This window comes from Salmo salar, unplaced genomic scaffold (genome assembly GCF_965601325.2).
Source record: "Salmo salar unplaced genomic scaffold, fSalSal1 ptg000152l, whole genome shotgun sequence".
In the NCBI taxonomy this organism is placed as follows: domain Eukaryota; kingdom Metazoa; phylum Chordata; class Actinopteri; order Salmoniformes; family Salmonidae; genus Salmo; species Salmo salar.
In genome coordinates this window covers 1609169-1724776 of record NW_027675323.1, presented here as the reverse complement: position 1 = coordinate 1724776, position 115608 = coordinate 1609169, and the positions used below count along the sequence as shown (strand labels likewise).

General features: G+C 40.0%; 4 protein-coding genes and 1 pseudogene across 4 annotated transcripts; 4 read left to right on the top strand and 1 right to left on the bottom strand.

The window, feature by feature from the left end:
• The first annotated feature begins 23599 nt into the window (after window positions 1-23599).
• On the top strand, window positions 23600-25531 carry LOC145866983 (uncharacterized). The gene is made up of 2 exons (XM_082971038.1): window positions 23600-23603; window positions 23698-25531. The coding sequence occupies exons 1-2, from the start codon at window positions 23600-23602 to the stop codon at window positions 24738-24740; spliced, it is 1047 nt and encodes a 348-aa protein (XP_082827164.1). The 3' UTR covers window positions 24741-25531.
• A 14354-nt stretch (window positions 25532-39885) lies between these two features.
• Window positions 39886-69557, bottom strand: LOC145866982 (uncharacterized; annotated as a pseudogene).
• Window positions 62168-65751, top strand: LOC145866960 (uncharacterized). The gene is made up of 2 exons (XM_082971017.1): window positions 62168-62222; window positions 64226-65751. Exons 1-2 carry the CDS (start codon window positions 62168-62170, stop codon window positions 65152-65154), a joined length of 984 nt encoding a protein of 327 aa, XP_082827143.1. The 3' UTR covers window positions 65155-65751.
• Window positions 69558-71476: 1919 nt separating the features above from the next.
• On the top strand, window positions 71477-81346 carry LOC145867027 (uncharacterized). Its single transcript, XM_082971072.1, has 2 exons — window positions 71477-72079; window positions 80117-81346. The coding sequence occupies exons 1-2, from the start codon at window positions 71740-71742 to the stop codon at window positions 81001-81003; spliced, it is 1227 nt and encodes a 408-aa protein (XP_082827198.1). The 5' UTR covers window positions 71477-71739; the 3' UTR covers window positions 81004-81346.
• A 663-nt stretch (window positions 81347-82009) lies between these two features.
• LOC145866981 (uncharacterized) lies at window positions 82010-89968 on the top strand. The gene is made up of 2 exons (XM_082971037.1): window positions 82010-82024; window positions 88306-89968. Exons 1-2 carry the CDS (start codon window positions 82010-82012, stop codon window positions 89800-89802), a joined length of 1512 nt encoding a protein of 503 aa, XP_082827163.1. The 3' UTR covers window positions 89803-89968.
• Window positions 89969-115608: the final 25640 nt, after the last annotated feature.

The following is a 115608-nucleotide window of genomic DNA, read 5'->3' as shown; positions in this document are numbered from 1 at the left end:
AAATACACACATCTAAAGTAAAGGAATGGAATTAAGAATATATAAATATTTGGACGAGCAATGTCAGAGTGGCATAGACTAAAATACAGTAGAATAGGATAGAATACAGTATATACATATGAGATGAGTAATACATAGACTAAGATACAGTAGAATAGTATAGAATACAGTATATACATATGAGATGAGTAATACATAGACAGATACAGTAGAATAGAATACAGTATATACATATGAGATGAGTAATACATAGACAGATACAGTAGAATAGGATAGAATACAGTATATACATATGAGATGAGTAATACATAGACTAAGATACAGTAGAATAGGATAGAATACAGTATATACATATGAGATGAGTAATACATAGACAGATACAGTAGAATAGGATAGAATACAGTATATACATATGAGATGAGTAATACATAGACTAAGATACAGTAGAATAGGATAGAACCTAGTCTGTTCATTATATACTTCTACATTATGTATTGTTACACCATGTAGGAGCAGTATAGACCTAGTCTGTTCATTATATACATCTACATGATGTATTGTTACACCATGTAGGAGCAGTATAGACCTAGTCTGTTCATTATATACATCTACATGATGTATTGTTACACCATGTAGGAGCAGTATAGACCTAGTCTGTTCATTATATACATCTACATGATGAATTGTTACACCATGTAGGAGCAGTATAGACCTAGTCTGTTCATTATATACATCTACATGATGTATTGTTACACCAACACAAAAAAAGGAAATTATATTATTTTATACTAATACAATTGCTCAGAGAAAGAGATTTAGTTTAAAATGTAATTCTCAAAAGGTTGGGGTCTGAATTATTGCCACCCATGTTTTCAATACTCCAGCACCCTCCCCTTGGGAGGATAACAACACTGAAATGTTTTATGAGATTAGAGAACACATTGGGTGGTATCTTAGACCATTCCTCCATACAGAATCTCTCCATGTCCTTGATTTATTTAGTCTGCGCTTGTGGACTGCCCTGTTCAATTCAAACCACAGGTTTTCAATGGAGTTCAAGTCCGAAGACTGAGATGGCCATTGAAAATGTGGATTTTTGTGCCCAATTAACCATTTCTTTGTGGATGTTGATGTGTCTTGCTGGAAGATCCACTTATGGCCAAGTTTCAGCCTCCTAGCAGAGAGGTAACCAGGTTTTGGGCTAAAATATCCTGGTAGTGGGTAAAGTTAATTTATTTATTTCATACAGTAATTTTTGCTCATCATTATCAAGGGTACCAATAACTAGGTGCTTATTTTGATATCTAGTTATTTGACTGAATTAGAAATACATATGTGGAGTAGATGTAGAGTTTGCTTTAAATTCTCATAAATAATCTGAACTAATCAAACACTTGTTGCTCTTTGTACGTGTTGATATAATATTCATATTTAATGGAGAGGAAAAAAACGTTTCCCTAAACTGCTTTATAATATTATAATTCAATGAAGAATAAAAATAGTTTTCCCTCCTCAACTGCGTTTCCTCCCTCCAGACAGCAGATGGCGATATGTGTCTTTCAGGCGATGTTTCTAGTGTGACGTATAATCTAGTGGACGGAACTCTTTTTCAACAACTGCAGCCACCTCGGTAGCTCGCTAGCCGACAAAGTCTGAACATTCAAGCTGTTTGGACAATTTCGTGGTTTAATTGCCACTGTGATTTAAACATACTTATGTGGAAACAACTAACTACCGCATTTAATTTAATATTTACGTTGTAAGTCAACTAGCTGGCTGGTTAAGTTAGCACTAGTCTAGTCGCTAATGCTAACTAGCTATTATCTCTAGCTAACATCTCCGACCATGAGTTCACTAAGCTACTCTCCTCCTGTTAAAGAAGCGGTCTGCTGGACGGAGAAAGAAGCTCTGGTGAAAGAGGAGGAGGAGGAGGAAGAGGAGGCTGTTACAATACAAAAACAAGTAGAGGGTGAGGCTGTTACCGTGAAAGAAGAAGAAGAGAAAGACGTTTCAGTGAAAGAAGAGGAGGAAGATGCAGTTTTTGGAGTGGAGGATGAAGTGAAAGAAGATGAAGACGTTTTTGGAATGAAAGATGAAGAGGGGGAGATTACTGTCACATTAGAGGAGGACGAAGAAGAGAAGACTGGAGAACTGATTAACACCAGTAAATACAGTGAGTACTATCATATAAAACAGGGACATTGATCTGATTAACACCAGTAAATACAGTGAGTACTATCTAATAAAACAGGGACATTGATCTGATTAACACCAGTAAATACAGTGAGTACTATCTAATAAAACAGGGACATTGATCTGATTAACACCAGTAAATACAGTGAGTACTATCTAATAAAACAGGGACATTGATCTGATTAACACCAGTAAATACAGTGAGTACTATCTAATAAAACAGGGACATTGATCTGATTAACACCAGTAAATACAGTGAGTACTATCTAATAAAACAGGGATATTGATCTGATTAACAACAGTAAATACAGTGAGTACTATCTAATAAAACAGGGACATTGATCTGATTAACACCAGTAAAAACAGTGAGTACTATCTAATAAAACAGGGACATTGATCTGATTAACACCAGTAAATACAGTGAGTACAATCTTATAAAACAGGGACATTGATCTGATTAACACAAGTAAATACAGTGAGTACTATCTAATAAAACAGGGACATTGATCTGATTAACACCAGTAAATACAGTGAGTACTATCTAATAAAACAGGGACATTGATCTTTTATTTTATTTATTTTTTATTTCACCTTTATTTAACCAGGTAGGCAAGTTGAGAACAAGTCCTTTAATTAACCAGGTATGCTAGTTGAGTAGAAGTCCTTTATTTAACCCGGTAGGCTAGTTGAGAACAAGTCCTTTATTAAACCAGGTAGGCTAGTTGAGAACAAGTCCTTTAATTAACCAGGTTGGCTAGTTGAGAACAAGTCCTTTAATTTAACCAGGTAGGCAAGTTGAGAACAAGTTCTCATTTACAATTGCGACCTGGCCAAGATAAAGCAAAGCAGTTCGACAACATACAACAACACAGAGTTACACATGGAGTAAAACAAACATACTGTAGAAAAAGAAGTCTAAATACAATGTGAGCAAATGAGGTGAGATAAGGGAGGTAAGGCAAAAAATGCCATGGTGGTGAAGTAAATACAATATAGCAAGTAAAACACTGGAATGGTAGATTTGTAGTGGAAGAAAGTGCAAAGTAGAAATAGAAATAATGGGGTGCAAAGGAGCAAAATAAATAAATTAATACAGTAGGGGAAGCGGTAGTTGTTTGGGCTAAATTATAGATGGGCTATGTACAGGTGCAGTGATCTGTGAGCTGCTCTGACAGCTGGTGCTTAACGGGATTGGTTGGACAACAACCAGTGAGATAGCACGGCGCGAAATTCCCCCCCAAAAATTCTCAAAATTTTCATTCAAGTATTATACGGCATTTTAAAGATACTCTACTCGTTAATCCAACCACATTGTCCGATTTCAAAAAGGCTTTACGGTGAAAGCAAAACATTAGATTATTGTAGGATAGCACCTTAGCAACAAAAAAAAGCCATTTTCCAAGCACGGATAGCCATCACAAAACCAGATATACAGCTAAAATTAAGCACTAACCTTTGACAATCTTCATCAGATGACACTCCTAGGACATCATGTTACACAATACATGCATTTTTTGTTCGATCAAGTTCATATTTATATCCAAAAACCCAATTTTTACATTTGCGCATGACGTTCAGAAAATGTTTTCTCCCCATAACTATCGGTGAATGGGCACATTAATTTACAGAAGAACTCATAAACGTTGACAAAATGTATAACAATTTTGTGGGGGTGCTTTGCTGCAGGAGGGACTGGTGCACTTCACAAAATAGATGGCATCATGAGGGAGGAAAATCATGTGGATATATTGAAGCAACATCTCAAGACATCAGTCAGGAAGTTAAATCTTGGTCGAAAATGATTCATCCAGATGGACAATGACCCCAAGCATACTTCCAAAGTTGAGGCAAAATGGCTTAAGGACAACAAAGTCAAGGTATTGGAGTGACCATCACAAAGTCCTGACCTCAACCCTATAGAAAATTTGTGGGCAGAACTGAAAAAGTGTGTGCGAGCTATAAGGCCTACATTCTGACTCAGTTACACCAGCTCTGTCAGGAGGAATGGGCCAAAATTCACCCAACTTATTGTGGGAAGCTTGTGGAAGGCTACCCAAAACGTTTGACCCAAGTTAAACAATTTAAAGGCAATGCTACCAAATACTAATTGAATGTATTTCCTACTTCTCACCCACTGGGAATGTGATGAAAGAAATAAAACCTGAAATAAATAATTCTCTACTATTATTCTGACATTACACATTCTTAAAATAAAGTGGTGAACCTAACTGAGCTAAGACAGGGAATATTTACTAGGATTAAATGTCAGGAATTGTGAAAGATGTAGTTTAAATGTATTTGGCTAAGGTTTATGAAAACTTCCGACTTCAAATGTATATTGCAATATATTTCAATCTCTTTTTCCATTTTTAAATTAAATATTACTTCTGGCAACCCGCCTCACCCAATGTGATACGGATCTGCTATTTTTTTAGACCTTATAGCTAGAACCTCCATCAGAAGCTAGCCATCAGAAGCTAACCAGCTAATTAGCTACTAGCTATTTAGTCCTTGTTAGCCACTGCTAGCGGACCATTACACCGGATAATCGCAGCTAGCTAGCTGCTACCGAGTGGCCCAGCCCATCTCCCGGCCTGCTCAGTGGACTCTATGATCACTCGGCTACACAGCTGATGCCTCCTGGACTCTTCACTAACACAACTAGAAGCCACTACATCACCGGATTCCTGCCGTAAGCTCTGGACCTTTGCACCGGAGTGGCTATAGTGGCTAACACCCTTGTCCCGAAGCTATCACCAGTTAGCCTTGAGCCAGGTGCATCTCCCGGCTAGCAAACAAAATTACTCCAGCTACAATACCTCTTTTGCCAATTGGCCTGGACCCTTTGTTGACATGGAGCCCCGACGATCCATCACGACTGGTCTGCCAACGTAATTCCGTCCGATGTGCCCTCAACTGGCCTTTGCCAGACGTCGGTGTCCCGAAGCTAGCACCAGTTAGCCTCAAGCCAGGCGCGTCTCCCGGCTAGCATAGTAACGACTACCTAACGGCTTCCCTGGTTCATATATTGCTGTTCACTGGACCCTATGATCACCTGGCTACATAGCTGATCCCTGCTGGACTGTTCATTAATCACGGTACTCTGTTTTGTTTATCTGTCGGCCCCAGCCTCGAACTCAGGCCCTGTGTGTAGTTAACTGACCCTCTCTGCCCATTCATCGACACTTTACCTGTTGTTGTTGTCTTAGCTGATTAACTGTTGTCTTACCCGTTGTTGTCTTAGCTAGCTATCCCAATCAACACCTGTGATTGCTTTATGCCTTGCTTTGTCTCTCTAATGTCAATATGCCTTGTATACTGTTGTTTAGGGTAGTTATCATTGTTTTATTTTACTGCGGAGCCCCTAGTCCCTCTCAACATGCCTCAGAGAGCTCTTTTGTCCGACCTCCCACACATGCGGTGACCTCACCTAGCGTAACTGGTGCCTCCAGAGATGCAACCTCTCTTATCATCACTCAACGCCTAGGTTTACCTCCACTGTACCCGCACCCTACCATACCCCTGTCTGTACATTATGCCTTGAATCTATCCTACCACGCCCAGAATTCTGCTCCTTTTATTCTCTGTTCACAACGCATTAGACGACCAGTTCAGATAGCCTCTAGCCGTACCCTCATCCTACTCCTCTGTTCCTCGGGTGATGAAGAGGTTAACCCAGGCCCTGTGTGCCCCCAGGCGCTCTCATTTGTTGACTTCTGTAACCGTAGAAGCCTTGTTTTCATGCATGTTAACATAAGAAGCCTCCTCCCTAAGTTTGTTTTACTCACTGCTTTAGCACACTCCACCAACCTTGATGTCTTTGCCGTGTCTGAATCCTGGCTTTGGAAGGCCACCAAAAATTCTGAAATTTCCATTTCCCAGCTACAACATTTTCCGTCAAGATAGAACTGCCAAAGGGGGAGGAGTTGCAATCTACTGCAGAGATGGCCTGCAGAGTTCTATCATACTTTCCAGGTCTATGCCCAAACAGTTCGAGCTTCTAATTAAAAAAATTAGCTCCCAGCTGTACCCAGCTGTACCCTGGACACCATATGTGAATTGATTGCCCCCCATCTATCTTCAGCATTCGTTCTGTTAGGTGACCTAAACTGGCATATCCTTAACACCCCTGGCCATCCTACAATCCAAGCTAGATGCCCTCAATCTCACACAGATAATCAAAGAACCTACCAGGTACAACCCTAAATCCATAAACATGGGCACCCTCATAGATATTATCCTGACCAACTTGCCCTCCAAATACACCTCTGCTGTTTTCAGTCAGGATCTCAGTGATCAATGCCTCATTGCCTGCATCCGTTATGGGTCCGTGGTCAAACGACCACCCCTCATCACTGTCAAACGCTCCCTAAAACACTTCTGCAAGCAGGCCTTCCTAATCAACCTGGCCCTGGTCTCCTGGAAGGATATTGACCTCATCCCGTCAGTAGAGGATGCCTGCTTGTTCTTTAATTATAATTTCCTCACCACCTTAAATAAGCATGCCCCTTTCAAAAAATGTAGAACTAAGAACAGATATAGCCCTTGGTTCACTCCAGACCTGACTGCCACTCGACCAGCACAAAAACATCCTGTGGCGTACTGCACTAACAGCTCCCCACCCACCGCAGCTACTTCCCCAAGCCTCCCCAGCTTCTCCTTCACCGAAATTCAGATAGCTGATGTTCTGAAAGAGTTGCAAAACTTGGACCCGTACAAATCAGCTGGGCTTGATAATCTGGACCCTCTCTTTCTAAAATTATCCGCCGCCATTGTGGCAATCCCTATTACTAGTCTTTTCAACCTCTCTTTCGTATCGTCCGAGATTCCTAAAGATTGGAACGCTTCCGCGGTCATCCCCCTCTTCAAAGGGGGTGACACTCTAGACCCAAACTGTTACTGACCTATATCCATCCTGCCCTGCCTTTCTAAAGTCTTCGAAAGTCAAGTTAACCTCTTACATCTAGACGTTCCGCTAGCGGAACACCTGCTCTAATATCCAATGATGGGCGTGGCGCGAAATACAAATTCCTCTAAAATCCGAAAACTTCCATTTTTCAAACATATGACTATTTTACACCTTTTTAAAGACAAGACTCTCGTTAATCTAACCACACTGTCCGATTTCAAAAAGGCTTTACAGCGAAAGCAAAACATTAGATTATGTCAGCAGAGTACCCAGCCAGAAATAATCAGACACCCATTTTTCAAGCTAGCATATAATGTCACAAAAACCCAGAAGACAGCTAAATGCAGCACTAACCTTTGATGATCTTCATCAGATGACACACCTAGGACATTATGTTATACAATACATGCATGTTTTGTTCAATCAAGTTCATATTTATATCAAAAAACAGCTTTTTACATTAGCATGTGACGTTCAGAACTAGCAAACTAGCAAACTTCCGGGGAATTTACTAACAATTTACTAAATTACTCACAATAAACGTTCACAAAAAGCATTACAATTATTTTAAGAATTATAGATACAGAACTCCTCTATGCACTCGATATGTCCGATTTTAAAATAGCTTTTTGGTGAAAGCACATTTTGCAATATTCTAAGTACATAGCCCGGCCATCACAGGGCTAGCTATTTAGACACCCGGCAAGTTTAGCCTTCACCAAAATCAGATTTACTATAATAAAAATGGTCTTACCTTTCCTGTTCTTCGTCAGAATGCACTCCCAGGACTTCTACTTCAATAACAAATGTTGGTTTGGTCCCAAATAATCCATCGTTATGTCCAACAGCGGCGTTTTGTTCGTGCGTTCTAGACACTATCCGAATGGTAAATCAGGGTCGTGCGCATGGCGCATTTCGTGACAAAAAAATTCTAAATATTCCATTACCGTACTTCGAAGCATGTCAACCGCTGTTTAAAATCAATTTTTATGCAATTTATCTCATAGAAAAGCGATAATATTCCGACCGGGAATCTGCGTGACTGTAAACAGAGGGAAAAACAGAAAGGCGGGGGCGGCCAGTGCTCGCGCCTAAGCCCTTTGTCCTCTGATAGACCACTTAGCAAAAGCGCTCGTGTGTTTCAGCCAGGGCTTTGAATTACGTCATTCAGCTTTTTGCCGCCTTCTGAGAGACCATGTGAGCCGTAGGAAGTGTCACGTTAGAGCAGAGATCATTTGTAATGGATAGAGATGGCAAACAAGTTCAAGAAATGGTCAGACAGGGTACTTCCTGTACAGAATCTTCTCACGTTTTGGCCTGCCAAATGAGTTCTGTTATACTCACAGACACCATTCAAACAGTTTTAGAAACTTTGGAGTGTTTTCTATCCAAAGCTAATAATTATACGCATATTCTAGTTTCTGGGCAGGACTAATAATCAGATTAAATCGGGTACGTTTTTATCCAGCCGTGAAAATACTGCCCCCTAGCCATAAGAGGTTAACAAACAGATCACTGACCATTTTGAATCCCATCGTACCTTCTCCGCTGTGCAATCCAGTTTCCGAGCTAGTCACAGGTGCACCTCAGCCACGCTCAAGGTACTAAATGATATCATAACCGCCATCGATAAAAGACAGTACTGTGCAGCCGTCTTCATCAACCTGGCCAAGGCTTTCGACTCTGTCAATCACCGTATTCTTATCGGCAGACTCAATAGCCTTGGTTTCTCAAATGACTGACTCCCCTGGTTCACCAGCTACTTCTCAGACAGAGTTCAGTGTGTCAAATCGGAGGGCCTGTTGTCCGGACCTCTGGCAGTCTCTATGGGAGTACCACAGGGTTCAATTCTCGGACCGACTCTTTTCTCTGTATATACCAATGATGTTGCTCTTGCTGCGGGTGATTCTTTGATCAACCTCTACGCAGAAGACACCATTCTGTTTACATCTGGCCCATTCTGTTTACACTGTGTTTGCAAACCTCCAAACAAGCTTCAATGCCATACAACACTCCTTCCATGGCCTCCAACTGCTCTTAAACGCTAGTAGAACTAAATGTATGCTCTTCAACCGATCGCTGCCTGCACCCGCCCATCCAGCATCACTACTCTGGACGTTTCTGACTTAGAATATGTGGACAACTATAAATACCTAGGTGTCTTGCTAGACTGTAAACTTTCCTTCCAGGCTAATATTAAGCATTTCCAATCCAAAATGTAATCTAGAATCGGCTTCCTATTTCGCAACAAAGCCTCTTTCACTCACACTGCCAAACATACCCTCGTAAAACTGACTATCCTACCGATCCTTGACTTTGGCGATGTCATTTTCAAAATAGCCTCCAACACTCTACTCAGCAAACTGGATGCAGTCTATCACAGTGCCATCCGTTTTGTCACCAAAGCCCCATATACCACCCACCACTGGGACCTGTATGCTCTCGTCGGCTGGCCCTCGCTACATATTCGTCGCCAAACCCACTGGCTCCAGGTCATCTATAAGTCTTTGCTAGGCCGCCTTAACTCAGCTCACTGGTCACCATAGCAACACCCACCCATAGCACGCGCTCCAGCAGGTATATCTCACTGGTCATCCCCAAAGCCAACACCTACTTTGGACACATTTCTTTCCAGTTCTCTGCTGCCAATCACTGGAACGAATTGCAAAAATTTCTGAAGTTGGAGACTTATATCTCCCTCACTAACTTTAAGCATCAGCTATCTGAGCAGCTTACCGATCGCTGCAGCTGTACACAGCCCATCTGTAAATAGCCCATCCAACTGCCTACCTCATCCCCATGTTTTTATTTACTTTCTCTGCTCTTTTGCACACCAGTATTTCTACTTGCACATCATCATCTGCACATCAATCACTTCAGTGTTAAATTGTAATTACTTCGCTACTATGGCCTATTTATTGCTTTTCCTCCGTACTCCAGATTTTTCTATTGTGTTATTGACTGTTCGTTTGTTTATCCCATGTGTAACTCTGTTGTGTTTTTGTCGCACTGCTTTGCTTTATCTTGGCCAGGTCGCAGTTGTAAATGAGAACTTGTTCTCGACTGGCCTACCTGGTTAAATAAAGGTGAAATAAAAAATAAAATCTTAACTTTATTGACAACACCCAAATGGATACTGTCATTAACACGGTTCTTCAATAATTACACACAATTCATAATACTGTAGCAAATATTATATTAAACAGGACATTCAAATGAGCCTTACAATTATAATCCAAAGTAGTGTGAAATGCACTCATCATCAACCTGGAAATGGATGTTACTCCCCTGAGTTTCCCCCATTCACATTCAGAATACATTGTGAAAAACTAAAATCTTTGCTCACCATTTTTGCTCCTGGCAGATATACTACATCCATAACTATCGGTTTCTTCATTAGCAGGGAGGAGTTTCTGCAATCAAATTGCCCTCGTGCTGCAATTTTAGCAAACACAGAAAGGGGCCTATATTGGAGACCAATTAGTCGTCTGGCACACTGCTTAGAGTTTCAACAACATGAATAACTTATTTCTAGCCTACAATCATCGATGTCACTACTAATGTGAAAACAAGACAAAATATGACTATTCCTACTCATTTTAAGACAATTGTCAAATAATTTTAACATTCATTACAGACGTCAATTGTTGTACAACATCATGGCTCCACTGTTGGCATCACCTTTTACAGTGGATTTCCGCTGTTGTGGGCCTTTAATCATCTGTCTGACTTTGTTGTTCACACAGGAGAGAGACGTGACTATCGTGGATCCTCTGGGGAGCCTCAACAACCTCGTGATGCTGACGAGGCAGAGAAGAGTCTCTCCACATCAGAACACCTCAATAAACACCTGCAGAGATCCACAGGGAAGAGAACTCACTGCTGCTCTGACTGTGGGAAGAGATTCACCTCATCAGGCATTAAAATTCATCAGAGAACACACACAGGAGAGAAACCTTATAGCTGTGATCAATGTGGGAAGAGTTTTGGTCAATCTTGCCATCTGACTCAACACCGGAGAATACACACAGGAGAGAAACCTTATAGCTGTAATCAATGTGGGAAGAGTTTTACTACATCTGGCTCTCTGACTTTACACTGGAGAATACACACAGGAGAGAAACCTTATAGCTGTAATCAATGTGGGAAGAGTTTTGGTCAATCTAGCCAGCTGACATTACACCAGAGAACACACTGTATTGTATATATACAATAAATGTATTGGAGATTAGTTTTGTTTGGGCTCGTTCCAAGGGGACGAGAGTTCTAGAAGCTAGTGAGTTTTAGGATTCTATAGAAAGAGAAAGGATAAAAAAGTATGATTGTATATTATTATTTAGAAATACGTGTAGCCAGTAGACACCATGTTTATATTGTAGAAGGTGAAGCTTTGTAGATGATTACGTGAAATGGAAGTTGTAGAGATACTCTGAATGATTGGCTATGAAAAGCCAACTGACATTTACTCCTGAGGTGCTGACCTGTTGCACCCTCGACAACCACTGTGATTATTATTATTTGACCCTGCTGGTCATCTATGAACATTTGAACATCTTGGCCATGTTCAGTTATAATCTCCATCCGGCACAGCCAGAAGAGGACTGGCCACCCCTCATAGCCTGGTTTCTTCCTTGGTTTTGGCCTTTCTAGGGAGTTTTTCCTAGCCACCGTGCTTCTACGCCTGCATTGCTTGCTGTTTGGGGTTTTAGGCTGGGTTTCTGTACAGCACATTGAGATATCAGCTGATGTAAGAAGGGCTTTATAAATACATTTGATTGATTGATTGTACAACTGAATACATTCAACTGAAATGTGTCTTGGGTGCACTGATTGGTGTCACCTCGTTAGTCAGTATGTGTTACACCTGTGCTGGCTTGTCCATCTCGTTAGTGGGAAGGTGTTTCACCTGAGCTGGTCCAGGTTCTATTTAAGAGTGTCTGGCCCAGTGCTCCAGTTGTCTTGATACATGTGGAGAGTCAACACCTTTAGTTGCTCCACCTTTTTGGTTTACTTCCTGTCTTTAAGTTTGGTGTGGGTTTTTCTTTTGTTTTCCTCTTCTTGGGCAGATTTAGTGGGTCTCATGGTGGGTGTCTTTTAGGTCCCAGTTGTTGTTACTAGTCAACTTCCAGTGGACACCCCCATAGTGTCTTTCAGAGACCCTCCTAAAAAACAAGTTATATTTTGGGTTGGATATTGCATCATATTGTTGATATTTTAATCAATGGCATTTCCTTACAATGCTCATTAGTCTTTCAGTTGTTATTATTGTTTTTTATCCTCATATTTGTGTACTAAATATTTCTGATTATTTTCATAGTTTTTTCCTGTGAAGCCATTGTGTTGCATCCATGTCTGAAATGTGCTGTATAAATAAAGCTTGTTTTGATTTGAACATATTGTAAAACAAATTAACCCAATGACTGACCAATCAACAAACTCTTGGTCCACCTTAGTATGAAAAACTGTATCAATCCCACTTTTCCAGCCTGCTGAAGGCGTGGTGGAGTGGTAAACACCACCCCCGGCTCTACCAGGGGCTTGAGGTGGTCTCCCACAGCTCTGCTTATGTCATGTTCTGTGGCCTTGCTGTTTCATTTCTTGACTGCCCCTGCAACACAGAAACACATTTAGTCATATTATATAAAACACTCAATGTAATGTATATGGAGCATCTATGGCCTCAGTTACACCTGGCACCTAAATGACTTATGTCATCTGATCACTCCAAGCTGCATTAGGTTCAGATCTACCAGGATGGGCCTTTGACAGTCTGGATGCAGTCAGGCCACTGAATATACATAAGCAATGTAAAGAGATGGGGTGAATGAGTGGGAAAAGTACATTATATACAAATTACCTTCATAATAACAAAGAATAAAAGTGTGTGTCTGAGGGGAAATTAACTTTCCTACTGACGAAATGTGTGAGAAGTTACACATGACATTCATGCCAAAGAGTTCAATCTTGGTTTAATCAGACCAGAGAATCTTGTTTCTCATGGTCTGAGAGTCCTTTAGGTGCCTTTTGGCAAACACCAAGCGGGCTGTCATGTACCTTTAACTGAGGAGTGGCTTCCGTCTGGCCTCTCTACCATAAAGGCCTGATTGGTGGAGTGCTGCAGAGATGGTTGTCCTTCTGGAAGGTTCTCCCATCTCCACAGAGGAACTCTGGAGCTCTGTCAGAGTGACCATTGGGTTCTTGGTCACCTCCCTGACCAAGGCCCTTCTCCCCCGATTTCTCAGTTTGGCCGGGCAGCCAGCTCAAGGAAGAGTCTTGGTGGTTCCAAACTTCTTCCATTAAATAATGATGGAGGCCACTGTGTTCTTGGGGACCTTCAATGCTGCAGAAATGTTAAAAGTAAATACATTTACAAAATGTTCTAAAAACCTGTTTTGGGTTTGTCATTGTGTGTAGTTTGATGAGGGTGAAAAATTATTCCATTTTAGAAGAAGGAGGCTGTAACGTAACAAAATGTGGAAAAGGTGAAGGGATACTTTACGAATGCACTGTATACCCCTGGTAGACTTTCTACCGCTGGTAGAGTTTTCTATCATTGGCAGTTTTGTACAGTCGTGATACGTGGTATAGAAAAGTCCAATCTTAGGAGAGTACATGGGAGGCACTATACTGTGTGTCTGCATGTGTCTATCTGGTCAAAACCACTGATACAGGAGCCCCTCCACCCTCTGGTGGGATGGATCATGTCTACAGAGAAACTTAGATTTGTGTGTATTTGGTATATGTTGTAAAATTGTTAGATATTACTGCACTGTCGCAGCTAGAAACACAAGCATTTCGCTACACCCGCAATAACATCTGCTAAACACGTGTATGTGACCAATAAAATGTGATTTTGATTTGAAATAAATGTCCTATTTATCAAAGGTGCTTTTGGCTGGTGTCAAAATGACTTCAAAGGATTTGAATTTGTTAAAAGTCCATTTTGATACAGAAACACTAAACCATGATTTAGATTTATTAAGAACAAGTTGATTGACAAAGTCATGAAAAATTGGAAGAATTTAATAAACCACATTTTGGCCATGATAAAAAGATATGCCTCTGGGATCAAAATGATCCATGTCAGAAGTATGGTTCAATGCAAATATGTAGTGGGTGTAAAGTTTGTTTTAAATTCTCACTCATTAAAGACGAATCAATCAACACATGCTTCTCTTTGAACGACTTAATGTAATATTAATATTTTATGAAATAAATGAAAAATAAACGTTTGGTTCCTCAACTGCGTTGCCCAGTCCAGTCAGCAGATGGCGATGTGCGTCTTTTAGGTTCAGGCGATGCTGCCAGTGTGACGTATAATCTAGTGGACGGGGCGCTCCTTCAACAACAACAGCTAGTCAGACACCTCGGTAGCTTTCTAGCAAACATAGCTACAACATTCACGCTCTTTACACTGGTTTGGTGTATATTAGTCGCTGTGTATTAAACACACTTCTGTCGTATGTACTTGTTGGCCCATTTAATTATATATTTACGTTGTTTGTCAGCTAGCTGGTTTGCTAAGTTAGCTTAGAACTAGGCTAGTCGCTAATGCTAGCTAGCTAACATCCCCGACCATGAGTTCACTAAGCTACTCTCCTCCTGCTAAAGAAGCGGAGGTCTGCTGGATGGAGAAAGAAGCTCTAGTGAAAGAGGAGGAGGAAGAGGAGGCTGTTACAATACAAAAACAAGTAGAGGGTGAAGCTGTTACCGTGAAAGAAGAAGAGAAAGACGTTACAGTGAAAGAAGAGGAAGACTCGTTCAGAGTGAAAGAGGAGGAGGATGTTACTGTAAAAGAAGAGGCGGCAGAGAAAGAGGAGGATTCAGTTTTTGGAGTGAAAGGGGAGGGGAAGATGACTGTCACATTGGAGGAAGAAGAGGAGGTTGGAGATCTGTTTAACACCAGTAAGTACCGTCTCTGCAGTCGTTGAACCAATATGCAGTAAAGGGGTTCTACACTTTAATGTTGTTCTGTAGGAATGGCTGAAGCTACACTGTAACGTGTAGAACATCAAGAGTGGACCATCAACAAAACGTTAACAATTGATCAAATGCATCCAATGACAATGCCTGAAATACTGTAGTCCTCAATATCTCCTATTAGATTAGCCCAAGATGTTCTCTTAAAGGGGCAATCAGCAGTTGTTACATCCATTTTGGGACTTATACATTAATGATATCTACCCATCTGTTTCTTGAATAAATCACTTATAAATGCCTCATGAGATTAGTTCAACTGTCGTACCCCATCAGAACCCAAAATATAAGCTTTTTTTACTCCAATGTTTGTCAGGAAATATAAACAAACACTGTATATCCTCAAAACATGGTTAAAACTAGAATGTTGATATCATGGATGGTTACATTTCTCCAGCTCCATCCCTCAGCTTTTTACCGAAACGGGCAGGGAGTTCGCTTTGTTATTGTTTCTACTGCTGATTTCTGCTTTAAACAACTTCTTCAGGATCTGTGTCCCGTCCACAGGACGGTTGAGCTAATGTATGCTAATGCGATTAGCATGAGGTTGTAAGTAACAAGAACATTTTCCAGGACATAGACATATCTGATATTGCTAGAAAGCTTAAATTCTTGTTAATCTAACTGCACTGTCCAATTTACAGTAGATATTACAGTGAAATAATACCATGCTATTGTTTGAGGAGAGTGCACAGTTATGAACATGAAAAGTTATTAATAAACATATTAGACACATTTGGGCAGTCTTGATAGACAATTTTGAAAAGAAATGCAATGGCTCATTGGATCAGAATAAACTTTGCACATACACTGCTGCCCTCTAGTGGACAAAATCAAAATTGCACCTGGGCTGGAATAATGCATTATGGCCTTTCTCTTGCATTTCAAAGATGATGGTACAAAAAAATACAAAAGAACGGTTGTTTTTTTCTTTGTGTTATCTTTTACCAGATCTAATGTGTTAAATTCTCCTACATTCCTTTCACATTTCCACAAACTTCAAACTGTTTCCTTTCAAATGGTACCAAGAATATGCATGCCCTTGCTTCAGGGCCTGAGCAGTTAGATTTGGGAATATCATTTTAGGCAAAAATAGAAAAAAAGGGGCGGATCCTGATGTGATACTTTCATATCATGTCAAAATAATTTAACACAATACTTTTATATCACATCAAAATAATTTCAAATACTTTCACATAATACTTGCATATCACATCAAAATCGGTAACCAGTAGCAACGCCCCAAACGGTCCTAGAGGGCAGTCGTGCCTTGTGGTCGAACCAAATTAGTTTGTCATCATCTCTCCTCCTTCCTTCAGGCTTCCTTTTCTTCTTTGGACTTTATATGGCGGTTGGCAACCAACTTTAAGGTGCATTACCACCACCAACTGGAGTGTGGACCTCAGTTTATCTTTCAATCACCCACGTGGGTATATGCTTCTAAAAACCAATGAGGAGATGGGAGAGGTGGGAATTGCAGCGCGTCGAGAGTCACAAATAGAAGCAAGTTCTATTTTAGCGCCTGGCTACGCAGAAGCTCGTTGACGCGTGCAAGCAGTGTGGGTGCAATGATTGATTAACATGTATGTGTACATTTATTTATTCTGCAATGCTCGCGCACGTGACGCGAGCACTGTGGTCAGCATGTTAGTGGTAGAGCGTGCTCACCCCCTGGACTTTGTGTTCATGTACATCAGTTCATGTACGAGACTAGGGGACGTCTGGCACTGTTTCCCTGCTAGTCCAGCCTCAAGTTCTCTTGACAATCGTGTAGCATTATTTAGGAGGCTTAGTGTTTCTGATAGTGACTTCCTCTACTTGGTGCCCGTACCTCGGCTAAGTCTGAGTTGCGGGACAGGGAGATGGATTGGGTCTTTTGGTCGGATCAAACGTCTTGTCTGCCTGAGTGTGATGTGTACGATGTCTGCCCACTCTCAACCTAGCCTTGGGGATGGGCGGTAAACCGTATTTTACTACATACTAATATTGATGCACGAACCGGTTTGGGTTTTTACTTTACCTTCTATAAGTGTATTTCAATGTTTGGTTTGTAAAATGTGATGTACCCCAAAAACAAAACATGTTCAGGAATCTGGGAGGGGGGAACCTCTTCATTCAGTATTCTGGAGATCTAGAAATCTATTCTGGGAGGGGGGAACCTCTTCATTCAGTATTCTGGAGATCTAGAAATCTATTCGGGAGGGGGGAACCTCTTCATTCAGTATTCTGGAGATCTAGAAATCTATTCGGGAGGGGGGAACCTCTTCATTCAGTATTCTGGAGATCTAGAAATCTATTCGGGAGGGGGGAACCTCTTCATTCAGTATTCTGGAGATCTAGAAATCTATTCGGGAGGGGGGAACCTCTTCATTCAGTATTCTGGAGATCTAGAAATCTATTCGCCGCCTTCACAATGTCAAGCTTCTTTAGATTTGTGTATTAGTTTGACTAGTGCAATTTATCTCTTGCTCTATAAACACAACAAAGTCCACCTTCACTATTAGTGTCCTTCTCCTGCATGGCTTCAATGCAGACTGTGGGACATCCACTACCTTCTCTCTACTCACTCCTTCAGCTATTTTCACTGCCTGCACATAGGACACCTGCTGGATGGGCCTGATCCTAGCTACTGTGACATCCTTCATCCGTACAGGGCACTCCAGGATCTTGGGAACGTGATTCCCATCACAATTACAACAACATGCTTCATCTGACTCTTCAACTACGACATATTTATTCCTTGGACAAACACTTGCCACGTGTCCAAACTTTTACAATTGTAACACCGCAGCGGCTTGTCGTGTCTTTGGCTATGCAGGATTAAGTGATATGACATGCTAACCTATAAAATTCTTTCTCTGTAATTAATATTACCTGATTAAGCTAATCATGTAAATTTAATTAACTAGAAAGTCGGGGCACCACGGAAGAACGTTTATAGAGCCGTTATCTTCCGAATAAACTCTTAAAATACTTAGTAATATTTTACATCGATAGCAGTCAATATTAACCCTTATCTTATTTTCAGTCTCATAATGAAAGTTGTACATTCTTGGCTATCTTCATGAACCCTGGCTAACAAGTTGAATCAGCAATACAACATTGGGTTTAATTATTTATTTACTAAATACCTAAACTAATCACACAGAATTACAAATACACAGAATACAAATGATGTCATACAGAAAACATCCCTGGTGGACGGAACCTGTATGATGGCTGGTTACACAAAGGAAAGGGGGTTGGGCTTGAATGAAAGAGCGGGAAGATTTAGGAACAAAGAAACAGCAGCTATGCTATCGTAAATACATTATCTTATGCATTCTAAATTACCGCCCATTTGGAAAAGGAAAATGCAATAAATATTTACTCTGAGCTGCGCTTCGGTAGGTTGGTCGTAGATGCTGGCCGGGTTGGCCAACAGATCTTCCTGTCCTCGGAAGAATGTCTCTGGTGGTAAATTGGATACGTGGTGGTATCTTCATCTGTTTGTTAGACTGGATGCGTCGTCCGTCCTTTCCTAGCCCACGTCTACAGCGGCTGCTGCTAACTCAACGGCTAGGAAGTATCACTTTTGTAGTGAATAAGCTCAAAGTTCATACCATTCGCTACCAAAGCTCACGCCGAGGTTGGCTTAGTTCTGTACTTGACGTGTGTCCTTCTAACGTAGAGGCTGCAGACCTCACGTACTGGAACATGAGGCTATCTTTTCGTCAAAGGCTTATATAGTGGAGAGGGGGAAGGATGTGTTTCATCGTTTATAACCCCTGTCTCTTCACAGGGGTGGGCCACTGATCAAGCAGGGCACTTTCCTTATGAAAACCCAATTCTCTCATTTGGAAGCTAAAATTACATTTAATCTCTTAACAAACTATTTCAATATCAAACATTTCAATTGCATAACAATTCCATGTGACTCTGATAACTAGAGGGTGTATACTTTCCCAGGTACAGTCATAATGTCTCAGATGACAACCGAACTGACATCCATACTCATTACATTCCAAAGCATATTTCCAACTGGTTTTATTACCAAAATATGGTTCCTTTCCCCATTTGTTTGATGTTCCCAGACTCTCTATATTTAACAGGACAGCAGTCCTTCAGGACAGCAGTCCTTCAGTAGGGTCAGAAAGAGAGGGGAAGGGAGAAAGGTATTTATGGGGGGGTCATAAACCTTACCCACAGGCCAACATCATGACAGGCTTCTGTGCATAGGGTCTCACCGCATATCTCACATACCCAGGTTTTACATAAGATGGGAGAACCAGTTCACCAAACGACAGTAAAACCTTCCGTCTATCATTCAATTTAATGGACGTGCGTATACCTGGAATGTTTTCCCTAAACCACCCAGCCTCTATGTCCAACGCAACACCAGAGATGACACTTTTAACCGGTGCCCTACTCTGAAAGTCATAGCCTTCCACATCATACGTCCACATCTTGTTGAGTCACAGCGCTTCTCCTTTTGCGCTGTTGACACACAATCAGCATCATACCGCTCCTGGTCACTCGAACCGATTCCACTTTACCCAATTCATTCTTCACCATCTTTGAGACAGCTAACGGGTCACTTTACCCAATTCATCCTTCACCATCTTTGAGACAGCTAACGGGTCACTTTACCCAATTCATCCTTCACCATCTTTGAGACCTCTAACGGGTCACTTTACCCAATTCATCCTTCACCATCTTTGAGACAGCTAACGGGTCACTTTACCCAATTCATCCTTCACCATCTTTGAGACAGCTAACGGGTCACTTTACCCAATTCATCCTTCACCATCTTTGAGACCTCTAACGGGTCACCCTAAAAACCATCCTTGCTGATGATTCCCACTCCAACCATAAACTGCTGTTCATTACCAACTTTAACCCCTTTCACTCCACTGTTCTTCACCATCGTCCACTCAGTCTCAACAACTGTACAGAGTCACTGTTCTTCACCATCGTCCACTCAGTCTCACCAACTGTACAGAGTCACTGTTCTTCACCATTATCCACTCAGTCTCACCAACTGTACAGAGTCACTGTTCTTCACCATCGTCCACTCAGTCTGCACAACTGTACTCACACCAAGAGAATCCCACAATGCTTCCTCCATTTCTCCTCCAGTGATCCCCTGGACTCCCTGCTCTTTGCTGTGAAAGATGAGAGTTTGTGTTCTCGAAGTAGCATCTATATTGTTCTCATTCCAGTACAGTTGCTGCTTCACCAACTTTCTGAATAAAAAAATAGTGAACATTTTGTCCATATCGCCCAGCCCTACCTAGCCTAGCTAGACTAAAGAGCCTCCTGACTAACGTTGGCTAGCATGCATAACTTCTGGTGAATGAAGCTTACTTGTGTTCCCCCGGGCTTTTAAAAGAGATTTTGTGACAATTAGCTTAGGAACTGTGTGTCACAGCATCACAATGTGAAATGCGATTGGTCGACAGTCTCTTGGACGGGCATTATACGTTTTGACATTTTCTGGAAAAGTTTTTCTTTGGAAACTTTTGTTTACTAGCCTGCCTATTGAATTTGGAATGCACTGTAGTGCTCATCTCTGAAACTCACTTAGATAATTCCTTTGATACAGCAGTAGCAATACAGGAATATAACAACTACAGAAAAGACAGGAATGCCTATGGGGGAGGTGTTGCTGTATACAGTGCATTCGGAAAGTATTCAGACCCCTCTGTCAGGTTGGATGGGGAACGTCACTGCACAGCTATTTTCAGGTTTCTCCAGAGATGTTAGATCAGGTTCCAGTCCGGGCTCTGGCTGGGCCACTAAAGGATATAGAGACTTGTCCCGAAGCCACTCCTGCGTTGTCTTTGCTGTGTGCTTAAGGTTGTTGTCCTGTTGGACGGTGAACCTTCACCCCAGTCTGAGGTCCTGAGCACTCTGGAGCAGGTCTTTCATCAAGGATCTCTCTGCACTTTGCTCCGTTAATATTTCCCTGGATCCTGACTAGTCTCCCAGTCCCTGCTGCTGAAAAACATCCTCACAGCATGATGCTGCCACCACCATGCTTCACCGTAGGGATGGTGCCAGGTTTCCTCCAGACGTGATGCTTGGCAGTCAGGCCAAAGAGTTCAATCTTTGTTTCATCAAGACAGAGAATCTTGTTTCTCATAGTCTTAGAGTCTTAAGGTGCCTTTTGTCAAACTCCAAGCAATGTCATGTGCCTTTTACTGAGGAGTGGCTTCTGTCTGGCCACTCTACCATAAAGGTCTGATTGGTGGAGTGCTGCAGAGATGGTTGTCCTTCTGGAAGGTTCTCCCATCTCCTCAGAGGAACAAAGCCTCCTTCACTCACGCCGCCAAACATACTCTGCTAAAACGGACTATCCTACTGATCCTCGACTTCGGCGATGTCATTTACAAAATAGCTTCCAACACTACTCAGCAAACTGGATACAGTCTATCACAGTGCCATCCGTTTTGTCACCAAAGCCCAATATACCACCCAACACCCACCCATAGCACGCGCTCCAGCAGGTATATCTCACTGGTCATCCCCAAAGCCAACACCTCCTTTGGCCGCCTTTCCTTCCAGTTCTCTGCTGCCAGTGACTGGAACGAATTGCAAAAATTGCTGAAGCTGGAGACTTATATTTCCCTCACTAACGTTAAACATCAGCTATCTGAGCAGCTTACCGATCACGATTTATTGCCTTAACTCCTTACTCCATTTGCAATTTGAAAACACACTGTATATAGATTTTTCTATTGTTATTGACTACTTTTGTTTATCCCATGTGTTGTTTTTTTGTCGCACTGCCTTGCTTTATCTTGGCCAGGTCGTAGTCGTAAATGAGAACTGGCCTAACTGGTTAAATAAAGGTGAAATATTTTTTTTTTTACCAAAGTGCTTTTTCATTCATTACTCTGGTAAAGACAGTTATGCCGTGCTCCATGTTGGATCCAGCATCCCTAACAAATTGATGTTTATAATGTGTTATTGTCTGCTTGATTTACTGTAGGGTCTCATTAGTCTGTCTGGACACAGAGATACTTAGCTCATAATGTGTAGAGAACTGTTCCTTGATGGATAGGCTATTGTACAACACACAGAGCTATTTTCCTTTATTCAGGACATTTAGAATGACAACACATTACAGAGTAGCCTAGTGGGATTATTCACAAAATTATCTGGTGATCAGGTTATGAAATGTCATGACAAAGACATTTTAGTTTCCATGTTTCACCTGAAATATTAAATGATTTATAGTCCTACGTCTATGTTGTTGTTAGGTGAAGTTATGGGTCCTGCAGTAGGTCTATGTTGTTGTTAGGTGAAGTTATGGGTCCTACAGTAGGTCTATGTTGTTATTAGGTGAAGTTATGGGTCCTACAGTAGGTCTATGTTGTTGTTAGGTGAAGTTATGGGTCCTACAGTAGGTCTATGTTATTGTTAGGTGAAGTTATGGGTCCTACAGTAGGTCTATGTTGTTGTTAGGTGAAGTTATGGGCCAATTTGTTAAACACTTAATTTACAAACCCTCAGTTTCAGGCTGATGGCAAAGCTAGCTAAAGAGCATTTTACTGGTTGAAGTGTTTATTAAGTATAAATTTGTTGATTTGCGACAATAGCACAAACATATTAAGCAGGAGATTCAAACCAGCCTTACAATTATAATCCAAAAGTAATGTGAAATGCACTCATAAGCAACCTGGAAATGGAGGCTATTTTTACTGTCAGCCTATGAGAACTCCCCTGAGTTTCCCCCCATGGTGGTGAAGTAGTGAATAGACACAGAGCTTAATGTGAGTTTCCTTGAGTAGCACTCCTGATCTTGCGCTGTAATATTCAGAATACATTGTGAAAAACTAAAATCTTTCCTCACCATTTTTTGCTCCAGGCAGATATACTACATCCACAACTAGTGGTTTCCTCATTACCAGATATACTACATCCATAACTAGTGGTTTCCTCATTACCAGATATACTACATCCATAACTAGTGGTTTCCTCATTAGCAGATATACTATATGCATTCACCTTATAATATCCAGTATAATATCCAGTGGAACAACCACTTCGTTACCAGATATACTACATCCATAACTAGTGGTTTCCTCGTTACCAGATATACTACATCCATAACTAGTGGTTTCCTCGTTACCAGATATACTACATCCATAACTAGTGGGTTCCTCATTACCAGATATACTACATCCATAACTAGTGGTTTCCTCATTACCAGATATACTACATCCATAACTAGTGGTTTCCTCATTACCAGATATACTACATCCATAACTAGTGGTTTCCTCATTAGCAGGGAGGAGTTTCTGCAATCAAATTGCCCTCGTGCTGCAATTTTAGCAAACACAGAAAAAGGCCTTTATTGGAGACCAAAAGTCGTCTGGCACACTGCTTAGAGTTTCAACAACTTGAATAACTTATTTCTAGCCTACAATCATCGATGTTACTACTAATGTGAAAACAAGACTAAATAAGACTATTGTTGCTATCTTGACTGTCTTAATTTTCAAATTTAACAGATGACAATTGTTGTACAGTTTCATGGGTACGCTCTGGACATCACCCTTTACCTCAAATAAATAGTGGATTTCTGCTGTTGTGGGCCTTTAACCATCTGTCTGACTTTGTTGTTCACACAGGAGAGAGGCGGGACAGTCGTGGATCCTCTGTGGAGCCTCAACAACCTCATGATGCTGACGAGGCAGAGAAGAGTCTCTCCAGATCAGAACTCCTCAAGAAACACCAGCAGAGACCCACAGGGAAGAGAACTCACTGCTGCTCTGACTGTGGGAAGAGATTCACTTCATCAGACCTTAAAATACATCAAAGAATTCACACAGGAGAGAAACCTTATAGCTGTGATCAATGTGGGAAGAGTTTTACTACATCTAGCAATCTAACTAGACACCAGAGAACACACACAGGAGAGAAACCTTACGGCTGTGATCAATGTGGGAAGAGATTTACTCAGCTAAGCAACCTGATAGTACACCAGCGGGGACACACAGGAGATAAACCTTATCGCTGTAGTCAATGTGGGAAGAGTTTTACTACATCTAGCTATCTAACTATACACCAGAGAACACACACAGGAGAGAAATCTTATGGCTGTGATCAATGTGGGAAGAGTTTTATTCGGCTACAAACCCTGAAATCACATCAGAGAATACACACAGGAGAGAAACCATATAGCTGTAATCAATGTGGGAAGAGTTTTACTCAGCTAAACAGCCTGATAGTACACCAACGGACACACACAGGAGATAAACCTTATCGCTGTAGTCAATGTGGGAAGAGTTTTACTACATCTAGCTATCTAACTATACACCAGAGAACACACACAGGAGAGAAATCTTATGGCTGTGATCAATGTGGGAAGAGTTTTAATCAGCTAAACAGCCTGGTAGTACACCAGAGGACACACACAGGAGAGAAAGCTTTTAAATGTGATCAATGTGGGAAGAGTTTTAATCAGCTAAACAGCCTGATAGTACACCAGAGAACACACACAGGAGAGAAACATTATAGCTGTGATCAATGTGGGAAGAGTTTTACTACATCTAGCCAGCTGACTTTGCACCAGAGAAGACACACAGGACATAATCCTTATAGCTGTACTCAATGTGGGAAGACATACTCTGATAAAAGTTATCTGATCAAACATCAGAAAATACATACATGAAGGAGTTGTTTCATGATATCAATGATATAATCTCACAATGTAGAATGTTTTAACATTGTAGAAGGAGTATTTTAGTGATGTCACAATGTAGAACCCTAAACGTTTGTCCCCTGTTCTATTGATTTCAACATGATATGGATATTAGCCTCAGGGGGAAAATCCAGGCTCTGAAATGGAAGAGTTACTATTTATGTGATTTAACAAAAAAGTGACTAACACAAAAATAACGGACAAAAAAAGAGCTCTGTGTTACACTTACAACGTTGTTGACCCACTTGAATCAAAATGCAACACTTCAAAATGTATCTGGCTGTTTTCTACCAGTTGTCCTCTAACCAGGGATGTACACATTACTCCCAGATTCCATGTGGTTTTTGAGCTGTTAGTTTTAACAGGACGTGCAACCTCATCTCCCTCCTCTCACGCAATTGATTTCAACATGATATCAATGAGTTATGACAAATAAGTGTTGTGTTCCTTTGTTTAGTGACCCCTACATTTAAATGCATCACTCCAAAATGTAGCTGACTGTCTTCTGCAGGTTGTCCTCTAACCAGTGAGGTAAAATATATCTCCCATTTCCATGTGTTTTTTTAGATGTGTTAGTTTCAACATCACGTACAACCTGATTTCCCCCCTAATCGATATCAGTGATTTATTGCTACTTGTCAAAACAACAGTGTTTCTGGTGCTTGTGTCCATGGCGAGGACAATTTAGTTTCTGATTGTCTCAAGGTTGGACAGTCAAAAAGATTTGTGTTTTGCGTTTAGCCAGTGAGTTGCCATGGATCTTATTTTGACTGCACGTTTTTCCGTATTAAAGATGAGTTTTGTTCGGGCTTGTTCCAAGGGTACGAGAGTTCTAGAAGCTAGTGGGGGGAAAAAATACGTTTTTTTCTTGTTTTTAATTGTTGACAGCCAGTAGACATCATGTTTATATTGGTGAAGGTGAAGCATTGTAGTTGATTATAATGTGAAATGGAAGTTGTTTTCTGTTGGTGGTGAGCATTCTCTTAAGGTGTTACAGTCTTTGGTTTTTCCATTTATGTTTTGAGGTTTGGATTTTTGCACGTCTAGCTCGTTAGCCCGTCTAGCTCGTTAGCCCGTCTAGCTCGTTAGCACGTCTAGCTCGTTAGCACATCTAGCTCGTTAGCACGTAGGACGCACTGATTGGTGTCACCTCGTTAGTCAGTATGTGTTACACCTGTGCTGGCTTGTCCATCTCGTTAGTGGGAAGGTGTTTCACCTGAGCTGGTCCAGGTTCTATTTAAGAGTGTCTGGCCCAGTGCTCCAGTTGTCTTGATACATGTGGAGAGTCAACACCTTTAGTTGCTCCACCTTTTTGGTTTGCTTCCTGTCTTTAAGTTTGGTGTGGGTTTTTCTTTTGATTGCCTCTTCTTGGGCAGATTTAGTGGGTCTCATGGTGGGTGTCTTTTAGGTCCCAGTTGTTGTTACTAGTCAACTTTCAGTGGACACTGAGAGAGCAAAACTGCAACTTTGTTATAATACTTTTATTGCATCAAATGGTTGTTTTATGCAACAGAATAGAGGGTTCTTATAACTATTATGTCTGTGTTCTACTGAGGATGGGCCTCTGGGAGAAAACACTGACAGGAGATTTACAATGTCTTTTGGGTGATTAAACCTAAAGAGACCGCATTCCAGAACATGAGTTAATGTTTCTGTTCTATATGGTACCAGGGAGAGATGACCCCAGGGCCAGACCCTGGTCTCTACACAAAGAGTACTGTTTTTACAGCAGATACTGTCTGCTGAGAATTAGAAGCATCTTTCATACAAATCTTAACCTTGTGACCCGTTCTATACATCTGTTGTTGGTCATTTAGGTTGAAAGGGGTGTATCTTGGCTTTAAAGTACTTTTGTATCGTGGTTCTCAACGAGTCATCTGGGGGTGATTCGTCGACCAGCCATCATTATCGTAGAGCACTCAATTGATTCACCCTATATTTGCGTGTTGTATTGACCTGCTCCCTTATTAATAAGTTAATAAAGATTTAGTTTAAGTATAACTCTGACTTGTGTGATAAGTTTGTCTCCTCATTTGATGTTAAAGAAATTAATCACCACATTTGGGGATGTGAATCTTCACTTGGTGACCGCTCCTGGTGACCTGGGTAAATGGTGCACCAGGGATCCCTCTAACTTGGGATCTCAGGGAGACCACACTGCGGGAACAGAACAAATGGACCCACCTTTGATCTGAGAGGCAGCGAGCCGAGTGGATACCACATCTCGAACGTAGTTAAAAAAAAAAAAAGAATGTGAGCGAAGCACGCAAAGTGGAGTTTTTAGGCTCTGAGTGTGTATTCCTGGGTGGGGGGGGGGGGGCGCGCCGCCGCCGCCTTGGAGGTGTAAAGCCCAGCCAGCCATCTGTGAACTGAATGAAAACTAGAATCTGTGTTTACTAGTTAAGACCATTTATGATATAGTATAAGCTAGTAAGGTGCACCTGTAATTATTTTAAACATATACTTGATTTAAACCTGTAATAGTTAGTTAACGTTAGCTAGTTCATTATCACAAAAGTGAGAACTGCTCTAGATTGGAAACTTATGTTAATGAGAGTAAAGCCATGTTGGCTTTATGGAAACTTGTTTTAAACCTGTACTTATTCTAAACCTGTAATTATTTTAAACCTGTACCCCATTTTAGAAGTAATGAAAAATGTATGAGTTGCATTATCCTAGGAACTAACCATGAGATAGAAATGTGGAAATATTCCTGCAGGTTAAAATATTGTTGAAAAACAACTAATTGATTAGGTATGTTTGGGAATAGCATTGTGTGACTGTGATATGAGAGTTGTGTGACTGTTGTGGTGGCTAATTTCCGCATTACCAAATGAGGAGTTACAAACACACCAGTCCGAGTTAAACTACATCTTTAATACTTAAGATACTTTTGCAAAAGTTCTTGACCTTCAATAATACACTCTCTCGAATGAACCAGGAAGGTGATGACAGAATGGCTACAGGGATCTTTTATAGCAACGATACACCCCCTTCAACGTACATTGACAAACCACAGATACTTAGTAACAGTTCACAAAGGTTAAGTTTTGTATGACAGATATCAATAAAACACATCAGACAGTAACTGCTATGTCAACAGGGTTCATTATATAGACCAGTATCTGGTCCCCGTAGAACTGTCCCTCCCTGTTACGGTATTGAACAAAAACACAATTTCATCCAATGGCATATATCAATTGTCAACTCTAGATACTCCCATCTCAAGCAAACCCCCTCTTGACCCTACTCCTGGACAGGCTCACTGGGGAGTGAGGCTCTAGGCCATATATTATCACAGGATAAGTGCGAGATCTAAGAGAGGACATACAAGGGTCCATTTACTGCCATAATCCTCCCCCCAATAAAGAAAAGGAGGGAGTGACTTGCTCACAGACAAGTCATTGGTTCCCCATTAATCACGCCATCCCTTCACATGGTTTAAGAAAAAGGTAAAGACTTCATTCCCATGACAACAAGTCTGACCTCTCCCCTCTCTGGGCCCCAAGTGTCTGAGCCCCAGCTAAGGGAGACGTGCAACTGAAAAGACACCAGAGTCCAATGGACACTTTCTAATGACAAGTACCTCAAATAAGCATATTATATTAATAAAACATCTTAATTATCTATGTTACCCAACTAATTCTGATTCGTCCACGACACTGTGATATGAGAGTTGTGCGACTGTGATATGAGAGTTGTGTGACTGTGGAAATGAGTCTTAATCTGACGTTTGGATAGTAACATATAGAAATATGCTTAATCAGATGATTGAAATGTGGATAATAAGCGGGATGATATTTTAGAAAGCAGCGGAAGGTCTATAGTTCCTGGGAGGCTTGATTTTGCCGTGGTCTCTGGGAGGTTAGAGAACCGTTGAGGATCCCATGGTCATTGTCTGGGAAACTAAAGTTTATTTTTGGTTCTGCTGGGAGGATGTTTGGAGAGATGCTTCGTTGCTATGGAGAGTCCTTGAAAAAGCAAATGGAATGGTTGTCGTGACTACCTGAGAATTTCTTATGTTTTATATGGATTCTGTGAATATATGATGAATTGTATGTGTGTATAATCGATTACTAGAGATTTGATGAAGTAATACTGGGAATATAATTAGATACAATTTAAACAACCCATATGTAGACGAACGTAGGCTTTGAGTTGGTATCTTTAATGGATCATTTGATAAAGATGAGGTTTAAGCATTATTAAACAGTCTACAAAGTCTGGGCAGTTGTCTCAGAAACTGATGGGAGTGTGTCCACTTTAGGGTAAGTTACCCTAACGATGTAACTATAAAACGCTTATTGGATTTTCTCCATCCGGCTACTACATTTGAAATAAAAACTGCCCTTAAGGCCTGTGGGGGGTTCTTCCCAGTATGAGAGGAGTTGCTAGATTTATTGAATAAACCTTTTTCCATAAAGTTAGAGTGTACAAAGGTGGCTGACTAGCTGTTGATGTTGAAGAAGCGTCCCGTCCACTAGATTATACGTCACAGTGGCAGAATCACCTGAAAGACACACATCGCCATCTGCTGACTGGAGTTGGTATCGCAGTTGAGAAAATACTTTCAGACAAAAAGCTCAAAAGCAACTGCTCCTAAAAACCAACGACTCCCTTTGAAAACGAGCGATGTGGCATCATAAACATTTATTATACTGTAAAAATGTACTTCAAAGTGTAGATAAATAGAATAACTTTGGTCATACCCAGTCAGCACGTGACGTCCAAAGGACGTTGAATTATGGTCGATATCAGGTCTGTCTGTTGTGGCCGCTATTTCGCCCTAAAAGAGTCATCCCAAATTGGGCTGTGTATAACTATGTAAATGTCTCTCGGACAAGGTGACTTTTATCAATATACACTCTAAAAAGTAAAGGTTCCTGGAGTATCCTTTAGGGGTTCTTCAAACTGAAACTGTGGGGGAACTCCTAAAAGTTATTTGAAGAACATTTTGTGGGAACCCCTATAAGTTATTTGAAGAACCCCTTATCATGGTTCCTCAAAGAACCTTTTGGGGTTCATTTTTTAAACTCCCTGTCCACCCTCCCTCCATTATAAAAGCATTTTAATAATAATAACAAAATTGACTATGGATTTAAATAATTCATTGTTTATTTAGTGGCACCACAAATGTGAATTAATATTTACAAAACACAACACATTACCAAATTGCAACATTTCTGCAGACATGTCAGACCATAATAAATAATACATTTACTTTGTATAGTGATTTTCATGACATTTAAAAACAAATAATAATAATGTACAATAAAAACAATAAAAACAACATTAAAAATGAATCACAGGTAAACTAACAATATTGTAGACTTGATGCTAAATACAGATTTTTTTCAGCTTTAGTGTGTATATCGTATCCACTTAGTTATGTTAGGAAGTTTGCCATCTTTATGACCGGCCCTGGTAACTTCACCCCAAATTCTCTGATCCCCAGAACACAGTAACTTAACAACATAAGTGTTTTTCTGACATTTTGGGGAAATTTAACATAAAATAAAACATCCAGCCGTAGCAGAGCCCCAAGTCCCATGGGGACGTCCTCGAGGGCCTGGATGTTCTCCCCATCAAAGGCCAGCGGGATTTCACTCTCATGGTGAAATGGATTTCCACCGATGTGCAGTAAAGGAGTGAAGAGCAGTGAAATCTGTGTCAACAAAAGTAAGAAAAGATTAAAACACATACAATTAACAAAGAACATAACAAATGTTCAGCTGTAGTTTTATATAAGCATGCACACCTATGTTTATGAAGAAACAGATGATTGGTGCATAGACATACCTTGTCACGGACATAAAGGCCACTCGGGTCCTCATTGAAGAGGTAGGGCAAGAGCAGAATCGCTGCTGTGGTCTCCAGTCCTAGTAAAGTAAAGCAATGATCTTACTACACTTGATAATTTTATTACAAAATTCATTAGAGAAAGTGAAGGAATAAGAGCAAATCCCTCTTCTGTATTGTCCTTCAGGGACTGTCAAAATAGCAGGATGATGTCCTCACCCCTGCCTCGCCTCTCTACCTCTGATAGTCCTTGAATTCTCTTTTTGTCTATATCCATTCCATGGACTTGATTCATTTCTGAGAAGATCTGAAAAGATCATTTGCACACATTTGTATGCTAATAGATTTCACTTTGTATTGACTGCTATGTAGGTTAAATGTACACTTCAAATGCAGCTGTCCTACAACATATCTGTACCTTCTTCTTGATCCCAATTGCATTGTGTCCATGTTCTGTCCTATAAGAGTTTCAAAGGAAGAGAAAATGTGTCAAAGAATAGTCTTTAAAAAAAACTAAATATATATATTAAATAAATATTGAAAGATACAATGTAATGTAAAATAGAAGAACATATTGGAGAAAGCACTAGCCAATACAGTACTGCCATACAGTAACAGTACTGCCATAAAGGCCTAATATCACATTTCAAGATATCTTTGTACACAAATTGTTCAATATTTTATCAGGCTGACTTGAAAGATTATACTCAACATTTTGCTGCGTGGCAATACTGTGTTTGGATTCTGAAGGGCATTTATACAAAAGAGGTAGTCTAGACACTGTATTAATACCATTATGCATTTGAATCCCATCTACAGCTACCATCAAGATATTAATTTCCCTCCACAAGGGGGCGGACATGTAACGTTTCCAAAATGGGATAGTATTGTACATGTAACGTTTCCAAAATGGGATAGTATTGTCCATGTAACGTTTCCAAGATGGGATAGTATTGTACATGTAACGTTTCCAAAATGGGATAGTATTGTACATGTAACGTTTCCAAAATGGGATAGTATTGTCCATGTAACGTTTCCAAAATGGTATAGTATTGTACATGTAACGTTTCCAAAATGGGATAGTATTGTACATGTAAAGTTTCCAAAATGGTATAGTATTGTACATGTAACGTTTCCAAAATGGGATAGTATTGTACATGTAACGTTTCCAAAATGGGATAGTATTGTACATGTAACGTTTCCAAAATGGGATAGTGTTGTACATGTAACGTTTCCAAAATGGGATAGTATTGTACATGTAACGTTTCCAAAATGGGATAGTATTGTCCATGTAACGTTTCCAAAATGGTATAGTATTGTACATGTAACGTTTCCAAAATGGGATAGTATTGTACATGTAATGTTTCCAAAATGGGATAGTATTGTACATGTAACGTTTCCAAAATGGGATAGTATTGTACATGTAATGTTTCCAAAATGGGATAGTATTGTACATGTAACGTTTCCAAAATGGGATAGTATTGTACATGTAATGTTTCCAAAATGGGATAGTATTGTACATGTAATGTTTCCAAAATGGGATAGTATTGTACATGTAACGTTTCCAAAATGGGATAGTATTATCCATGTAACGTTTCCAAAATGGGATAGTATTGTACATGTAACGTTATGCCCCCTTGTGAGTTAATAGTATTGCATGCTGTAGCAGGCTATATAAAGAGGAAGACCTCCATTGACGATTCAGTTCGTTGTAACATCTGGTCTGGACAGGTCACCGTCCTTACTTAGTTAATTAGTTAGTTAGTTAGTTAACGAAGCTAACGTTAGCTAGTTCATTATCACAAAAGTGAAAACTGCTCTAGATTGCAAACTTACGTTAATGAGTGTAAAGCCATGTTGGCTTTATGGAAACGATATACAATATATGGGAAAGAATATAGTTGAGGAAATAATCCAAACCTAGTTGTGCCTAGTTAGGACATAACGTTAGCTAGCTAGCTAACGGTACTGTACTGTAGCTCATACAACGCCGACGGTCAAACCCGGCTTTCTAATATTTACGTTCATTAACTATAGTAACGTTATGGAAGATATTCACAGAAAACCATCATTGTCTTCGTTATTCATTATTAGTATGTTATATTATTATAATACATTATTTCGAGACATATTCAGAGCCAAACATCAACCCAACTTAACCTTTTTAACTGTTGTCGCATCCAAACTTGTCACCATCGTTTTCAGTTGTAATTGCGAAGTTCCCGGAAGAAGTCCAGCAACAACGGAGGTTCCTCGATGAACCCACCTTCTAACAAGTTCTTTGAAGAACCTTTTGGGGCTGTTTTTCATTGACCAAGAACCCTACGGTTCTTAGGGGATCTGAGAACAACTCCAGTTGAACCCTTCATTTTTAGAGTGTAGTCGGCTCTATTTACTCTCAGATTCAAACATGATGATTAGTATCAACGATCAAGTCAGCTGCTGCTGCTCCAATACAGTATGAGGTGAGACGGTGAACTGATGTTGAACTGGGCAGTCAGCTGCTGCTGCTCCAATACAGTATGAGGTGAGACGGTGAACTGATGTTGAACTGGGCAGTCAGCTGCTGCTGCTCCAATACAGTATGAGGTGAGACGGTAAACTGATGTTGAACCGGGCAGTCAGCTGCTGCTGCTCCAATACAGTATGAGGTGAGACGGTGAACTGATGTTGAACTGGGCAGTCAGCTGCTGCTGCTCCAATACAGTATGAGGTGAGACGGTGAACTGATGTTGAACTGGGCAGTCAGCTGCTGCTGCTCCGATACAGTATGAGGTGAGACGGTGAATATGTACATGTAGGTAGAGTTATTAAAGTGACTATGCATAGATGATAACAGAGAGTGGGGGGGGGGGGCCTTCCTCTGACACCGCCTGGTAAAGAGGTCTTGGATGGCAGGGAGCTTGGCCCCAGTGATGTACTGGGCTGTACGCACTACCCTCTGTAGTGCCTTGCGGTCGGAGGCAGAGCAGTTGCCATACCAGGCAGGGATGCAACCAGTCAGGATGCTCTCGATGGTGCAGCTGTAGAAGCTTTTGAGGATCTGAGGACCCATGCTAAATCTTTTCAGTCTCCTGAGGAGGAATAGGTTTTGTCGTGCCCTCTTCACGATTATCTTGGTGTGCTTGGACCATGATAGTTTGTTAGTGATGTGGACACCAAGGAACTTGAAGCTCTCAACCTGCTCCACTACAGCCCCGTCGATGAGAATGGGGGCGTGCTGTCTTCCTTTTCCTGTAGTCCACAATCATCTCCTTTGTCTTGATCACGTTGAGGGAGAGGTTGTTTTCCTGGCACCACACGGCCAGGTCTCTGACCTCCTCCCTATAGGCTGTCTCATCGTTGTTGGTGATCAGGCCTACCACTGTTGTGGCATGGGCAAACTTAATGATGGTGTTGGAGTCGTGCCTGGCCGTGCAGTCATGAGTGAACAGGGAGTACAGGAGGAGACTGAGCAGCACCCCAGAGGGGCCCCTGTGTTGAGGATCAGCGTGGCGGGTGTGTTGTTACCTACCCTTAAAAAACCTCTCTGGGCTACGCAACAGCCAGTGTAATCCCGTGGCGCGATATTCAAATACCTTAGAAATGCTATTACTTCAATTTCTCAAACATATGACTATTTTACACCATTTTAAAGACAAGACTCTCGTTAATCTAACCACACTGTCCGATTTCAAAAAGGCTTTACAACGAAAGCAAAACATTAGATTATGTCAGCGGAGTACCCAGCCAGAAATAATCAGACACCCATTTTTCAAGCTAGCATATAATGTCACATAAACCCAAACCACAGCTAAATGCAGCACTAACCTTTGATGATCTTCATCAGATGACAATCCTAGGACATTATGTTATACAATACATGCATGTTTTGTTCAATCAAGTTCATATTTATATCAAAAACCAGCTTTTTACATTAGCATGTGACGTTCAGAACTAGCATTCCCACCGAACACTTCCTGTGAATTTACTAAATTACTCACGATAAACGTTCACAAAAAACATAACAATTATTTTAAGAATTATAGATACAGAATTCCTTTATGCACTCGCTATGTCCGATTTTAAAATAGCTTTTCGGTGAAAGCACATTTTGCAATATTTTGAGTAGATAGCCCAGCATCACAGGGCTAGCTATTTAGACACCCACCAAGTTTAGCCCTCACCAAAGTCAGATTTACTATAAGAAAAATGCTATTACCTTTGCTGTTCTTCGTCAGAATGCACTCCCAGGACTTCTACTTCAATAACAAATGTTGGTTTGGTTCAAAATAATCCATAGTTATGTTCAAATATCCTCTGTTTTGTTCGTGCGTTCAAGACACTATCCGAAGGGTAAATAAGGGTGACGCGCCCGACGCGTTTCGTGACAAAACATTTCTAAATATTCCATTACCGTACTTCGAAGCATGTCAACCGCTGTTTAAAATCAATTTTGATGCCATTTTTCTCGTAAAAAAGCGATAATATTCCGACCGGGAAATCGTGTTTTAGTATAAAGAGAGAGAAAATAAAAAACATGGTGTCGCCTCATGCACGCGCCTCAGTCTCATTGTCCTCTGATAGACCACTTACCAAAGGCGCTAATGTTTTTCAGCCAGGGGCTGCAAAGACATCATTCAGCTTTTTCCCCGAGTTCTGAGAGCCTATGGGAGCCGTAGGAAGTGTCACGTTACAGCAAAGATCCTAAGTTTTCAATAAAGAGAGTCAAGAAGCCCAAGGAATGGTCAGAGAGGGCACTTCCTGTACAGAATCTTCTCAGGTTTTTGCCTGCCATATGAGTTCTGTTATACTCACAGACACCATTCAAACAGTTTTAAAAACTTGAGGGTGTTTTCTCTCCAAAGGAAATTATATGCATATTCTAGTTTCTGGGCAGCAGTAATAACCAGATTAAATCAGGGACGTTTTTTATCCGGCCGTGTAAATACTGCCCCCTACCCCTAACAGGTTAAAAAACATGAGCTGGCGCACACCCAGAAAAATAGTTTGTGAGGAGGTGCTGACTAACGGCGAATAAACTATAAACTATCAAAATAAATAAAGTCGCACACTCCATGTATAAACTCCCAGCAATTGAATGGGTATTTACCAACGTTTCAGCATCACTGTGCCTTCCTCAGGGTGATGTCATCAATACTTGAACCAGGTTATGTAGACAAACAGTGCAATTAGTGCAACCAATGACAATAGTGAGGGGTGTGTCATAAAAAATATATGACATATTAAATATATTACTGTATTGTTATCATATAGAAACATCATGGAATATTGTACATCATATTAAATATATTACTCTATTGTTATCATATAGAAACATCATGGAATATTGTACATCATATTAAATATATTACTCTATTGTTATCATATAGAAACATCATGGAATATTGTACATCATATTAAATATATTACTCTATTGTTATCATATAGAAACATCATGGAATATTGTACATCATATTAAATATATTACTCTATTGTTATCATATAGAAACATCATGGAATATTGTACATCATATTAGCATCAACATACATTATTGTTTCATTCAATTTCACATAATAAGGATATTTAATATTTTCAAGTTCAGAAGTCAGAACTCATCACCTGCTATGTAAAAGAGACAGAAGAATGCACAATGGTCAATGCTATCTGGGATCCTTGGGACATCCCTACCCTAAACCCTAACCTTAACCCCTACCTTAACCATTTTAAATGTCAACTTCAACGGGCTATGGACGTCCCAAGGATGTATCTCTACCTGAAAATACATGATCTAAGTGATTGATAGTTGGTATTCAGCAGTCATAAAGCCTTATTTACTTTAATGAACTACTAAAATAGTGATTTTGTCAGACAGCATAGACAGCAGCTCTACACTTTATTGACTGACTGATCCATTCATCCTTCCATCCCTCCTCAGCCTTCCTCTCCTCTGAAGACCCAGTGAGGGTGGAGCTCAGTCAGAGAGCTGTTGAGGGACTGGTTAGGAAGACCACTTCTACAACCAGAGAGGTGAGAGGTCACACATGGTTTAGATGGTAAATATTTATGTCCCCTTAGCGGTTCATCACATCAGCAAAAGGTGATATGTTCCATCTATGTTTATTTACATTAGTGCAAATTGTCCACTGATATTGGTGTAATTTCTCACCCCTCTTGGCTGTATGAAGTTAATTTCCCCTCAGGCACACACATTTGTTCTTTGATATTATGAAGGTCATTTGTGTCAAATGTACTTTTCCCCTCATGCACCCCATCTCTTTACATTGCTGATGCATATTCAGTGGCCTGACTGCATCCAGACTATGTCAAAGGCTCATCCTGGTAGATCTGAACCTAATGCAGCTTGGAGTGATCAGATGACAGAAGTCACATTTAGGTGCCAGGTGTAACTGAGGCCATAGATGCTCCATATCCATTACTTTGAGTGTTTTATATAATATGACTAAATGTGTTTCTGTGTTGCAGGGTCAGTCAATAAATGGAACGACAAGGCCACAGAACATGACATAAGCAGAGCTGTGGGAGACCACCTCAAGCCCCTGGTAGAGCCGGGGGTGGTGTTTACCACTCCACCACGCCTTCAGCAGGCTGGAAAAGTGGGATTGATCTGTTTGATCCATTTGTTTGTTTCAGTTTGCAGTAGTTGAATCCTTTGACATATTGTTGAATTAAACATTTATCTTCAACAAATGCACTGGGTTGGTTGAAAAGTGATACTAAACGTACATACCAGCACTATTTTGACATAGTGGGAGATGTACTGACTTTATACTGTTTTTCATACTAAGATGGATAAAGATGTGTTGCTTTTGCACATATTTGTTCATTGGTTTAGCAAGAGTCTGTTGATTGTCAGTCATTGGGTTCATTTCTTTTGCAATATGTTCAAATCAAGCTTTATTTATACAGCACATTTCAGACATGGATGCTTCACAGGAAAAAATAATAAAACAATGAAAATAAACAGAAATATTTACCACAACAAACATAAGATTAACAACTGAAAGACGAATTAGCATTCTAAGGAAAATCCATTGATTAAAATATTAATTGGATGCAACATCCAACCCAAAATATAAGCTTGTTTTTTAGGAGGGGCTCTGAAAGACACTATGGGGGTGTCCACTGGAAGTTGACTAGTAACAACAACTGGGACCTAAAAGACACCCACCATGAGACCCACTAAATCTGCCCAAGAAGAGGAAAACAAAAGACATATCCACATCGAACTTAAAGACAAAAAAGGTGGAACAACTAAAGGTGTTGACTCTCCACATGTATCAAGACAACTGGAGCACTGGGCCAGACACTCTTAAATAGAACCTGGACCAGCTCAGGTGAAACACCTTCCCACTAACGAGATGGACAAGCCAGCACAGGTGTAACACATACTGACTAACGAGGTGACACCAATCAGTGCGTCCTACGTGCTAACGAGCTAGACGGGCTAACGAGCTAGACGGGCTAACGAGCTAGACGTGCTAAAGTCCAACTTCAAAACATAAATGGAAAAACCAAAGCCTGTAACACCTTAAGACAACAAATATATCCTATATTTTTGTTGGAAAAGTTTGCTCACCACCAACAGAAAACAACTTCCATTTCACATTATAATCAACTACAATGCTTCACCTTCACCAATAGAAACATGGTGTCTACTGGATGTCAACAATTAAAAACAAGAAAAAACCACGTATTTCTAAATAATAATATACAATAGGATTATTTGTTTCTCCTTTTTCTTTCTATAGAATCCTAAATCCCACTAGCTTCTAGAACTCTCGTCTTCCTAAAACTCACTAGATTCTAGAACTCTCCTCTTCCTAAAACCCACTAGCTTCTAGAACACTCGTCTTCCTAAAACTCACTAGCTTCTAGAACACTCGTCTTCCTAAAACTCACTAGCTTCTAGAACTCTCCTCTTTCTAAATCCCACTAGCTTCTAGAACTCTCGTCTTCCTAAAACTCACTAGCTTCTAGAACTCTCCTCTTTCTAAATCCCACTAGCTTCTAGAACTCTCGTCTTCCTAAAACTCACTAGCTTCTAGAACTCTCCTCTTTCTAAATCCCACTAGCTTCTAGAACTCTCGTCTTCCTAAAACTCACTAGATTCTAGAACTCTCCTCTTCCTAAATCCCACTAGCTTCTAGAACTATCCTCTTTCTAAATCCCACTAGCTTCTAGAACTCTCGTCTCCTTGGAACAAGCCCAAACAAAACTCATCTCCAATACGGAAAAACATGCAGTCAAAATAAATAAAGATCCATAGCAACGCACTAGCTAAACGCAAAACACAAATCTTATATCCATTTGGGGGGAAATCAGGTTGAACCTGCTCTTGAAACTAACACAACAAAACAAAAAACACATGGAAATGGAGATATATTTTACCTCACTGGTTAGAGGACAACCTGCAGAAGACAGTCAGCTACATTTTGGAGTGATGCATTTAAATTTAGGGGTCCCTAAACAAAGGAACACAACACCTATTTGTCATAACTCATCGATGTCATGTGGATTTTTTTTTCTTTTTACCGTTGTTTTACCAGTTAAGTTGACTGAGAACACATTCTCATTTACAGCAACAACCTGGGGAATAGTTACAGGGGAGAGGAGGGGGATGAATGAGCCAATTGTAAGCTGGGGATGATTAGGTGGCCGTGATGGTATGAGGGCCAGATTGGGAATTTAGCCAGGACACCGGGGTTAACACCCCTACTCTTACAATAAGTGCAATGGGATCTTTAATGACCTCAGAGAGTCAGGACACCCGTTTAACGTCCCATCCGAAAGACGGCACCCTACACTGGGCAGTCACTGCCCTGGGGCATTGGGATATTGTTTAGACCAGAGGAAAGAGTGCCTCCGACTGGCCCTCCAACACCACTTCCAGCAGCATATGGTCTCCCATCCAGGGACTGACCAGGACCAACCCTGCTTAGCTTCAGAAGCAAGCCAGCAGTGGGATGCAGGGTGGTATGCTGCTGGCAACAATTGTGCGAAAGGAGGAAGATGAGTTTACACGTCCTGTTAAAACGAACAGCTCAAAAACCACACGGAATCTGGGAATAATGTGTACATCCCTGGTTAGAGGACAATTTGTAGAAAACAGCTCACTACATTTTGAAGTGTTGCGTTTTGATTCAAGTGGGTCACCAACATGGTAAGTGTAACAACTCTTTTTGTGTTAGTCACTTTTTGTTAAATCTCATAAATAGTAACTCTTCCATTTCAGAGCCTGGATTTCCCCCCTGAGGCTAATATCCATATCATGTTGAAATCAATAGAACAGGGGACAAACATTTAGGGTTCTACATTGTGACATCATTAAAATACTCCTACTACAATGTTAAAACATTCCACATTGTGAGATTTCATTTCATTGACATCATGAAACAATTCCTTCCTGTATGTATTTTCTGATGTTTGATCAGAGATCTTTTATCAGAGTATCTCTTCCCACATATATCACAGCTATAAGGTTTCTCTCCTGTGTGTCTCCGCTGGTGTATAGTCAGATATCTAGATGTAGTAAAACTCTTCCCACATTGACCACAGTTAAAGTTTCTCTCCTGTGTGTGTTCTCTGGTGTCGAGTCAGAGTGCCAGATGTAGTAAAACTCTTCCCACATTGACCACAGCTATAAAGTTTCTCTCCTGTGTGTGTTCTCTGGTGTAAAGTCAGACATCTAGATGTAGTAAAACACTTCCGACATTGATCACAGCTATACGATTTCTCTCCTGTGTGTGTTCTCTGGTGTATCTTCAGTTCGCCAGATTGAACAAAACTCTTCCCACATTGACCACAGCTATAAGGTTTCTCTCCTGTGTGTGTTCTCTGGTGTAGAGTCAGAGTGCTAGATTTAACATAACTCTTCCCACATTCATCACAGCTATAAGGTTTCTCTCCTGTGTGTGTTCTCTGGTGTGCAGTCATATTTCCAGATAGACCAAAACTCTTCCCACATTGAGTACAGCTATAAGGTTTCTCTCCTGTGTGTGTTCTCTGATGAATTTTAATGCCTGATGGGGAGGTGAATCTCTTCCCACAGTCAGAGCAGCAGTGAGTTTTCTTCCCTGTGGGTCTCTGCAGGTGTTTATTGAGGTGTTCTAATGTGGAGAGACTCTTCTCTGCCTCTTCAGCATCAAGAGGTTGTTGAGGCTCCCCAGAGGATCCACGATAGTGCCATATCTCTCCTGTGTGAACAACAAAGTCAGACAGATGATTAAAGGCCCACAACAGCGGTAATCCACTGTAAAAGGTGATGCCAACAGCGGAGCCATGATGTTGGACAACAATTGACGTCTGTAATGAATGTTAAAATTATTTGATATTTGCCTTAAAATGAGCAAGAATAGTCATATTTTGTCTTGTTTTCACATTCGTAGTGACATTGATGATTGTAGGCTAGAAATAAGTTATTCATGTTGTTGAACCTCTAAGCAGTGTGCCAGACGACTTTTGGTCTCAAATATAGGCCCCTTTCTGTGTTTGCTAAAATTGCGGCACTAGGGCAAGCGTCCCACCCCTGGTACACCCTATCAACAACAGGTGAAATATCAAGAGCGCCAAATTTGAAAACAATTAAATGTCATAATTCAAATTTCTCAAACTTACAACTATCTTACACCCTTTGAAAGATAAACATCTCCTTAATCTAACCACGTCGTCCGATTTACAAAAAGGCTTTACGGCGAAAGCATAAAGTTAGATTATGTTAGGAGAGTACATTGACAATAGCTGTGTGTAATGTTTTGTCAATTCAAAGACAGGGTCACCAAAACCATAAAACCAGCTAAAATGATGCACTAACCTTTTACAATCTCCATCAGATGACACTCCTAGGACATTATGTTAGACAATGCATGCATTTTTAGTTCTATCAAGTTCATATTTATATCCAAAAACAGCGTTTTACTATGGCATTGATGTTGAGGAAATCGTTTCCCTCCAATAACCGGCAGTCAAGTCAACACCACAAATTAAATAATTAAAATTAGAAAACATTGGTAAAATATTATATTGTCATTTAAAGAATTATAGATTTACATCTCTTGAACGCAATCAACTTGCCAGATTTAAAAATAACCTTACTGGGAAATCACACTTTGCAATAATCTGAGCACTGCGCCCAGAAAAATACGCGTTGCGATACAGACTGGCCGTCATGTTGGGGAGATCTAAAATCGAAAATACTATGTAAATAATCCATTACCTTTGATTCTCTTCATCAGATGTCACTTCCAGGTATCACAGGTCCATAACGAATGTAGTTTTGTTCAAAAAAGCTCATCATTTATGTCCAAAAATCTCCGTCTTGTTAGCACATGATCTAAGCCCGCCGGACTTCACTTCATGATCGAGGGGAAAAAATATATTTACGTTCGTTCAAACATGTCAAACATTGTATAGCATAAATCATTAGGGCCTTTTTTAACCAGAACATGAATAATATTCAAGGTGGACGAATGCATTCTCTTTTATAACGTATTGGAATGAGGGTACCCAACATGAACTCGCGCGCCAGGTGTCTAATGGGCCATCATCGTTCCATGGCTCTTGTTCGGTCAGATCTCCCTCCAGAAGACTCAAAACACTTTGTAAAGGCTGGTGACATCTAGTGGAAGCAATAGGAAGTGCCAAAATATTCCTCAGCCCCTGTGTTTTTCAATGGCATAGGTTTAAAGGTAATACAACACATCAGGTATCCACTTCCTGTCAGAAAATGTCTCAGGGTTTTGCCTGCCAAATGAGTTCTGTTATACTCACAGACACCATTCAAACAGTTTTAGAAACTTTAGAGGGTTTTCTATCCATATATAATAAGTATATGCATATTCTAGTTACTGGGTAGGATTAGTAACCAGATTAAATCGGGTACATTTTTTTATCCAGCCGTGCAAATACTGCCCCCTAGCCCCAACAGGTTAAAATCAATTTTTATGCCATTTTTCTCGTAAAAAAGCGATAATATTCCGACCGGGAATGTCCATTTAGCTAAACAGAGGAAAGTAAACAAAGCTTTCGGTCGACGCGGGCACGAGCCTGAGTCTCACAGTACTGTAACCAGCCACTACCCAAACGCGCTACTTTGTTTCAGCCAGAGACTGCAAAGCCACGATTCAGCTTTTTACCACCTTCTGAGACCCTATGGCAGCCGTAGGAAATGTCACGGGACAGCTAAGATCCTCACTCTTCAATAAACAGAGACAAGAAGAACGACACCTTGTCAGACAGGCCACTTCCTGCATGAAACCTTCTCAGTTTTTTGCCTGCCAAATGAGTTCTGTTATACTCACAGACACCATTCAAACAGTTTTAGAAACTTTAGGGTGTTTTCTATCCATATGTAATAAGTATATGCATATTCTAGTTACTGGGTAGGAGTGGTAACCAGATTAAATCGGGTACGTTTTTTATCCAGCCGTGAAAATACTGCCCCCTAGCCATAGCAGGTTAATGTCAGGATGATTTGTTTTTAACTTAGGAACAGGAAGAAGAGTTAAAAGCGGTACCCTCCATGTTAGGGTCCCAAGGACCCATTGATGTGGGGTTAATTAAAGGAGTTATTTTAGTGTAAGTAGTCCTGAAGTCAAATTATAGATTTTATTAAAAGTAAATATTAGTAATTTAGGAAAATTTGAGCCCCGAAGGAAGCTAAATTTTGATTTATGAAAATGATATTTTACGAATCCTTCTCAGGAGGGCTGTAAGGCAGACTGTTAGTATTCTTAGCAGAACAAGGTCATAAAGTCAGCAAGAGGAAGTTGCAACTCTGGCAGGAGGAAGTTATCTATTTGGGGCACACTATAACTCAAGAAGGGAGAACACTTAATTCTACCAGAAAGACAGCCATCGTAGAAGCACCTAAACCACTCAATAAGAAACAAATGATGAGTTTTCTTGGAATGATTAACTATTGCCGTGCGTGGATACCCCATTTTGCATTACATACAGGGAAGCTTAGTGAGTTGATATATGGTAAAGCTATGGCAGCAAAAGATAAGATCAAGTGGACAGATGAGGCTGAAAATCAGTTTTTAAACATTAAAAAGTTATTAACATCTAGCTCAGTACTGGCGTTTCCCAGATATGATCGCCCCTTTACCCAGAAAGTAGACTGTAGGGAGGGGTTCATGACATCAGTACTGACCCAGAGACACGGGGGAAAAAAATAGGCCTATTGCTTACTATTCCTCCCGATTAGATGAAGTAGCCCAAGCCATGCCACTATGTTTGCAGTCTGTGGTGGCAGCAGCTCAGGCAGTTGAGGACTCGGCATCTGTTGTGCTCTATCATGATTTGACTTTAAAAGCTCCTCATGCCGTATCCATACTGTTGTTAGAACATAAGATGGCTTACATGTCACCAGCTAGACATTTGTCTCATATGATAATTCTTTTGAACATGCCTAATTTGACAATAGGATGTTGTACTACTCTGAACACCTCAACATTAGTTCCTATTGCAACAGATGGCAGCCCACATGATTGTGTAACAGAAACTGAGAAAGTTGTCTTACCAAGACCCGATTTGACTTATCTAGCTTTACCTGATGGGGAACTGACTATGTTTGTAGATGGATCATCAAGAAAGAACAATGATGGCACTAATGCGACAGGATATGCTATAGTTACAGACACAGAGGTCTTGGAAGCAGAGCCGTTACCGAGAAACTATTCAGAACAATAAGCAGAAATAGTAGCACTTACCAGTGCGTGTCAGTTAGGGACAGGAAAACTTATTACTATTTACACAGACAGTGCCTATGCATTTAACACAGTACACATATTTGCAGCCCAATGGAGAAACAGGGGAATGGTAACCACTTCTGGGAAACCTATTACACACGCTCAGTTGATTTTGAATCTATTAGATGCTGTACTTTTGCCAGAAAAGTTAGCTATTTGTAAATGTGAGGCCCACATTAGAGGGACAGATAGTGTCAGTAACAACAACAGAAAAGCAGATGCGGAAACGAAAAAGGCAGGTCTTAAACCGCAGCCGTCGACACAGCAGTTCTTAAAAGAGGAAGTAAACATAGACAAAGCTATATTAAAATTGTCAGTCTAGAGCACAAGTGAAAGGGATTTCGAAATGGGAGAAGTTAGGAGCAATTTATATAAGGACGGTATTTGGTATCATGATAAGTTACCAATACTACCTAAGTCATTGTTTAGATATGCGGCAAGATTGACACAGCTCACTAAAAGTGGCAGCAATAAAGCCTCTCTTGAATAAGCCGAATCTTGATCCAGAAATTATAAAAAACTATTGGCCTATATCGAATCTTCCATTCCTCTGAAATATTTTAGAAAAAGCTGTAGCGCAGCAACTCACTGCCTTCCTGAAGACAAACAATGTATACGAAACGCTTCAGTCTGGTTTTAGACCCCATCATAGCACTGAGACTGCACTTGTGAAGGTGGTAAATGACCTTTTAATGACGTCAGACCGAGGCTCTGCATCTGTCCTCGTGCTCCTAGATCTTAGTGCCGCTTTTGATACCATCGATCACCACATTCTTTTGGAGAGATTGGAAACCCAAATTGGTCTACATGGACAAGTTCTGGCCTGGTTTAGATCTTATCTGTCGGAAAGATATCAGTTTGTCTCTGTGAATGGTTTGTCCTCTGACAAATCAATTGTAAATTTCGGTGTTCCTCAAGGTTCCGTTTTAGGACCACTATTGTTTTCACTATATATTTTACCTCTTGGGGATGTCATTCGAAAACATAATGTTAAATTTCACTGCTAACCTACAAAGCATTACATGGGCTTGCTCCTACCTATCTTTCCAATTTGGTCCTGCCGTACATAACTACACGTACGCTACGGTCACAAGACGCAGGCCTCCTAATTGTCCCTAGAATTTCTAAGCAAACGGCTGGAGGTAGGGCTTTCTCCTATAGAGCTCCATTTTTATGGAATGGTCTGCCTACCCATGTGAGAGACGCAGACTCGGTCTCAACCTTAAAGTCTTTACTGAAGACTTATCTCTTCAGTAGGTCCTATGATTAAGTATAGTCTGGCCCAGGAGTGTGAAGGTGAACGGAAAGGCTGGAGCAACGAACTGCCCTTGCTGTCTCTGCCTTGCCGGTTCACCTCTCTCCACTGGGATTCTCTGCCTCTAATCCTATTACAGGGGATGAGTCACTGGCTTACTGGTGTTCTTCCATGCCGTCCATGGGAGGGGTGCGTCACTTGAGTGGGTTGAGTCACTGACGTGGTCTTCCTGTCTGGGTTGGCGCCCCCCCTTGGGTTGTGCCATGGCGTAGATCTTTGTGGGCCATACTCGGCCTTGTCTTAGGACGGTAAGTTGGTGGTTGGAACCATCCCTCTAGTGGTGTGGGGGCTGTGCTTTGGCAAAGTGGGTGGGGTTATATCCTGCCTGTTTGGCCCTGTCCGGGGGTATCATCGGATGGGGCCACAGTGTCTTCTGATCACTCCTGTCTCAGCCTCCAGTATTTATGCTGCAGTAGTTTGTGTCGGGGGGCTAGGGTCAGTCTGTTACATCTGGAGTATTTCTCTTGTCTTATCCGGTGTCCTGTGTGAATTTAAATATGCTCTCTCTAATTCTCTCTTTCTTTCTTTCTTTCTTTCTTTCTTTCTTTCTTTCTTTCTTTCTTTCTTTCTTTCTTTCTTTCTTTCTTTCTCTCGGAGGACCTGAGCCCTAGGACCATGCCTCAGGACCACCTGGCATGATGACTCCTTGCTGTCCCCAGTCCACCTGGCCGTGCTGCTGCTCCAGTTTCAACTGTTCTGCCTGCGGCTATGGAACCCTGACCTGTTCACCGGACGTGCTTGTTGCACCCTCGACAACTACTATGATTATTATTATTTTATTATTATTTGACCATGCGGGTCATTTATGAACATTTTAACATCTTGACCATGTTCTGTTATAATATCCACACGGCACAGCCAGAAGAGGACTGGCCACCCCTCATATCCTGGTTCCTCTCTAGGTTTCTTCCTAGGTTTTTGACTTTCTTGGGAGTTTTTCCTAGGGAGTTTTTCCTAGCCACCGTGCTTCTTTCACATGCATTGCTTGCTGTTTGGGGTTTTAGGCTGGGTTTCTGTACAGCACTTTGAGATATCAGCTGATGTACGAAGGGCTATATAAATACATTTGATTTGATTTGATTTAAAATGCAGCCGTCGACACAGCAGTTCTTAACCTCTCTAGGGTAGGGGGCAGTATTTTCACATCCGGATAAAAAACATACCCGATTTAATCTGGTTATTACTACTGCCCAGAAACTACAATATGCATATAATTGTTTGATTTGGATAGAAAACACCCTAAAGTTTCTAAAACTGTTTGAATGGTGTCTGTGAGTATAACAGAACTCATATGGCAGGCCAAAACCTGAGAAGATTGTGTACAGGAAGTGCCCTCTCTGACCATTTCTTGGCCTTCTACACCCTCTTTATTGAAAACAGAGGATTATTTCATTATATTTCCATTACAATCCACCCTATTGGCAAAATATTTCACATACACTATAACACATCTATTTTTACTGGATTCGGAAATGTCACACAAAATCAAACTAGATCAAAGAAAACGAATACATGTATTTTCATTACATAATTATCAATGACTGTTCTAAGCCTATGTCCAGTCATAACTCTTCAGATTAGGATTTTTGCTATGACCTTCATTTAGAGAAACAGTCTTCCTAAACATTAAAGATGGTCTCGTCTAACATGGGCTCCTCATAATTGAATGACTCCTCCACCAGGCTCGGCGGTAGGTATTTGTCATCCCACTGGTCTGAACTTGGAATCGGTCCATATCTCACCATCTGTTCCGTCATCGATCTCTCCAGAACCCTGGAAATGAGACCTCTCGCACAAGGGACCAAACAACAACCACATAATATCAACACAGTCATACAGGTAAAAGCAGCCCACAACACCGTGATTACAACCTTTTTCCATTTTCCTAACGTACTATCAAACCATCCCGTGAGTGCCATGTCCACCCCAGAATTTTCTGCTAACTCCTGAGCTAAATTGTTTATACCGGCCAGGGCCTTGGTCATTGATCCATCTGGATGTGTTCTCAGGGATGAAAGTACAGCATTCAGATCCGAACATCACACACACACCACCCTTTTCAGCCAAAATACATATCCAAAGCTATTCTATTCTGCAATACCATCAAAGTGGTCGCAGCTGTCTGTTCAGCTAACCCTTGAATTGCCTCTCTGGTATAGTTGATGAAACGCTGTTGGTTATAATAAATGTAATTTATCCAATCCACATTTTTATTGAGAGTCGACCGCCAAAAAAGACTTGATTCCAATCCAGCCCATATCTGATTCCTAGCTTTAAACTCATCAGGCACCCCCCTTGGAACCCCAATGCTATCAATGTAAATTCTATCATCAAAGGACCCTGACGGAGCACTCCTCCCCTCTCTTTCACCTGGCACTAGGTCTTTGTGTTGTATAAGGGTGAAGGGCATGCCTAACTGTACCAATGCACAAAAACCAGTCCAATTTGCAGGCAGGTTTGGCCACAGCTTCATACCTCCACACAACCACCAGACATCCGCTCTCGGCCTTTTTATCTTACTAAAGTCCTCGGAACTCAACCACCCAGTCAGGTCCCTCATTGTCTCGTCAGTTGTAACATTCTCTGTCCTATTGCATGTTCTTACTTCCCCAACGTTCCATCCGTGTGTGTTGTGTCGAGCCACACAATAATAGTCTCCTCCTGCGACTGTGAAAGGGGGAAGTCTGGATCTAATGGGCACATAGGATACAGATAATGCAGATCAGTGCAACTGTCTGGCTTCCTTGCCTTCATGAACAGCTTTACCATACAGGCCATTCCCCTTGGTAAATTAATTCCATCGGGTAGAAAGGGGATGGTTGTCAACTGAAGTTTGGCTGTTGCGCAGGCATAACCTTCTTCTTTAGCTACTGATCTAGCTGTATACTGAATCCATTCCAGCCATAGGTTGGAATCCCCAAACCAAGTCTCCACCTCAATCACTTCCTTAAGATCTTTCATCTGAATTATCCTCACCGGTCCTTGGCTCTGGATGACTACACGGGTAATGTCCATTTTATCAGGGGAACAACTGGTATTCTGGCTGGCGGTAGAACTATCTCCTGTCCTAACCTCTATTACTCGGAATGGTACCGCAGTGTCGACAATGGTCTGGTCAAGGCCAACATACCATAATCCTAAATCCTCTTTCTTTATGCTTTTAATGGTCATTCCTATCTTCAAGCAATACTTCCCTTGCTCTGGATTGCAGTCAAAAACCCTGGCCTTCACTATACTCCATCTGTTTCTATATTGGGTGTGTGGATTGACATAGCCTTCTCTCTCTGTGTGAGCTATGACCTGATTCCATGAGTTACACCGGGATCTACACAGAAGGGGAGACTATGTATTGAGACATCCTTCCCTAACTCTACTCTCACTTCCTTTTTATCCAGATCGAGTGACCTTTTGTACCTAGGCCATAAAAACTCCTCATCTTCTACACTATGGGTCAAGTTACAACTTTCTGACTTCTCGAGTGGTTCATGGTGTATTAGGAATATGGCTCCCAAAATCAGACAGCTCAGACTGACCAGTACCCCTGTAAAGCCCCACCCCCTCCCGGAGAATATATCACTGGCTAGAGGCCAACCCACACTTTCACTTCTATGAACGCACACAGTGAGGATCGGGCGGGTTAGGGAATCTTTGTTAGAGAGGTAACCCCTGAACCTTATTGGTATTCGGTTCTTCTCCTAACTCTGTGATTGTTCGACAGTTTCAATGTGTCTTACCCTCCCGCAATGTGTGATATGAACCCAGGTAGCTCTTTCAGCTATTCTCACCACGAAGGCTATTACCAGGAACACTTGGTATGGGCCCTCCCACCGTGGCTGCTTCCAGTTCTTTTCTCCTCAGGGACTGGATCCACACCCAGTCTCCTGGTTGGATTGAGTGAATCATCTTCTCCTGTAATTCACCTGTTGGACACAAAGTCTCGGACATACGGGTTTGGTTAACCATGTGTTCTGTTAGTGTATCTTCAACTTCTATGTCTACCTGTTCTGGCCTCCCTAACTCTGGCATTCTATATGGTTTACCTGATCAGCTAAAATGTAATCCATTATTTAAAGAGATAGATCCTAGTAAACCAACTACCCTAATCGTATTCTCCCAGTAAGTTGGGAACGGTTCTTCCCATTTAATATACTTGTCTATTATATTTTTTTATTTTTTTAAGTAGTTCGTTATCCAATAGGCCACAAAGTGTTTTCTAACCTGCTCTACCACCTGCTCTACTATCCCCTGTTGACACATGGCTCTGCCCATGTGTCAATCTTGCCGCATATCTAAACAATGACTTAGGTAGTATTGGTAACTTATCATGATACCAAATACCGTCCTTATATAAATTGCTCCTAACTTCTCCCATTTCGAAATCCCTTTCACTGGTGCTCTAGACTGACAATTTTAATATAGCTTTGTCTATGTTTACTTCCTCTTTTAAGAACTGCTGTGTGGACGGCTGCGGTTTAAGACCGGCCTTTTTCGTTTCCGCATCTGCTTTTCTGTTGTTGTTACTGACACTATCTGTCCCTCTAATGTGGGCCTCACATATACAAATAGCTAACTTTTCTGGCAAAATACAGCATCTAATAGATTCAAAATCAACTGAGCATGTGTAATAGGTTTCCAAGAAGTGGTTACCATTCCCCTGTTTCTCCATTGGGCTGCAAATATGTGTACTGTGTTAAATGCATAGGCACTGTCTTTGTAAATAGTAATACGTTTTCCTGTCCCTAACTGACACGCACGGGTAAGTGCTACTATTTCTGCCTATTGTGCTGAATAGTTTCTCGGTAACGGCTCTGCTTCCAAGACCTCTGTGTCTGTAACTATAGCATATCCTGTCGCATTAGTGCCATCATGGTTCTTTCTTGATGATCCATCTACAAACATAGTCAGTTCCCCATCAGGTAAAGCTAGATAAGTTAAATCGGGTCTTGGTAGGACAACTTTCTCAGTTTCTGTTACACAATCATGTGGGCTGCCATCTGTTTTAATAGGAACTAATGTTGAGGGGTTCAGAGTAGTACAACATCCTATTGTCAAATTAGGCATGTTCAAAAGAATTATCATACGAGACAAATGTCTAGCTGGTGACATGTAAGCCATCTTATGCTCTAACAACAGTATGGATACGGCATGAGGAACTTTTAAAGTCAAATCATGATAGAGCACAACAGATGCCGAGTCCTCAACTGCCTGAGCTGCTGCCACCACAGACTGCAAACATAGTGGCATGGCTTGGGCTACTTCATCTAATCGGGAGGAATAGTAAGCAATAGGCCTATTTTTTTCCCCTGTGTCTCTGGGTCAGTACTGATGTCATGAACCCCTCCCTACAGTCTACTGTCTGGGTAAAGGGGCGATCATATCTGGGAAACGCCAGTACTGAGCTAGATGTTGATAACTTTTTAATGTTTACAAACTGATTTTCAGCCTCATCTGTCCACTTGATCTTATCTTTTGCTGCCATAGCTTTACCATTAATCAACTCACTAAGCTTCCCTGTATGTAATGCAAAATGGGGTATCCACGCACGGCAATAGTTAATCATTCCAAGAAAACTCATAATTTGTTTCTTATTGAGTGGTTTAGGTGCTTCTAGGATGGCTGTCTTTCTGGTAGAATTAACCTGTTATGGCTAGGGGGCAGTATTTTCACGGCTGGATAAAAAACGTACCCGATTTAATCTGGTTACTACTCCTGTCCAGTAACTAGAATATGCATATAATTATTGTCTTTGGATAGAAAACACCCTAAAGTTTCTAAAACTGTTTGAATGGTGTCTGTGAGTATAACAGAACTCACATGGCAGGCAAAAACCTGAGAAGATTTCATGCAGGAAGTGGCCTGTCTGACAAGGTGTCGTTCTTCTTGTCTCTGTTTATTGAAGAGTGAGGATCTTAGCTGTCCCGTGACACTTCCTACGGCTGCCATAGGTTCTCAGAAGGCGGCAAAAAGCTGAATCGTGGCTTTGCAGGCTCTGGCTGAAAATAAGTAGCGCGTTTGGGTAGTGGCTGGTTACAGTACTGTGAGACTCAGGCTCGTGCCCGCGTCGACCGAAAGCTTTGTTTTCTTTCCTCTGTTTAGCTAAATAGACATTCCCGGTCGGAATATTATCTCTTTTTTACGAGAAAAATGGCATAAAAATGGATTTTAAACAGCGGTTGACATGCTTCGAAGTCCGGTAATGGAATATTTAGATTTTTTTTGTCACGAATTGCGCCATGCGCACGACCCTTCTTTACCATTCGGATAGTGTCTGGGACGCACGAACAAAATGCCGCTATTCGGATATAACGATGGATTATTTTGGACCAAACCAACATTTGTTATTGAAGTAGCAGTCCTGGGAGTGCATTCTGACGAAGACAACAAAAGGTAATCAAACTTTTATAATAGTAAATCTGATATTGGTGAGTGCTAAACTTGCCGGGTGTCTAAATAGCTAGCCCGTGATGCCTGGGCTATGTACTTAGAATATTGCAAAATGTGCTTTCACCAAAAAGCTATTTTAAAATCGGACATATCGAGTGCATAGAGGAGTTCTGTATCTATAATTCTTTAAATAATTGTTATGCTTTTTGTGAACGTTTATTGTGAGTAATTTAGTAAATTGTTAGCAAATTCCCCGGAAGTTTGCGGGGGGTATGCTAGTTCTGAACGTCACATGCTAATGTAAAAAGCTGTTTTTTTATATAAATATGAACTTGATTGAACAAAACATGCATGTATTGTATAACATAATGTCCTAGGTGTGTCATCTGATGAAGATCATCAAAGGTTAGTGCTGCATTTAGCTGTCTTCTGGGTTTTTGTGACATTATATGCTAGCTTGAAAAATGGGTGTCTGATTATTTCTGGCTTGGTACTCTGCTGACATAATCTAATGTTTTGCTTTCGCTGTAAAGCCTTTTTGAAATCGGACAGTGTGGTTAGATAAAGGAGAGTCTTGTCTTTAAAATGCTGTGAAATAGTCATATGTTATATATATAAAGCCACGTTTCAGATTTTTGCCGCCTTCTGAGAGCCTATGGGAGCCGTAGGAAGTGTCACGTTATAGCAGAGATCCTCAGTCTTCAATAAACAGAGGCAAGATGAACGACACCTTGTCAGACAGGCCACTTCCAGCATGAAATCTTCTCAGGTTTTTGCCTGCCATATGAGTTCTGTTATACTCACAGACACCATTCAAACAGTTTTAGAAACTTTAGGGTGTTTTCTATCCATATGTAATAAGTATATGCATATTCTAGTTACTGGGCAGGAGTAGTAACCAGATTAATTCGGGTACGTTTTTTATCCAGCCGTGTCAATACTGCCCCCTAGCCCTAAGAGGTTAAATTACTTTAGAGAGTATACAGACCTTCATACCCACTCTCAGACCACCATAGTATGGTCCCAAGTCATGGGAGCTTGCCTGAGGTATTTTTGGATGTTTGAAAAAAATCCCTTCCCTACTTAAGAGAGTCATAGTTACTCACACATTTTACCCGAGTTCATTGATGGCTCATCATGTCTATATTTTGGGATGGTTCTTAACAAAGGAGTGTACATTTGGTTTTTATATTTCATGTTTAATATTCATGTAAGATTTAGTAATCATAATTATTTATGAAACCAACTGACAATTTTTGGTACAATTTATATTGACATTGCTGCCCTGCTTTTAGAATATCAGGGTTCATTCTCAGATGTGCCAACCCAAATGTACTAGAGCATGACATTGGGGACTGGGCCCCGTTCCAACAACATGCCTATCTAGTGAACCCTGAAAAGAGAGAGAAGCTCCGCAGTGAGGTGGAAAGTTACTATGGATATTGCAGGAGTTTCCTCTTGAAATCAGACATGTCCGTGGTAAGGACAACTTGGTTTCTGATTGTCTCAAGGGTGGGCAGTCAAAAAGATTTGTGTTTTGTCAGTGCATTACAATTTATTTTGACTGCACGATTTTCCGTATTGGAGATGAGTTTTGTTTGGGTTCCAAGGGGATGAGAGTTCTAGAAGCTAGTGGTATTTAGAAAGATGAGAATTCTAGAAGCTAGTGAGTTTTAGGATTCTATAGTAAGAAAAAGGATTTTCTTTAAATTAGATTGTATAGTATTATTTAGAAATGTGTTTTTCTTGTTTTTAATTGTTGACACTTCTCGCTCGTTAGCACGTATAGCCCGTTAGCACGTTTAGCTCGTTAGCCCGTCTAGCTCGTTAGCCCGTCTAGCTCGTTAGCCCGTCTAGCTCGTTAGCACGTCTAGCTCGTTAGCATGTATAGCCCTTTTAGCCCGTCTAGCAAGTCTAGCTCCGTCAGCACGTCTAGCTCCGTCAGCACGTCTAGCTCCGTCAGCACGTCTAGCTCCGTCAGCACGTCTAGCTCCGTCAGCACGTCTAGCTCGTTAGCACGTAGGACGCACTGATTGGTGTCACCTCGTTAGTCAGTATGTGTTACACCTGTGCTGGCTTGTCCATCTCGTTAGTGGGAAGGTGTTTCACCTGAGCTGGTCCAGGTTCTATTTAAGAGTGTCTGGCCCAGTGCTCCAGTTGTCTTGATACATGTGGAGAGTCAACACCTTTAGTTGCTCCACCTTTTTGGTTTACTTCCTGTCTTTAAGTTTGGTGTGGGATTTTCTTTTGTTTTCCTCTTCTTGGGCAGATTTAGTGGGTCTCATGGTGGGTGTCTTTTAGGTCCCAGTTGCTTTTACTAGTCAACTTCCAGTGGACACCCCCATAGTGTCTTTCAGAGCCCCTCCTAAAAAACAAGTTATATTTTGGGTTGGATATTGCATCATATTGTTGATATTTTAATCAATGGCATTTCCTTACAATGCTCATTAGTCTTTCAGTTGTTATTATTGTTTTTTATCCTCATATTTGTGTACTAAATATTTCTGATTATTTTCATATTTTTTTCCTGTGAAGCCATTGTGTTGCATCCATGTCTGACATGTGCTGTATAAATAAAGCTTGATTTGATTTGAACATATTGCGAAACAAATGAACCCAATGACTGACCAATCAACAGACTCTTGGTCCCTCTTAGTATCCCCCTTGTCCCTTTCCCAATGCCATGAACTAGACCAGGTACTGTGTTACAGCTGCTCTCTCCTCCTCAATGCCATGAACTAGACCAGGTACTGTTACAGCTGCTCTCTCCTCCTCAATGTCATGAACTAGACCAGGTACTGTGTTACAGCTGCTCTCTCCTCCTCAATGTCATGAACTAGACCAGGTACTGTTACAGCTGCTCTCTCCTCCTCAATGTCATGAACTAGACCAGGTACTGTGTTACAGCTGCTCTCTCCTCCTCAATGTCATGAACTAGACCAGGTACTGTGTTACAGCTGCTCTCTCCTCCTCAATGCCATGAACTAGACCAGGTACTGTTACAGCTGCTCTCTCCTCCTCAATGTCATGAACTAGACCATGTACTGTGTTACAGCTGCTCTCTCCTCCTCAATGCCATGAACTAGACCAGGTACTGTGTTACAGCTGCTCTCTCCTCCTCAATGCCATGAACTAGACCAGGTACTGTTACAGCTGCTCTCTCCTCCTCAATGTCATGAACTAGACCAGGTACTGTGTTACAGCTGCTCTCCTCCTCAATGTCATGAACTAGACCAGGTACTGTTACAGCTGGTCTCTCCTCCTCAATGTCATGAACTAGACCAGGTACTGTGTTACAGCTGGTCTCTCCTCCTCAATGTCATGAACTAGACCAGGTACTGTGTTACAGCTGCTCTCTCCTCCTCAATGTCATGAACTAGACCAGGTACTGTGTTACAGCTGCTCTCTCCTCCTCAATGCCATGAACTAGACCAGGTACTGTTACAGCTGCTCTCTCCTCCTCAATGTCATGAACTAGACCAGGTACTGTGTTACAGCTGCTCTCCTCCTCAATGTCATGAACTAGACCAGGTACTGTTACAGCTGCTCTCTCCTCCTCAATGTCATGAACTAGACCAGGTACTGTGTTACAGCTGCTCTCCTCCTCAATGTCATGAACTAGACCAGGTACTGTGTTACAGCTGCTCTCTCCTCCTCAATGTCATGAACTAGACCAGGTACTGTGTTACAGCTGCTCTCTCCTCCAAAGTGAAGGGGTCTGAATACTTAACGAATGCATTGTAAACCGCTGGCAGAGTTTTCTACCATTGGCAGTTTTGTACACAGTCATGTGATACGTGGTATAGAAAAGTCCAATCTTAGGAGAGTACATGGGAGGCACTATACTGTGTATCTGCAGGTGTCTATCTGGTCAAAACCACTGATACAGGAGCCCCTCTACCCTCTGGTGGGATGGATCATGTCTACAGAGAAACCTAGATTCAAATACTTAGATGTGTGTGTATTGGGTATATGTTGTGAAATTGTTAGATATTACTTGTTAGATATTACTGCACTGTCGGAGCTAGAAACACAAGCATTTCACTACACCCGCAATAACATCTGCTAAACATGTGTATGTGACCAATAAAATGTGATTTTGATTTGAAATAAACGTCCTATTTATCAAAGGTGCTTTTGTCTGGGGTCGAAATGACTCCAAAGGATTTGAATTTGTTAAAAGTCCATATTGATACAGAAACACTAAACCATGATTTAGATTTATTAAGAACAAGTTGATTGACAAAGTCATGAAGAATTGAATAAACTACATTTTTGCTATGATAAAAGATATGCCTCTGGGGTCAAAATGATCCATGTCAGAAGTATGGTTCAATGCAAATATGTAGTGGGTGTAAAGTTTGTATTAAATTCTCACTCATTAAAAACGAATCAATCAACACATGCTGCTCTTTGAACGACTTAATATAATATTAAACTTTTATGAAATAAATGAAAAATAAACGTTTGGTTCCTCAACTGCGTTGCCCAGTACAGTCAGCAGATGGCGATGTGCGTCTTTTAGGTTCAGGCGATGCTGCCAGTGTGACGTCTAATCTAGTGGACGGGACGCTCCTTCAACAACAACAGCTAGTCAGACACCTCGGTAGCTTTCTAACAAACATAGCTACAACATTCACGCTCTTTACACTGGTTTGGTGTATATTAGTCGCTGTGTATTAAACACACTTCTGTCGTATGTACTTGTTGGACCATTTAATTATATATTTACGTTGTTTGTCAGCTAGCTGGTTTGCTAAGTTAGCTTAGAACAAGGCTAGTTGCTAATGCTAACTAACTAACATCTCCGACCATGAGTTCACTAAGTTACTCTCCTCCTGCTAAAGAAGAGGAGGTCTGCTGGACGGAGAAAGAAACTCTTGTGAAAGAGGAGGAGGAGGAGAAAGATGTTACAATACAAAAACAAGTAGAGGGTGAAGCTGTTACAGTGAAAGAAGAAGAGAAAGACGTTTCAGTGAAAGAAGAGGAAGACTCGTTCAGAGTGAAAGAGGAGGAGGATGTTACAGTAAAAGAAGAGGAGGATGAGAAAGAGGAGGATGCTGTTTTTGGAGTGAAAGAGGAGGAGGAGGAGATCACTGTCACATCGAAAAAGGAGGAGGAAGAAGAAGAGGAGGAAACTGGATATCTGGGCCCGGTTTCCCAAACGCATCTTAAGGCGTCCAATGGTTCTAACGGTGAACTTAGCAATAAGATGGTTTTGAGAAACCGTTCCCTGATTAACACTAGTAAGTACTGTCTTAAAAACAGAGGCACAAACTCTGCAGTTGTTGAACTGATGTGTGGTGTTAAAGGGGAAATATGCAATAGCTACATCCATATTTAGACTTTATAATTATTTATTTATAGCCATTGATTCTTGAAGAATATAACACATGTCTCATGAGCTTAGTTCAACTGTTGTACCCCATCAGAACCCCAAATAAGCTTTTTTTACTCCAATGTCTAGAAACAATGTAAATCAACACTGTATAGCCTCAACATGATTAAAACTATAATGTTGATATCATGGATGATCAGTCCTTGCATCCATAGGTCTGTCTATGAATTTGAAATTAGTTACATTTCTCCAGCTCCATCATCATCTTATTACCAAGACAGTGATGGAATTACAACTTTGTTATTGTTTCAACTGCATATTGGTTGATTGATTGTTGTGTGGCTTGTTTAAAGGGGCAACCTAGGTTTTAAACAGAAACAAAATGGCTGCCCAGAGACTTGGTTTGGTAAACAGCTGAGGGATGGGGGCTGGAGAAGTGTAACCACTCTCAAATTCATAGAGGAAGCTATTGTATCAACCTTAATCCAAAACCTAGCGACCTCTTCAAGAAGTTCAGACATCTTGGCGTAACAGTTATAAGATGTTGGCTTGACAGTTGCTGGACCCAGGTTTGAGTCCAGCTCAGGGCTACCCCCTGAATTGACTACACTATAAATACAAGGACTGGCCACCCATGAGGTCAAAATTATAGTTTTAACCTGATTTCAAGGCTATATAGTATATTCTATAATTGGCAGTTAAGATTTGCTGTGGGGGTCAAATTGTTGTCAAATTGGAAGTTTACATACACTTATGTTGGTGTCATTAAAACTCGTTTTTCAACCACTCCACACATTTCTTGTTAACTAACTGTAATTTTGGCAAGTCGGTTAGGACATCTACTTTGTGCATGACACAAGTAATTTTTTCAACAGTTGTTTACAGACAGATTATTTCACTTATAATTCACTGTATCACAATTCCAGTGGGTTTGAAGTTTACATACACTAAGTTGACTGTGCCTTTAAACAGCTTGGAGAATTCCAGAGAATTATGCCATGGCTTTAGAAGCTTCTGATAGGCTAATTGACATCATTTGAGTCAATTGGAGGTGTACCTGTGGATGTGTTTCAAGGCATACCTTCAAACTCGGTGCCTCTTTGCTTGACATCATGGGAATATCAAAAGAAATCAGCCAAGACCTCAGTCTGGTTCATCCTTGGGAGCAATTTCCAAACGCCTGAAGGTACCACGTTCATCTGTACAAACAATAGTACGCAAGTATAAACACCATGGGACCACACGGCTGTCATACCGCTCAGGAAGGAGACGCGTTCTGTCTCCTAGAGATTAACGTTCTTTGGTGCGAAAAGAGCAAATCAATCCCAGAACAACAGCAAAGGACCTTGTGAAGATGCTGGAGGAAACAGGTACAAAAGTATCTATATCCAAAGTAAAACAAGTCCTATATCTGAAAGGCCGCTCACCAAGGAAGAAGCCACTGCTCCAAAACTGCCATAAAAAAAAGCCAGACTACGGTTTGCAACTGCACATGGGGACAAAGATCGTACATTTTGAAAAAATGTCATCTGGTCTGATTATACAAAAATAGAACTGTTTGGCCATAATGACCATCGTTATGTTTGGAGGGAAAAGGGGGAGGCTTGCAAGCCGAAGAACACCATCCCAACTGTGAAGCACAGGGGTGGCAGCATCATATTGTGGGGATGCTTTGCTGCAATAGGGACTAGTGCAGTTCACAAAATAGATGGCATCATGAGGAAGGAAAAGTATGTCGATATATTGAAGCAATATCTCAAGACATCCGTCAGGAAGTTAAAGCTTGGTTGCAAGTGAGTCTTCCATATGGACAATGACCCCAAGCATACTTCCAAAGTTGTGGCAAAATGGCTGAAGGACAACAATGTATTGGAATGGCCATCACAAAGCCCTGACCTCAATCCTATAGAACATTTGTGGGCAGATCTGAAAAAGCGTGTACGAGCAAAGAGACCTACAAACCTGACTCAGTTACACCAACTCTGTCAGGAGGAATGGGCCAAAATTCACCCAACTTATTGTGGGATGCTTGTGGGAGGCTACCCAAAACGTTTGACCCAAGTTAAACAATTTAAAGGCAATACAACCAAATGCTAATTGAGTGTATGTAAACTTCTGACCCACTGGGAATGTGATGAACGAAATAAAAGCTAAAATAAATCATTCTCTCTACTATTATTCTGACATTTCACATTCTTAAAATAAAGTGGTGATCCTACTTGACCTAAGACAGGGAAGAATTTCCACTCGGATTAAATGTTAGGAATTGTGAGAAACTGAGTTTAAATGTATTTGGCTAATGTGTATGTAAACTTCCGACTTCAACTGTATACATAGATTCAATTACATTAAGGGTGAAACATACCTAGATTCAATAACATTTATATGTTTCAATAACATTCATGAATTGGTTTGAAACCTTTGTTTTAGAACCTTCTCAAAGTTGGTGCCTTGACGGTTTCTCACTCGTACCCTGACTTTTTAAAAGGGATTTTGGGACAATTAGCTTAGTTTATAACATGTATTTTAGGAACTGCGTGTCACAGCATGACAATGTGAACATGATTGGTCGACAGTCTCTTGGATGGGCATTAAACATTTGAATAAAGCTGTAATTTAACAAAATGTGGAAAAGGGGAAGGGGTCTGAACTTTCTGAATGCTCTATGTTTTATTATATTTTTCAAATGTAACCTTTATTTAACTAGACAAGTCAGTTAAGAACAAATTATTTTTTACAATGACGGACGACGCTTGGCCAATTGTGCGTCTCCCTATGGGACTCCCAATCACGGCCGGTTGGGATACAGCCAGGATTCGAACCAGGGTCTGTAGTGACGCCTCAAGCACTGAAATGCACCACTCGGGAGCCCCAAAATCATCTTCTAGTGCTGTCCCCAACTAAAATAAATCTTGGCCAACCAAGAGTCTAATTTTGTTTCTACCAATCGATTGGTTGAAAATTACGAATGTGTATTTTTCCATATATAAACACCACCCACGTGTATTAACCTGTTATGGCTAGGGGGCAGTATTTTCACGGCTGGATAAAAAACGTACCCGATTTAATCTGGTTACTAATCCTGCCCAGTAACTAGAATATGCATATAATTATTGGCTTTGGATAGAAAACACCCTAAAGTTTCTAAAACTGTTTGAATGGTGTCTGTGAGTATAACAGAACTCATATGGCAGGCAAAAACCTGAGAAGATTTCATGCAGGAACTGGCCTGTCTGACAAGGTGTCGTTCTTCTTGTCTCTGTTTATTGAAGAGTGAGGATCTTAGCTGTCCCGTGACACTTCCTACGGCTGCCATAGGTTCTCAGAAGGCGGCAAAAAGCGGAATCGTGGCTTTGCAGGCTCTGGCTGAAACAAAGTAGCGCGTTTGGGTAGTGGCTGGTTACAGTACTGTGAGACTCAGGCTCGTGCCCGCGTCGACCGAAAGGTTTGTTTTCATTCCTCTGTTTAGCTAAATGGACATTCCCGGTCGGAATATTATCGCTTTTTTACGAGAAAAATGGCATAAAAATGGATTTTAAACAGCGGTTGACATGCTTCGAAGTACGGTAATGGAATATTTAGATTTTTTTTGTCACGAATTGCGCCATGCGTGCGACCCTTCTTTACCATTCGGATAGTGTCTGGGACGCACGAACAAAACGCCGCTATTCGGATATAACGATGGATTATTTTGGACCAAACCAACATTTGTTATTGAAGTAGCAGTCCTGGGAGTGCATTCTGACGAAGACAACAAAAGGTAAACAAACTTTTATAATAGTAAATCTGATATTGGTGAGTGCTAAACTTGCCGGGTGTCTAAATAGCTAGCCCGTGATGCCTGGGCTATGTACTTAGAATATTGCAAAATGTGCTTTCACCAAAAAGCTATTTTAAAATCGGACATATCGAGTGAATAGAGGAGTTATGTATCTATAATTCTTAAAATAATTGTTATGCTTTTTGTGAACATTTATCGTGAGTAATTTAGTAAATTGTTAGCAAATTCCCCGGAAGTTTGCGGGGGGTATGCTAGTTCTGAACGTCACATGCTAATGTAAAAAGCTGTTTTTTGATATAAATATGAACTTAATTGAACAAAACATCCATGTATTGTATAACATAATGTCCTAGGTGTGTCATCTGATGACGATCATCAAAGGTTAGTGCTGCATTTAGCTGTCTTCTGGGTTTTTGTAACATTATATGCTAGCTTGAAAAATGGGTGTCTGATTATTTCTGGCTTGGTACTCTGCTGACATAATCTAATGTTTTGCTTTCGCTGTAAAGCCTTTTTGAAATCGGACAGTGTGGTTAGATAAAGGAGAGTCTTATCTTTAAAATGCTGTGAAATAGTCATATGTTTGAAAAATTGAAGTTTTTGTATTTTTGAGGAATTTGTCATTCGCGCCACGCCTATCATTGGATATTGGAGCAGGTGTTCCGCTAGCGGAACGTCTAGATGTAAGAGGTTAATAAAATAAAAATTATTCTCGACCAGGTTGAAATACTATCAGACATCCCCAAATGGGCACATTTATAGGCCTACATTTGTGTACAGGTAGATTAATCCTACTTCTATATGTGTAATCAGGTGCCCGTCCTTACTCAACATTGACAGGAGTTTCAAACAAAAGACAATGAATAAATTGACAAAACTGCGGGGTAAGGTCTGGGTGGTCTGCCAGGGGTCGTTTCATTTAGTATCCGATTGGGTCGGCATGGGGAATGATTGTATTTTCCCATAGTATGTTGTACCGAAGTTGACCGACTGAAAGGGAGTGTAACTTTGATTATAATTACTCTTCCATGAAGGAGGGAAACGAGGTGCAACACGTGTTTGGCGCTGCCCTTTCCTGGGTCGGTGAAGAGCGGTATTAAATTTAAGGAATAAATCCGAGCCTCACGCTCATCACCTGTGGAAGGCGGGGCTTCCAGAGAGGCACGGATTTAATAGTATGTTGTACCTAGTTTTCCTCCTTCAGGGAACAGTAGTTATAGTCATAACATGAGGATTTAATTGTATGTTGTACCTAGTTTTCCTCCTTCAGGGAACAGTAGTTATAGTCATAACATGAGGATTTAATTGTATGTTGTACCTAGTTTCCCTCCTTCAGGGAACAGTAGTTATAGTCATAACATTAAGCTTGTCATATGATGAACTTCAACTTAAATACTGGATCTTGCTGTCAGACAGTTTTTTGTATTCAGATCTCTGAAATGCTCTCTAATTACGTAACATTTAGTGTCTCCTTATATTACGCTGGGAAAACAGTTTTCATGGGCACAGAAATCCTAAATCATTTCAGAGTTTGCTAAATCCAATGGTTCTAACCAAGAGTCATCTTAACTTTATTGACAACACCCAAATGGATACTGTCATTAACGTGGTTCTTCAATAATAACACATAATTCTTAATACTGTAGCTGTTTAGTTCCAGTCACATGTTCAACTATCATCAGCTGATCCAGGAAATCATTTTCTGAATGACAGTCACATGACAAACATCACGACATGCAACAACAACCAAAGTGCTTCTTCATTCATTACTCTGGTAAAGACAGTTATGCCGTGCTCCATGTTGGATCCAACATCCCTAACAAATTGATGTTTATAGTGTGTTATTGTCTGCTTGATTTACAGCGGGGTCTCGTTAGTCTGTTTGGACACAGAGATACTTAGTCTTATCTTTCAAATGGTGTAAAATAGTCATATGTTTGAGAAATTGAAGTTATAGCATTTTTAAGGTTTTTGTATTCCGCGCCACGCTCTACCGTTGGATATTAGTGAGGCGTTCCGCTAGCGGAACGTCTAGATGCAAATGTACAAACCCTCATTGTCAGGCTGATGTTAAAGCTAGCCAAAGAGCATTTTACTGGTTGAAGTGTTTTTTAAGTATAAATTAGTTGATTTGCGACAATAACACAAACATATTAAGCAGGAGATTCAAACGAGCCTTACAGTTATAATCCAAAAGTAATGTGAAATGCACTCATAAGCAACCTGGAAATGGAGGCTATTTTTGCTGTCAGCCTATGAGAACTCCCCTGAGTTTTCCCCCATGGTGGTGAAGTAGTGAATAGACACAGAGCTTAATGTGAGTTTCCTTGAGTAGCACTCCTGATCTTGCGCTGTAATATTCAGAATACATTGTGAAAAACTAAAATCTTAGCTCACCATTTTTGCTCCAGGCAGATATACTACATCCATAACTAGTGGTTTCCTCATTAGCAGATATACTACATCCATAACTAGTGGTTTCCTCCTTACCAGATATACTACATCCATAACTAGTGGTTTCCTCATTACCAGATATACTACATCCACAACTAGTGGTTTCCTCCTTACCAGATATACTACATCCATAACTAGTGGTTTCCTCATTACCAGATATACTACATCCATAACTAGTGGTTTCCTCATTACTAGATATACTACATCCATAACTAGTGGTTTCCTCATTAGCAGGGAGGAGTTTCTACAACCAGATTGTGTGTGCATCGCCCTCGTGCTGCAATTTTAGCAAACACAGAAAGGGGCCTATATTGGAGACCAAAAGTCATCTGGTACACTGCTTAGAGTTTCAACAACATGAATAACTTATTTCTAGTTACTACTAATGTGAAAACAAGACAAAATATGATTGTTGCTAAGTTGACTGTCTTAATTGTCAAATAATTGAACAGACGTCAATTGTTGTACAACTTCATGGGTATGATCTGGGCATCACCTTTTACCTCAAATAAACAATGGATTTCTGCTGTTGTGGGCCTTTAACCATCTGTCTGACTTTGCCGTTCACACAGGAGAGAGACGGGACTATCTTGGATCCTCTGGGGACCCTCAACAACCTCTTGATGCTGAAGAGGCAGAGAAGAGTCTCTCCAGATCAGAACTCCTCAAGAAACACCAGCAGAGACCCACAGGGAAGAGAACTCACTGCTGCTCTGACTGTGGGAAGAGATTCACCTCATCAGGCATTAAAATTCATCAGAGAACACACACAGGAGAGAAATCTTTTAGCTGTGATCAATGTGGGAAGAGTTTTGTTCAATCTGGCAATCTGACATCACACAAGATAACACACACAGGAGAGAAACCGTATAGCTGTGATCAGTGTGAGAAGAGTTTTACTGAGTCTGGGGGTCTGACTAAACACCAGAGAACACACACAGGAGAGAAACCTTATAGCTGTGATGAATGTGGGAAGAGTTTTATTACATCTAACATTCTGACTCAACACAAGATAACACACACAGGAGAGAAATCTTATAGCTGTGATCAATGTGGGAAGAGTTTTGGTCGATCTGGAGAACTGACTGTGCACCAGAGAATACACACAGGAGAGAAACCCTATAGCTGTGATCAATGTGGGAAGAGTTTTGCTGCATCTACCAATCTGAATCTACACCAGAGAACACACACAGGAGAGAAACCTTATGGCTGTGATCAATGTGGGAAGAGTTTTGTTCAATCTGGCCATCTGACATTACACCAGAGAACACACACAGGAGATAAACCTTATAGCTGTGATCAATGTGGAAAGAGTTTTGCTGCATCTAGCACTCTGACGCTACACCAGAGAACACACACAGGAGAGAAACCTTATAGCTGTGGTCAATGTGGGAAGAGTTTTGTTCAATCTGGCCATCTGACAGTGCACCAGAGAACACACACAGGAGAGAAACCATATAGCTGTGATCAGTGTGGGAAGAGTTTTACTGAGTCTGGGGGTCTGACTAAACACCAGAGAACACACATAGGAGAGAAACCTCATAGCTGTGACCAGAGATAATCTGATAAAAGATCTCTGATCAAATGTCAGAAACTACTTACATGAAGGAGTTGTTTCATGATATCAATGAACTAATGTCACAATGTAGAATTTTTGAACATTGTAGTAGGAGTATTTTAATGATGTCCCAATGTAGAACCCTAAACGTTTGTCCCCTGTTCTATTGATTTCAACATGATATGGATATTATCCTCAGGGGGAAAATCCAGGCTCTGAATTGAAAGAGTACTATATATGTGATTTAACAAAAAGTTACTAACAAAAAAGTTGTTACACTTACCACGTTGGTGACCCACTGGAATCAAAATGCACCACTTCAAAATGTAGCTAGCTGTTTTCTACAAATTGTCCTCTCACCAGTGATGTACACATTACTCCCAGATTCCGTGTGGTTTTTGAGCTGTTAGTTTTAACAGGACGTGCAACCTCATCTCCCTTCTGTCACACAAATGATTTTAGCATGATATCGATGAGTTATGACAAATAAGTGTTGTGTTCCTTTGTTTAGCGACCCCTAAATTTAAATGCATCACTCCAAAATGTAGCTGACTGTCTTCTGCAGGTTGTCCTCTAACCAGTGAGGTAAAAGATATCTCCCATTTCCATGTGTTTTGTTTAGTTGTTAGTTTCAACATCACGTACAACCTGATTTCCCCCCTAATTGATTATCAGTGATTTATTGCTACTTGTCAAAACAAGGTGCTTGTTTAAAAAAAAATACAAGTAATATGATTATTATGGCTGATGTTTGTGTATGTAGCACATTTTATGTTTAGGTTTTCAATTCATCCCAAACTGTTTCTGCATATTGGTTATTGATTTGGACACGTTAAAACTGTGTTTTGACATTGGGGCTATTTCATATTTTCATTTCATGTAACATTTAGTAATCATGATTATTCAACCAACTGACAATTTTTTTGGTACAATTATATTGACATTGTTGCCCTGCTTTTAGAATATCAGGGTTCATTCCCAGATGTGCCAACCCAAATGTACTGGAGCATGACATTGGGGACTGGGCCCCGATCCAACAACATGCCTATCTAGTGAACCCTGAAAAGAGAGAGAAGCTCTGCAGTGAGGTGGAAAGTTAGTACAGATATTGCAGGAGTTTCCTCTTGAAATCAGACATGTCTGTGTCCTATTGGAGATGAGTTTTGTTTGGGCTCGTTCCAAGAGGACGAGAGTTCTAGAAGCTAAGGAAGGATTGTATAGAACGAAAGATGAAGGAGAAAAGATCCTGTATATTATTTAGAAATGTTTTTTCTTGTTTTTAATTGTTGACAGCCAGTAGACACCATGTTTATATTGTAGAAGGGAATACATTTAGTTGATTATAATGTGAAATGGAAGTTGTTTTCTGTTGGTGGTGAGCAAACTTGTCCAAAAGAAATATAGGATATATTTGTTGTCTTAAGGGGGAAGGTGTTACAGGCTTTGGTTTTTCCATTTATGTTTTGAGGTTGGACTTTAGCTCGTTAGCACGTCTAGCTCGTTTGCGCGTCTAGCTCGTTTGCGCATCTAGCTCGTTAGCCCGTCTAGCTCGTTAGCACGTACAGCTCCGTTAGCACGTAGGACGCACTGATTGGTGTCACCTCGTTAGTCAGTATGTGTTACACCTGTGCTGGCTTGTCCATCTCGTTAGTGGGAAGGTGTTTCACCTGAGCTGGTCCAGGTTCTATTTAAGAGTGTCTGGCCCAGTGCTCCAGTTATCTTGATACATGTGGAGAGTCAACACCTTTAGTTGCTCCACCTTTTTGGTTTGCTTCCTGTTTTTAAGTTTGATGTGGGTTTTTCTTTTGTTTTCCTCTTCTTGGGCAGATTTAGTGGGTCTCATGATGGGTGTCTTTTTAGGTCCCAGTCATGTAGGTTGAAAGGGGTGTATCTTGGCTGTAAAATACCTTTGTACTTTTGTATTGTGGCTCTCAACGAATCATCTGGGGGGGAGTTGTTGACCAGCCATCATTATCGTAGAGCAGTCGTTTGATTAATTTTGTATGTGTACGTTGTATTGCCCTGCTCCATTATTAAGTGAATAAAGATTTAGTTTAAGAATAACTCTGACTTGTGTGATAAGTTTGTCTCAATTGATTTTAAAGAAATTAACCACCACATTTGGGGATGTGAATCTTGACATTTACATTTACATTTTAGTCATTTAGCAGACGCTCTTATCCAGAGCGACTTACAGTAGTGAATGCATACATTTAATTTCATACATTTTTTTTTTTTCTGTGCTGGCCCCCCGTGGGAATCGAACCCACAACCCTGGCGTTGCAAACACCATGCTCTACCAACTGAGCTACAGGTGACCGCTCCTGATGACCTGGGTAAATGGTGCACGAGGGATCCCTCTAACTTGGGATCTCAGGGAGACCACACTGCGGGATATCCTCAATTGATTAAGACACGTTAAAACTGTTTTAACGTGTCTAAATCAATAACCAATATGCAGAAACAGTTTGGGATAAATTGAAAACCTAAACATAACATGTGCAATATACACAAACATCTGCCACAATAATCATATTACTTGTATTTTTTGAAACAAGCAGCTTATAACTGCACAAGCACCAGAAACGCTGTTGTTTTGACAAGTAGCAATAAATCACTGATATCGATTAGGGGGGAAATCAGGTTGTACGTGCTGTTGAAACTAACACAACTAAAATAAACACATGGAAATGGGAGATATATTTTACCTCACTGGTTAGAGGACAACCTGCAGAAGACAGTCAGCTACATTTTGGAGTGATGCATTTAAATGTAGGGGTCGCTAAAATAAGTAACACTTATTTGTCATAACTAATCAATATCATGCTAAAATCAATTGTGCCGAGAGGAGGGAGATGAGGTTGCACATCCTGTTAAAACTAACAGCTCAAAAACCACACGGAATCTGGGAATAATGTGTACATCCCTGGTTAGAGGACAACTTGTAGAAAACAGCTGGCTACATTTTGAAGTGATGCATTTTGATTCCAGTGGGTCACCAATGTGGTAAGTGTAACACAACTCTTTTTTTGTTAGTACTTTTTGTTAAATCACATAAATAGTAACTCTTCCAATTCAGAGCCTGGATTTTCCCCCTGAGGCTAATATCCATATCATGTTGAAATCAATAGAACAGGGGACAAACGTTTAGGGTTCTACATTGTGACATCATTAAAATACTCCTACTACAATGTTTAAACATTCTACATTGTGACATTATTTCATTGATATCATGAAACAACTCCATGTATTTTCTGATGTTTGATCAGAGATCTTTTATCAGAGTATCTCTTGTCACATTGACCACAGCTATAAGGTTTCTCTCCTGTGTGTGTTCTCTTGTGTTGAGTCAGATCTCCAGATTGACCAAAACTCTTTCCACATTTACCACAGCTATAAGGTTTCTCTACTGTGTGTGTTCTCTGGTGCACTGTCAGATGTCCAGATTGACCAAAACTCTTCCAACATTTACCACAGCTATAAGGTTGTCTACTGTGTGTATTCTCTGGTGTACTGTCAGATTATCAGATGTAGTAAAACTCTTCCCACATTGATCACAGCTATAAGGTTTCTCTCCTGTGTGTGTTCTCTGGTGCACTGTCAGATGTCCAGATTGACCAAAACTCTTCCCACATTGACCACAGCTATAAGATTTCTCTCCTGTGTGTCTTCTCTGGTGTACAGTCAGAATGCTTGATGTAGTGAAACTCTTCCCACATTGATCACAGCTATAAGATTTCTCTCCTGTGTGTATTCTCTGGTGTACTGTCAGATGATCAGATGTAGTAAAACTCTTCCCACATTGATCACAGCTAAAAGGTTTCTCTCCAGTGTGTGTTCTCTGGTGTAAAGTCAGTTCTCCAGATTGACCAAAACTCTTCCCACATTGACCACATATATAAGGTTTCTCTCCTGTGTGTCTTCTCTGGTGTACAGTCAGAATGCAGAGGTCTCGAGGTCAACTATTTTTGATGTGTTTTCGCGTATCATTTTCTCCAGACCATCGGCTCTTTCGTTTCTCTTTGCAGAGACAGCATCGATTATGTTGACCTGTAATTCGCGCAAAGATAATTCTTTATGTGTCTTTTTGGGTGCAGGACTATTGACTGCATTTTCAGAATCAACCGAATGTCCAGAATCCTCCATTTCTTCTCCTGAGGAGTCAGGTGGCGGTTTTTCTCCAACGTATGAGTGCTCAGCTAGCAACTGCCTTCTCCTCCCTTTGCTCTTTCGCACATTTTTTCCTTCCATTTCTCAAAGTTATGAATCAAATTATCGGTCAACTAAGTGTTGTTCTCTATTGTGTTTACTATAAGCCAAGTTCCGTTACATTTAAGTAAGTTTGAGAGGGATAAAAGTTAAGGTTACTCGGAGCAAGCTGAAATCTCATCTACACTCGCCGCCATCTTCCAGCGCCCCCCCCAGCCCAGGTGTGTCCCATTTCACTGACGACCCTCCCGGCTCCGCCCACCGACATCCTATTAAGGAAGAGCAAAGAGAAAGAATTCAGCAGACAGAGTGGGAGGGTCACAGCAGTCTGGTGATATACCAGGGACTGGGGATGCAGTTAGGTTTGTACAGTCTGGTGATATACCAGGGACTGGGGATGTAGTTAGGTTTGTACAGTCTGGTGATATACCAGGGACTGGGGATGTAGTTAGGTTTGTACAGTCTGGTGATATACCAGGGACTGGGGATGTAGTTAGGTTTGTATACAGTCTGATGATATACCAGGGACTGGGGATGCAGTTAGGTTTGTATACAGTCTGATGATATACCAGGGACTGGGGATGCAGTTAGGTTTGTACAGTCTGATGATATACCAGGGACTGGGGATGCAGTTAGGTTTGTATACAGTCTGATGATATACCAGGGACTGGGGATGCAGTTAGGTTTGTATGCAGTCTGATGATATACCAGGGACTGGGGATGTAGTTAGGTTTGTACAGTCTGGTGATATACCAGGGACTGGGGATGTAGTTAGGTTTGTACAGTCTGATGATATACCAGGGACTGGGGATGTAGTTAGGTTTGTATGCAGTCTGGTGATATACCAGGGACTGGGGATGCAGTTAGGTTTGTATACAGTCTGATGATATACCAGGGACTGGGGATGCAGTTAGGTTTGTATACAGTCTGATGATATACCAGGGACTGGGGATGCAGTTAGGTTTGTATGCAGTCTGATGATATACCAGGGACTGGGGATGCAGTTAGGTTTGTATGCAGTCTGATGATATACCAGGGACTGGGGATGCAGTTAGGTTTGTATGCAGTCTGGTGATATACCATGGCCTGGGGATGTAGTTAGGTTTGTACAGTCTGATGATATACCAGGGACTGGGGATGCAGTTAGGTTTGTACAGTCTGGTGATATACCAGGGACTGGGGATGCAGTTAGGTTTGTATGCAGTCTGATGATATACCAGGGACTGGGGATGCAGTTAGGTTTGTATGCAGTCTGATGATATACCAGGGACTGGGGATGCAGTTAGGTTTGTATGCAGTCTGATGATATACCAGGGACTGGGGATGTAGTTAAGTTTGTACAGTCTGGTGATATACCAGGGTCTGGGGATGCAGTTAGGTTTGTACAGTCTGGTGATATACCAGGGACTGGGGATGCAGTTAGGTTTGTATGCAGTCTGGTGATATACCAGGGACTGGGGATGTAGTTAGGTTTGTACAGTCTGGTGATATACCAGGGACTGGGGATGCACTTAGGTTTGTACAGTCTGGTGATATACCAGGGACTGGGATGCAGTTAGGTTTGTACAGTCTGGTGATATACCAGGGACTGGGGATGCAGTTAGGTTTGTACAGTCTGGTGATATACCAGGGACTGGGGATGTAGTTAGGTTTGTACAGTCTGATGATATACCAGGGACTGGGGATGTAGTTAGGTTTGTACAGTCTGATGATATACCAGGGACTGGGGATGCCGTTAGGTTTGTACAGTCTGGTGATATACCAGGGCCTGGACATGCAGTTAGGTTTGTTTTCCTCTAGCTACTCTCCAGTTTGCTCCCAGCAGCGTTAATAGAACATAGATCACTGTTCAACTAGGCTGCAGAGTTCCTATTTTGACAGATAATTCAACCAGTGTGACCAGTGGGTTTCTTTAAATGAATGAATATGAAACTGCCTTAAATACAGATGTGAAGGACAGTAGGTTTTAAATTCTCACTCAAAATATGCACTGCTCTTTTTGAACGTCTCAATATAATATTATTATTTAATGAAAGGAATGAAAAATACATTTGTGTGCAACAACAACTGCGTTTCCCTCCAGTCAGCAGACGGCGATGTGCGTCTTTCAGGCGATGCTGCAGCGTGACGTAAAATCTAGTGGACGGAACACTTCTTCAACAACATCTAGTCAGCCACCTCGGTAGCCAACAGCCGAAACATTTAGACTGTTTCTGTGCATATTTGCCTCTGTTTTTTAAATATACTTCTGACATCTAGTTAATTTCCCCCATTTAAATGTTATAGGTACATTGTTAGTCAACTAGCTGGCTTGATAAATTAGCCTAGCACTAAACTAGTCGCTCATGCTAACTAGCTAGCTAGCTAACATCCCCGAACATGAGCTCCCTAAACTACTCCCCTACTGTTAAAGAAGAGGAGGTCTGCTGGACGGAGAAAGAAGCTCTGGGGCTGAACATTGTCGTGAAAGAGGAGAAGGAAGAGGAGGATGTTACAGTAAAACAAGAAGTAGAGGGTGAGGCTGTTACCGTGAAAGAAGAAGAGAAAGACGTTTCAGTGAAAGAAGAAGATGCGTTCAGAGTGGAAGAGGAGGAGGATGTTACTGTGAAAGAAGAGGAAGAGGTGAAAGAGGAGGATGTAGTTTTTGAAGTGAAGGAGGGGAAACAGGGAGAGAGAACTGTCATATTGACAGAGGAGTCAGGAGATCTGATTACCACCAGTAAGTACTGTCTTAAAAACGGGCTCTAACTCTCCAAAGGTTTTGAACGAATGTGTTGTTTTAAAGCAGCATGCTACTGAAATTCTATACTTGAAAATGTTGTTCTGTACTATAGGAATTTATGTTATAATATAATGTTGAAGCTACATTTTAAAATGGGTGATTAAAGCCCTGAATGCTGATTGGCTTACAGCCGTGGTATATCAGGCCGTATACCATGGGTATGACAACATGTATTTTTACTGTTCTGATTACGTTGGTAACCAGTTTATAATAGCAATAAGACACCTCAGTGATAGATGGCCAATATACAACGGCTAAGGGCTGTATCCAGGTACTCTGTGTTGTGTTGTACATAAGGACAGTCTTTAACCGTGCTATATTGGCCATATACCACACTTCCTCTGGTCTTATTGCTTAACTGTAACATGTGTATACCATCAGAGTCCCCCCACCACAAAATCACAACTTAATTGTCTCACAGAATCGCAAACAAGTTATAAATGAAACTTTTGATGTGTGTCTATTGTAGGCCTTGTGTGGAGTGTGTATACCAACAAAAAGCAGATTTCTAAATAATGTTGGAGAAATACATAAAATAAGATGCATTATTGACATGAAATGGACATGTGTTATGGGGAGACAACATATTAGCAAAAGGACAAGCGTTTTGGGGTGACTGAACATATTAGCAAACGTTTGTAAGTCTACAAAAAAACATAAAATAAAATAGCCATTTCAAGGAAAGGCTGAACTAAAGAATTATCATTTAGAAAGTATGGTAATTATTACTTTAGAGATGAAGTGGGACACCAACAAAATGTTATTTACATTGGATCAACTGCAGCCTATAACATGACATTATCTATTATTATAGAGCTCTGATCAGCCTATAACATGACATGATCTATTATTATAGAGCTCTGTTCAGCCTATAACATGACATTATCTATTATTATAGAGCTCTGATCAGCCTATAACATGACATTATCTATTATTATAGAGCTCTGCTCAGCCTGTAAACATGACATTATCTATTATTATAGAGCTCTGATCAGCCTATAACATGACATTATCTATTATTATAGAGCTCTGATCAGCCTATAACATGACATTATCTATTATTATAGAGCTCTGATCAGCCTATAAACATGACATTATCTATTATTATAGAGCTCTGATCAGCCTATAAACATGATCTATTATTATAGAGCTCTGATCAGCCTATAAACATGACATTATCTATTATTATAGAGCTCTGATCAGCCTATAACATGACATTATCTATTATTATAGAGCTCTGATCAGCCTATAAACATGACATTATCTATTATTATAGAGCTCTGATCAGCCTATAACATGACATTATCTATTATTATAGAGCTCTGATCAGCCTATAAACATGACATTATCTATTATTATAGAGCTCTGATCAGCCTATAACATGACATTATCTATTATTATAGAGCTCTGATCAGCCTATAACATGACATTATCTATTATTATAGAGCTCTGTTCAGCCTATAACATGACATGATCTATTATTATAGAGCTCTGATCAGCCTATAACATGACATTATCTATTATTATAGAGCTCTGATCAGCCTATAACATGACATTATCTATTATTATAGAGCTCTGTTCAGCCTATAACATGACATGATCTATTATTATAGAGCTCTGATCAGCCTATAACATGACATTATCTATTATTATAGAGCTCTGATCAGCCTATAAACATGACATTATCTATTATTATAGAGCTCTGATCAGCCTATAACATGACATTATCTATTATTATAGAGCTCTGATCAGCCTATAACATGACATTATCTATTATTATAGAGCTCTGATCAGCCTATAACATGACATTATCTATTATTATAGAGCTCTGTTCAGCCTATAACATGACATTATCTATTATTATAGAGCTCTGATCAGCCTATAACATGACATTATCTATTATTATAGAGCTCTGATCAGCCTATAACATGACATTATCTATTATTATAGAGCTCTGATCAGCCTATAACATGACATTATCTATTATTATAGAGCTCTGATCAGCCTATAAACATGACATTATCTATTATTATAGAGCTCTGATCAGCCTATAAACATGACATTATCTATTATTATAGAGCTCTGATCAGCCTATAACATGACATTATCTATTATTATAGAGCTCTGTTCAGCCTATAACATGACATTATCTATTATTATAGAGCTCTGATCAGCCTATAAACATGACATTATCTATTATTATAGAGCTCTGCTCAGCCTATAACATGACATTATCTATTATTATAGAGCTCTGATCAGCCTATAACATGACATTATCTATTATTATAGAGCTCTGATCAGCCTATAACATGACATTATCTATTATTATAGAGCTCTGATCAGCCTATAAACATGATCTATTATTATAGAGCTCTGATCAGCCTATAACATGACATTATCTATTATTATAGAGCTCTGTTCAGCCTATAAACATGACATGATCTATTATTATAGAGCTCTGTTCAGCCTATAAACATGACATTATCTATTATTATAGAGCTCTGTTCAGCCTGTAAACATGACATTATCTATTATTATAGAGCTCTGATCAGCCTATAACATGACATTATCTATTATTATAGAGCTCTGATCAGCCTATAACATGACATTATCTATTATTATAGAGCTCTGATCAGCCTATAACATGATCTATTATTATAGAGCTCTGTTCAGCCTATAACATGACATTATCTATTATTATAGAGCTCTGTTCAGCCTATAACATGACATTATCTATTATTATAGAGCTCTGTTCAGCCTATAAACATGATCTATTATTATAGAGCTCTGATCAGCCTATAACATGATCTATTATTATAGAGCTCTGTTCAGCCTATAACATGACATTATCTATTATTATAGAGCTCTGTTCAGCCTATAACATGACATTATCTATTATTATAGAGCTCTGTTCAGCCTATAAACATGATCTATTATTATAGAGCTCTGATCAGCCTATAACATGATCTATTATTATAGAGCTCTGATCAGCCTATAACATGACATTATCTATTATTATAGAGCTCTGATCAGCCTATAACATGACATTATCTATTATTATAGAGCTCTGATCAGCCTATAACATGACATTATCTATTATTATAGAGCTCTGATCAGCCTATAACATGACATGATCTATTATTATAGAGCTCTGATCAGCCTATAACATGACATTATCTATTATTATAGAGCTCTGTTCAGCCTATAACATGACATTATCTATTATTATAGAGCTCTGATCAGCCTATAACATGACATTATCTATTATTATAGAGCTCTGATCAGCCTATAACATGACATTATCTATTATTATAGAGCTCTGATCAGCCTATAACATGACATTATCTATTATTATAGAGCTCTGATCAGCCTATAAACATGACATTATCTATTATTATAGAGCTCTGATCAGCCTATAAACATGACATTATCTATTATTATAGAGCTCTGATCAGCCTATAACATGACATTATCTATTATTATAGAGCTCTGTTCAGCCTATAACATGACATTATCTATTATTATAGAGCTCTGATCAGCCTATAAACATGACATTATCTATTATTATAGAGCTCTGCTCAGCCTATAACATGACATTATCTATTATTATAGAGCTCTGATCAGCCTATAACATGACATTATCTATTATTATAGAGCTCTGATCAGCCTATAACATGACATTATCTATTATTATAGAGCTCTGATCAGCCTATAAACATGATCTATTATTATAGAGCTCTGATCAGCCTATAACATGACATTATCTATTATTATAGAGCTCTGTTCAGCCTATAAACATGACATGATCTATTATTATAGAGCTCTGTTCAGCCTATAAACATGACATTATCTATTATTATAGAGCTCTGTTCAGCCTGTAAACATGACATTATCTATTATTATAGAGCTCTGATCAGCCTATAACATGACATTATCTATTATTATAGAGCTCTGATCAGCCTATAAACATGACATTATCTATTATTATAGAGCTCTGATCAGCCTATAACATGACATTATCTATTATTATAGAGCTCTGCTCAGCCTATAAACATTATCTATTATTATAGAGCTCTGCTCAGCCTATAAACATGACATTATCTATTATTATAGAGCTCTGATCAGCCTATAACATGACATTATCTATTATTATAGAGCTCTGCTCAGCCTATAAACATTATCTATTATTATAGAGCTCTGATCAGCCTATAACATGACATTATCTATTATTATAGAGCTCTGATCAGCCTATAAACATGACATTATCTATTATTATAGAGCTCTGATCAGCCTATAAACATGACATTATCTATTATTATAGAGCTCTGATCAGCCTATAACATGACATTATCTATTATTATAGAGCTCTGATCAGCCTATAACATGACATTATCTATTATTATAGAGCTCTGATCAGCCTATAAACATGACATTATCTATTATTATAGAGCTCTGATCAGCCTATAAACATGACATTATCTATTATTATAGAGCTCTGATCAGCCTATAACATGACATTATCTATTATTATAGAGCTCTGATCAGCCTATAACATGACATTATCTATTATTATAGAGCTCTGATCAGCCTATAACATGACATTATCTATTATTATAGAGCTCTGATCAGCCTATAAACATGATCTATTATTATAGAGCTCTGATCAGCCTATAACATGACATTATCTATTATTATAGAGCTCTGATCAGCCTATAAACATGACATTATCTATTATTATAGAGCTCTGATCAGCCTATAAACATGACATTATCTATTATTATAGAGCTCTGCTCAGCCTATAAACATGACATTATCTATTATTATAGAGCTCTGCTCAGCCTATAAACATGACATTATCTATTATTATAGAGCTCTGCTCAGCCTATAAACATGACATTATCTATTATTATAGAGCTCTGATCAGCCTATAACATGACATTATCTATTATTATAGAGCTCTGCTCAGCCTGTAACATGACATTATCTATTATTATAGAGCTCTGTTCAGCCTATAACATGACATTATCTATTATTATAGAGCTCTGATCAGCCTATAAACATTATCTATTATTATAGAGCTCTGATCAGCCTATAACATGACATTATCTATTATTATAGAGCTCTGTTCAGCCTGTAACATGACATTATCTATTATTATAGAGCTCTGTTCAGCCTATAAACATGATCTATTATTATAGAGCTCTGATCAGCCTATAACATGACATGATCTATTATTATAGAGCTCTGATCAGCCTATAAACATGACATTATCTATTATTATAGAGCTCTGATCAGCCTATAAACATGACATTATCTATTATTATAGAGCTCTGATCAGCCTATAAACATGACATTATCTATTATTATAGAGCTCTGCTCAGCCTATAAACATGACATTATCTATTATTATAGAGCTCTGATCAGCCTGTAAACATGACATTATCTATTATTATAGAGCTCTGCTCAGCCTATAAACATGACATTATCTATTATTATAGAGCTCTGATCAGCCTATAAACATGATCTATTATTATAGAGCTCTGATCAGCCTATAAACATGACATTATCTATTATTATAGAGCTCTGATCAGCCTATAAACATGATCTATTATTATAGAGCTCTGATCAGCCTATAAACATGACATTATCTATTATTATAGAGCTCTGATCAGCCTATAACATGACATTATCTATTATTATAGAGCTCTGTTCAGCCTATAAACATGACATTATCTATTATTATAGAGCTCTGTTCAGCCTATAACATGACATTATCTATTATTAAAGAGCTCTGATCAGCCTATAACATGACATTATCTATTATTATAGAGCTCTGCTCAGCCTATAAACATGACATTATCTATTATTAAAGAGCTCTGTTCAGCCTATAAACATGACATTATCTATTATTATAGAGCTCTGATCAGCCTATAACATGACATTATCTATTATTATAGAGCTCTGCTCAGCCTATAAACATGATCTATTATTATAGAGCTCTGATCAGCCTATAAACATGACATTATCTATTATTATAGAGCTCTGCTCAGCCTATAACATGACATTATCTATTATTAAAGAGCTCTGTTCAGCCTATAAACATGACATTATCTATTATTATAGAGCTCTGATCAGCCTATAACATGACATTATCTATTATTATAGAGCTCTGATCAGCCTATAAACATGATCTATTATTATAGAGCTCTGATCAGCCTATAAACATGACATTATCTATTATTATAGAGCTCTGTTCAGCCTATAAACATGACATTATCTATTATTATAGAGCTCTGATCAGCCTATACACATGACATTATCTATTATTATAGAGTTCTGCTCAGCCTATAAACATGATCTATTATTATAGAGCTCTAATCAGCCTATAAACATGACATTATCTATTATTATAGAGCTCTGTTCAGCCTATAAACATGACATGATCTATTATTATAGAGCTCTGTTCAGTCTATAAACATGACATTATGTATTATTATAGAGCTCTGTTCAGCCTATAAACATGACATTATCTATTATTATAGAGCTCTGCTCAGCCTGTAAACATGACATTATCTATTATTATAGAGCTCTGATCAGCCTGTAAACATGACATTATCTATTATTATAGAGCTCTGATCAGCCTGGAAACATGACATTATCTATTATTATAGAGCTCTGATCAGCCTGTAAACATGACATTATCTATTATTATAGAGCTCTGATCAGCCTGTAAACATGACATTATCTATTATTATAGAGCTCTGCTCAGCCTATAAACATGACATTATCTATTATTATAGAGCTCTGATCAGCCTGAAGACATGACATTATCTATTATTATAGAGCTCTGATCAGCCTATAAACATGACATTATCTATTATTATAGAGCTCTGTTCAGCCTATAAACATGACATTATCTATTATTATAGAGCTCTGCTCAGCCTATAAACATGACATTATCTATTATTATAGAGCTCTGTTCAGCCTATAAACATGACATTATCTATTATTATAGAGCTCTGATCAGCCTATAAACATTATCTATTATTATAGAGCTCTGTTCAGCCTATAAACATGACATTATCTATTATTATAGCGCTGTGCTCAGCCTATAAACATGATCTATTATTATAGAGCTCTGCTCAGCCTATAAACATGATCTATTATTATAGAGCTCTGCTCAGCCTATAAACATGACATTATCTATTATTATAGAGCTCTGCTCAGCCTGTAAACATGACATTATCTATTATTATAGAGCTGTGCTCAGCCTGTAAACATGACATTATTTATTATTATAGAGCTCTGTTCAGCCTATAAACATGACATTATCTATTATTATAGAGCTCTGCTCAGCCTATAGACATGACATTATCTATTATTATACAGCTCTGCTCAGCCTATAAACATGATCTATTATTATACAGCTCTGCTCAGCCTATAAACATGACATTATCTATTATTATAGAGCTCTGCTCAGCCTAAAATACGACATTATGTAGCCTGGCAGGTAGGAGCCAGTAACCGAAAGGTTGCTGGATCAAATCCCCGAGCTGACAAGGTAAAAACGCTGTCATTCTGCCCCTGAGCAAGGAAGTTAACCCACTGTTCCCTGGCTGCCGATGACGTGGATGTCTATTAAGGCAGCCCCCCACACCTCTCTGATTCAGAGGGGTTGGGTTAAATACGGGACACACATTTCAGTTGAATACATTCAGTTGACTAGGTATCCCCCTTTCCCTATTGTAGAGCTCTGCTCAGCCTATAAACATGAGAGAAAGATTAGATTTTATGTTCTACATTATTATTATTATTAGGGCAGCCACCAAGTTTTTATTAAATTATGTAATGTTCTGAAAACTGACTTCAGGTTTTTGAGGAATCTAGCCTCACAGGAAGACAGTTTTATTTTATGGAGGTTTAATTCAGTTCTCTGTTTAATATTTAACTAAAAACTCTGTTTGTCTTTGGTAGGAGAGGGACCAGACTCTCACTCTGACAGCAGGGAGACTCCTTTAGGGGAACCAGACCCAGAGACGCCCAAACCAGCGAGACAACACCACTGTTCCCAGTGTGGAAAGCGTTTTAAGTGGTTAAGGAACCTGAAAGTACATGAGAGAACGCATACAGGAGAAAACCCTTACGAATGCTCCCACTGTGGAAAGAGTTTTACCAAGTTAGGGAACCTAAAAGAGCATGAGAGGACACACACAAGAGAAAAGAGTTTCCAATGTTCCCAGTGTGGAAAGAGGTTTACCCAGTTACGGTACCTGAAACAACATGAAGAAATACACACAGAAGATAGGAAGACCTACCACTGCTCTCAGTGTGGAAAGATATTTACTGGGTTAGGGAACCTGAAAATACATATGAGAAGACACTCTGGAGAGAAGCCGTACCACTGTTCCCACTGTGTAAAGAGTTTTACTCAGTTAGGGAGCCTGAAACCACATGAGAGGGGACACACTGGAGAGAAGCCTTATCACTGTTCCCACTGTGGAAGGAATTTTAGGTGGTATGCGAGCCTGAAGGAGCATGAGAGAATACACACAGGAGAAAAGCCTTACCACTGTTCCAATAGTGAAAATAGTTTTACCCATCGAGGGAGCCTGAAAGCGCATGAGAGAATACACTCAGGAGAAAAGCCTTACAAATGTTCCCGATGTGAAAAGAGTTTTACCCGGTTAGGGAGCTTGAAAAAGCATGAGAGAACACACACAGGAGAAAAGCCTTTCCAACATACTAATACACAGGAGGAGAAGACATACCACTGCTCTCATTGTGAAAAGACATTTTCCCAGTCAGAGGACCTGAAATCACATGAGAGAATAGAGAGGCTGTGTTCTGACTTATGTTTTTGATTGAGAAATTGTGTTTTTGTTCATTCTACATTAAATAATATTGTATGAATGAAATCATACTGAAAAATAGGTCTACATGTTTTCCCAGCTCAAGACATGATCATGTCGAAAATCGGATTAAAAGAGTAAAAAAAAATGTTTTGATTATGAACTTAAGATTGATTGAATGCAAGTGTAAACCCCTAAATGTTGTTCACTATATCATTGGGATATTTCAAACATGTTAATTATTAAATAGATTGATATTAGTATTTCTTCATTCAGATTGTCATTGTAAATGCGTATTGGTTCTCAATTGACATATCTGATTAAATAAATGTGAAATAAAGTAAATGCCATATTATTTTTGGGAAGTCTATTTGGTTCTATGTTGGGACTATAAGAATATTTTGAAGATAAATACACAAGGCAGAGTACGAGAGAGACAGAGGACGAGAGGTCAGTACAGTACTAACAACCAATGGAAATAGTGTTTTTTCCTGTAATAGGGAGTTATTGATCAGTGGTTCAGCAACATGGGAGGATGTAGATGTACACTACCGTTCAACAGTTTGGGGTCACTTAGAAATAACCTTGTTTTTAAAAGAAAGCAATTTTTTGTCCATTAAAATAACATCAAATTGATCTGAAATACAGTGTAGACATTGTTAATGTTGTAAATGACTATTGTAGCTGGAAACAGATGATTATTAATGGAATATCTACATAGGCGTACAGAGGCCCATTATCAGCAACCATCACTCCTGTGTTCCAATGGCACGTTGTGTTAGTTAATCCAAGTTTATCATTTTAAAAGGCTAATTGATCATTAGAAAACCCTTTTGCAATTATGTTAGCACAGCTGAAAACTGTTGTTATGATTAAAGAAGCAATAAAACTGGTCTGCTTTAGACTAGTTGAGTATCTGGAGCATCAATGTAACCTCTCAAATTCATAGACAGGTGTTGCGTCTATTTTTACCCAAAAGTAGTTTTTTACCCGGAGACTGTAGTGCTACTTTCTCAAAATGAACATAAATGCTGTAGGGGGAGGGTTCTGGTGTTTTACCAGGAGACTGGGGCCGATCCCCATTTAGGAATGTATGTCTTGCTTACTCACACTCTGCATGTGTTGATACCTTGCTGAAAACCCTCACAGTTGTTGGCCAACAGATTTTGTCATGGAGTTTTCATTCAATAGGGTTTAGAGTCCATTTCATCTTAAGCCATTCTTTTAAATACGGTAATACCTTTAATTAGAATGTTGTACCTTTAAATACCTTTTCATTCTCATTTTGTTGACGGACTCAATAGAATACACGGAGTCAGAAACTAGGGATCAATTCAAGAAAGTCATCATTCGTCTCTGTTTCAACACCAACTGGTAGATTTAAAAATACTCTGATCTTGTAGATTATTTAGGTACATTTTAGGGTTAGGAAAGTATGTATGAATCATAAAAACAATAGTCCTATAAATCTACCCTAATTCTTACTAATCATGGAAGTTTGATGACAACGGCCCAATCCTACATTTACATAAGTGTTCAGACCCTTAACTCAGTACTTTGTTGAAACACCTTTGGCAGCGATTACAGCCTTGAGTCTTCTTGGGTATGACACTAGAAGCTTGGCACAACTATTTTCAGGTCTCTCCAGAGATGTTTGATCGGGTTCAAGTCCGGGCTCTGGCTGGACCACTCAAGGACAACAGTGCAATAATATGTAACAACTTCACAACAAATACACACATCTAAAGTAAAGGAATGGAATTAAGAATATATAAATATTTGGACGAGCAACGTCAGAGTGGCATAGACTAAAATACAGTAGAATAGTATAGAATACAGTATATACATATGAGATGAGTAATACATAGACAGATACAGTAGAATAGGATAGAATACAGTATATACATATGAGATGAGTAATGCATAGAGAGATACAGTAGAATAGGATAGAATACAGTATATACATATGTGATGAGTAATACATAGACAGATACAGTAGAATAGGATAGAACCTAGTCTGTTCATTATATACATCTACATGATGTATTGTTACACCATGTAGGAGCAGTATAGACCTAGTCTGTTCATTATATACTTCTACATGATGTATTGTTACACCATGTAGGAGCAGTATAGACCTAGTCTGTTCATTATATACATCTACATGATGTATTGTTACACCATGTAGGAGCAGTATAGACCTAGTCTGTTCATTATATACATCTACATGATGTATTGTTACACCAAAAAAAAGGGAAATTATATTATTTTATACTAATACAATTGCTCAGAGAAAGAGATTTAGTTTAACATGTAATTCTCAAAAGGCAGGGGTCTGAATTATTGCCACCCATGTTTTCAATACTCCAGCACCCTCCCCTTGGGAGGATAACGACACTGAAATGTTTAATGAGATTAGAGAACACATTGGGTGGGATCTTAGACCCTTCCTCCATACAGAATCTCTCCAGGTCTTTGTTTTATTTAGTCTGTCTTATGGACTGCCCTGTTCAATTCAAACCACAGGTTTTCAATGGAGTTCAAGTCCGAAGACTGAGATGGCCATTAAAAATGTTGATTTTGTGCCCAATTAACCATTTCTTCGTGGATGTTGATGTGTCTTGCTGGAAGATCCACTTATGGCCAAGTTTCAGCCTCCTAGCAGAGAGGTAACCAGGTTTTGGGCTAAAATATCCTGGTAGTGGGTAACGTTTATTTATTTATTTCATACAGTAATTTTAGCTCATCTTTATCAAGGGTATCAATAACTAGGTGCTTATTTTGATATCTAGTTATTTGACTGAATCAGAAATACAGATGTGGAGTAGATGTAGAGATTGTTTTAAATTCTCATAAAAAAATCTGAACTAATCAAACAACACTTGTTGCTCTTTGTACGTGTTGATATAATATTCATATTTAATGGAGAGAACAAAACGTTTCCCTAAACTGCTTTATAATATTATAATTCAATGAAGAATAAAAATAGTTTTCCCTCCTTAACTGCGTTTCCTTCCTCCAGACAGCAGATGGCGATATGTGTCTTTCAGGCGATGTTTCTAGTGTGACGTATAATCTAGTGGACGGAACGCTTCTTCAACAACTGCAGCCACCTCGGTAGCTCGCTAGCCGACAAAGTCTGAACATTCAAGTTCTTTAGACACTTTCCAGGTTTAATTGCAACTGTGATTTAAACATACTTATGTGTAAACAACTAGCTACCCCATTTAATTTAATATTTACGTTGCAACTATCTGGCTGGTTAAGTTAGCACTAGCCTAGCTAGCTAACATCCCCGACCATGCGCTCACTAAGCTACTCTCCTCCTGCTAAAGAGGAGGTCTGTTGGACGGAGAAAGAAGCTCTGGGGCTGAACGTTGTCGTGAAAGAGGAGAAGGAAGAGGAGGATGTCACAATACAACAAGAAGTAGAGGGTGAGGCTGTTACCGTGAAAGAAGAAGAGAAAGACGTTTCAGTGAAAGAAGAGGAAGACGCGTTCAGAGTGAAAGAGGAGGAGGATGTTACTGTGAAAGAAGAGGAGGAAGTGAAAGAAAATGAAGACGTTTTTGGAATGAAGGATGAAGAGGGGGAGATTACTGTCACATTAGAGGAGGACGAAGAAGAGAAGACTGGAGAACTGATTAACACCAGTAAATACAGTGAGTACTATCTAATAAAACAGGGACATTGATCTGATTAACACCAGTAAATACAGTGAGTACTATCTTATAAAACAGGGACATTGATCTGATTAACACCAGTAAATACAGTGAGTACTATCTAATAAAACAGGGACATTGATCTGATTAACACCAGTAAATACAGTGAGTACTATCTAATAAAACAGGGACATTGATCTGATTAACACCAGTAAATACAGTGAGGACTATCTAATAAAACAGGGACATTGATCTGATTAACACCAGTAAATACAGTGAGTACTATCTAATAAAACAGGGACATTGATCTGATTAACACCAGTAAATACAGTGAGTACTATCTTATAAAACAGGGACATTGATCTGATTAACACCAGTAAATACAGTGAGTACTATCTAATAAAACAGGGACATTGATCTGATTAACACCAGTAAATACAGTGAGTACTATCTTATAAAACAGGGACATTGATCTGATTAACACCAGTAAATACAGTGAGTACTATCTAATAAAACAGGGACATTGATCTGATTAACACCAGTAAATACAGTGAGTACTATCTAATAAAACAGGGACATTGATCTGATTAACACCAGTAAATACAGTGAGTACTATCTTATAAAACAGGGACATTGATCTGATTAACACCAGTAAATACAGTGAGTACTATCTAATAAAACAGGGACATTGATCTGATTAACACCAGTAAATACATTGAGTACTATCTAATAAAACAGGGACATTGATCTGATTAACACCAGTAAATACAGTGAGTACTATCTAATAAAACAGGGACATTGATCTGATTTAACACCAGTAAATACAGTGAGTACCATCTTATAAAACAGGGACATTGATCTGATTAACACCAGTAAATACAGTGAGTACTATCTAATAAAACAGGGACATTGATCTGATTAACACCAGTAAAAACAGTGAGTACTATCTAATAAAACAGGGACATTGATCTGATTAACACCAGTAAATACAGTGAGTACTATCTAATAAAACAGGGACACAAACTCTGCAGATGTTGAACTAATGTGTGATTTTTAAAAGAGCATTCTACACTCAAATATGTTTTTGTACTGTATGAATTGTTCACTTTTCCTGTTGAAAAGTGATATATAAATGCAGTAAAGTATAAACACACTAATGGGAAACAAATAAATGTTTTGAGCAAAATAGTGTTTTTTTAACAACTGCAAACTAGAAGGAGTGAGTGATGTCATAGTAAGGCCTTCAAGGAGTTGGCTTGATGGGAAGTCGTGATGTCATCCAATAGGAGACTGATCTTCATGTGAATATTCATTATTCTTTTTAAAATCCTTCATGTTCTGTCAAGTTGGTTGTTGATCATTGCTAGAAAGCCATTTTCAAGTCTTGCTATAGATTTTAAAGACGATTTAAGTCCAAACTGTAACTAGGCCACTCAGGAACATTCAATGTCATCTTGGTAAGCTCCTCCAGTGTAGATTTGGCCTTGTGGTTTAGGTTATTGTCCTGTTAGGACAGTTTTTTGTATTCAGATCTCTGAAATGCTCTCTACCTACTTAACATTTAGTGTCTCCTTATGTTACGCTGGAAAAATAGTTTTCATGGGCACAGAAATCATAAATCATTTCAGAGTTTGCTAAATCCAATGGTTCTAACCTAGAGTCACCTTAACTTTATTGACAACACCCAAATGGATACTGTGATTAACGCGGTTCTTCAATAATTACACATAATTCTTAATACTGTAGCTGTTTAGTTACAGTCACATGTTCAACTATTATCAGCTGATCCAGGAAATCAATTTCTGAATGACAGTCACATGACAAACATCACGACATGCAACAACAACCAAAGTGCTTCTTCATTCTTTACTCTGGTAAAGACAGTTATGCCGTGCTCCACGTTGGATCCAACATCCCAAACAAATCGATGTTTATAATGTGTTACTGTCTGGCTGATTTACAGTAGGGTCTCGTTAGTCTGTTTGTGCACAGAGATATGCTCCACGTTGGATCCAACATCACTACTTTGCTCATAATGTGTAGAGAACTGTTCCTTGGTGGATAGGCTATTGTACAACACACAGAGATATTTTCCTTTATTCAGGACATTTAGAATGACAACACATTACAGAGTAGCCTAGTGGGATTATTCACAAAATTATCTGGTGAACATTTTAATTTCCATGTTTCACCTGAAATATTAAATGATTTATAGTCCTACGTCTATGTTGTTGTTAGATAAAGTTATGGGTCCTACAGTAGGTCTATGTTATTGTTAGGTGAAGTTATGGGTCTTACAGTTGGTCTATGTTATTGTTAGGTGAAGTTATGGGCCAATTTGTTAAACACTTAGTGTACAAACCCTCATTGTCAGGCTGATGTTAAAGCTAGCCAAAGAGCATTTTACTGGTTGAAGTGTTTTTTAAGTGTAAAGCAGTTGATTTGCGACAATAACACAAACATATTAAGCAGGAGATTCAAACGAGCCCTACAATTATAATCCAAAGTAATGTGAAATGCACTCATAATCAACCTGTAAATGGAGGCTATTTTTACTGTCAGCCTATGAGAACTCCCCTGAGTTTCCCCCACGGTGGTGAATTAGTGAATAGACACAGAGCTTAATGTGAGTTTCCTTGAGTAGCACTCCTGATCTTGTCCTGATAGTGCGCTGTAATATTCAGAATACAAGGACGAGGACCAGCTGCCTCCAATTGGAGATCAACCCCAAAAACAACAACATAGAAATAGAAAAACTAGAACTTAAACATAGACATAGAAAACACCAGTAAATACAGTGATACAGTAAAAACACCCCCTGTCACGCTCTGCTTATAGAAAATGACATCTTACAAGGGTCAGGACGTGACAACTACATCCATAACTAGTGGTTTCCTCATTACCAGATATACTACATCCATAACTAGTGGTTTCCTCATTACCAGATATACTACATCCATAACTAGTGGTTTCCTCATTACCAGATATACTACATCCATAACTAGTGGTTTCCTCATTAGCAGATATACTACATCCATAACTAGTGGTTTCCTCATTACCAGATATACTACATCCATAACTAGTGGTTTCCTCATTACCAGATATACTACATCCATAACTAGTGGTTTCCTCATTACCAGATATACTACATCCATAACTAGTGGTTTCCTCATTAGCAGATATACTACATCCATAACTAGTGGTTTCCTCATTACCAGATATACTACATCCATAACTAGTGGTTTCCTCATTAGCAGGGAGGAGTTTCTGCAATCAAATTGCCCTCGTGCTGCAATTTTAGAAAACACAGAAAGGGGCCTATATTGGAGACCAATTAGTCGTCTGGCACACTGCTTAGAGTTTCAACAACATGAATAACTTATTTCTAGCCTGCAATCATACTACTAATGTGAAAACAAGACAAAATATGACTATTCTTGCTCATTTTAAGGCAAATATCAAATAATTGTAACATTCATTACAGAAGTCAATTGTTGTCCAACATCATGGCTCCGCTGTTGGCATCACCTTTTACAGTGGATTACCGCTGTTGTGGACCTTTAACCATCTGTCTGACTTTGTTGTTCACACAGGAGAGATATGGGACTATCGTGGATCCTCTGGGGAGCCTCAACACCCTCATGATGCTGAAGAGGCAGAGAAGAGCCTCTCCACATTAGAACACCTCAATAAACACCTGCAGACATCCACAGGGAAGAGAACTCACTGCTGCTCTGACTGTGGGAAGAGATTCACCTCATCAGGCATTAAAATTCATCAGAGAATCCACACAGGAGAGAAACCTTATAGCTGTGATCAATGTGGGAAGAGTTTTACAGACTCTAGCAGTCTGACTAAACACCGGAGAACACACACAGGAGAGAAATCTTATAGCTGTAATCAATGTGGGAAGAGTTTTGGTCTATCTGGAAGTCTGACTGCACACCAGAGAACACACACAGGAGAGAAACCTTATAGCTGTGGTCAATGTGGGAAGAGTTTTGCTGCATCTAGCACTCTGACTCTACACCAGAGAACACACACAGGAGATAAATATTATAGCTGTGGTCAATGTGGGAAGAGTTTTGCAGCATCTAGCACTCTGACTCAACACCAGAGAATTCACACAGGAGAGAAACCTTATAGGTGTGATCAATGTGGGAAGTGTTTTGGTCAATCTGGCCATCTGGTATCACACCAGAGAACACACACAGGAGAGAAACCTTATAGCTGTGACCAATGTGGGAAGAGTTTTGGTGGATCTGGAGGGCTGACAGTGCACCAGAGAACACACACAGGAGAGAAACCGTATAGCTGTGATCAATGTGGGAAGAGTTTTGGTCGATCTGGAAATCTGACTGCACACCAGAGAACACACACAGGAGAGAAATCTTATAGCTGTGATCAATGTGGGAAGAGTTTTACTACATTTGCCACTGTGACTCGACACCAGAGAATACACACAGGAGAGAAACCATATAGGTGTGATCAATGTGGGAAGAGTTTTGGTGGATCTGGATGGCTGACAGTGCACCAGAGAACACACACAGGAGAGAAACCTTATATCTGTGGTCAATGTGGGAAGAGTTTTGGTGGGTCTGGAATTCTGACTGCACACCAGAGAACACACCAGAGAACACACACAGGAGAGAAATCTTATAGCTGTGGTCAATGTGGGAAGAGTTTTACTACATTTGGCACTGTGACTCGACACCAGAGAATACACACAGGAGAGAAATCTTATAGCTGTGGTCAATGTGGGAAGAGTTTTACTACATTTGGCTCTCTGACTCAACACCAGAGAATACACACAGGAGAGAAACCTTATAGGTGTGATCAATGTGGGAAGAGTTTTGGTCAATCTGGCCATCTGGTATCACACCAGAGAATACACACAGGAGAGAAACCTTATAGGTGTGATCAATGTGGGAAGTGTTTTGGTCAATCTGGCCATCTGGTATCACACCAGAGAACACACACAGGAGAGAAATCTTATAGCTGTGACCAATGTGGGAAGAGTTTTGGTGGATCTGGAGAGCTGACAGTGCACCAGAGAACACACACAGGAGAGAAACCTTATAGCTGTGATATATGTGGGAAGAGATACTCTGATAAAAGATCTCTGATCAAACATCAGAAAATACATACATGAAGGAATTGTTTCATGATATCAATGAAATGAAATCTCACAATGTAGAATGTTTTAACATTGTAGAAGGAGTATTTTAATGTCACAATGTAGGACCCTAAACGTTTGTCCCCTGTTCTATTGATTTCAACATGATATGGATATTAGCCTCAGGGGGAAAATCCAGGCTCTGAATTGAAAGAGTTACTATTTATGAGATTTAACAAAAAGTGACTAACAAAAGAAAGAGTTGTGTAACACTTACCATGTTGGTGACCCACTTGAATCAAAATGCAACACTTCAAAATGTAGCTAGCTGTTTTCTACAAATTGTCTTCTAACCAGGGATGTACACATTATTCCCAGATTCCATGTGGATTTTGAGCTGTTCGTTTTAACAGGACGTGTAAACTCATCTTCCTCCTTTCGCACAATTGATTGCCAGCAGCATACCACCCTGCATCCCACTGCTTGCTTGCTTCTGAAGCTAAGCAGGGTTGGTCCTGGTCAGTCCCTAGATGGGAGACCATATGCTGCTGGAGGGCCAGTCGGAGGAACTCTTTCCTCTGGTCTAAACAATATCCCAATGCCCCAGGGCAGTGACTGCCCACTGTAGGGTGCCGTCTTTCGGATGGGACGTTAAACGGGTGTCCTGACTCTCTGAGCTCATTAAAGATCCCATTGCACTTATCGTAAGAGTAGGAGTGTTAACCCCGGTGTCCTGGCTAAATTCCCAATCTGGCCCTCATACCATCACGGCCACCTAATCATCCCCAGCTTACAATTGGCTCATTCATCCCCCTCCTCTCCCCTGTAACTATTCCCCAGGTTGTTGCTGTAAATGAGAATGTGTTCTCAGTCAACTTAACTGGTAAAACAACGGTAGAAAAAAAATCCACATGATATCGATGAGTTATGACAAATAAGTGTTGTGTTCCTTTGTTTAGTGACCCCTACATTTAAATGCATCACTCCAAAATGTAGCTGACTGTCTTCTGCAGGTTGTCCTCTAATCAGTGAGGTAAAATATATCTCCCATTTCCATGTGTTTTTTTAGTTGTGTTAGTTTCAACAGCACGTACAACCTGATTTCCCCCCTAATCGATATCAGTGATTTATTGCTACTTGTCAAAACAACAGCGTTTTTGGTGCTTGTACAGTTTATAAGGAGATTGTTTTAAATAATATGATTATTGTGACAGATGTTTGTGTTACATTTTATGTTTAGGTTTTCAATTTATCACAAACTGTTTCTGCATTTGGACTATTGATTTGGACACGTTTAAACTGTGACATTGGGGGATATCTCACCTAGCAAAATGTCGTTGAAAATAAGACTTTGCCCGACATTCAATATAAGTTTGGTTTTAGTTGAAAGTGAAAGTTGAAAAGAAAACAATTTAATTTCAACATACTTACAGCCTAAACACATAGTCACAGTACAATAATCAATTATATGAACAATCCTACATCACTCCAGTATTTATTTACAACATTCATGTGCTAAATGTCTTTATTCCACTACTGAAGTAGCAGGTCTCAAATCACCTCATATTTCAAACATCCAGCCTGACAAAATATACATTTTATGCCTCACCATTTAGTGAATTTTTGCTAATACATATTAACAAAGGGGTGTACATTTGGTTTTTATATTTCATGTTTAATATTCATGTAAGATTTAGTAATCATAATTATTTATGCAACCAACTGACAATCTTTGGGTACAATTATATTGACATTGTTATGCTGCTTTTAGAATATCAGGGTTCATTCTCAGATGTGCCAAACCAAATGTACTAGAGCATGACATTGGGGACTGGGCCCCGATCCAACAACATGCCTATCTAGTGAACCCTGAAAAGAGAGAGAAGCTCCGCAGTGAGGTGGAAAGTTACTACGGATATTAAGGAGCTAGTTCTAGAAGCTAGTGAGTTTTAGGAAGACGAGAGTTCTAGAAGCTAGTGAGTTTTAGGAAGACGAGAGTTCTAGAAGCTAGTGAGTTTTAGGATTCTATAGAAAGAAGAGAAAAAGGAGAAAAAAATATTTCAATTGTATTATTTAGAAATAAGTTTTTTTTTATAAGTTTTTCTTGTTTTTAATTGTTGACAGCCAGTAGACACCATGTTTATATTGGTGAAGGTGAATCATTGTAGTTGATTATAATGTGAAATGGAAGTTGTTTTCTGTTGGTGGTAGGCAAACTTGTCCAACAAAAATATAGGATATATTTGTTGTCTTAAGGTGTTATAGGCTTTGGTTTTTCCATTTATGTTTGAGGTTGGACTTTAGCACGTCTAGCTCGTTAGCACGTCTAGCTCGTTAGCACGTCTAGCTCCATTAGCACGTCTAGCTCGTTAGCCCGTCTAGCTCGTTAGCACGTCTAGCTCGTCGTTAGCACGTCTAGCTCGTTAGCCCGTCTAGCTCGTTAGCACGTCTAGCTCGTCGTTAGCACGTCTAGCTCGTCGTTAGCACGTCTAGCTCGTTAGTCAGAATGTGTTACACCTGTGCTGGCTTGTTCATCTTGTTATGGTTGAATATAACATCCAATTGTTAAAATTTTAATCAATGAATTTTCCTTAGAATGCTCAGTAGTCTTTCAGTTATTATTCTGTTTGGTATCATCTTATGTTTGCTGAGTAGTAAATATTTCTGTTTATTTTCATTGTTTTTTTATTTGTTTTTTCCTGTGAAGCCATTGCGTTGCATCCATGTCTGAAATGTGCTGTATAAATAAAGCTTGATTTGATTTGAACATATTGTAAAACTAATGAACCCAATGACTGACAATCAACAGACTTTTGCAAAACTAATGAACAAATATGTGCAAAAGCAACACGTATCTTGGTCCATCTTAGTATGAAAAACAGTATAAATTCAGTATATCTTCCACTATGTCAAAATAGTGCTGGTATGTAAGTTTAGTATCACTTTTCAACCAACCCAGTTCATTTGTTGAAAATGAAAAATGTTGAAATCAACAATATGTTAAAGGATTCAACTACTGGAAACTGAAACAAACAATTGGATCAAACAGATCAATCCTACTGGACATTGGGTTTGATTCAGACCCTGCCAGCATGGCCAGAGATGTAACTTATAACCAGAGAACCACCCCAGACCTTTCATGCCTAAAAACACCTAAGTATTAGATTTACTGCCATGGTCTAGTATGTCACTGCATCAGACACCATTCACAATGCTGGCTGAGGTACTAGTAAAACATGACATATTATTTCCTAACCAGTCACAATGCTGGCTGAGGTACGAGTAAAACATGACATATTATTTCCTAACCATTCACAATGCTGGCTGAGGTACTAGTAAAACATGACATATTATTTCCTAACCATTCACAATGCTGGCTGAGGTACTAGTAAAACATGACATATTATTTCCTAACCATTCACAATGCTGGCTGAGGTACGAGTAAAACATGACATATTATTTCCTAACCATTCACAATGCTGGCTGAGGTACGAGTAAAACATGACATATTATTTCCTAACCATTCACAATGCTGGCTGAGGTACGAGTAAAACATGACATATTATTTCCTAACCATTCACAATGCTGGCTGAGGTACTAGTAAAACATGACATATTATTTCCTAACCATTCACAATGCTGGCTGAGGTACTAGTAAAACATGACATATTATTTCCTAACCATTCACAATGCTGGCTGAGGTACTAGTAAAACATGACATATTATTTCCTAACCATTCACAATGCTGGCTGAGGTACTAGTAAAACATGACATATTATTTCCTAACCATTCACAATGCTGGCTGAGGTACTAGTAAAACATGACATATTATTTCCTAACCATTCACAATGCTGGCTGAGGTACTAGTAAAACATGACATTATTTCCTAACCATTCACAATGCTGGCTGAGGTACGAGTAAAACATGACATATTATTTCCTAACCATTCACAATGCTGGCTGAGGTACGAGTAAATTATGACATATTATTTCCTAACATTTCACAATCCTGGCTGAGGTACGAATACTTCAGTAAATAAATTTGCAAAAATGTATGTTTTTGGTTTGTCATTATGGGGTATTGTGTGTAGATTGATGAGGGGAAAAATTATGACATTTTAGAATACGGCTGTAACATAACAAAATGTGGAAAAAGTGAAGGGGTCTGAATACTTAACGAATGCACTGTATATCACTGGCAGAATTTTCTACCACTGCAGAGTTTTCTATCATTGGCAGTTTTGTACACAGTCATGTGATACGTGGTATAGAAAAGTCCAATCTTAGGAGAGTACATGGGAGGCACTATACTGTGTATCTGCAGGTGTCTATCTGGTCAAAACCACTGATACAGGAGCCCCTCCACCCTCTGGTGGGATGGATCATGACTACAGAGAAACCTAGATTCAAATACTTAGATGTGTGTGTATTGGGTCTATGTTGTGAAATTGTTAGATATTACTTGTTAGATATTACTGCACTGTCGGAGCTAGAAACACAAGCATTTCGCTACACCCGCAATAATATCTGCTAAACACGTGTATGTGACCAATAAAATGTGATTTGATTTGAAATAAACGTCCTATTTATCAAAGGTGTTTTTGGCTGGAGTCAAAATGACTCCAAAGGATTTTAATTTGTTAAAAGTCCATATTGATACAGAAACACTAAACCATGATATAGATTTATTAAGAACAAGTTGATTGACAAAGTCATGAAAATTTGGAAGAATTGAATAAAATACATTTTGGCTATGATAAAAGATATGCCTCTGGGGTCAAAATGATCCATGTCAGAAGTATGGTTCAATGCAAATATGTAGTGGGTGTAAAGTTTGTTTTAAATTCTCACTCATTAAAAACGAATCAATCAACACATGCTTCTCTTTGAACGACTTAATATAATATTAAATGAAAAATAAACGTTTGGTTCCTCAGCTGCGTTGCCCAGTCCAGTCAGCAGATGGCAATGTGCGTCTTTTAGGTTCAGGCGATGCTGCCAGTGTGACGTAGAATCTAGTGGACGGGACGCTCCTTCAACAACAACAGCTAGTCAGACACCTCGGTAGCTTTCTAGCAAACATAGCTACAACATTCACGCTCTTTACACTGTTTTGGTGTATATTAGTCTCTGTGTATTAAACACACTTCTGTCGTATGTACTTGTTGGCCCATTTAATTATATATTTACGTTGTTTGTCAGCTAGCTGGTTTGCTAAGTTAGCTTAGAACTAGGCTAGTCGCTAATGCTAGCTAGCTAACGTCTCCGACCAAGAGTTCACTAAGCTACTCTCCTCCTGCTAAAGAAGAGGAGGTCTGCTGGACGGAGAAAGAAGCTCTAGTGAAAGAGGAGGAGGAAGAGAAAGATGTTACAATACAAAAACAAGTAGAGGGTGAAGCTGTTACCGTGAAAGAAGAAGAAGAGAAAGACGTTTCAGTGAAAGAAGAGGAAGACGCATTCAGAGTGAAAGAGGAGGAGGATGTTACAGTAAAAGAAGAGGAGGAGGATGCAGTTTATGGAGTGAAAGAGGAAGAGGGGGAGATGACTGTCACATTGGAGGAAGAAGAGGAGGTTGGAGATCTGTTTAACACCAGTAAGTACCGTCTCTGCAGTCGTTGAACCAATATGCAGTAAAGGGGTTCTACACTTTAATGTTGTTCTGTAGGAATGGCTGAAGCTACACTGTAACGTGTAGAACATCAAGAGTGGACCATCAACAAAACGTTAACAATTGATCAAATGCATCCAATGACAATGCCTGAAATACTGTAGTCCTCAATATCTCCTATTAGATTAGCCCAAGATGTTCTCTTAAAGGGGCAATCAGCAGTTGTTACATCCATTTAGGGACTTATACATTAATGATATGTACCCATCTGTTTCTTGAATAAATCACTTATAAATGCCTCATGAGCTTAGTTCAACTGTCGTACCCCATCAGAACCCAAAATATAAGCTATTTGTTTTACTCCAATGTTTGTCAGTAAGTATAAACAAACACTGTATATCCTCAAAACATGGTTAAAACTAGAATGTTGATATCATGGATGTTTGCATTTTTCCCATCCCTCAAGTTGTAGATACATCTCAAGGATGATTAATGGAAACAAGATGCACCTGAAAGCAATTGCGAGTCTCATAGCAAATGGTCTGAATACTTCAGTAAATAAGGTATTTCTGTATTTTTTAACCTGTTTTCCCTTTGTCATTATGGGCTATTGATGACACCCCTCTGAAACAAGATAGCCTAACCATGAGAAAAAAAACTCTACTTAGCCTACTCCTCCCGCTGCTGCTGGCCTTCATAAATTCAGTCGTTATGCTCCTATAGTTTCTGGTAATAGGCTACACCAGCAGTCGTTATGCTCCTATAGTTTCTGGTAATAGGCTACACCAGCAGTCGTTATGCTCCTATAGTTTCTGGTAATAGGCTACACCAGCAGTCGTTATGTTCCTATAGTTTCTGGTAATAGGCTACACCAGCAGTCGTTATGCTCCTATAGTTTCTGGTAATAGGCTACACCAGCAGTCGTTATGCTCCTATAGTTTCTGGTAATAGACTACACCAGCAGTCGTTATGCTCCTATAGTTTCTGGTAATAGGCTACACCAGCAGTCGTTATGCACCTATAGTTTCTGGTAATAGACTACACCAGCAGTCGTTATGCTCCTATAGTTTCTGGTAATAGACTACACCAGCAGTCATTATGCTCCTATAGTTTCTGGTAATAGACTACACCAGCAGTCGTTATGCTCCTATAGTTTCTGGTAATAGACTACACCAGCAGTCGTTGTGCTCCTATAGTTTCTGGTAATAGGCTACACCAGCAGTCGTTATGCTCCTATAGTTTCTGGTAATAGGCTACACCAGCAGTCGTTATGCTCCTATAGTTTCTGGTAATAGGCTACACCAGCAGTCGTTATGCTCCTATAGTTTCTGGTAATAGGCTACACCAGCAGTAGTTATGATCCTATAGTTTCTGGTAATAGACTACACCAGCAGTCGTTATGCTCCTATAGTTTCTGGTAATAGGCTACACCAGCAGTAGTTATGATCCTATAGTTTCTGGTAATAGGCTACACCAGCAGTCGTTATGCTCCTATAGTTTCTGGTAATAGGCTACACCAGCAGTCGTTATGCTCCTATAGTTTCTGGTAATAGGCTACACCAGCAGTCGTTATGCTCCTATAGTTTCTGGTAATAGGCTACACCAGCAGTCGTTATGCTCCTATAGTTTCTGGTAATAGGCTACACCAGCAGTCGTTATGCTCCTATAGCTTCTGGTAATAGGCTACACCAGCAGTCGTTATGCTCCTATAGTTTCTGGTAATAGGCTACACCAGCAGTCGTTATGCTCCTATAGTTTCTGGTAATAGGCTACAGTCGTTATGCTCCTATAGTTTCTGGTAATAGGCTACACCAGCAGTCGTTATGCTCCTATAGTTTCTGGTAATAGACTACAGTTGTTATGCTCCTATAGTTTCTGGTAATAGGCTACACCAGCAGTCGTTATGCTCCTATAGTTTCTGGTAATAGGCTACACCAGCAGTCGTTATGCTCCTATAGTTTCTGGTAATAGACTAAACCAGCAGTCGTTATGCTCCTATAGTTTCTGGTAATAGACTACACCAGCAGTCGTTATGCTCCTATAGTTTCTGGTAATAGGCTACACCAGCAGTCGTTATGCTCCTATAGTTTCTGGTAATAGACTACAGTCATTATGCTCCTATAGTTTCTGGTAATAGACTACACCAGCAGTCGTTATGCTCCTATAGTTTCTGGTAATAGGCTAGACCAGCAGTCGTTATGCTCCTATAGTTTCTGGTAATAGGCTACACCAGCAGTCGTTATGCTCCTATAGTTTCTGGTAATAGGCTACACCAGCAGTCGTTATGCTCCTATAGTTTCTGGTAATAGGCTACACCAGCAGTCGTTATGCTCCTATAGTTTCTGGTAATAGGCTACACCAGCAGTCGTTATGCTCCTATAGTTTCTGGTAATAGGCTACACCAGCAGTCGTTATGCTCCTATAGTTTCTGGTAATAGACTACACCAACAGTCGTTGTCCTCCTATAGTTTCTGGTAATAGGCTACACCAGCAGTCGTTATGCTCCTATAGTTTCTGGTAATAGGCTACACCAGCAGTCGTTGTGCTCCTATAGTTTCTGGTAATAGGCTACACCAGCAGTCGTTATGCTCCTATAGTTTCTGGTAATAGGCTACACCAGCAGTCGTTATGCTCCTATAGTTTCTGGTAATAGACTACACCAGCAGTCGTTATGCTCCTATTGTTTCTGGTAATAGACTACACCAGCAGTCGTTATGCTCCTATAGTTTCTGGTAATAGGCTACACCAGCAGTCGTTATGCTCCTATAGTTTCTGGTAATAGGCTACACCAGCAGTCGTTATGCTCCTATAGTTTCTGGTAATAGACTACACCAGCAGTCGTTATGCTCCTATAGTTTCTGGTAATAGGCTACACCAGCAGTCGTTATGCTCCTATAGTTTCTGGTAATAGACTACAGTCGTTATGCTCCTATAGTTTCTGGTAATAGGCTACACCAGCAGTCGTTATGCTCCTATAGTTTCTGGTAATAGACTACAGTCGTTATGCTCCTATAGTTTCTGGTAATAGGCTACACCAGCAGTCGTTATGCTCCTATAGTTTCTGGTAATAGGCTACACCAGCAGTCGTTATGCTCCTATAGTTTCTGGTAATAGGCTACAGTCGTTATGCTCCTATAGTTTCTGGTAATAGGCTACACCAGCAGTCGTTATGCTCCTATAGTTTCTGGTAATAGACTACAGTCGTTATGCTCCTATAGTTTCTGGTAATAGGCTACACCAGCAGTCGTTATGCTCCTATAGTTTCTGGTAATAGGCTACACCAGCAGTCGTTATGCTCCTATAGTTTCTGGTAATAGGCTACACCAGCAGTCGTTATGCTCCTATAGTTTCTGGTAATAGACTACACCAGCAGTCGTTATGCTCCTATAGTTTCTGGTAATAGACTACACCAGCAGTCGTTATGCTCCTATAGTTTCTGGTAATAGACTACAGTCATTATGCTCCTATAGTTTCTGGTAATAGACTACACCAGCAGTCGTTATGCTCCTATAGTTTCTGGTAATAGGCTAGACCAGCAGTCGTTATGCTCCTATAGTTTCTGGTAATAGGCTACACCAGCAGTCGTTATGCTCCTATAGTTTCTGGTAATAGGCTACACCAGCAGTCGTTATGCTCCTATAGTTTCTGGTAATAGGCTACACCAGCAGTCGTTATGCTCCTATAGTTTCTGGTAATAGGCTACACCAGCAGTCGTTATGCTCCTATAGATTCTGGTAATAGGCTACACCAGCAGTCGTTATGCTCCTAAAGTTTCTGGTAATAGGCTACACCAGCAGTCGTTATGCTCCTATAGTTTCTGGTAATAGGCTACACCAGCAGTCGTTATGCTCCTATAGTTTCTGGTAATAGGCTACACCAGCAGTCATTATGCTCCTATAGTTTCTGGTAATAGACTACACCAGCAGTCGTTATGCTCCTATAGTTTCTGGTAATAGACTACACCAGCAGTCGTTATGCTCCTATAGTTTCTGGTAATAGGCTACACCAGCAGTCGTTATGCTCCTATAGTTTCTGGTAATAGACTACACCAACAGTCGTTGTCCTCCTATAGTTTCTGGTAATAGGCTACACCAGCAGTCGTTATGCTCCTATAGTTTCTGGTAATAGGCTACACCAGCAGTCGTTGTGCTCCTATAGTTTCTGGTAATAGGCTACACCAGCAGTCGTTATGCTCCTATAGTTTCTGGTAATAGGCTACACCAGCAGTCGTTATGCTCCTATAGTTTCTGGTAATAGGCTACAGTCGTTATGCTCCTATAGTTTCTGGTAATAGGCTACACCAGCAGTCGTTATGCTCCTATAGTTTCTGGTAATAGACTACAGTCGTTATGCTCCTATAGTTTCTGGTAATAGGCTACACCAGCAGTCGTTATGTTCCTATAGTTTCTGGTAATAGGCTACACCAGCAGTCGTTATGCTCCTATAGTTTCTGGTAATAGGCTACACCAGCAGTCGTTATGCTCCTATAGTTTCTGGTAATAGGCTACACCAGCAGTCGTTATGTTCCTATAGTTTCTGGTAATAGGCTACACCAGCAGTCGTTATGCTCCTATAGTTTCTGGTAATAGGCTACACCAGCAGTCGTTATGCTCCTATAGTTTCTGGTAATAGACTACACCAGCAGTCGTTATGCTCCTATAGTTTCTGGTAATAGGCTACACCAGCAGTCGTTATGCACCTATAGTTTCTGGTAATAGACTACACCAGCAGTCGTTATGCTCCTATAGTTTCTGGTAATAGACTACACCAGCAGTCATTATGCTCCTATAGTTTCTGGTAATAGACTACACCAGCAGTCGTTATGCTCCTATAGTTTCTGGTAATAGACTACACCAGCAGTCGTTGTGCTCCTATAGTTTCTGGTAATAGGCTACACCAGCAGTCGTTATGCTCCTATAGTTTCTGGTAATAGGCTACACCAGCAGTCGTTATGCTCCTATAGTTTCTGGTAATAGGCTACACCAGCAGTCGTTATGCTCCTATAGTTTCTGGTAATAGGCTACACCAGCAGTCGTTATGCTCCTATAGTTTCTGGTAATAGACTACACCAACAGTCGTTGTCCTCCTATAGTTTCTGGTAATAGGCTACACCAGCAGTCGTTATGCTCCTATAGTTTCTGGTAATAGGCTACACCAGCAGTCGTTGTGCTCCTATAGTTTCTGGTAATAGGCTACACCAGCAGTCGTTATGCTCCTATAGTTTCTGGTAATAGGCTACACCAGCAGTCGTTATGCTCCTATAGTTTCTGGTAATAGGCTACAGTCGTTATGCTCCTATAGTTTCTGGTAATAGGCTACACCAGCAGTCGTTATGCTCCTATAGTTTCTGGTAATAGACTACAGTCGTTATGCTCCTATAGTTTCTGGTAATAGGCTACACCAGCAGTCGTTATGTTCCTATAGTTTCTGGTAATAGGCTACACCAGCAGTCGTTATGCTCCTATAGTTTCTGGTAATAGGCTACACCAGCAGTCGTTATGCTCCTATAGTTTCTGGTAATAGGCTACACCAGCAGTCGTTATGTTCCTATAGTTTCTGGTAATAGGCTACACCAGCAGTCGTTATGCTCCTATAGTTTCTGGTAATAGGCTACACCAGCAGTCGTTATGCTCCTATAGTTTCTGGTAATAGACTACACCAGCAGTCGTTATGCTCCTATAGTTTCTGGTAATAGGCTACACCAGCAGTCGTTATGCACCTATAGTTTCTGGTAATAGACTACACCAGCAGTCGTTATGCTCCTATAGTTTCTGGTAATAGACTACACCAGCAGTCATTATGCTCCTATAGTTTCTGGTAATAGACTACACCAGCAGTCGTTATGCTCCTATAGTTTCTGGTAATAGACTACACCAGCAGTCGTTGTGCTCCTATAGTTTCTGGTAATAGGCTACACCAGCAGTCGTTATGCTCCTATAGTTTCTGGTAATAGGCTACACCAGCAGTCGTTATGCTCCTATAGTTTCTGGTAATAGGCTACACCAGCAGTCGTTATGCTCCTATAGTTTCTGGTAATAGGCTACACCAGCAGTCATTATGCTCCTATAGTTTCTGGTAATAGGCTACACCAGCAGTCGTTATGCTCCTATAGTTTCTTGTAATAGGCTACACCAGCAGTAGTTATGATTCTATAGTTTCTGGTAATAGACTACACCAGCAGTCGTTATGCTCCTATAGTTTCTGGTAATAGGCTACACCAGCAGTAGTTATGATCCTATAGTTTCTGGTAATAGGCTACACCAGCAGTCGTTATGCTCCTATAGTTTCTGGTAATAGGCTACACCAGCAGTCGTTATGCTCCTATAGTTTCTGGTAATAGGCTACACCAGCAGTCGTTATGCTCCTATAGTTTCTGGTAATAGGCTACACCAGCAGTCGTTATGCTCCTATAGTTTCTGGTAGTAGGCTACACCAGCAGTCGTTATGCTCCTATAGTTTCTGGTAATAGGCTACACCAGCAGTCGTTATGCTCCTATAGTTTCTGGTAATAGGCTACAGTCGTTATGCTCCTATAGTTTCTGGTAATAGGCTACACCAGCAGTCGTTATGCTCCTATAGTTTCTGGTAATAGACTACAGTCGTTATGCTCCTATAGTTTCTGGTAATAGGCTACACCAGCAGTCGTTATGCTCCTATAGTTTCTGGTAATAGGCTACACCAGCAGTCGTTATGCTCCTATAGTTTCTGGTAATAGGCTACACCAGCAGTCGTTATGCTCCTATAGTTTCTGGTAATAGACTAAACCAGCAGTCGTTATGCTCCTATAGTTTCTGGTAATAGACTACACCAGCAGTCGTTATGCTCCTATAGTTTCTGGTAATAGGCTACACCAGCAGTCGTTATGCTCCTATAGTTTCTGGTAATAGACTACAGTCATTATGCTCCTATAGTTTCTGGTAATAGACTACACCAGCAGTCGTTATGCTCCTATAGTTTCTGGTAATAGGCTAGACCAGCAGTCGTTATGCTCCTATAGTTTCTGGTAATAGGCTACACCAGCAGTCGTTATGCTCCTATAGTTTCTGGTAATAGGCTACACCAGCAGTCGTTATGCTCCTATAGTTTCTGGTAATAGGCTACACCAGCAGTCGTTATGCTCCTATAGTTTCTGGTAATAGGCTACACCAGCAGTCGTTATGCTCCTATAGTTTCTGGTAATAGGCTACACCAGCAGTCGTTATGCTCCTAAAGTTTCTGGTAATAGGCTACACCAGCAGTCGTTATGCTCCTATAGTTTCTGGTAATAGGCTACACCAGCAGTCGTTATGCTCCTATAGTTTCTGGTAATAGGCTACACCAGCAGTCATTATGCTCCTATAGTTTCTGGTAATAGACTACACCAGCAGTCGTTATGCTCCTATAGTTTCTGGTAATAGACTACACCAGTAGTCGTTATGCTCCTATAGTTTCTGGTAATAGGCTACACCAGCAGTCGTTATGCTCCTATAGTTTCTGGTAATAGACTACACCAACAGTCGTTGTCCTCCTATAGTTTCTGGTAATAGGCTACACCAGCAGTCGTTATGCTCCTATAGTTTCTGGTAATAGGCTACACCAGCAGTCGTTGTGCTCCTATAGTTTCTGGTAATAGGCTACACCAGCAGTCGTTATGCTCCTATAGTTTCTGGTAATAGGCTACACCAGCAGTCGTTATGCTCCTATAGTTTCTGGTAATAGACTACACCAGCAGTCGTTATGCTCCTATTGTTTCTGGTAATAGACTACACCAGCAGTCGTTATGCTCCTATAGTTTCTGGTAATAGGCTACACCAGCAGTCGTTATGCTCCTATAGTTTCTGGTAATAGGCTACACCAGCAGTCGTTATGCTCCTATAGTTTCTGGTAATAGGCTACAGTCGTTATGCTCCTATAGTTTCTGGTAATAGGCTACACCAGCAGTCGTTATGCTCCTATAGTTTCTGGTAATAGACTACAGTCGTTATGCTCCTATAGTTTCTGGTAATAGGCTACACCAGCAGTCGTTATGCTCCTATAGTTTCTGGTAATAGACTACACCAGCAGTCGTTATGCTCCTATAGTTTCTGGTAATAGGCTACACCAGCAGTCGTTATGCTCCTATAGTTTCTGGTAATAGACTACAGTCATTATGCTCCTATAGTTTCTGGTAATAGACTACACCAGCAGTCGTTATGCTCCTATAGTTTCTGGTAATAGGCTAGACCAGCAGTCGTTATGCTCCTATAGTTTCTGGTAATAGGCTACACCAGCAGTCGTTATGCTCCTATAGTTTCTGGTAATAGGCTACACCAGCAGTCGTTATGCTCCTATAGTTTCTGGTAATAGGCTACACCAGCAGTCGTTATGCTCCTATAGTTTCTGGTAATAGGCTACACCAGCAGTCGTTATGCTCCTATAGTTTCTGGTAATAGGCTACAGTCGTTATGCTCCTATAGTTTCTGGTAATAGGCTACACCAGCAGTCGTTATGCTCCTATAGTTTCTGGTAATAGACTACACCAGTAGTCGTTATGCTCCTATAGTTTCTGGTAATAGGCTACACCAGCAGTCGTTATGCTCCTATAGTTTCTGGTAATAGGCTACACCAGCAGTCGTTGTGCTCCTATAGTTTCTGGTAATAGGCTACACCAGCAGTCGTTATGCTCCTATAGTTTCTGGTAATAGGCTACACCAGCAGTCGTTATGCTCCTATAGTTTCTGGTAATAGACTACACCAGCAGTCGTTATGCTCCTATTGTTTCTGGTAATAGACTACACCAGCAGTCGTTATGCTCCTATAGTTTCTGGTAATAGGCTACACCAGCAGTCGTTATGCTCCTATAGTTTCTGGTAATAGGCTACACCAGCAGTCGTTATGCTCCTATAGTTTCTGGTAATAGGCTACAGTCGTTATGCTCCTATAGTTTCTGGTAATAGGCTACACCAGCAGTCGTTATGCTCCTATAGTTTCTGGTAATAGACTACAGTCGTTATGCTCCTATAGTTTCTGGTAATAGGCTACACCAGCAGTCGTTATGCTCCTATAGTTTCTGGTAATAGACTACAGTCGTTATGCTCCTATAGTTTCTGGTAATAGGCTACACCAGCAGTCGTTATGCTCCTATAGTTTCTGGTAATAGGCTACACCAGCAGTCGTTATGCTCCTATAGTTTCTGGTAATAGGCTACAGTCGTTATGCTCCTATAGTTTCTGGTAATAGGCTACACCAGCAGTCGTTATGCTCCTATAGTTTCTGGTAATAGACTACAGTCGTTATGCTCCTATAGTTTCTGGTAATAGGCTACACCAGCAGTCGTTATGCTCCTATAGTTTCTGGTAATAGGCTACACCAGCAGTCGTTATGCTCCTATAGTTTCTGGTAATAGGCTACACCAGCAGTCGTTATGCTCCTATAGTTTCTGGTAATAGACTACACCAGCAGTCGTTATGCTCCTATAGTTTCTGGTAATAGACTACACCAGCAGTCGTTATGCTCCTATAGTTTCTGGTAATAGACTACAGTCATTATGCTCCTATAGTTTCTGGTAATAGACTACACCAGCAGTCGTTATGCTCCTATAGTTTCTGGTAATAGGCTAGACCAGCAGTCGTTATGCTCCTATAGTTTCTGGTAATAGGCTACACCAGCAGTCGTTATGCTCCTATAGTTTCTGGTAATAGGCTACACCAGCAGTCGTTATGCTCCTATAGTTTCTGGTAATAGGCTACACCAGCAGTCGTTATGCTCCTATAGTTTCTGGTAATAGGCTACACCAGCAGTCGTTATGCTCCTATAGTTTCTGGTAATAGGCTACACCAGCAGTCGTTATGCTCCTAAAGTTTCTGGTAATAGGCTACACCAGCAGTCGTTATGCTCCTATAGTTTCTGGTAATAGGCTACACCAGCAGTCGTTATGCTCCTATAGTTTCTGGTAATAGGCTACACCAGCAGTCATTATGCTCCTATAGTTTCTGGTAATAGACTACACCAGCAGTCGTTATGCTCCTATAGTTTCTGGTAATAGACTACACCAGCAGTCGTTATGCTCCTATAGTTTCTGGTAATAGGCTACACCAGCAGTCGTTATGCTCCTATAGTTTCTGGTAATAGACTACACCAACAGTCGTTGTCCTCCTATAGTTTCTGGTAATAGGCTACACCAGCAGTCGTTATGCTCCTATAGTTTCTGGTAATAGGCTACACCAGCAGTCGTTGTGCTCCTATAGTTTCTGGTAATAGGCTACACCAGCAGTCGTTATGCTCCTATAGTTTCTGGTAATAGGCTACACCAGCAGTCGTTATGCTCCTATAGTTTCTGGTAATAGACTACACCAGCAGTCGTTATGCTCCTATTGTTTCTGGTAATAGACTACACCAGCAGTCGTTATGCTCCTATAGTTTCTGGTAATAGGCTACACCAGCAGTCGTTATGCTCCTATAGTTTCTGGTAATAGGCTACACCAGCAGTCGTTATGCTCCTATAGTTTCTGGTAATAGGCTACACCAGCAGTCGTTATGCTCCTATAGTTTCTGGTAATAGGCTACACCAGCAGTCGTTATGCTCCTATAGTTTCTGGTAATAGACTACAGTCGTTATGCTCCTATAGTTTCTGGTAATAGGCTACACCAGCAGTCGTTATGCTCCTATAGTTTCTGGTAATAGACTACAGTCGTTATGCTCCTATAGTTTCTGGTAATAGGCTACACCAGCAGTCGTTATGCTCCTATAGTTTCTGGTAATAGGCTACACCAGCAGTCGTTATGCTCCTATAGTTTCTGGTAATAGGCTACACCAGCAGACGTTATGCTCCTAAAGTTTCTGGTAATAGGCTACACCAGCAGTCGTTATGCTCCTATAGTTTCTGGTAATAGGCTACACCAGCAGTCGTTATGCTCCTATAGTTTCTGGTAATAGGCTACACCAGCAGTAGTTATGATCCTATAGTTTCTGGTAATAGACTACACCAGCAGTCGTTATGCTCCTATAGTTTCTGGTAATAGGCTACACCAGCAGTCGTTATGCTCCTATAGTTTCTGGTAATAGGCTACACCAGCAGTCGTTATGCTCCTATAGTTTCTGGTAATAGGCTACACCAGCAGTCGTTATGCTCCTATAGTTTCTGGTAATAGGCTACACCAGCAGTCGTTATGCTCCTATAGTTTCTGGTAATAGGCTACACCAGCAGTCGTTATGCTCCTATAGTTTCTGGTAATAGGCTACACCAGCAGTCGTTATGCTCCTATATATTCTGGTAATAGACTACACCAGCAGTCGTTATGCTCCTATAGTTTCTGGTAATAGACTACACAAGCAGTCGTTATGCTCCTATAGTTTCTGGTAATAGGCTACACCAGCAGTCGTTATGCTCCTATAGTTTCTGGTAATAGACTACAGTCGTTATGCTCCTATAGTTTCTGGTAATAGACTACACCAGCAGTCGTTATGCTCCTATAGTTTCTGGTAATAGGCTAGACCAGCAGTCGTTATGCTCCTATAGTTTCTGGTAATAGGCTACACCAGCAGTCGTTATGCTCCTATAGTTTCTGGTAATAGGCTACACCAGCAGTCGTTATGCTCCTATAGTTTCTGGTAATAGGCTACACCAGCAGTCGTTATGCTCCTATAGTTTCTGGTAATAGGCTACACCAGCAGACGTTATGCTCCTAAAGTTTCTGGTAATAGGCTACACCAGCAGTCGTTATGCTCCTATAGTTTCTGGTAATAGGCTACACCAGCAGTCGTTATGCTCCTATAGTTTCTGGTAATAGGCTACACCAGCAGTCGTTATGCTCCTATAGTTTCTGGTAATAGGCTACACCAGCAGTCGTTATGCTCCTATAGTTTCTGGTAATAGGCTACACCAGCAGTCATTATGCTCCTATAGTTTCTGGTAATAGGCTACACCAGCAGCCAGCAACCTTTTCCATTTGGTGCCAATTTATCTGACCATTTCTACTGATCTGGTGCCAGTTAAGATTTTCATATTCACATTTTACTGGAACAGTTTCATTTAATTTATAGTATTAATAATAATTATAATAGTCTTTGTATCTCAACATCATTCTCTGTGGTTAATCTACATTCTATTTAAATTAAAATGATAAATAAATAAACATTTTTATTGCCATTGCTAAGTTTTTTTTAAATAACCTACATAAAGCCCAAACATTTTAACATTGCAGGCTGGAGGTGGAAAATATATCCTGATAAAAATAAATACCAAATACTTATTTCCCTCATTAAAATGCAAATCATTTTATAACATTTTTGACATGCGTTTTTCTGTATTTTTTTGTTGTTCTGTCTCTCATTGTTCAAATAAACCTACCATTAAAATTATAGACTGATCATTTCTTTGTCAGTGTGCAAACGTACAAAATCAGCAGGGGATCAAATACTTTTTTTCCCTCACTTTATACTACATCCATAACTAGTGGTTTACTCATTACCAGATATACTACATCCATAACTAGTGGTTTCCTCATTACCAGATATACTACATCCATAACTAGTGGTTTCCTCATTACCAGATATACTACATCCATAACTAGTGGTTTCCTCATTACCAGATATACTACATCCATAACTAGTGGTTTCCTCATTACCAGATATACTACATCCATAACTAGCGGTTTCCTCATTACCAGATATACTACATCCATAACTAGTGGTTTCCTCATTACCAGATATACTACATCCATAACTAGTGGTTTCCTCATTACCAGATATACTACATCCATAACTAGTGGTTTCCTCATTACCAGATATACTACATCCATAACTAGTGGTTTCCTCATTACCAGATATACTACATCCATAACTAGTGGTTTCCTCATTAGCAGATATACTACATCCATAACTAGTGGTTTCCTCATTACCAGATATACTACATCCATAACTAGTGGTCTCCTCATTACCAGATATACTACATCCATAACTAGTGGTTTCCTCATTACCAGATATACTACATCCATAACTAGTGGTTTCCTCATTACCAGATACACTACATCCATAACTAGTGGTTTCCTCATTAGCAAGGAGGTGTTTCTGCAATCAAATTGCCCTCGTGCTGCAATTTTAGCAAACACAGAAAGGGGCCTATATTGGAGACCAAAAGTTGTCTGGCACACTGCTTAGAGGTTCAACAACATGAATTACTTATTTCCAGTCTACAATCTTAGATGTTACTACTAATGTGAAAACAAGACAAAATATGACTATTGTTGCTCATTTTAAGACAATTGTCAAAAAATCATTACATTCATTACAGACGACAATTGTTGTACTACAACATGGCTACGCTGTTGGCATCACCTTTTACAGTGGATTTCTGCTGTTGTGGGGCTTTAACCATCTGTATGACTTTGTTGTTCACACAGGAGAGAGACGTGACTATCGTGGATCCTCTGGGGAGCCTCAACAACCTCATGATGCTGACGAGGCAGAGAAGAGTCTCTCCAGATCAGAACACCTCAAGAAACACCCGCAGAGATCCACAGGGAAGATAATTCACCTCTCTGACTGTGGGAAGAGATTCACCTCATCAGGCATTAAAATTCATCGGAGAAGCCACACAGTAGAGAAAGCTTATTGCTGTACTCAATGTGGGAAGAGTTTTGATACATCTAGCCATCTTATTGTACACCAAAGAACACACACAGGAGAGAAATCGTATAGCTGTGATGAATGTGGGAAGAGTTTTACTCAATCAACCAGCCTGAAATTCCACCAGAGACCACGCACAGGAGAGAAACCATATAGCTGTGATGAATGTGGGAAGAGTTTTACTCAATCAACCAGCCTGAAATTCCACCAGAGAACACGCACAGGAGAGAAACCTTTTAGCTGTGATCAATGTGGGAAGAGTTTTGTTCAATCTGGCCATCTGAAGAGACACCAGAAAACACACACAGGAGAGAAATCTCATGGCTGTGACCAGAGATAATCTGATAAAAGATCTCTGATCAAATATCAGAAAATACATGGAGTTGTTTCATGATATCAATGAATTAATGTCACAATGTAGAATGTTTTAACATTGTAGAAGGAGTATTTTAATGATGTCACAATGTAGAACCCTAAACGTGTGTCCCCTGTTCTATTGATTTCAGCATGATATGGATATTAGCCTCAGGGGGAAAATCCAGGCTCTGAAATGGAAGAGTACTATTTATGAGATTTAACAAAAAGTGACTAACAAAAAAAGAGTTGTAACACTTACCATGTTGGTGACCCACTGGAATCAAAATGCAACACTTCAAAATGTAGATAGATGTTTTCTACAAATTGTCCTCTAACCAGGGATGTACACATTATTCCCAGATTCCGTGTGGTTTTTGAGCTGTTAGTTTTAACAGGACGTGCAACCTCATCTCCCTCCTCTCGCACAAATGATTTCAACATGATATCGAAGAGTTATGACATAAGTGTTGCGTTTCTTTGTTTAGCGACCCCTAAATTTAAATGCATCAGTCCAAAATGTAGCTGACTGTCTTCTGCAGGTTGTCCTCTAATCAGTGAGGTAAAATATATCTCCCATTTCCATGTTTTTAGTTGTGTTAGTTTCAACAGCACGTACAACCTGATTTCCCCCTTAATCGATATCAGTGATTTATTGCTACTTGTCAAAACAACAGCGTTTTTGGTGCTTGTGCAGTTTATAAGGTGCTTGTTTTAAAAAATACAAGTAATACGATTATTGTGGCAGATGTTTGTGTATATAGCACATGTTATGTTTAGATTTGGACATGTTAAAACTGTGTTTTGACATTGGGGATATCCCACCTAGCAAAATGTCATTGATAAGACGTTGAAAATAAGACGATGCAATCAAATATTTCATATTTACATTTCATATAACATTTAGTAATGATAATTATTTATGCAACCAACTGACAATTTTTTGGTACAATTATATTGACATGTTTCCCCTGCTTTTAGAATATCAGGGTTCATTGTGAGGACAACTTGGTTTCTGATTGTCTCAAGGTGTCAAACAGTCAAACAGTTTTGTGTTTTGCGTTTAGCCAGTGCGTTACCATGGATCACAGTTTATTTTGACTGCACGTTTTTCCGTATTGGAGATGAGTTTTGTTTGGGCTCGTTCCAAGGGGATGAGAGTTCTAGAAGCTAGTGAGTTTTAGGAAGACGAGAGTTCTAGAAGCTAGTGGGATTTAGGAAGACGAGAGTTCTAGAAGCTAGTGAGTTTTAGGAAGAGGAGAGTTCTAGAAGCTAGTGAGTTTTAGGAAGACGAGAGTTCTAGAAGCTAGTGAGTTTTAGGAAGACGAGTGTTCTAGAAGCTAGTGGGATTTAGGATTCTATAGAAAGAAAAAGGAGAACAATAATCCTATTGTATATTATTATTTAGAAATACGTGTTTTTTTCTTGATTTTAATTGTTGACAGCCAGTAGACACCATGTTTATATTGGTGAAGGTGAAGCATTGTAGTTGATTATATTGGGAAATTAAGTTGTTTTCTGTTGGTGGTAGGCAAACTTGTCCATCAAAACTAGGATATATTTGTTGTCTTAAGGTGTTACAGGCTTTGGTTTTTCCATTTTATGTTTTGAGGTTGGACTTTAGTCCATATAGCTCGTTAGCCCGTCTAGCTCGTTAGCACTAGCTCGTTACCACGTCTAGCTCGTTAGCACGTCTAGCTCCGTCAGCCCGTCTAGCTCCGTCAGCCCGTCTAGCTCGTTAGCACGTCTAGCTCCGTCAGCACGTCTAGCTCGTTAGCACGTAGGACGCACTGATTGGTGTCACCTCGTTAGTCAGTATGTGTTACACCTGTGCTGGCTTGTCCATCTCGTTAGTGGGAAGGTGTTTCACCTGAGCTGGTCCAGGTTCTATTTAAGAGTGTCTGGCCCAGTGCTCCAGTTGTCTTGATACATGTGGAGAGTCAACACCTTTAGTTGCTCCACCTTTTTGGTTTACTTCCTGTCTTTAAGTTTGGTGTGGGTTTTTCTTTTGTTTGCCTCTTCTTGGGCAGATTTAGTGGGTCTCATGGTGGGTGTCTTTTAGGTCCCAGTTGTTGTTACTAGTCAACTTCCAGTGGACACCCCCATAGTGTCTTTCAGAGCCCCTCCTAAAAAACAAGTTATATTTTGGGTTGGATATTGCATCATATTGTTGATATTTTAATCAATGGCATTTCCTTACAATGCTCATTAGTCTTTCAGTTGTTATTATTGTTTTTTATCCTCATATTTGTGTACTAAATATTTCTGATTATTTTCATAGTTTTTTCCTGTGAAGCCATTGTGTTGCATCCATGTGCTGTATAAATAAAGCTTGTTTTGATTGAACATATTGTAAAACAAATTAACCCAATGACTGACCAATCAACAAACTCTTGGTCCACCTTAGTATGAAAACTGTATCAATCCCACTTTTCCAGCCTGCTGAAGGCGTGGTGGAGTGGTAAACACCACCCCCGGCTCTACCAGGGGCTTGAGGTGGTCTCCCACAGCTCTGCTTATGTCATGTTCTGTGGCCTTGCTGTTCCATTTCTTGACTGCCCCTGCAACACATAAAAACATTCAGTCATATTATATAAAACACTCAAAGTAATGGATATGGAGCATCTATGGCCTCAGTTACACCTGGCACCTAAATGTGACTTCTGTCATCCGATCACTCCAAGCTGCATTAGGTTCAGATCTACCAGGATGGGCCTTTGACATAGTCTGGATGCAGTCCGGCCATTGAATATGCATAAGCAATGTAAAGAGGTGGGGTGAATGAGGGGAAAAGTACATTTTACACAAATGACCTTCATAAATCAAATGTTGTTGGTCACATACAGGTGTTCAGCAGATGTTATTGCGGGTGTAGCGAAATGCTTGTCCACAACAAATACCTAATACACACAAATCTAAGTAAAGGAATGGAATTAGGAATATATAAATATATGGATAAACAATGTCAGAGCAGCATAGACTGAGATACAGTTTATACATAGAGATGAGAAATGATATGCAAACATTATTAAAGTGACTAGTGTTCCATTTATTAAAGTGGCCAATGATGTCAAGTCTATATGTAGGCTGCAGCCTCTCTGTGCTGTTTAACAGTCTGATGGCCTTGAGATAGAAGCTGTTTTTCAGTCTTTCGGTCCCAGCTTTGATGCACCTGTACTGATATCGCCTTCTGAATGATAGCGGGTGAACAGGCAGTGGCTCAGGTGGCTCGGGTAATAACAAAAAACATGTATGTATGCCTAAGGGGAAATTCACTTTCATACAGCTTAAAGGGGTGAGAAATTACACCGATATCAGTGGACAATTTGCACTAATGTAAATAAACATAGATGATGGAACATATTCCCTTTAGCTGACGTGATGAACCACTAAGGGGACGTAAATATTTACCATATAAACCATGTGTCACCTCTCTGGCTGTAGAAGTGTTCTTCCTAACCAGTCCCTCAACAGCTCTCTGACTGAGCTCCACCCTCACTGGGTCTTCAGAGGAGAGGAAGGCTGAGTAGGGATGGAAGGATGAATGGATCAGTCAGTCAATAAAGTGTAGAGCTGCTGTCTATGCTGTCTGACAAAATCACTATTTTAGTAGTTCATTAAAGTAAATAAGGCTTTATGACTGCTGAATACCAACTATCAATCACTTAGATCATGTATTTTCAGGTAGAGATACATCCTTGGGACGTCCCTAGCCCGTTGAAGTTGACATTTAAAATGGTTAAGGTAGGGGTTAAGGTTAGGGTTTAGGGTAGGGATGTCCCAAGGATCCCAGATAGCATTGACCATTGTGCATTCTTCTGTCTCTTTTACATAGCAGGTGATGGGTTCTGAACTTGAAAATATGAAATATCCTTATTCATGTCACTGTTTGAGGGGAATGTAGAACGTTTACATTCTGTCAGAATGTGTTATTGTTAGACGTCAGGGATCCTATGGAAGGAGAAACGGCCACAGTCTGGAACAAGTCAACAGGACAGCCGTGAGGTGGGGAGGAGAAGGGCCACAGTCTGGAACAAGTCAACAGGACAGCCGTGAGGTGGGGAGGAGAAGGGCCACAGTCTGGAACAAGTCAACAGGACAGCCGTGAGGTGGGGAGGAGAAGGGCCACAGTCTGGAACAAGTCAACAGGACAGCCGTGAGGTGGGGAGGAGAAGGGCCACAGTCTGGAACAAGTCAACAGGACAGCCGTGAGGTGGGGAGGAGAAGGACCACAGTCTGGAACAAGTCAACAGGACAGCTGTGAGGTGGGGAGGAGAAGGACCACAGTCTGGAACAAGTCAACAGGACAGCCGTGAGGTGGGGAGGAGAAGGACCACAGTCTGGAACAAGTCAACAGGACAGCCGTGAGGTGGGGAGGAGAAGGACCACAGTCTGGAACAAGTCAACAGGACAGCCGTGAGGTGGGGAGGAGGGAGGAATTTAGGCTGAGGTCAGGTCAGGTCAAGTGAGGAAGAACTCATGTGACTAAAGTTCTGCCTAGCAACAGAGGTGTAATTCAACATCAGTTCACCGTCTCAACTCATACTGTATTCGTTAACTAACTAACTAAGGACGGTGACCTGTCCAGACGAGATGTTACAACGAACTGAATCGTCAATAGAGGTCTTCCTCTTTATATAGCCTGCTACAGCATGCAATACTATTAACTCACAAGGGGGCATAACGTTACATGTACAATACTATCCCATTTTGGACACGTTACATGTACAATACTATCCCATTTTGGAAACGTTACATGTACAATACTATCCCATTTTGGAAACGTTACATGGATAATACTATCCCATTTTAGAAACGTTACATGTACAATACTATCCCATTTTGGAAACATTACATGTACAATACTATCCCATTTTGGAAACGTTACATGTACAATACTATCCCATTTTGGAAACGTTACATGTACAATACTATCCCATTTTGGAAACGTTACATGTCCGCCCCCTTGTGGTGGGAAATTAATATCTTAGATGGTAGCTGTAGATGGGATTCAAATGCATAATGGTATTAATACAGTGTCTAGACTACCTCTTTTGTATAAATGCCCTTCAGAATCCAAACACAGTATTGCCACGCAGCAAAATGTTGAGTATAATCTTTCAAGTCAGCCTGATAAAATATTGAACAATTTGTGTACAAAGATATCTTGAAATGTGATATTATGCCTGTATGGCAGTACTGTTACTGTATGGCAGTACTGTATTGGCTAGTGCTTTCTCCAATATGTTCTTCCATTTTACATTATATTATTTGTCGATGCCATTTATCTTTCAATATTCATTTAAAAAAAAAAATATATATATATATATATATATATATATATATTTTAATACTTGTAAGACTATTCTTTGACACATTTTCTCTTCCTTTGAAATTGTTATAGGACAAAACATGGACACAATGCAATTGGGATCAAGAAGAAGGTACAGATATGTTGTAGGACAGCTGCATTTGAAGTGTACATTTAACCTACATAGCAGTCAATACAAACTGACATCTATTAGCATACAAATGTGTGCAAATGATCTTTTCAGATCTTCTCAGAAATGAATCAAGTCCATGGAATGGATATAGACAAAAATATAATTCAAGGACTATCAGAGGTAGAGAGGCGAGGCAGGGGTGAGGACATCATCCTGCTATTCTGACAGTCCCTGAAGGACAATACAGAAGAGGGATTTGCTCTTATTCCTTCCCTTTCTCTAAAGTATTTTGTAATGAAATTATCAAGTGTAGTAAGATCATTGCTTTACTTTACTAGGACTGGAGACCACAGCAGTGATTCTGCTCTTGCCCTACCTCTTCAATGAGGACCCGAGTGGCCTTTATGTCCGTGACAAGGTATGTCTATGCACCAATCATCTGTTTCTTCATAAACATAGGTGTGCATGCTTATATAAAACTACAGCTGAACATTTGTTATGTTCTTTGTTAATTGTTTGTGTATTAATCTTTTCTTACTTTTCTTGACACAGATTTCACCGCTCTTCACTCCTTTACTGCACATCGGTGGAAATCCATTTCACCATGAGAGTGAAATCCCGCTGGCCTTTGATGGGGAGAACATCCAGGCCCTCGAGGACGTCCCCATGGGACTTGGAGCTCTGCTACGGCTGGATGTTTTATTTTATGTTAAATTTCCCCAAAATGTCAGAAGAACACTTATGTTGTTAAGTTACTGTGTTCTGGGGATAAGAGAATTTGGGGTGAAGTTACCAGGGCCAGTCATAAAGATGGAAAACTTCCTAACATAACTAAGTGGATACAATATACACA

Excerpts from the sequence above, each read along its gene's own strand:
- LOC145866960 (XM_082971017.1), top strand. The coding sequence starts at position 62,168 with ATGAAGGAGGGAAACGAGGTGCAACACGTGTTTGGCGCTGCCCTTTCC. Across the intron at positions 62,223-64,225 it reads CGCTGCCCTTTCCTGGGTCG|AGGCAGAGAAGAGTCTCTCC; the intron begins GTGAAGAGCGGT and ends TTGATGCTGAAG.
- LOC145867027 (XM_082971072.1), top strand. The coding sequence starts at position 71,740 with ATGAGCTCCCTAAACTACTCCCCTACTGTTAAAGAAGAGGAGGTCTGC. Across the intron at positions 72,080-80,116 it reads AGGAGATCTGATTACCACCA|GAGAGGGACCAGACTCTCAC; the intron begins GTAAGTACTGTC and ends TGTCTTTGGTAG.